The following is a 124,755-nucleotide window of genomic DNA, read 5'->3' as shown; positions in this document are numbered from 1 at the left end:
TTGCCACAAGCTTGTTGCAATCTTAACAAGCTTGAATTGGTTTAGTTTTGTTACTTCCACTAATTAAGTACAAGCCTACTGTTTGGGTATCAGCAAGCATGAGCTTACCAGGTTTTCTGTTTGGGATCATTCACCACAGTACAGTGTGAAGTGTGCTGCAGAACACATTGTGCGCTAAGACAGTAAAAGAGTTAAAAGTTGTACCCAATTTAACATCACAACCATTCTTCGGAAAAGAATTTTAAAAAACTGGACATCATATGTGACAATGCATTTGTACGCTGTTTAAACTGATTGGAGTGGCCACAAGAAAGATTGAAGTTTTATTGTTTAATTGGCATTTTGTTATATTTGGTAATATTTGGCGAAAGTCACTGTTATAACAATTTTATGTTTATATCATCATGGAATAAGAATACATCTAAATGTCTTACATGACAAATCGGCTTTGTAATTTTGCTTATGAATATTAAACGTGTACATAATGAATGTAAACATACAAAGTACCATTTGAATGCATATTGTATTTAAAATAAGATGCATGAGGTTTGTCTGGAAGGTTGCGATGCTTTGTATTTTAATCTGTGAAGTTTTACCTGACAGTTGTAGTTGTCATAGGCGGTACGTATGTTGACTCGACCATTGTGTGTGTTTTGGATCTTGGCTTTGCCTTCAGACCAAGGTATTATATAACTTGCACAGGGTTCAACACATGTACCACAGCACATGATGATGGTGTAAATCAAGGATTTTCTATCGTTCCACTTCCCTTTTCCTTTGTTTATTCTCTATTTTAACTTTTTTTTGCAACAGCTCTCATTGGTTTTGTACAAGTTTTCTAACCGAGAGGTCCTCGATTTGGTTCCTGACCTCAAATCATTGATGATGTTGCACGCATGTGTCCTCAATTTACACCATAAACAAATGCCACCATTAACAAATGCCTTCTGTTACGTCTGTAGGACTGCTTATTGAATTAAAGGTTTAAAGAAATCAATGTCTATTACATTGCAAGTACATGTATATCAGTTGAGTACATGTACTCTTATTTTCCCACTTAGTTCGGCTTTTTCACACTGTCTAAAAATATTAGACCTGGGTTGAACCCCAAAAGTTTGCGGTTTTCCCCTTTCACACTACCAAGAATCCCATGGTTTTAACATGGGTCCGGTGCACTGCACAGGTAATTATTTCAGCCCTGGTCAAGACCAGGGTTGCGAGGCTTTACCCGGAAACGAGCAAAACTCCAGTCAACCCATGTTCAGTTTGGTGTAAATGGTTTGCCTATCTGTGTTCAATCCAACCAGAGTCCGCCATTTCAGATAGACATGACTTCAGTGTAAAAAAACACAAGTTTAATCTAGAGACACTGAAGGTTAGGTGGCACAATGAAAGTTTTAAGAATTTTAATCTTAGTTTTATGTTGTTTATTAGCTTCACAAAGAATGTGTGAATGTAAGCGATGACATGAGTCGCAATTACCTGGTACCTGCATTTTAAAAAAATTGTTTGGGTGGTTTTACTCTAGGGATTTTCACTATTTATTTCATTTGAGATTGTTATAAATTTTACTGCTTGAGCTTCCATTATATTTTGTAAGTTGCATTTTTGTTTTATAAATTTGGCTCCCACTAGATATTTTTTGGTGTGTTTAAGCTAAACTTTACTTCACTACTTGTCACATAGCGGACACAATTCCAGTTCACCACATAAGATCAAGTCTTAATGGTTTCACTGTTGACTGCGTGCACATTGCAAGTACCCCCTCAACGGATGTTGATACATGTACTTGGTACTTGGTAATCTCCTAAGGACTCCGCAGGGGAGTTTTAACAGGATCAAGGCCAGAAACACCGGGGCAAACCCCTTCTCTTAGCGATTAGTGTTACTGGGTTCTTTTACGTGCATTGCAGTACACAACACACGGGACCTACAGCTTTACGTCCCATCCGAAGGACGAAGCAATAATGGTTAAGTGCCTTGCTTAAGGGCACAAGTGTCTAGACCCGGGCTCGAACCCACGCCACTGAAACACCAGAGCATGAGTCCAGTTCTCTTAACCGCTAGGCATATATGACACTTGGCACTGTTACTGCATAAATGCAGTGAAAAAGTTGCACTGTACAAGTGTCTTGTACTAGAGGACATACATGTTTGTATATGAGACCAGTAATTCCATTAAATCTGCACGAACTTTAGTGAATGGTCCAAGATAAATTACCACCAAAACATTAATTGTTGATATTATAAAGCAGTGGTATCTGTAATAAAGATGAATGTGTACCATTTTTATACACAAAGTTTCCTGCTTGAATTTTTGTAATCATTTCTTAATACTGGTTAAATGTATGTCTATATGATCGTCAATTTACACCTTGAACAGATTGTTAAAATCAGAAACAATCTCACAAGAAACTTGATGGTCTACAAAAACTTGTGGACAAATGCATGGCTGTTTCAGCATTTTATTATTGTATTTTTATGTCATGCTATAACTGATAATGCATGCATGTACAGTACAAAATTGCGGAGCGATCAGGACAAATAGTTGTACAGATATAGGCCATAGAAAAATGCACATTTAATGTGACGTCGCATGTCATTTGATGACGTCATGATGATGTCATAACGGACGTCACTTCAATTTTCATGTATCACATCTCAGCTTAGGTACATATCAAGTTCCAACCAAATCGGACATATATAGTTCTATCAGTATAGGCCTTTTAATAGAAAAACAATGCATTTTAGTGTGAGGTCAATCTTTTAAATATCCCTAGCACTGATTATATTTCATGATGGTCCAATATATTGAAAATGAAGTTGCACTTTGCTTAATTTAGTCAAATATGATGCAAGCATGGACCTATAAAGTGTGTTTGCAAGCTTGTTTCATGCAAGCTTGTCGCCATGCAGCGTGTCGCAAGCATGTCGCGAGCTTGTCGCAAGCTTGTCTAAGCTTGTCGCAGCTTGTCGCAAGCTTGTCTAAGCTTGTCGCGAGCTTGTCGCAAGCTTGTCGCAAGCTTCTCGCGACGAGCTTCTCGCAAGCTTGCACAAGATTGTCGCAAGTTTGTGGGTTGTTGCAAGTTTGTGGGTTGTCGCAAGTTTGTGGGTTGTCGCAACCTTGCATTGCGTGCAAACGCGCAATCTCATGCAAGCTTCAATCATGTTACCAGCTTAATACAAGCTTGCGGAAAGCTTACATTAATATTTAACGTGACAAAAGTCTAACATCACTTGTGATCCATGATGACGTCATCATGACGTCCGACAATTTTCATCTATAACACATCCTGGTCTACCAAGATTCACCTCAATCGGACCTGTAATTCTGGAGATATGGGCCTTCAAAATACACACCAATATTGTAATGTCACTGGACTCGTGATGATGTCATGATGAAGTCAATGTTCGGCACTTTGTTCCAAGTGTATATGCCAATTAAGTATGAAGGTTGAGTTTATATTGATTTTCAAATATTAAATCTATTAACCCTTACCCTACTAGACCCTCCAACGCATGCCAATTGTGCCTCAAGAAAATCTCCTATGTTTTTTGCATGGCCCTCCAATATCTGCCATATCATTTCAAGGGTAACTGGACAGGCATTCCAATACATGCCACAGAGAACAATGAGAGTCCTCTGATAACAATCAAGTGCCCCCAGCTGGTCAGTATCAGGCACCCTCCAGGGCCTCCAACTCCTGCCAATTGGAGCCTTCACTGCTACATCAAAGTATCCTCCGATAAACTGCAGCTGGAGGGCATTGGCATAACCAACTGACATGCAGTAAACTACCCTCAGAGAGTAAGGGTTAATATTTAACATGGCGTCACACGTGACCCATGACGAAGTCGTCATGATGTCACAACAACTTTTATCTAGAACACCTGGTCTATATACATACCAAGTTTCACCTCAATCGGACCTGCAGTGCTGGAGATATAGGCCTTCAAAATATTCACCTACTGTATGTTGTGACGTCACTTGACTCAAAATGACACCATGATGACTTCAATGTATCGGCACACTGTTCTAAGTGTATGCCAATTACATTTTTTGTAAATATAAAGGTAATCGGATTGATTTTAGTGCCCAAAGTGCCATGCACGATGAAAACGGGAAATGGCTGAAAAAGAGGGGGAAAAAAAGAAAACAAATATTAACAAAAACAAAGGCTTTCAGCAACTGCCAAAATTACAACCATCAATGTCAATTAAGTCCTTCAGACCAGTCTGAAAACAACATTGCAAACAAGAACAGAGAAAAAAAAGACGTCACTCTAACTTTGTTTAATTTGAACCAACAGAGAAGTTCTGTTTCCCATTCAGGAACAAAATTGAACAGCAACATAGGTGATAAGTACCATTATGCCTATGTTCATATTCATCTAATGCCATTTGATTACAAAGGTGCCCGCACATCAAAGTACTGAAAATTTCACACAAAAGGTTGAACTCTATTCTACAAACTACATACAGGTGACGCCAGCTACATGCAATTTTGTATCGAACAGCTAAATCCTTCAAATATACAGCTACACATACTTATAACTGATTTCATAGGGGGTTCATTTTTACATTTAAATGACTACAACATAGGCACACCATTACCATGGTAGATATTTACCAATACCTATACTTAAAACTTGACATGGAAAACATCAGTAAACTTATTCATATAAAATTTTCCAAATATCTTTGTGACAATGAACATGAATATACATACATTTATATTTTTATGAGAAACACCTGGTCGTGATCTGTACATGTAACACAGTTCCCCACATCACAGAAACCAATTTTGATGCTGCAATGTACACAATTGAGTTCTTTCGACACCAGAGTTGATCTGCAGCAATTTCTATACACATGTATACAATTAAAGGTGTGCCATAAAACACTTAACACAAGTACCAAGTCAAAAAAACTCCTTTCCGCAGCATATTATAAAAGCAAGGATTAAAGGAAACATGTTATAGGATTTTAACGACTTTAATACATTTGAACAGCTTTCTTGCCAAGTAACTTTGACTTTCCACCATTTGTAGCAGTAAAAAAAAAGGGAGAAACCTCAACATTTTAGTTTTTATGCTAATAAAAATTTCCATATTCATGAGGCAAAGCGTGATCAAGGCAGAACAGTAGTGTCTCCATAGCTTTGTGTACAAATATATATCAAACTTTTCTTCATTTTCCTGGAGTAAGTTCCTCTTTTTAACTTGATTATCATGTTTAAACAGCTTGTTTGGCATGTTTGGACAATAGAAGTGGCCAATATTCTTCAAAACAGTTTTGTGGGTAATTTTGAAGGACTCTTTTTTTGTACTATTCAGTACCAGTTACAAAAGCAAAATAGCGCCCTCTTACATGTGTTGATGAAAGGATTTGCCAATAATTGAACTTACCACTTTCTTGTCACTTCCAATGAAAACAAGTATTGAGATCTTGTATGTATTGTTGCAACACATAGTAATGTGCATGAAAACATGATGAGCTGAAACTGTACGTTTCCTTTAAATTGACAAAATTGAAGATATTTAGTACTGTTCAATCCACTTTCAACTGAAAATTTCAAAAAGCCAACCTTCTTTTACGTGAGGTTTCCACATTTGACTGACCCTAGCTTTCTCCCTGAATTGTGCTGTAAGTAATACACATATAACTATCCATCCACCTTCCCAAATCTTCATTCTTTTAGTTCCGTAACAAATGTATACACGGTTTACTCACAAATGCAACTTCAACAAAAAGTGAAAACAGAATGAACACATTGTAATATTTCAGAACCATCAGAACAACACTTTGGTTTGTTTGCTTTTTCAAGTAAATAACTCTATATAGTTTGGATTTTTGGCATTAAACTTCCAGAATACAAATATTAAAATGATGCACTCAGCATTCTATTTTAATTTGTTTTGACCTTGGTTTTCATGCAATATTGTCCTTTTTTGGAAGGTTTTTAAGTTTTGATTGTAAAGCGTCTTGAGTGACAGATTTGGCACTATAGGCCTATAAGATTATTATAAGTTCAATTTTAATGGTACTGATTATAAATGTATAGCCAAAACTCCAAAGCAAAGGATTTGCTAGAGGCATCTGAATAAAACTTGTAGACCGCTGTTCCCAAACTGACGTCTTTGATAACAAAAAAAAATTAAAAAGGACCCTCTTAATTGTTATGTTTGCCAAAATGAAATTCTGGTAAAGTTAATCAATGAACTGTGGTCAGGGTACACAATACATGTTTGTGCCCCTCCGCTGGTCCTGCCAGGGTAAATGAACTGCACCATGTGCATTAGCAACAATCACATCTTAACCAAATTAGTTATTATCTCCATTCCCAGGATCAGGTCATATCATACTGTACATCCTTATAAATAATTAGTGTCAATCAAACCTCATGATATACAGTGTATCCAAATGTATACTTTGTATCCAAACAAATTCAAACAAAATATAACTGAATGCCAGACATAGAATGTGTAACCAACATTGACAATATAGGTATGGTTTAAAAGAAACATCTTTCCAATTTAAAATGAGACATCAAACATCCAATACCGATGATTTTGAGAGAGTTATGAGAAGCTTTCCAAGAGAGGTCAAATTGACCACAGGACCAAGTTTTTAATTTTAGGCATTGGGACAAAGGTAGCCTAATTGCCCCTGTGTGGAAATTTGACTGGCCTATAAAAAAAGGTCTTGAGCGAGTAAGCACCAATCCAAACACTTTCTTGCTATCACCTCATGCTAAAAATGTTTAGCATAACATATTTACAAACTGATAACAAGAAAGTGTTTAGAATTTTGTTTACTAGCTAAGCACATTTTTTGTCAGCTAGGCAAATATCCACACAGAGGCAATTAGGCTGCCATTGTTCCAATGCCTAAAATGGAAAACTTAGTCCCATGGTCAATTCCACCTCTCTTGTAAAATTACTTTCAACTCTGTCAAACATTATCGGGTTTGGACGATTGATGTCTCATTTTAAAGAGGAAATATGTATCTCTCAAACCATACCTATAATATCTATGTTGGTTACACTGCATTCTACGTCTCGCATTTACACAATGTAGTTATATTTTGTTTGCATTTTTGTTTTTATACACACTGTATAACTTTACTATTTTCATGCCATGCAAAGGATTAATGCAAGTACTTTTATAACAAACGGGGAATATACACACAAAAAAGAAGTATTTCTACATGATTACGCAGGTACTGGAAATGTCCAACATACACAAAAATATACAAGCTATAAGCTCTAGTAAATTTCCTGAAGACCGCATTATATGTTAAAAAATAAACACACACAAAGTCCCTATCCATGTTAAAGTACTTCAACAATAATATGAACACCTTACATTTGATATATTACAAGTGTAAAAGTACACTGTTATCTATGTTGGAACAAATTATAACACTAATCTGACACCCTTTTCAACACTACACTACTTAGCAATAATATATTGGCACTTAACATACTAGGGTTTTACCTATTAAAATTTCTTTACCAAAAAAACCCCACAATTTTTTGGTTATACTTATACTTTTTCCTTTCTCAGTTTACTTTAAAGAGAAATCCTGCGTTTCCACGTACCTTGACAACCTATCCAAGATATAACAATGAAGTTAAATTTCTTGTAAGGAAAAATATATTGTTTTCCATGATATACCAATTATTTGCTGTGGCATTATACTATACTTCTTTAGTTCACAGTAAACCGCAAACACCTCCATACTACTCAGTGTTGAAGGACTCAAGTCAAGGACTCAGACGAGTCCATCTCGACTTGCAATTTCGGTAACTCGGACTCAACTCGAGCCACACTGGCAAAATACTCGGACTCAAGCTCCACATTACAACTCTGATTTGAAGCTAATGACTCGTGATTCAAAAGTTAAATCTTGCTCCACTAAAAAAAAATTACATTTTTAGAACATGATTCTGATCCCCCCCCCCCCCAATAAGTCGCGTTTAAGTAAAGCTGACGAACGTTAAGCACACAAACCGTACCGCACCATGTGCCAGGTGGTGTTGCAAATAATAATGTTGGTTATTAAAGGAACCTCCCTAATTCTGCAACAGCGCATCACTTATGGCTTGGATGTACATGTAGGCTCAAACCAAATGACTCAAGACTCAATCTTGAACTAAGTGACTATATCACTGATGCTGGTCGACACACAATATAGTGCGCAACACAAAGTGGTCACCAAAAAATCTTAAGTACTTCTAGCACTAGCAGCACATGGTTATGGTAATGAACGTCTTGGATTACTCATTTATCCAATATACCAGAAAAATATACGACAAGCATAGGTTTTGTTGGCCTCATGACCACCCATCTTAACCCCTAGGGTGTATGAAAAATCATATTAAAGTAAGTGAGTGAAATCAATATAAGTAATATAAACGATATGAATCTATAGCAGATGTTTGATGTTTGCAAAAGGTGCATGTTTGGGTAAATAGGTGCAATATGATGAATATAACACAACAGTTACTTTCAAATTTTCAGGAATGCTGCAAACTTTCAGCAAATAAATGCAATCTCAGTGTATTACAAACACTACATTATTCAATCCAATTACAATATATACATGTATAAACTTCACATAAATACTTGTAAACCTATAGTAGTACTTATAGTAGCACAAAACTAGTTCTTGATATTACATTGCTGGCTATCTAAAACACAAAACCACATCGTTCAAACTTACGTATATGCACCAATAAAAATGAATAGTTGTGAATTTTGCAAAACTGCACATGAATACTTTATTTCCAAAAGACGGTATAGCCATTTGGAAAAAATAATTTCAAAACATTCCCATGATTTTGAAACCATGCAACCCTAACTCCCTAGGGGGTATGCAAAATCGTATTAAAATTGGAGGATTTGGGACTGTTAGGGGCTAAACAATAACAATAGTATAATAACTGTTTCTGAAATTCATTTTTCGCTTTGTTTTCTTCTGAAATTGAGCTCAACTATCTAAATCCTGTCTAAACTGACTTAGAGCAGCCAGGAAATGGTGGAATTCTTAACAAAATGGCGTTTCTCACGTTATGGAATCTCTCCACATTTTAAATATGAATTCTGGGAGGGTTTATTTTTGTTTCAACTGAGATTGCAATTTAACACAGCATTTGATACATGTTACAGCTATTCAATGCTGCTGGGGCCTATGCAAAGTCACCATCATAATGACTCGAGTCTATAATTAATATGGAAAAGAAATACTTAATAATAGATTAATGAAATGAATTCAACATAAAATACAAAATTTGTTCCTGGAAAAGATAATTCAAAGCAGCAGTAAAAATCAATTGCAAATATTTTAATAAACTTGGTCCATTTATATCGGGTAAAACTTTTAGAAACTTTTACCATCAGTTTAAAGTTGACAAAATCTAGGTTAACAATATATGGGTACAAATATCTCAAAATATCCCCAACAGGAGCAGGCAAGATCTGGCTCAAATCAAATATTGATGCATGGGTCTTTTTTTTAGCGCATCAGCATTAACCCTAAAAGGGCTACCCCTATACTTTTTCCACGATTGCCTTGAAAATTTTTCAGAACCCCAGCTGTTCCGACTTTTTAGCCTCGAGTCTGCCCATCTTTTGATACCAGAAACATACAATTCGGAAAACGGGTTGCCGCGCAGCAAACTTTTCCGGTGCTACACGCCACGAAAACTGAATTTCCCCAATAAACGTAGTGTACACGAAGTAGAGTTACCATTCGTGCATATGAATAATTAATTAGCCATAATTCCAAAACCTTTGACCTATAGACATGAAATGTCTTGGGTATGTTCATGATAACTTGTTCTATGCATGTACCGAGTTTCATAATTTTTTGTCCACCGGCGCAGCTGAGAGATGGTCCTTTTATGGTTAATATCATCTCTACGAAATTATGTTCTTGTTGGAGAATGAGGACTCATGATCACGAATTATTGTAACCTACACTTTTGCGAAACTATACTGTACATCTACGGTTAAATAATTGCACTTTTTTACACAAATATGTTATCTTTGATTACATGTATGACTTAAAAATATTTCAGTGTGAAAAAGCAATAAAAGGAATATATCAGTTAATGAATTTGCACACACAATCTTCCATTGTCAAAACATAAAATTAAGAAAATTAAACTGCAATGATTGTCTTTTCTATGTCAGCTGTTATCACCTGATCGTGATTATTTGTCTATTATTTGAACAAAGAAAGTACTTCTTTTAGTAAACTGGAATGTATTAAAATAAACGCAAAGTATGCCAGGAAAGCTTTTAGCATGTTAAAATATTCAGTGTGTTTTTGGCATTCACATCTTATAACATATGCCATGCACTGTTTTGGACGTATCGGAGTGGACAGCAAAATAAGGTTTTTGAACAAATACAAGTACATGTAGTGTCTTCAATATATATTTTTTTAAACGTAGTTGAAAAGTACAGCAGTGAATACATGTAATTTTTCTTTTCATTTGACTAAGTGCCCGATATTACTGCTAAATGAACAACAAAATACTACACTCAGGTATCTTATGTATACAAGTCCATGTAGTACAATATGACTTTTTGCAAGTCGATGGCCCACTTAATGTGGCACTTCTGTACATGTAAGTCTTAAAACAGCATACATGTTAAAATGTTAATGTACAATGTACATGTACAAGGAAAATACCGGTAGGTGAACAAATAACCAGAAAATCTCTCCCAAAATTAAATTACCCTTTGGTTAGTGTAATGTGAACCAACCAACCAACCTCAAGACTATTCTGTGCTGTAAGTAGAAAAGCTTTGCTAACTTGAACAACATCTCCCTAACTCTGTTCTATATGGTGCCCTTCCCCCTATCTCCACCACCATCAGACAGTGTCACCTTCGGCTAGCCGGTCACGTTTATCAACATAATGAGCCAGCTAGTCAAGTTGTCCTCTTGAATCCTGATGCCCCTCGACGAAAAATTCGTCCCAACATGACCCTGAAAACATCCATCGAGCTAGAAACTGGTCTGCGTGGTCCATCTCTTACCAACACTATGCTCGACAGGGACAGTTGGGCCCAACTCATCAAGTCATCATGAAAATGAATGAATTAGGAAGAAGAACTTGTATTCTATTATAGGAGATAGATTTAACTGTTTTTGCTTTGTTTTAACTTGGGACGGACTTGGAGGTTTTTTGGGGTAACAACCCCAAATGAACAAAGGTACAAGCAGTCAACTTTTCGCTATGCTAAAGCTTCTCTTCAGCACAAGTCTTTACACAAAGAATAAATGGAGATAAAGAATGGATTTCAGAGGCAAGATCAAAAGATAGCAGACTTGTACAAATAAACAGGTAAAATTTGAATTTTTGCAAAGTGCAAACAGCAACACACAGTCGTGAATTTCTATACACCAAAGGACAATGCTTTGTGTTTCCCCGTGTCCCTGTAATATGAGACATTTCTATAGACTAAGCACATAACCGTATGATCGAGGACCGTTTTCAACAAAAGACCCAATGCTCGAGGACTGAGAGGATCTTTTGTTCTCCCTTTGTGTGTCTGTCATTTATCACAAAGCAATACATGTACACACACTCTTGTTTTACTATACTCAAGAGGGCAATGCTTTGTGTTTCCCACACTCTCCCATGGACAAATCACACAAACTTACTACAGAGGACCGTTTCCAACAAAAGACCCAACTGTGTGTCGGTCCTCGGGGGTTATGTAGAACACGTACACTACTTATTACCACATAATACACCTTTGAATTGTTCACCACATATCAGGATATCCTCATCAGGTTGGTTTGAAATCTAGCATGCCTGATAAACAGCATAATATTTCAATATACAATCACTGAAGGAGCTCATTAAGCTCTCTAAGGCGGAATAACAGCTTGGATAATCTGATCATCGCAGAAATGCCCACACCCAGACAAATCCTGGGATTGCTATACTGCGGGGGAGTGTACAGTCCCCTTCTTTGGATTCTTAAGATACACTGCTGCCGGTGCTGTCTTTGGTGTCGCGACTGATCTTCCTAGACCCCTGCATGCTGTGTCCTTCCTTAGCCAGGCGGTCCAGGTCTAGATGGCCTAAGTTTTCCTCACCCAGAAGGAATCGTTCCAGCTTGTCAATGCAGGCATCCTGGTAGTCATGAATCCACCTGTGGTAGTGGGTAATCAGATAATGTTAGATAATTGCCATTGGCTGAACAAGAAAACAGAGAGTGAAAAACCCTGAAACTGTTATTTAGAATGCAGGGTGGTACAACTTCAAAATGGTCATAAATGGTACTTGAAATGTTCCTGTAAAAGCCATGTTCACTTTGAATTTTGGGAGAGTTTAGAGAGAAATGACAAAAAGCATTTTCAATGGTTGAATGTTATCAATACTTACTGTAGAATGGACATTTTGATTGAGAAATCATACCCAGTCAACAAACAGTTAGCAGAACAGTTGTGCAATACAGGGTGGATAAAAAAGAAAGAAACTGAAATATTATTGCTCATTGGAACAGAGGTAGGGCACATGTGAATCAAAGGGAGATATCCTCTGTTAGTGTTGAATCTCCTCTTTAAAATGACACCCTAGTCATGTCATTACATTCACAGTTAACTGAACAGTGACCAAAGGGTCTATTTAGAGAATTGCGCCACTTTTCAATTGTGGTTTTTGTTGTGTCGTTTGTCACAGAGTGAAAGGCTATGCATGGTTGCCAATCAAGGCAGGCGTGAAAAAAGAGATTTCACCATGAAAAGTGGCGCAAGTCTCTAAATAGACCCTTTCATAAAAATTGGTCACTGCTCAGTCAACCATGAATGTAATGACATGATCAGGGTGTCATTTTCAAGAAATGACACGTCAGGATTAAAGTCTTAACAGATGATATCTCCCTTTGATTCACATGTGCTCTACTTTAGCAATACTATCTGGGTTTCGTTTTTTTGTATCCACGCTGTATAAAGCAGAAAACTGTCCTAATCTTAAGCACTGTGCTAAGCAATTTGTCCTTTTTCCTTTAAGGTTAGTGAACCTTGTGATGTGATTAAGACTTAACCCTCCTACTATCTGAACAATCACAGACAGTCAAAAAATCCCCTGCCATGCCTTTTTAATACACAGGCTAGGCACAAACAGTCAGATCAATTTTAAGGCAAGCAATATGACTAGTCAAATTCAGTCAACAGACAAAAGCAGGTAAATGGTAGGCACAGCTGGCTTATCAATCACATACAGTCAAAGCATTGTATCAAGTTACATAAACAGTCACAGCCAGTCAATCCTGCTTAATGTGGGCTGGGAGCTCGTAATTGTTGAAAACAGTCACTTAACTTGACTTTGACTGAAATGACAACTTGGCACAGAATGTATGTTTGCATGGGAGGGTTAAAGTTTTTGTGAAAAAGAAAGAGCCTCTGTTAGCAAAACAAATTGTGTGCTTAGCTGTGCCATGAAACCGGCCCCAGCTCTTTTGATATATGTGTATGTCTTACTTGATGCCATTGAAGAAGATAATGTTCCTCATATCTTCCGGGAGTTGCTCAGGTTTAGGCCATCTGAAGTTATCCAGGACGGGTACAATGTTACACTTACTATCTATCGCCGCAACTATTTCCTGTATTTCAAAACAATTAAGCAAGATAATCAATAACCTAACAAACACTGCAATGGTAATTATGCCTATCAGTGGCCCACCCAAGGAGGGGGCCTCAGGGGATAACCCTATCCCCCCCCCCCCCAAAGGTTGTCATATTTTTTATTTTATTTTTAAATTGACCTTGGTGATATGTATGTGGCCTATTTTCGAGTAGTATAATAGGGGTGTTATAATTTTGATTCACCACCAACGTGGTGACACCAACGTTAAAATATCCCCCCCCCCCCCCAAAAAAAAAAATTTTGAGCCCCTCCCCCCCCCCCCCCCCCCCCCCCCGAAGCCAAATCCTGGGTGCGCCCACTGATGCCAATACAAGCAATGTATGACACAATTATCCATTGAGTTTATAGCAATACTTATAGCAAGAAAATGTCATGAACAAAATGATATCTGAGTGAATCAAAATTTCATATTGATTGAAAAGACGTACTGTCCCTTCTATTTTTTTAGCTGTGGGATAGCAGCTCAATCAAATCATCATGTCTCTCATTTAGTTAGTTAAGACAAGATAAGTTTGCGGTAGCACCATATGAATAAATCTCGTTTGTGAATATGTGTGGTTCTGAAAAGAATGGGAGGGATTCAACGTTTCGAACAGTATGCTCTGCCCGTCGTCAGGAGAATGAGGGATCCAACGATGATGCGATGTTATAAGGATGGGGGTGGTGAGGCGTGAGAAGGATGTAAACTTTAGTTAGTTAGTTAGTAACAAACGTTGACATTGTCTATTGCTCCTACATTCTTTGACCAATTTCAACCAAACTTTGTCAAAAGTATCAGTAACCCAGTCCCAACATGTCACATGACCAAACTGGGGTCCAAGGTCATCATGGGGTCACTGGAGTCAAAAACCTATTTGTTTTTTACTCAAAACACTACTCCTTCCAGAAATTGCATGGCACAATCACGTGACTCATGCATGAACATGAATTCATTTGGCCGCAGCTTCCAAGATATTTCCAATCGAGCTTGTTGAATTCCATGTTGAAAACATTTTTTTATTGTTATTTTTCTGGCAATTAAAAAGTTATTTACTTTTTAATGCATGGAATGAAAACAAAATCAGTCCATATTTATTGATGGAATAATTCATTTCAAATTTCAATTATGAATAATTCAGCTCTTACAGACTGGTTCTCAACTCCGTTTAAAATAGATACTGTAGGGACTGGAAACCAGTGCAAATGCAGGGGGTACATGTATATATTTGTGCACACTAGAAGCAGTTTGTGAAAGACTGCAGTTGCCCCCCCCCCCCCCCCCCCAAAAAAAATAAAAGAAGAGAGTTCTTCATTAAATAAAACAATACATTTAAAACTTTGTCAGTAGATTTTTTTAAACGAATATGCAAACTACATTCTCAGACTTGACTACTTTGTCCAATTGGTCAATGTTGTCCACGTTCTTACCCTATGCACCCAGTCCTTTCGCTCATTGTCTTCAAAGCAACGGTCTAGACATCCTGATGACAGAACCAAGACAAAGTTGCGGGCATGCCGTACACTCTTCAGCAGATTGTTGTCAAATTTACCGGCTTCAAGCTTCTCAACATCAATGAAAACACTGAACCCTCTCAACTGAAGGTGAACCTTCAGCAAACTACACCAAAAAAAAAAGGTAACAAATTTGTCAAATATATTTCAGAGTCTCCCTTTAATTTGTTTCTTTGAAATCATATATTATAACTGAAAGATGACAAAATAAACAGTTTAAATTTCTGTCCTTCATGCCACTTCAGAGTGGAGTTGTTCTGTCCATTATAGGTAATCTCATTCCTAATCTTATTCACTCTGGATTCATACATGACCCTTTTCAATCCACTTTGTGTCCGTTGCAAAGTTAGGTCCTTTCTAAACTGTAGGACTAACTATGCTATGGACGGACATGAAACAGCCTGAATCTCAAACAATCAGAAGCACTATGGAGTATTGCACCCCTTGCTTGGACGTAAGCCAGCGAGACTCAGTTTGACAAAGCTGGATGATATTTAGCAGATAGCTCTGAAAAGCATTAAGGCACTCACTGGTACTCCAAACATTAAATCCTTGTCCCATAGAAGAAATGTGGTAGGACTGGTTTACAAATTCATACAAAGGAGGCACCAGAGCTTATGAAATCTATGTTACTTCCCCAGTACGGACAAGCAAGGACAACTAGGAGAAGCTAGAATATGAGCACTCATGACTTCAGTGCCCTGACTGGATGGACAGGGATCTGGTTACTGGTCCCTGCATCAATATGGCAGATGCTTCATGCCTGTCACTATCCCTGCATGGCATAGTCTTCCAAATGAGATTGTGGGACACCCTCATGATGATAACCCATTTGATTTAGTGATTATTTATTTATTATTGATCATTATTGAAGTCTGAGTATTTCCATTCTGAGTCCAGCACCCGATTTCACGAAGCCCTGCAATGCGTCGCAACTCGAGTTGCAACACGTAACTTGCAATGCGTCGTATGATCCTTTTCACCACAGTGCTGCAATGCATCGTACGCTACAATGAGTTGCATGAAATCGGGTGCAGATCCAAACCAAATTCTGCTTAACCCTGTAGTCACTATAGCACCCAAAACCGACCTGCCTATTACTCCCTGTAGTGCCCGAGCACTCAATGGTTTCATTGATTTTTCAAGTTCTTAAATACAATATATTACAATGAAATCCATGTCCTAAAGCAAGCCGCAATTGTTTTTTGTCAAGTCATTCAAGTTGAAGTATTATGTGATGCGATCAAGCTAAATGAGTCGTTTGTCGACACTGGTCAAAAATTGGTTTCTTTCAGATTTGAAAAAAGCAGAATCTCAGCATTACTGATGTAAAAACCGCATGCTAGTACCATCTTTAGTTAAAAAAATATGGAAGTTGGAACACCAAGAGATGTGATGAAGTGATGTGATGAAGTGATGTGATGAAGTGGCCCTATTTTGGCCTGAATCTCCAAATAAACATTCCCGACAAACGACTCATTTAGCCTGATCGCATCACATATCAAGTTTATGTATTCAAGTTTAAGTATTATATTTCATAGGTCATCTCAGAAACATTACAATGATTCACCTTGCTAGGAGGGATCCAGTAGCCCTCCTGTAGCTGATGAAAACATCCAGGAACTTGGGATTGTTACGATTGTCAGGCTGGTCAGCAACAATGGCAGGGATGGGAACAGGTGTGTGAGTCGGGCTGTCAAACACTTTAGGGAATTTGTCCACACCTGTTGGGTTATAACAAAGATGAGAATGATAGATATGAGAGAGAAGGTTCAAACATATCAAGGGCACTGTTAATGTTTGTGGTGCTCCTCTATGTTCGGTGACAGTGTTGTCGGACTCGAGTCCGGGACTCAGACTCAGTCCATCTCTAATTGCAGTGAATCAGACTTGAGTCCATCTCTGTATCAGTGTATTGGATTTGACTCAAGTCACTTTAGCAAAGGACTGGGACTCGTCCATCAAGACTCAGATGCTTGTGTCTCGTGACAGATGAAAACCTAATGCTAATGTCTTGTGACTCGGACCGTTTAGGTCCACGCACATCTGTTTCGTAAAATGAACAGGGCCCAATTCGATGGCACTGTTTACTGTTACAGAAAAAATGTCTGCTTACTGTAGCAGAAAATTATGTGCTTAAGGTATAAGGTAAGCGTATTTCATGGGTTAGCGAGGAATTTTAGCTTCTGCGTATGTGTACATCCCATAACTACGGATTCTAAGCTTACGGGGTTAGTGCAGAATGTTTCTGCTAGCATTGTTAGCACAAAATGGAGACCGTAAGCGCGGAATAATGTGGTTATAGCAGCGCTATGAATTTAGGCCTAGGTCTGCATGTAGATGTTCACACCAGAAAATGACTTGTGACTTAGACTAGAATCATATGAGTCGAGATTCAGATTTGGACTCCATCCAAATGAATTACATTGGACACGGACTCGACTCGTGACTCGACTCGTGACTCAACTACAATACTGTTGAGTGGTGAGGACACTTTCTGTACCATCTAACAATACACATCAACACTTCGAAGCTTTTCTCTCATAGAGCTTTACATGGATACATGTACACATACCAGTACTTAAGTTTTCCATAATTGTTATTGACAATATGGCATTGTTTTGCATCATGTATGCATATGCAAACACTTAGCTATCGGAGGTGTTATGAATGGCATTACAAATCCAAAATGGCAGCCTCCACGAAAGGCCTTGTATGTGCAGTCAATCTTGCTTTGGTACAGTGGCAAATGATACACACCGGTATATGCTAAGCGATCCATCCTCTTTCAATCAAATCTTACACATTATTAAAACAAAATGACAAAGAAAGTGAGAGTTGACAATTTAGGGCAAGTTCGCGCAAGGACTATAGTTAACCATTGTTCGACTAACGCTTGCCCGAACTCTGTCTAGTCAACGATGGTTGACTACGCTAGTCGACTATTTGGAACCAAACTAATGGGGCTGGTTGCATTGCTGGTAACCAATAGCCGCGCACATTCATAACGTACAGCAGGGAGCCAGGATCCAGAAGTTTTGAGATGACATTTTGACCAGCGTTTGACTACAGACGTTCGCACGTTGCTATTAGTGCGCAGGCGTAAGGTACGTCACAAATCAACCACTAGTCGACTAATGGTCCTTGCCCGAACTTGGCCTTAGTACCGTCACTGACACATAGTAAATTATTGTCTAGGGGCTAGACGTTGCTATGGTTTGATACACGATAATCCGCCGCCCCGATAACCCACCGCCGCGAGAGGGCGCTATCACAACTAACCAATATCCCCCACGGACTTGTCAGCAGCATCTAGCGTATCTCCTAAAATCTCTCCCGACTTCTACTGGCAATTACGGTCCATTTTCAGTCCCACATACTACACACACAAAAAAGAGCTGACCAGTGGAGTTGCACAAACTCTTGTTGCATCTTTTCTAGCACTTACACAAATTTGAGTCTGCTTCGTAACTACTATCAATGCAGTATCTAGTATCTACAACATAGTATCTACAACATAGTTTTAGCTCCAGCTCTATATTTTAAATTCCTGATGAGCATTGGAGCTGGAGTTAGACTAAAGCTAACTTGATTCTAGACTTACTTCTTTTCCTCTGTTATCCGCAAAATAGGATAGTCTACTTAAAACTGGTGGAAATGGTACATAATAATAACTGCAGGCAAGTACACCAACGTGTGGTGACACCCCATGCAGGAAGTGATACTCAATTTGAAATGGTCTGGATTATTTAAACAGTCAGATGTACAATGCCATAAACTCTGACTTAATCTACATATGCGTAACTGTCAACAGTTAGGCTATCCTATGTCATCCTTGTCACGTAATGAGATTCTGTTGAAGTACTGGATCCCCAGGAGAATCTCACAGGACTGACAACCAAGATTTGCAGGATGCACCTTTTTGGCATGCAAGTCATGCAATTAGCCTTTATGATGGGGTGGACATTGGACAAAATAGAAGGGCACTATTTTGGAGTGGGTACAGACCATAGAGCTATGTTAAATTACTAGAGTGATGACTCGTAGCAATCCATGTTAGTGCACAAACTTATGGAAAACTCCAAATTTTGTACAACTTCTGTATGGCTATTTGCATGTATCCGCAATTGTATTTTATACAGATGCTTTACTGAAGCCGAAAACCAAAACGTACAATCAGTATATGAGCGTTTCATGTTGCTCTGCTCAAATACTGAAGAAGTTGAGGGAATGCAAATTGTGATTTGGCTGGCGTTGTTTTTATTGTTTATAATGCTCAGCCATGCACACATTTAGGCCTAGATTATACTGTCTCTGCCTCAACATATTGACAGTGATTGCTGGAGGATTTTGCAGGATTGAGGCAGTGGTCACCCCTCCAAGGACCACATTCAAGAAATAACAGAGAATTGTCCAGGATAGGGGCTGATGCTGTACATGGAGGCAGTTGGAGGATTTTGCGGGATTGAGGTTGCATCCTCAATCGAGCAAAAACAAATGCCTTGGGAGTTAGGGTTCAGAGACCCAAAACAAATAGTTATCTTCTGGTTGAAATGAAAGTGTTACAATTGTGTCGCTGGAGAACAGAGTTATACTAGCCATAACAAAATAAACAAAATGAATACGGTACTGTGATCATGGACAGTAAAAGTACACGTACACTATTTCATTTCTTGTTTTCTTCTGGTGCAGTCATGTTGGTGTTGGCAATGAAATATAACATCAATTTTAAGGGCAATACTATTTCTTTATTACCAAACACCTCTTATTTCTCCGAAGAATGGCAGAAATGTTTTGAGTGAATATCGATCAACAAAGCTTTGTTATTAATGCTCCATTTGCTATTGATCAATCCATTTGAGGTGTAGACTACACCTACAACTGACTACACCTACACTGTATACATGTACATGGCTGTATTACATTTTTAACACTCCTCATCCTATAGCTATAATTACTCAATGTGAACGTGAAAGTAATTAACACAGACACACCTGTGACATCCTTTCTTTTATTAAGTGTTGTACATTTACAGCGTTAACATTTGCAATTGACGTCACCGGCACATCCAGCCATCATTAGCTTCTTTGATATTTGGCTGACACAATATGAGGTTGCTATTTTGAGGGATTCAAAATGCAAATTTACATACATCTACATGTACATGTACATAGATGATGTTCATAAAAAAAATAAAAGGGAAAAGTTAGTATACAGCACAGGGTGAGTAAAAAAAAAAGCGGAACCCAAACCTCAAAAATTATTTTTCATATTTGAAAAAATATGTAGCATCAAACATAATAATGACTGGAAAGCATATTTCATAAGCTACTTTTAGATGAAAAAAATTACTGAAATTGCTAAATCCGTCCAAAATATATCACCATTTAAACACAATGACCCGAAAACCACTTTAAATTAAAAACAAAAACAGAAAATACGATTTCAAGAATCATCGTCACAATCGTCTTCAAACATCACCAGCGATAAAACCGCAGTTTAAAAGTTAAACGCGTTCAGCAAAGTCCTTTTGAAGGCCTGTCTTAAAGAAACAAGGATTTTATAAATCATATTGTTTGCCTATTCAGGGTTGTTAAGATATTGTGTGCTACAGTTGTTGACAGTTGTTGAAACAAGTATTCTGTATCATTTTCTTTGTTGTTCGAAACAGTCAGAATACACTATAAGTTGTTTTTTTTTGGACGAAACAGGTTTTAGGGTCATGGCTTTAGGTTTAGGTTTTAGGGTAAATGCACTATAAAAAAATTATTATTAACGAATTATTTGCCCATCAGTTTTTACAGTGTGGTGATATTCTTTGAACAAATTGAGCAATTTCAGTAATTTTTCATCTAAAAGTAGATATGAAATTGGCTTTCCAGTCATTTTTTTGGGGTGCTACATATTTTTTTTAAATATGAAATATATTTTTTTGGGTCTGGGTTGCAGTTTTGTTTTTACTCATCCTGTATTTTAGAAACATTTACATACATACCTTGTTAGCAGTACCTAACATGCTTAAAAACCAACATGCACATGCAAAACCACACACTAAGGCAAACAAATATTTAAAGCCATGCAGAGATGAAAAAATAAACATCACTGTCAAAGACATGCACACATTACATTTAGCTTAGTACACGTATCATGCATCCCTTATGCATGCCTTATATGGTAATGTTAATGAATACTCAAGTTGATGTTAAGAAGCTAAATATGCCTGAAACCAATTTAGTACAGAAAGTACAGGCCAGGTTTTGAGTTCAAAGAGATGTTTCTGATAAACATTGGAACAATACTTCCCAGTATCTAGTGATTTCCGTGGTAGTTCCTTCAGCCAAGGGAAGGTACCGGTTTGGATGTTAGCATCAGGAGTACTTGGTTTCAGGCTTTGCTTCAACAGTTTCAGCCCTGTAAATTAATGGAACAATATCAACAGCTTCTAAAAAGAACTTGGTCTTTTTCTGTACAACTTTCAACTACAAACGAACACCAAAAGAAGAGCGAAAGAAAACAAAGCTGCAAAATAATAATGTGTAATTGTCAAGAATGTGGTGAGAAATAAAGATGAAACAAGTGACGCTCGGTTCCGACAGGCGTTCCAGAGTCGCGCCGAACCTAATTCAAGGCAAGATTTGAATTAAGTACATGAAAAGTTTGACGTCTGAAACAATTAGGAGCGACTAGATGCGCCAGATGGAGAAAGATCGACTGTCGGAGTTGAACGACTCAGGAGCGACTTACAGACATCACTCTAGTTATGAGCCAAACTCAATGCGATGTGTGTGTATGTAAATAAGTAGTGACCTTCATAAATTTGGACTGCAGTCCATGTGTTTAATGTGCGATGCAGTGCTTATAATTTGAAAGTTTTTGCAGATTTAAACCTTTCACAAACAAACCTTTCAAACAAAAATGTACAATAAATGTTCGTCCCACTGTCGTCTCAATGCAACACATGATGCAGTTTTTAAGCAGAAAACCAAGACTTCCAGTATCCATGTTGTACAGGCACAGCGCAGGTAGATACAAATTGTTCGTACGTGGCATGACGTGCAAGTAATAGGAAGCACACATGACGTGCAAGTGATAAAGCGAGCACACATGACGAGCTAGCTGTCTTCGATACGCCTTCACTTCGCACAGTACACTCTCAATCAGCTTCAATTACGTATTCTACACGGCCAGGCGTTTGCGTTTAGTTTAGGAATGCGCACGCAGCCCAGGCATCAATGCTGCACAATGCCGGCTTGTTGCTAAGATCCCATGTGTGTTTGTTTGTTTGTACACAATACTCAATGTATTAAGTTGGCCTGTCTGAAACCAAAAATCTAATAGACAATAACAATCACCACTGCTAGATGCTTTAAGATTTACATACATACCATACTAAATATCAAGTTTTGAAATACAAGAGATATTGTATGTCTGAATGACACAAAACAAGACAAATGGCTAGCTTAATAAAGCTGGTCGTAATTCACATCAAATTTTACTCAATCCGTTCAAAATGGCTGTAATTCACCGGTGTTTTTATGCATTTGGCCTATGGGCCAGATTTAGTACTTTCATTGGCAATAATGTGGTAAATCCTGTTTCAAACTTGTCAAATGTTTGTTGGCCACTGTGAGACTAATAAGCAAGTCTAATTCACAAGTAACATTCGGCAAGTTAAGCCTGGTTCATACTTCACAGTGAAGTGAAATCTGTGACGTCAACAATTAATGCACCAACGTTTATACACTGTATACTCAGTGTGTTACCTCCCGAGTGAAAGTTGGAAAAAATCACTCGGGTGGGACTCGAACCCACGACCTCCTGCTTTCTAGTGCAGATGTCTTACCACTCGACCACCGAGCTAACGGGATCGGTTGGCTGGTTCGAATCTGAGTATACAGTGTTCAAACGTCGGTGCAGGGCAAAACCTAATTTGATTTATATCACCCCGACGCAAAAAAAATTCAATCTTCTAACAATTAATGCGTTGGATATGCGTGCACCATTGTAGATGACATGAATTTCGCTTCGCACTTGCTTTCGCGTGAACTGGGCTATTCAAATACATGTACAACAAGATATATATAGGTTGGCCCAGCTGGCATCGGCAAAAATCAATTACGAATATTTTTATGCCCTATCAAGCAAAAATGTAAAGAGGTCACACTCGTCAAATGTTTGTTGGCCAATGGTTAGGGTGCACTCATGTGGCGTGGAACGTGGGTTCGAATCCTGACAGGGACGTGGTGCTGGGACGTAAAGCCGTAGGTCCCACGTGTTGTGTAATGCACGTTAAAGAACCCAATAACACTTGTTGCAAAGAGAAGGGGTTGACCGCGGTGTTTCTGGCAGTGGATGCAATATGCACCGCAGCACCTTGTATACCCTTCTAAAGGTGCTACATAATGGGTCTCATATTCTCATATACTTCATTTACCTGTCTTTGGTTGCATTCTCCCCTAGCGCTTTGCATCCTTTGGAAAAGGCGCTTTATAAATACGGCTATTACTATTATTATTATAAATACGCTATTATTATTATTATTATTATTAATGTGCATGTAATGCAATATATGCAAGTCAATTTTTAATGCAGCTTCACAGTTGTTACAAATTCATAAAATCATGTCATGCATGCGGTTAATGTGGTAACAAAGGCACAGCAGGCAAACTAATTAGAGAGAAATCATTAGCCCAGTGAAATGAACGTTATTATTGATTTCTTGTTATCTGCTCTGAAATTTGATATTGTTTATCAATTTAATAATAAAAGAGGCACACCTGTTCCTATCAATTATGAACATCATTATCGTGATTATAACCGATCCACAACAGTTTGTGTTCCTTGTGTTTGTTTACATGAATATGTACAGGTACACGTACAATCCTGGCCAAATCTCGCTGGGCCCCTACACCCCCCGGCCCCCGCTCAATGTTGTCTCTTATTGTGCGGTGTGTGCTCCGTCAGCTGGAGAGAACAACATTGACTGGGGGAGCGGGGGAGTGGGTGACCGTGGCAGGCTCAGGAAATGTCCCAACCGTTTTGTGGGTGTCTTTTTGGGGGGGGGGGGCTGTTTGTTTTACCATTATTTAATGGATTGTGTTAATAAATAAATCTGTGATGTTTAGATTATAAAGCATATCAATTTGACAATAAAATAAAGTGATCAGTCTCTTCAAAGACACTAAATGGGCCGAGAAAGTTACAATCTATGTCAAACAAGTCAAGTCACGTTGCAGGTTTATAGGTCTCTCTCAAAGACGGCTATCTCTGCTAGAACTGCAACTGCGTAGTTTACGCAATCAAGCACGCATTGCGCAGTGTTAAAAATGTTCCAAACAAGCACGCTTGTTGCTCGAATGTGTTCGAAATACGACACAGCCAATGCATGTTATGCAAGTTGACGCTCAAAATGCTGATGCATGTGGCTGGTCTGTAGGAAATGACATCATTTGAGAGAGACGTACGGTAGGCCTACCTGTGCATATGTACACATTTCCCAAGTTTCATTTCCACGTTTTCCCATTTCCCTGTTGGACGAAAAAGGGTATGAGTTTTGAAGAACTCATGGACTGCACAAAGGGCTGGAAATAATGGCTACAAATCAAAACTAGAAAGTCTAAACTAAAAAAGAGTTCACTGTACGGTACCTCAAAATTAGCTGATATAATTGTGTCATGGTTTTGGGGATTTAACTTTCGCTTGTGGTATTTACGATGGCATTCACATTCTGTATGCTGACTAAACTATGTATTAAACTCTGCACAATAAATGTCAATATTTGCATAACGGTACTACAGAAACAATGGATGAAAATGTCACAGCAACATCCAAAACCAAAAGCTGTGTTGCAACTGTGCGCATTAAACAGACACATTTAACATATGTATACATGTACCAAAAAACACTTCAGATATGATTTTCATTCATGTGGCCGTACTTAAAGCATATTCGTAAGCAACACTTATTTACATGGCACATAAGCATGCAAACAAGATAACTGAAAACACGTACATGTACATAACTTGTGAGGACAAGAGAAAGTTAAAAGGTAAAATAGCACTACACATGAAGAAGAGAAGATAAGACGATATTGTCGATATGTGCTTCAATAGTTTCCACTTTAGGGTAGCACAGTACCGTACATGTATAATAACACAAACACATGCCAGGTCCACATTGATGGTTTTACCATCATCTCTGGAAAATTTCATAGTCTAATGCAAGCATGGCTTAAAGCTATAGTCCATCATTTGCAGCCATCCAAAAAGTAACTGGCGTAATTATTGCTGAAAAACAACCTTGGTTGAAAGATAGTAAGGGAACTAAACTCCCTGTGAAATTATTCCTTCTGGGAAGCTGTCATTTTGAAGTAATCAACGAAAGAAGGCATTTCCAACGGTGATTCTTAAGAAGCACCGTAGGAAAATTTAAATTTGTAGTTCGTTTTGTTATTCAGCGCAGCGCGCACAAGTATTGGAACGACGCACACGCGCGCGCGGTTGTTATAATTCGTCGGATCAGTGCGCGACGTCGCGTATAGCTGCAATTCAAAACAATTCAAAACATGATTTAGTAACTTTTGATTTGAAATTGAGATCTTAGAATGCTGTTTTTCTCGGAATGTACAGCTGAAGCTTAGCTGAAACTTCATCAGGTTAGTTGCTCAGTATCCTTCATTAGATTTTGAACTCTCTTGTCGCTTCAAACGAACAAAATGTACAAATTACAAATGATGGACTGTAGCTTTAAGCCCTTTTCACACTAGACAAATCTCGGTGTTGACGCAGGGTTGAAAAAATGCAGCACTTCACACGTGAAGAATTTCAACCCTGCGTCAATCCCGAGATTGATTTCGCCCTGGGTTGAACTCAACCCTGCTCCAGACCGGGGTTGAGATTTTCAACCCGGGTTGACAGGGTTCAAAACAGGAGTAGGCCTAACTGAGCATGATAAGCTTGATTTGCATGAAACAAGTGTGAAACAATGCGGGGCTGAAGGCGGGATTGAAAGTCAACCCGGGGCGGCACTGGGTTCACCAAGTTGAGAGGCTTTAGTGTGAAAAGGTCTTTAGAGTTGTAAGTAGAATATGAAGGCATTAAAAACTCAATGAATCTCTCACATGCTTGTCATCACACTTTGATATGTACATGCACGTCCATGCATGTACATCTACATGTACATGCATCTTGTGTATTCATTTTCTTGATGGTCCAAACACATTCATGCATTATCCTGTATGTCCTTTAGTTTTTATGAGTAGCACTGTAAATATACATTGAACATGTATTATACATGGAAGCTCTAAGTTTTAAACCTTTTGCAATCACGACCACTCACAAGTTAGATAAGGGGGAAAAAATTCATATTCACGTAAATTGAGCATACAGAACACATGCCAAACAACAAGACATCTGAAACAGGCACTGATAAATTATGCATATCATTACAGGACTATAGTGTACCGGTACCTTGTGGTCTAATTGCCCAGAGTATCTTCATACGGTGGACTCCGTTGGTAATGCCTGCATCAGTCTTCAGATGGTCATCGGTGATAAATGGCAAGAGGCTGAAATCAATCCCACAATGCACCAGGTTATGGGTGTACTGAGGATACTCTGGCCCCAGGCGTTTCAGCCACTCGCCAAGCTCCCGATCGCCGCTGTTGGAATTGGACTTTAGACGAGCTAGCTCACGTACGAACCTGCGCAATAGAAAATTGAAATGAGTTTTTAAATAATTTTTAATGAATATCTTATGTCAAAGGTGGTTCACAAATATTGGCATCAAAGTTGTGCATGCTGAGCTACAGGGGGAGTCAGAATGATCTCAACCTAAATTAAAGAAAATTTAATATTAAAAACATGTAGCAATTATCAAAACAAGTGCAAATGAGATGTGTTATAGGCTGATATTTTGGACATATTTGTTGAAAGTTTCATATAAATCCATTGTACATATGTACCATTGTGAAGAAAAGCACTAGCACAGAACACATATGCTGAAAATTACACTTGGGAGTTCCATGGTCTTTTCATGTATTTCATGTCACTGATACCGATATAGGCTATGCTGAATGTTACATGTGTAGACACTGCATGCGTACTCTTACGTATGTATGTATAAGTATACATTGTACATGTACATTAATGTATGTGCATATGGAATGAAAACAAGGTTGAATTATGTTCCGACTTAGAACATTAATGCCTAGTGTCTCATCCACAATGCGAGAATAGGTCGTCTGTGACATTTGAGTAACATAATCATCCCCTCGACAGTTGCAGACAGAGAAATATTCCCAAGTTTAGTGTTCCTGATCTGAGTGTACACGTACATTAAGCATTCCTGTCAGGTATAGGCCCACACTGTACATTTTGATTTACCTGTTTTTATGCACGTATCAGGAACTTATTTTAATACGGCAAACCGATTCTGAATGCATGGGTTGGTCAAATTCTCACGTCAAGGTCATGCATTGTAGCTCAAATTACATGTCAACATGTGTATGTGTAAATTGCAAACTAATTATGAGCTAAATTAAGTTTATACGTATGTATACACACATGGACAAGCAATCCAAACAAACTATACATGTTTGCTTTAATTGAGACTGACTGTCACTCTACTATTTGAGGAATGAATGCCATTCAAAGGTTGAAGGTTTTGACATTTTGAGGCCAAGATACATGTACACTACAGCTTCAATTGAGAGTTTGAATATGTAACGTAATTATCCCTCCAAATCCTTACCTTCAATATAGTGTAAATGTAGGCTGAAGATCATCTTGTAATTTTGATTGTTCCTTAAATATTTGAGAAACAGCCCTGTATCATTTATTGCAAAATATTCACCAAAATTATTGTTACAAATTTTCAAAGTTTCATGACTCCAAAGTCACGTTTTGCATTACCCTCCCCCGTGAGTTTTGGTACATTTACATGTATGGAGTTATTTTTTTGGGTACATTTATGTTTCATGACTGACTTCGAGCAATCGATCTAGCCCACATGTATAATTTGTGACAGTATAAATTTGACTCTAAAGAGGAGTCGTGACATTAGGGAGACATTGAAATGTCTCCTTATTCTAACTAAGCTACAGCTTATGACAAAAAACATATCTCCTTAAGGGTACATACAATATACATTTAATTAATGCACAACTAAAAAAAAGAGCTCATGCTGAGCATGCCTACATGTACAAGTACAAGACCATTTTTCAAGTTAGTCAGTTTTATTCCTGAATTAAGTACGAATTTTGGCATTTCAATCAAACTACACATGTATATTATACACAAATATGACATGATGACACTATCATGTGAAGCATTTAACTAACACAAATATTCATGTATATATGATATGCTGAATATCTACTAAACTGGAAATCTGATGAATATAATCTACCTAAATGTCATGTTATAGCATCATGACATTACTTTGAAATCAATTTTGAAAACTCTCTGCACAGTATCTACATGTACATGTACATGCTTGAAAAATAACTTCAAATTTGTTTTTCAATGTCCTTCATAGTCATAAAGGGATGCACAAAGCAAGGATGAAAGGTATAGTCCATCATTTGTAATTTGTGCATTTTGTTTGTTTGAAGCAACAAAGTGCCCAAGATCCAAAGAAGGGTACTGAACAACTAACCTGATGAAGTTTCAGCTCAGCTTCAGCAGTATATTCCGAGAAAAACAACATTCTAGGATCTCGATTTCAAATCAGAAGTTGCTGAATCATGTTTTGAATTGGGCCAGAATTCAGCGTCCGAGACACTGAGCCGATTGCAGCTACGCAATGTCGCGCACTGATCCGACGAATAACAGCAACTGCGCGCGCGTGTGTGTCGTGCTAATGCTTGTGCGCGCTTCGCCGAATAACAAAACGAACTACTAATTTGAATTTCCTACGGTGCTTCTGAAGAAGTACAGTTGGAAAGGCCTTCTGTTGTTGATTTCTTCAAAATGACAGCTTGCCACAGAGAAAAATTTCACAGGGAGTTTTAGTCCCTTACTATCTTTCAACCAAGTATGTTTTTCAACAATAATTATGCCAGTTACTTTTTGGATAGCTGCAAATGATGGACTCTGGCTTTAAGCCTCGGAAGAATCTGGGTACCTTTGAGACACTGTTCAGGCTGTTTTTGACATCCACTTTCAGGGGTGGATCAAGCTCTGGCTCGAGTCAAGGGTAAAGATGGGACTTTGCATTTAATTCAGTAAACGTTTATCAATACCACGCAGGGACGGCAGGGTGTAAACGTTTAAACATTTAGCCACTTTACAAAAGCTCGACACCTGCCCCAGTACAAATGCACTCGTGTTTAAAAAATTATCAACATCTTCTTTACAGCACAAAGAGCATTGATCTTACACCAGCGGCATGTTGAAAACATAAAACAATACATTGTATACATTAATTGTAAATAAGTGACACAATAGACAACCAGCAGTCAACATGCATGTAAACTTAAACTGCCAGGAATGTGATACTAACATAGGTGTGGGAGAAATTAGAGATTTCAAAATCCGGTCATCCTATTGTTTTTTTCTTTTATTTCAAACCAAACGCTAGTTATCCGATTTCACCGGAAGTTCCCATTAACCCTAACTCCCTAGGCCTTTTTGCTAGGATGTACATGTAGCCTCAGTCCTGCAAAATCCTCCAAGTGGCCTCATGGAAAAATAGCATATAGCCTCAATTCTGCAAATTCCCCCATTATTTCTTGAATATGGTCTGTGGAGGGGTGACCACTGCCTGAATCCTGCAAAATCCTGCGGCAGTGACTGCCAATATGTTGAGGCTTGGCCAGTGACATCCTGGAGCAGTGCGGAGGATTTCAAGCATAATCCAGCCTATATTTATGCATGGCTGAGCAAAAATAAAACACAAGGTCCGGCCCAAGACCTTGACAAAGTGCAACCTACGAAATCAGTAACGCACTTTTGCCATGTAACCTCAATCCTCCAAATTCCTCCACTTTGGCAAAGAGGATTTTGAAGGATTCAGGGCGGTTAGGGTTCATAATCACAGTCATGCCAACAAAAAATGCCGAGTGATGTGCCTACTTGTACTACATGCACATGTATTTTGGCTGTCAAATAAAACTCAGCTCCTTTGATAAGGCCTAAGAAAATGCATTCTCATATTCCATATACTACAAGGAGTACCCGAAGTCCAGACGCTGCCTGCCTGCCTGGCCTTTTGTATCTTTTTGGCCAATTGCCAAAATTCCCATTTTCTTGCAAAATTTTGGTTCATTTATTGGCAGTGCATATTTGGCTTTTCCGTGATGTGCGGAAAAGCCTTTGTTTTTGTTCAGATTTTTTAGGCATTCTTCTTTTGCATATTTGGTTTTTTCGCGATGTGCGGAAAAAAGCCTTTGTTTTTGTTCAGATTTTTTAGGCATTCTTCTTCTTTTTTAGTTCTATCCCAAATTCCATAGACTTTGTACACAATTTTTCTACCCTCAACTTTCGACACTTTGAATGCTTAGCAAATCAATAGAACTTTAACAAATCAATCCTAAAAATGCTACAGTACCTTCGCTTCAGCAGACTACTCTCCATCTCAATATCTCGGATGAGTTCTTCTTCCGTTATGGTCAACAACAGGTCCCCATCCACCCTGTGGCGTTCAAATGCCGGGCAGAACTGTGCAAAGCCAATGTTCTTGACCCACATTTGGACCTCCTTGACCGTCCAGCAAGAGATGTTGAAGGAGAGCTTGGCAGGGATGTCTTCGCCGATGGTACGTAGGGCTTGAATGCACAACTTGGATGCTATCTCGTTGTTGGAAGAGGCTACGCGACGCAGGGCAGGAATGACCATAATCTCGTGAAAAATCTGCATTTAAAAACATGAGAAACATTTCAAACATCTCCGATGTGAACAGAATTTTCCAAGAAATTTACTTGTCATAGGGGGAGAATATGGCGAGAAACCCTGAACAACACCTTCAATATGAAGAGCTATCAGTTAAAATATCTCAAGGTCAAACAGCCTCAGAGTCTGTGGTTGCCAACTGCAAAAGGGTACAACAGTTACACTGTTCAATAGGATTAGCTCACATTGTCTCAAAATTGGCAGTTTGTGCACTGGTGTATTTGGCCCAATGCAACCAGGTCCCACAGACTTTTTCACCAGCTGCAGTGTGTTGTGTCTGGCAGAGTCAGCACTTTTACTACGTCCATAAAAGAAGTAATCTTTTGAGAAATTTTCTGATCCTGTGTACTATTTTTTAAAGACACCAACCTTCATTTACCATTGTTTAGTTATAAGAATGAATAGGCCTGAGACCTGATAACGTTACGCTGTGTTAGCATGTGTGCTTTCTTAAGTGGTTGACAGACCCAACTTCACCTGGCGTCCTGACTTCGCTCCCATAAGAAAGCCCATATGTAAACAAAGCCATTACGCCATTAGGTCTCAGGTCTATTGAAAACTTGTCAGTGGTCTGTTCTTTTCCAGACATTATACCCACAAGTACAGCGGTAGAAAAATGTAAGAATCTAATCAACCATCGAGTGGATCACTTAATTTCAAGATGAGAAATGCACTACAGGTTTTATTAGCGTTCTTTGATAACACCTACCTTGGTCCTGCCTTGCTCCTTCTTGATGGCGGCCTCCATAGCAAAATGAAACGCGGCAAGACATTGCGCCTCTCTCCTTGTGCTATCCAGCAGCGGCATCAAGCGCTGTAACCACTGCTCAGAACGCCCCTGGGAGTGCGCCTTGTCACTTTTACCAAAGGTCAGGGGGTCATGGGTTGTTACAAAGGGCTCTACAAGATCAAGCGTGCCCGAGTTCACAACACACTTCTCCACATCCTGATTAGCTGACAGAACCGCCACGGCTAGACAGGCGTAGTAGCGGATGCTGTGATCGCTGCTATTAGCCAACGGAAACAGCCACTCGGAGGCACGCTGATCAACCATCTTCTGCTGGTTAGCTGGTCCCCCGTACATAGCACAGTTTGCCAGGGCAGCCGCACAGTGTCGCAGAGTGATATTATCGCTCATGCGGCAGGTGTAAACGACAGCCGTCAATCCACCCCAATCAATCACCTTTGCGCAGGTCTCTTCAGAATGCTTGAACAGATTCTCCAACAGACCCATCCCGATTTGAAGTAAGGTTGGCTCCTTGCGGGAACAAGCCAGCTTTACAACGGAATCTAGCCCATGCTTCACTACATAGTCCCGATTATCAGCCGTCATGACCTGTTCCAGGAGCCTTGCAGAATTGACCTGCAATGCCTTGTCATCTGACTTGCAGTTCTTCAATAGAATGTCCAATCCTCCTTCAGTGCGTAGATTGTCACTAATACTACAGGCCAGGTCCCGGCCATACTTGGGCGTGCTCCAGGCATCATCCACCATACGATACAGCTGTTGTGTGGCTTCTACAACCCTTTCAGCATCCTCCTCCTGCATTCTTCGGATGACGTCATTAGCCAGAAGAATAGTACTCTCCATCTTGCCTTCATTCGCTGACGCGGCAGTCGCTTCTTGCGGAGATAGGGAGGACATGATTTTTTTAAACTTGCCACTACGTCTGTAGCTGCCTCGGAATCTGTCTCGCTCTGGCCTTGGTTCGTCTCTCTCTCCAGATAACTCCACCTGGGATATTTCAACGTAGCTAGCCTCTTCTTCTCGGTGTTCGGCTTTCATTTCATAACCTGACCCCCTGCTTCCTTTACCATCAGCTGATTTCTGCATGTAAGCATCAGACAGGCCCTTGGAGCCTGGTGGATTCAGCAGTCTTTCTTTCGTCTCCTCATTGACACGATGAGGGGGCTTGTTGTCTTCCTCTCCAACAAACTTCTCTGCTTCTTGAGTAGCCAGATCTGGCTTGAGTGAACGCTTCCTTCCACCGCTAAGTGACTGTTCAGAGCTGCTGGGTTTATTGTGGGACCGCCTCTTACTGGAGTTGTTCCCCATAAAGAGGACTCCAAGGACGTCTGTTAATACTTCTTGGTATCTCAACAGCTGCAGCAAGCAGTATTAAGTAGATTTCTCAATGAAGGTATCTTCAGAAATACCTGTGTGAGTGAAAAAAAAATGTGTTCAGGCCATGACGTAATGTTTACTTAGCTATTAACAGTACATTAGGTGCCGATGCTAACTTAACCCTAACCTACCTGAATATCTTCTTTGCATAACCGAAAGATTTTGAAGGATTGAGGTCATTTGAAAATTATTAGTACAGGAGGATTTTAGGCCAAAAAAAAGTCTCCGGTTTCTGATGTGCGAGCGCATCGCCATAGCCATGCGCGTTGGCAAAATTAAAATGGTATTTGTATTATGTGGCCTCTCTAGGCTCCCATACATTGTGCACCAAATTTAGTTGGGCGCCATTTGCAGATGGTGATGTCATTTTGTAATTGTGCGTCTGGAAGCCATACTGAGGGAGCAATGGTCATGTATCTGTAACCTGAAAACGCTTTTTACTTAGCACAATGTGTAAGGGAGCAGACTAATGACCAGCCTGGCAGCTCATGCAAGATATCGATGTCGCTGTATGGTCTGACGTTACCGTTTTCTCTGATATTTGTCTTAACTATCCAAATTTCATGAAGAATGTTTGTGTCGGTCGAGATCGTAAGTGGCTGCATAATTATCAAGCCTTATGGCCTTACTGAGGTCACCTCAAGCTCCAACCTGAAGAATATTTGTGAGAGTTTTAAGGAGATCAAAGCATCATCTGCAACATCAGCGGACATTTGAAGGGAAAAAAAAGTAGTGGAAAAAAAGGATTGAGGGCGTATTGCAAATTAACATGATTATTCTTTGGCAGACGACTGAGGTATGCATGCATGCCCCATATGACACTAGATGAAACTTGAGGATTGAGGCAATTGCTAGTTTCGCTAAAAAATGATTCTGGAAATTCAGGATATTGTTTCGGTTTTGCGGTAACACCATGTGGTAATAACTACTGCTTAGAAGATATTAGTTCTGAGAAGAACTTGTCCTGCTTATTATCAACTTGCTAAGTAGTTTTTTTGTTCTGTTTAGAACAGTCCTGCTGTAAGTCCTAAAAGAACTTGTCTTTGGTCTCAACGTTTCGACTAGCCTGCTCTAGTCATCGTCAGGAGACTGAAGAAAGTTGGAGATGCTACTCCTTAAGTAGGGTTTGTTAGGATTAGGAGTGCTTGCTGGGCATGCCCTGCTCGCTCGGGTGTGTCAGTTGGTTGTGAGCCATGGGCATTGTGTTGAGGGATGCCCGCTGAGCGTCCTGCTCGCTCGACTGTGTCAGTTGGCTGTGAGCCTTGGGCATTGTGTTGAGGGATGCCCGCTGAGCGTCCTGCTCGCTCAGGTGTGTCAGTTGGCTGTGAGCCACGGGTGTTGCAACTTGGAATAACTGAATGCCATATGTGGCTTATGAAGTAGCCGATATCTTGTGGGACAGTGTCATGTTTGTGGATCTCAATAGCTTCTCTGATACGACGGGTGTACCAGTGTTTCTCTGGGGCTATGATTTCCGCTTGTTCCCAATCAACAACATGATCCAGATCAGCAGAGTGTTTGACAATTGCCGATTTGTCAAGTTCCCCTCTGCGGCCGTGAGCTATGTGTTCTTTAAGCCTGGTAGTGAGGTCTCTGCCAGTCTCGCCAATGTACACTTTGCCACATGAGCAAGGAATTCGGTAAACTCCTGCTTGACCTCTCGGGTTGTGCTTGTCTTTGTGGGTGTACAATTTCGTTTCGAGTTTATTGCGAGTTCGGTAGTAGACCTTAATATTGGCTTCACGGAGGATTCGCTGGATCTTGTGTGATGCATGGCCAATATACGGAAGGACTGGATGTTATGAAATTCAGGATGTTACCGGTACTTGCTTTATACATTCATCTGTGTAAATGGGCAAGCATCCAATTGAAATTTCGTGACAATTAGATTTCTGACTAGACAAGTGGTCTTTCCACTTATTGTAAATTGCTTCTTTTCAGAGCTGCTTTCGGAAAGGGATTTTTTTAATTTGTGGAGTTCTGTTGCCTCATGGTCTGGTGCATTGAGAGTATGATCTTATGGGGAAATCTGCAAGTCATGGGCAGAGTTGTAACGAGTCACTGATTTTTGTGACTTGAGTCGAGTCGAGTCATTTTAAAGAAGTGACTCGAGTCGAGTCGAGTCATTAGGTCAACAAGGTCGAGTCGAGTCGAGTCGAGTCACAGAGTGTGGTCGAGTCGAGTCGAGTCGAGTCGAGTCAAGTATTTAGCTCGAGTCAATTCGAGTCACAAATATTTGAACACTAAATTACAATAAAAAGCAACAAACACAAGAGAGAAAGAATACAAGGCACCAGTCTATTACGGAAATCCAAAGACATAAAGTATGCTGTATGGTACCCAACCAACAGTTTCCATTGCTAGCTCACGTCACAGATAAGAAGATGTGAAACTTCGGTCTTATAACCGGTTTGGCTTCGGGTCTAGATTTTGTTGTTCGCTGATCGCTGACAACGTTAAAACCTAATTGCATTATACAAAACTGTTTCTGATTATTTAAAGGTGGGCCCGTCCGTATCCATTTTTTTGTGTGAAATCGGGACATGAATTTAGCCAGCGTTCCACCAAGAACTTCAAAATCGCCCGAAACCAATGATGAAACCACGGATTGAGAAATGCGTTTTAAGTCTGGTTCCGGGTTTAGCATTACATGCTATAGAACCACAAGGTGGGAGTCCGCGACACGGTGTATGTGTGTTGTTTCATTATGGAGGAAGGAAACAGACTGCCGCTGTATATAAACGTACATTATTCGCGAACATTAACGTGACGTGAACAAAAACTGGCAACGCGAACGGCGCAGCGTAAGTCATTGCAAATATTTTTCGCAAGTAAGTTTTGCTTTTATTTTGGGACTCGAGTCTTATTAGCCTTCCTCGAGTCGAGTCGAGTCATTCTGATGAGGGACTCGAGTCGAGTCGAGTCATTTGCTCGCAGTGACTCGAGTCGAGTCGAGTCATTTACCCGTCGGGACTCGAGTCGAGTCGAGTCGCCAAAAAATGTGACTCGAGTCGGACTCGAGTCGAGTCATTGACTCAAGTCATTACAACTCTGGTCATGGGTTCGAGTCCAGCCTGGGTTAGTGGTATGTGCCAGTCACCTTGTCACTCATTGTTTCTCCCCACCCAGGAGAATGAGTAGAGATAGTTATTGTGGTTGATTTTAGCTGCTTTGCGACAAAATGGCAGCATTGAGCTGTTTACTCCCCAGGGAGATGAGATGGTCTTTGGAATATTTTCATTGCCCTGGTGAGCAGGGGTAATGATATTGTACTACATACGCCATGATAACCTGTCTGGTTGAAACAATATGTACATGTACGTGCGCTATGTAATTCACATTATTATTTACATCAGGCTTCCAGTGGTAAAAATAAATCGGCGTATTGTATGCTTGCGGAAAAAGTACCCGGATGACTGAAATTTTACATCAGTAAAAGTACTCGGATGAGGGCAATATTATTTTTTATTTTGTCATCCGGGAATTTTCACGAATTTCACTGGTTCCCACTTAGTCAAGAACGTAGAAACTCATACTTGTCAACCAGACAACAGAGGGTACCAGGCAGTACTTCACACGTAGATGCAGCGGGCATTGGGGAATAGACACACTGTTGTCAACGACCACAAATAGCTTCTTTAAGAGGCGTGAAATTTGCTTCAGTAAGCAAAGAATAATTTACCGAAACATGAGAAATAAAGACAGTTTCGTGAATCGTTTTCTTGTGGGTGAAGTCAGCTTGATATAAATAATAATATTGGATGGCTTTTTGGGGGGGATACAAGAATATATTGCACTTGCTATAACAATATTCAACGAGTGCAATATTGTTACAGCCTGTGCAACATATTCTTGTATCCCCCTCAAAGTCATTTAATATTACATTTATCTCCTTTTCCCAATACGCAGCCTACATGGGCCAAGCTAGCCACAGGAAATTGTTGATCAGGTGGCTACAGACTGTTCAATCCCCTCATATATACATTTAATTACCACACAGGGTCATAGACCCACGATAATTGGACACAACTCCCATACCATCTTCTAAACAGCAGTCTCAGGTAAAAAAATAACAGCGTTGCTGTTGAAACCCCTCAGCCAGAGTCAGGTTATCATCCGGGAACCATTAACATTTAACTCACCACGGTGACCTTGACCTTTGACCTTTTGACCCCAAAACCAATCCCAACTTGCCTACTCCCAAGGGCAACACCCTACCAAAGTTAGACATAAAAATCTTATTTCTAACTCAAGTTATCATCCGGAAACCATTTACCTTGAATTCACCATGCTGACCTTGACCTTTGACCTTGTGACCCCAAAACCAATCCCAACTTGCCTACTCCCAAGAGTAACCCTCTACAAAAGTTAGACCCCAAAATCTCATTTCTAACTCAATTATCATCCTGTAACCATTTATCTTTAACTCACCATGGTGACCTTGACCTTTGACCTTTTGACCCCAAAACCAATCCCAACTTGCCTAACACCAAGGGCAACCCTCTACCAAAGTTAGACACCAAAATCTCATTTCTAACTCAAGTTATCATCAGGAAACCATTTACCTTTAACTCACCACGGTGACCTTGACCTTTGACCTTTTGACCTCAAAACCAATCCCAACTTGCCTACTCCCAAGGGTAACCCTCTACCAAAGTTAGACACCAAAATCTCATTTCTAACTCAAGTTATCATCCGGAAACCATTTACCTTTAACTCACCATGGTGACCTTGACCTTTGACCTTTTGACCCCAAAACCAATCCCAACTTGCCTACTCCCAAGGGCAACCCTCTACCAAAGTTAGACACCAAAATATCATTTCTAACTCAAGTTATCATCCGGAAACCATTTACCTTTAACTCACCACGGTGACCTTGACCTTTGACCTTTTGACCTCAAAACCAATCCCAACTTGCCTACTCCCAAGGGCAACCCCCTACCGAAGTTACAACCCCAAACGACATTTTAAACTCAAGTTATCATCCGGAAACCAAGCTACCCGGACGGACGGACGGACGGACGGACATACATCCGGACGGACGGACGCCCTAGGCGATGACAATACCCCTCGAGCCTCTCGGCTGAGGGGTAAAAAACTGCATAATTGATTACCTCTGCACAAAATAGTATTGTTTAAATTGCGAACATGTACAATTAAAAATGTACTACATGTAGTTACATTTTGTACTTTTTCCTTAAAAGTGTAGATACATGTAATTACAAAATGTACAAAAAACGTAATCTTTCAAAAAATATATTGTTCACGTTCCATTTAAATGCTCCAACATACAATGTATCACAAATAAAAACAATTGGCACTTAGATTTTCAAAAATACAGTTTTCATTTTATGTTTATTCCTGTTGGTTATGCTTATTATTTAATATTAAGAGGTGACTATGCATTATATGGTACCTGCATGCATTTCAGGTACACAGAGATGACTGATTCCATAGTTTATACATTTTTATGACAATTTTACGACAAGTAAATTCTTTGAAATTCTTGAAATAAACACAAATTCATCCGTAGTTGCACTATGTGAATGTCATACATGTACAAGTCTATAAACATGAACATGCAGCAGTTTCTGTTTCCACAACTATGTACATTTGTACATGTACATGTACCTTGTATGTTTGTAGTGGCTGTTCAGTTCAAACTACGTATAGTTCACTAAAATGATGCGGATATTTCAACACAAGGAAGTGTACATTGCAAACAAAAAAATACATGTTAAATAATATTCAATATTCTAATGGTAGTTATCCTGTAAAAAAAATAATAAGCTCGATATGATCTCGGAAGCTGTAGGCCAACGCATTTGTGTTAATTCATGTGTTAAGTGATTGTGCCGTGTTGTTTCTGGAAGGAGTAAGTGTTTTCATTACAAACATCAGGGTTTTGATCCTAGTGACCCAATTTTCCAGGACTGCATTAAATTGATAAGCGGTCAGTGGAGACCCATTAAAGTGAAAACAGAGGGGGGAGTTGAAATATACCGGTATATACCCAGGTATGAGGGATGAGGTGATTTATAGCCATGCAAGGCTGTTGCTGATGTTTGTTACCAACTGACCAACCAACTAACAAAGAGACATGACAATTTGTTGAGCTGCTGTCCGCAGCTTAAAATTTCAGGTGAAATATAGTTTGTCTGAATTGAATGCAGGTTTTTTTCTCAAGGTCATGGGTCATGTACAATGACTGTTGATCAATGTCCATTCAGGTACAGCTACACATAGGTCCTACATGTACATAAACCTATGCCAGGGTCATGCACATGTCCTTCATAGGCCCACTGATGATAGCTGAAGTCAGCTGCCAACTGTGGCTGCGGCCATCACTGCAAGTCGGCAAACGGCACAGTTATTGTGCTTGTATTGATGCATGATTTGCACTGAGCCCAGGCTGCGATTAAATTGTATCAAGCCCATGATTTCCTCATTAGTTTGCCTACTCAGCCTTGTGGTTGCGAAGGCTTCGCTTCTACGGTAGCATTGTGTTTTAAGCAAATTTAATCCGATTACGTACAGTGACGCTAAAAACAAAGCAGTAAAATCAATGCACCCCCCTCCCCCCAAAAAAATGGCTGTTACATTTCAACGTTCTGTTTTTCAAAGAATATGCTCAGTATGATTGTTAATTATAGCAGAAAAAGAAATTCTACACTTCATGTCAGTGAAAAATCACCGTTATTGATGCTGATACGTCATTGGTAAAGCTGACCTATTCCAAATTTCAGCTCAATCTGTTTTTGCAAACGCTACATGTACAAAATGTAGTGTTACACCTTGAACCAGACTGGGACCGTGAGTGCATAAAAACGTGCAAAATTACTACTGACGTTTTTTTTACTCACCATTCGGCTAATTAATGCCCACACAACACATACATCAAAATGCTTAAGTTGCAAGCATGTCACCTGCGAAATTTGAGACCTTCAATCCAATTTTAAGGCAAGTTTTTGGCAGTTCAAAAACCATCCACGTCATTCTCCGTGCTCTAGAAATGGTTGTGTGATTCCCAAGGTATTCTGGGTCGGTGTAGGAAGAGCCTTGCAGCTTACTGTTTTTTAATCGATGGCAAAAAGAACATAGCGCCCTCTGTTAAAAAATGAAGCATTCTGCATTCACTCAGATCAACAAGAGGGCGCTGTTTTATCTACACGATGAAAATGTTTTAGCTGAGGAGTTTTTTTGCACAATGCATTGCAGTACACATCAACGTGATGTTTTGCGTTTGGATTTTGATAACTCCCTGCAAAATTAGAATTAAAAGCTGAAGTTTTGGTGATGCAATACTCACAACAGCAACTTTGCGAGGCAGAAGTTTCGGGGATTATTGAGGAAACTGTAGTGAGTAAGAAGCTTGCAAATTTGATTCACACTGGTTTTATTATGCAGCACAAACTTTTGCACGATATGGATACCTTAAGTTTTGGGACTCTCATACACAGTATTGAGAGTCCCAAATTTTCGGACTAACCTTGAACTATTGCCAAGGCAAATTTCACTGGACTAGGCTTTTCTGAGAAATTGCAGCTGACATGCTCATCAGGAATTCATGTGCAATGCTAGAGACAAAACTATGTTGTCTGCGAGATTGTTAGAGACCCTTAAAACCCAGCCTCCACAAAATAGTCCTTTTTCCCTCTTTTATCCCAACCCAGATTCCATTAAACATACCTCAGTCATTCACTGAGCTAATGATTGACTTGAAACGGAAGAAATGTTACTAAAATATGAGAAAAATTGATGATTTCGGTGGCTTTTTCAGAATAATTGAGGAATAATCTGAATAATGTTTGAATATTTTCCCATCTAAATTTGACTTTTTATGACATGTTAAATTGCTTTCTAATGGCTGTTAGATAACTGCAGGGTAAAATTATTGACATCCATATCGTCAGACCCCAAAGCTACGCGGTCCTTTTTCTACGCATTCTCCTTTAAATTGTGTGTGAATACGTGCGCGTGTTGCAAGTGTTTCCTGCGCAGATCATGGAGGGTCGAGGATATATGGAATTCTTTCCATATCTTTTACTAAACTAGACCCGTGAACGTGGCGTTGTATACAACGCCACGCGCTTCCCTCGGGTAAATACAAGCGAAAGCATTCTATCTTTTGATCCGCTACGTATAACCATGTAAAATTTTGCCCATAGGTGAATCACTTACTTGTTGGGCTTCCTGTGAATTTACGCGAGTGTTGGATCTGTCATTGCCAAGAAATTCGATGTAAAGTACAGTACAACTTTGTCACAATGAATGTTTTCAAAATGATCAGAAAATCAAAGACAGGCATGACACTCTGGTACCCCGATTGCCGCATGCGCAAAACGGTAGGAGTATCACCAGTGGGTACCCGACTAACCGTCTTACACGGCAGGATGACCATAATACCATGTAAAATTCTGCTAAATCTACTTCGAAAGTCTGCCAAATCACCCAGTATATATTGCTGTTCCATTGTGCAAGGGTTTGTTTCAGGGATCTTTCAAAAAATGAAGGTTTTTCAAACCAAATGTGCCATATTTCTCTAATCTTTTTCATTTTTCCTTCATCTTCATAATTCTGCCGAAAAAAATATTCTGCTGATTTTCTGTACAACTCATTTTTGTATGCAAATATTCTGTCAAATGTAGCCGAAATTCGGCTAGAACGGTCACTCCATCTTAGTAACCGCGGCTCACAATAGAGTGTTTTTACTATAGACTGAAGCGTGGCTATGTATATAGCCACGTTCACGGGTCTATTACTAAACATGCTAAAAATTCAAGAAAGCTGGCGCCGGCCAAACATCCACCTCCTTTAAAAAAGACACTGAAGAAAATTGCATTGTCATGATTGTTTAACAAAGAAAATTATGACTGTTACAATTAGGCCTACTTTACAAAAATTGAATGAAGAGAAGTCAGCTTTAGCCTTTAGGTTGCTGAAGTCATTTTGGAATAATAAAAACACACTCGACTCTAACTCGACCACAAATAAAGCGGGGCCCGTAACTACACAATCGCACAAACAACAGCCTGACAACCCACATATAAATCGTAATATGTAAACATAAGAAAAGTCTAGAGTGCGCCACATACAAAACGGGCTAGGCCCAATGCCTACACAGAATGACTGGACACCAAGGACCAATTCAGGTCTCACTCGCACGATTGTTTTGCAGCCTACTTGTCATGCATTATTCTAAATCAAACATATGCACATGAAGATACATTTAAGTGCCATTTTGACTTACAGATCTTTATGTGTAGAGAGTTAATATCGCCGAAGAAAATCCCTTTCGTCTACACGCGGTCTATGACAGCTCAGTGAATTGTGCAGCTTGACAATATTATTTCGCGCAAAACTCCCACAATGCACTATTCCGCACGATATCGACACGATATATCGATATGTTTGTATCGAAATTGCACCCATGGGTAAACGAACAAAACGTGATCGAATTTTGGCTTTTTTTTTTTTAATTTGAGCAATTTTTTTTTACTGTACAGTGTTTTGTTTTGTTTTTACTCTTATTTGAATAAACATTTTTTCGAGAAATTACTTCGGAAGGGGCGAACCGCGGGGGCTAAAGTGGGGCGGGGCAAATTATAATTCCTTAATCCTTATGTTGTAACTATCGTGTATTTTGTCATGGGGAAATCAGTTGATGTTGGAATGTTATCCTAGACCAATAGGCAATTTTGTATGATTATCCATGTTGTAAACCTGGGTGTTGTCAGAGTAAATGCATTGGGGGCACACCGAACCCGACCCGAGGGGGTCGCGTGCGAACTTCCGCTCGATCGTGTACTCAAAAAAAAAAAGCGCGGACAGCAGGCGCGGTTCTAGTAGAGCCAATATTTGGGGGGGGGGGGGGGGGGGGGGGGGGGGGCTAGCAGGTGGGATCCAGAATTTTTTCAGGGAGGCGTGCTGAAATATAGACCGGTTATCTTTTTCTGGACACTTACGCCTCTAAAAATCAATAGGTGGGGTGGGGGCGTGCCATATATTTTCAATGGGGAGTGCTGATAAAATACTACAATCATTAACTAAAAGTGTACAAAATGGCCGGCGCGGAGACCGTTCGCATGTTCGTCACATTCTTACATTTGGCCTAGACAAAATTTGGGGGGGCTAAAGCTACCCCAACCTCCTCCCCCCCCCCCCCCCCCCCATCGGAGGGGGTTATTGTTCCATTGGTGGCGCTATATACGTTCGGTGGATGTGACTACTGTCGCCCTTTATAGGTCATTTTTGTTGTGTTACCTGAATATATTTCCTAAGTTTAGTGTGAACTGTTGAATGGTATGCATACCACACTATTTATTTACTATACCCTCACTTTCATAAATGCGGCTTAAAGCATAAGAGCATGTTTCACTATATCACACATTTTTCATTATTCATCAGAGCAGACTGTACTTTTTATACGTACCGGTACTTCATTTCTCTACACATCAAAAAGCGGGGAGGAAGGTTTACTCCACTGTTTCCGGCCTCTTCGGTGTTCAAAACTGCGTGTTCAATAGTCAGAAGTATTTTCTGTACAATGGAAGGTCTTTATGGTAGTTTTCTCCGTGATGATAAAACACGTTTTGTTGGCGACTACAAAATTGGTTTGTCTAAATATTTTATAGGCTTATTTTAACTGTCCTTAGTAATAATTAAGGTAAGTTTTATACCAGTACAGCAAGAATTTAATGAGTTATCGCTCAAGCAACGCGCGGGTTGTTTCTGTGTGCTCAATCGTCAGGAGTTTTTTCTGTACACTTGGAGGACGTTTTTAAGGTAGGTTTTCTCCGTGATAATGAAAAAGGCGCTTTTTTGGTGACTGCAACATTGGTTTGTCTTAATACTTTATAGGTTTATTAAATATGTCCCTATCAATAATTAAAGGTAGTTTTAAACCAGTACGGCACGTATTTGATGAGTTATTGTTCAAGCAACTCGCGAGTTGTTTCTGCGTGCTCAATCGTCAGGAGTTTTTTCTACTCACTTGGACGTCTTTAAGGTAGGTTTTCTCGATGATGATTAAAAAAGGGTGTTTTTTTATTGGTGACTACAACATTGGTTTATCTTAATACTTTATAAGCTTATTAAACATGTCCCCAACAATAATTAAAACAAGTTTGAAACCAGTACGGAAAGTATTTGATGAGTTATCGTTCAAGCAACGCGCGGATTGTTTCTGCGTGTTCAATCGTCAGGAGTATTTTCTGTACAATGGGAGGTCTTTATGGTAGTTTTCTCCGTGGTGATAAAACGCGGGTTTTTTTGGGCGACTTCATCATTCGTTTGTCTGAATATTTTATAGGCTTATTTTAACTGTCCTGAGCAATAATTAAGGGAGGAGTTTTGAACCAGTACAGCAAGTATTTGAAGAGTTATCGCTCAAGCAAGGCGCGGGTTGTTTCTGCGTGCTCAATCGTCAGGAGTATTTTCTACACACTTGGACGTCTTTAAGCTAGTTTTTTCCATGATGATAAAAAAGGTTTTTTTTGTGACTACAACATTGGTTTATCTTAATACATGTCAGTGTTTCCCCTGCCCATTCAAACGTGAGGTGGCCCACCTCGCTACTTTCAGTGACCACCTCGCTCAATTTTTGCCAATATCACCACCTCGCTGTGAAGATTTACAATAAAGGTATATCAATTGAAAAAATATCATTTTGTGTAATATATGAGCGTTTTCCTTAAATACCTCCACGTATCAAGAACTCACAGTTTCGATGTGTTTTTGGAATCATCGCGCATTTCTGTGAGTGCTGCATTCTTTTCAGTTTGCAGACTGTTAATTTCATTTCAATCATCAATTTGAATTGTTACCACCTCGCTCAGTTCATTAGCCAGGGGAAACACTGATACATGTACTTTATAAGCTTATTAAACATGTCCCCAACAATAATTGAAGGAAGTTTGAAACCAGTACGGCAAGTATTTGATGAGTTATTGTTCAAGCAACGCGCGGGTTGTTTCTGCGATCTCAATCGTCAGGAGTATTTTCTACATACGTGGACGTCTTTAAGGTAGGTTTTCTCCATGATGATAAAAAAGGTGTGTTTTCTTTTGTGACTACAACATTGGATTATCTTAATACTTTATAAGCTTATTAAACATGTCCCCAGCAAAAATTAAAGGAAGTTTGAAACCAGTACGACAAGTATTTAATGAGTTATTATTTAAGCAACGCGTGCGTTGTTTCTGCGTGCTCAATTGTCAGGAGTATTTTCTGTACACTTGGACGTCTTTAAGGTAGGTTTTCTCCATGATGAAAAAGGATTTTTGTTGGTGACTACAACATTGGTTTGACTTAATATTTTATAAGCTTATTAAACATGTCCCCAACAATAATTAAGTTTTAAACCAGTACGACTGGTATTTGATGAATTATTGTTCAAGTAACGCGCGGGTTGTTTCTGCGTGTTCAATAGTCAGGAGTATTTTCTGTACAATGGGAGGTCTTTACGATAGTTTTCTCCGTGATGACAAAACACGTTTGTTTTGGTGACTACAACATTGTTTTGTCTGAACATTTTACAGGCTTATTAAACATGTCCCCAGCAATAATTAAGGGAAGTTGCAAACCATTACGATAGGTATTTACCGAGTTATTGTTCAAGCAACGCGCGGGTTGTTTCTGCGTGTTTAATAGTCAGGAGTATTTTCTGTACAATGGGAGGTCTTTATGGTAGTTTTCTCCGTGGTGATAAAACACGTTTGTTTTGGTGACTACAACATTGTTTTGTCTGAACATTTTACAGGCTTATTAAACATGTCAACAGCAATAATTAAGGGAAGTTGCAAACCATTACGATAGGTATTTACCGAGTTATTGTTCAAGCAACGCGTGGGTTGTTTCTGCGAGTTCAATAGTCGGGAGTATTTTCTGTACACTTCGCCGTCTTTAAGGTAGGTTTTCTCCATGATGATAAAAAAGGATATTTTTTTGGTGACTTCAACATTGGTTTGACTTAATACTTTGTAGGCTTATTAGACATGTCCCTAACAATAATTAAGGGAAGTTTCAAACCAGTACGACAGGTATTTGTTGAATTATTGTTCAAGCAACGCGCGGGTTGTTTCTGCGTGTTTAATAGTCAGGAGTATTTTCTGTACAATGGGAGGTCTTTATGGTAGTTTTCTCCGTGATGATAAAACACGTTTTGTTTGGTGACTACAACATTGGTTTGCCTGAATATTTTATAGGCTCATTTTAACTGTCCTCTGCAATAATTAAGGGAAGATTCAAACCAGTACAGCAAGTATTTAATGAGTTATTGTTCAAGCAACGCGTGCGTTGTTTCTGCGTGCTGCACTGTCAGGAGTATTTTCTGTACACTTGGACGTCTTTAAGGTAGGTTTTCTCGGTGATGATAAAAAGGAGGGGTTTTTTGGTGACTACAACATTGGCTTTATCTTAATATGTCATACTGCTTATTGAACATGTCCCGAACAATAATTAAGGGAAATTTCAAACCAGTACGACTGGTATTTGATGAGTTATTGTTCAAGCAACGCGCGGATTGTTTCTGCGTGTTCAATAGTCAGGAGTATTTTCTACATACTTTGACGTCATTAAGGTAGGGTTTCTCCGTAATGATAAAAAGGGTGGGTTTTTTTGGTGACTACAAGATTGGTTTGTCTTAATACTTTATAGGCTTATTACACGTCCCCAACATTAATTAAAACTTACATATAATCCCTACACCCGGTAATCCTCTCATCTATTGAATACCCTTTACAATGGATCCGCATTCCCTCCTCAAACCACCCCCCCCCCTCCCACAATTCCCCATAGAACGTGTACAAAAAGGGGGCAGGGCATTACCTATACTGCCCCACTGCACTTCAGGTGATACATGTACTGCAATATGTGAAAAAATAAGTAAAGTGGAAAAGAATTCCAACACAAGTGCAACAGTTTCGTTTGTTTGCCCCCCCCCCCCCGCCCTTTTTTTGGAGGGGAGGATTGAAATTGTTCGAATCCAGCATTGTGTATTGTAGTATTAAATATTTAGCAAATTGTGATGTATAATATGTCTAAAATTGCTAGAACAAAATTTTATTATATTTTTTAAAAGGGGAGCTGTCAAAGAAACATCATGGAGAGACAAGTCCTAAGCTTTAGATTGATACAGCATGAGATTTTTTTATTGCTTTATTTAAAATTGGACTACAGTCTGTACTCATTTCAAATTGTTAATTCAATGTACATCAATGTAACAAAGATTTGAAGAAATTTAATGAAATTAATAAAATGAATTAACACAGTTGTAATCAAGTTCATGTGTATGTATTTTTTTTGTTTTGCAAGTTTCGTAGACAAAGCACTTAGAATAAATTGAAATGTTTCATTTTTATACAAAATGGAAATTTGGAGGGAAAAAATAGTTCTGAAGCAGCAATGCCTGGCGTATGATTCAGTTAAAAATTATCAAAGCAGCTTTTAATGCATATTTAGTCCTTTTGATATTACAGCAGCCAAAATAGACCCCTCTCATAGACAGACATTTTCGTGGAAAAATTACAACTGCGTATCCACTGCCATCACGTGTGAGTGCGTGCAGTGTGCAAAATATTCTAAACACATATGCATGTTGCTCAAAATTTCTTCGGAATGTGGCGTAGCTGATGCGCGTCACAAAAATGTGACACCCAAAATACCAATGCACGTAGCGATCTCTAGGAAATGACGTCATTTGAGAGACCTATCCGGTTCGTAAGTGACATCGTTATACATGCGCGCGCACCACTGATTATTAGCACCCATTGTGGCTAAGCACTCAAGTTGCGTTAACTTCCGGTTCCATTCATGCTATACTAGACCGTGTGAAGTGAACATGGTTAAGTTGAGATGATGTCACACGGTAACACTAACGGGCCGAAAAGAATACCCAAGTACACCATGTATTCTATTCCACACGCACAGCTTAAGTGTGTTAAGACATCAGCGCGAACCAGAACAATGAAAGCTGACGTCACACTTCGGTACTCCATAGGAGGGTACCTAAATAGGATTAATCTGAAATCTTTTCTGATTTTTCTGAAGGAACATTGAAGATATCAGCATGCAGCACAAGAGGGCAGTATGACAACCATCTATCAACCCAAAAACTGCAGCTTTTGTCATACTGGGTTTTATGGTTGCATATCAGTAATAAACTGCCAACCATCGACCAGTGATACATACCTCCACTTCTAAAAATCAGCCAAAATACTCACAACTCTCCAAGGTGTTTCAAACACACATCCAATTAAAACTTATTTCATCATCTTTCAGTTTCTGTGTAATTTTGTTGAGGGGTTATCTGAGGACCCGTGGGAGAAAATTACATCCAAAGATGATCACCCCTAAAAAATAGACCTGAAGCCCATATTGCTATTTTGAAATATGATGCCTACTTTCAATAGCAAAATAGAGCAATTTTAGGGCCCAATTTCATCGACATTTCAAAGTCCTGTTAGCGGCCTTCCATCCTTCTTTTTTCTTACAAACCCTCAAGTTCATGGCCCACAAAATGCTCTAAAAGCAGAGAATTTGAGGGTATGCAAATCGTGATTTGACTGGAGTAGGCAATTTTGGGCCTACTTACTGCCCTGCGTAAAAAGCCTGCACTAACATTTAAGACCACGTCACATTATTTACAAAGGTGGATGTTGAGGTCATGTGACACAGACTGTCAGGGAACTGTTCTGTGATACAATGTACATTTGTGTAAATTGAAATATGGGTTGGTTTCTTAAGTATTGATGTTAACTGTACAATATTAGGAAATAACATGACTAAGATGAAACCAACAGGCATAATGTCACAGTGATACAGTCGACTTGTGGACAATAAAATTGAAATATTAAAAATACAGAATTGCGCACTGCAAAAAATAATTAACATGGCATATCGTGAATTGATTAAACATGTCACATCAACAGAAGGTTATCAAATATGGTTATCAATGTACATTTGATTATGATCTTATACAGTCTAAATTTAAAAAAAAAAAAAAAAAAGAAAGAAAGAAATACAAACTTAACGCTACTAAGAAGATCAAATTAAATGCATGTGTAATTGTTTTAATCAACAATGCTATGTACAAAGATACTACGATCCATTACACTCACCTGTGATGCATCTACAACACATTGTATACATGTATACAGTTGCAGTGAACTACAAATCTCAGTCGCGACAAATATTCTTACAAGGTCCATAACTAAACAGGACTGTATTTGTTCAATAGTTGCTTGTCTATCACACGGCAGTAAATTTGCCTTGCTTACTGGGAGTGAATCTCTTATGCAATGAACTACAGCTTGTCACAGATTCCTCATCTGATGAGGACATGTTTCTGAAGCGAGGTGAACGCCGCAAACTACTTGCCCAAGATGAGGTTGATGAGCTAGAGCAAGAAGAAGACTGACGACTCATCATACTGGAGTTTTGAAAGGAGCTACGCAGCATCTTACCTGATGGCTGATTGGCCGAAGCCTCTGAGAGAGGTCGTTTCAGTGAACTGCTGAAGAAAACAATGCAATTAACAAAATTTACTTATCAATTATATGTCCAGCAAGGGGTAGACATTATTCCCCTAAGCCAAAAAAGGGTGCTTTTTTTTTAGTACCACTTGGAGGCTAGTAGGAGACATAGATTGGTCATCTGGAAAAGGTGAAATGAACTTTGTTAGCTATGAAATGTCTGGTGGTTAGAAAGTTGATAAGATGGGATTAGAAAGTTGCTGACAAGTTCTTTGTGAGGAAAGAGCCGTTGGGGACGAGGTGGAAGCCACCAGGTTCTCTGTGTATGTGACTCCACACATGAAGTTCTCAGTGTAAGGATCCACACATGAAGTTCGCTCACATTACACCTGTGCTCCAAAATCTCCACTGGCTGCCAGTCTCTTATAGAATAATCTACAAGCTCATGTTAATCGTCTACAAAGCTCTCAATGGCAAAGCCCCCTCTTACATCACTGAACTCCTCTCATGATACAATCCACCACGCACGCTCCGATCAAGTAATAAATGTTTACTCCATGAACCCATATCACACCGCTCATGGGGGGATAGATCCTTTTCAGCAGCAGCACCTCGACTGTGGAACCAGCTACCACTACACATTAGGACATCTGATTCCATTCTCTCCTTCAAAGCATCCCTCAAAACACATCTGATGACTCTGGCTTTTGCTTAATGAATCTGGCTTTAAAAATTTCATTCCGTTTATTGTTTCTGAGCCAGGTGCATTCTGATCACGTGAGCGGCGTGGGCGTCGGTGTGCATTCGTCACATCTTTATGTTTACATCTGAATTGGAGATGCCCGACGATGTAGGCCGACGTTCATGTTGTTCACGTGGGAAGAATGCACCAAGACACCAACAGAGTGTATATGTTGTTTCTTATTTTAAAATTTGTAATTTGTTTTCTCTCTCTATTGGTATTATGTTTATTTTCTGAGTAAATTAGATTGATTGTGTTTATAGCGCCTTGAGCGCCTTAATAGGTGGATATGTGCGCTTTATAAATCTTCATTATTATTATTATGGGGCAAGCCGTGGTTGTTGTGAAGAAGGCCGTTTTCACCAAACATCCAGGAGAGACCAAGGGGGATAAAAGGAGCATGCTAAACAGAGAAAAGGAAGGTGACTTGGGGGAAAAATATTAGCAAATGACTAGCGCCCTCATGGAAATATGGCACATGTAGTAATGCTCCAGGGCTGCACAGTAGAATCTGCATTATTTTCTTCCAAGAACAAGCACCCTATCAGCATCAATCATAGGCACTGGAACCAATCTATTTGAAGACGGATCTGTTTCAGCACAAAAGCAAAGTAAAACAAGTAAAACCCTTGTTTCAGAGGGTTGCAGGTGCTCAAAATACAAAAACAGTAAAAATATAATATAAACACAGAAGATGGAAATCGGTTAGAAGAGAACAATTTAATTTATTGAATATCACAGGCAGTACATCTGTAATACAAGAAGTTAGAGTATTAAATACACGCAATACCTGAGAGTATTTGGATTTTCAAATCTAGGACACATTTCACTGCATAGGTTTTGCGAAGCCAAAGTCTGAATAATAATAATAATAATAATAATAATTTGGGAGGCTAATCATCCTTACTCGCAGCTGGTATGCTGAATTGCGAAGGACGCGGCTACAACATGGTCGGGCCGCTGGCACATGAAGGCGCCTATGGCTGCCGGCCACATCGACCCATATATGACCACGGAGCACAGCCTGAGATCGAAAGTGTTTGATTTTTCCGGAGGGAGGAAAACCGAAGGGCCCGGAGAAAAACCCTCGTGGCACAGGAGAGAACCAACACACAACTCTACTCACATGCGATCCGCGGCCAGGATTCGAACCGCGGTCACCTTGGTGAGAGGCGAGCGCTTTACGCACAAGCCACCCATGCCACCCAAATGAAAAGACTTTAATTCTGAACAGATTTGTTAAAATCTTTCGAGCAGATGTTTTCATTTATATGACAGTTCCTTCTGATAGGACAGGTTATAAGCTTACCCATTATTTTGTGTACTGCCCCTGGATCCACTATGCTGTCGGAGGGGCCTCCTTGGTTCCTCCTGTGTATTAGTCTGGGTTGTATGTCCCTTCAGACATATCAGATCCAGCAGGGTGTCAGTGGTGGATGTGACGTACGCAGTGCCTGGTGTCATACCATGACCAACAAGACGAGGACTGGCAAGATCCAGGAAGGTGTGTATACCAGGGCTACAAAGAAGAAGACGGACACAAGAGAAACGATCAGAGCCTGATTCCAACCAGCAAGCTGACCTTGTTCAGCTCGCTGGTCAATTGGTAAGACGTCTGCACTTGTAAGCAGGATGTTATAGGTTTGAGATCCACTTGATTTTTATTTTTCCATTCTTATTGCAAACCCTATGACAATACTGAGTATGCAGGGTTTCTGAAGGGTTGTCCTGTCAAATAATCTGTGACCAATACAAGCAAAGCAAGTTCAGTGTTCCAATTGCACAAAAGTATTTCATAGTTTTCTCTTCATGGAAATTTCAGATTTTAAATTTGGTATCTATCATCCCATACAGATCTGTGTGTGTTTATCTCCAGCATTTACCCGAAAGTCAAATAGGCAAATTTTGCATGTGCAATCAGATTGAACTTGGAAAAGATCTCTCTCAAATGACGTCACTGACGAAGGCCGAGTGGTAAGTGGGGCACAGACGCACTACATTTTCCGTGGTCCACGAGCGCGAGCGTGATAACGAATTCATCTTCAAGCAAACTTGACGCACTAAAAAGATTGAACACGCACGCTGTACACAAACCTTTCAGCGGTTATCCTATAACACGTGCGTGTTTGTATTGGAATAGCGCAATACGCGGAGTGCGGTATGGACCGTGGCCGTGCTACATGGTTATATGTAGCACGGCTTGTTGCCATGGATCGACCAATCAGGATCGAGGATTCAAGTTTACTTGAAGATAACACTATTTATTTCCCACTTAACTTGTGACTAGACATGAGCTCCTTACCTGTCCTGTTCCACGATTGGCTTAATTTCACACACCTCCATGGAGTTGAAGTGGGTAACATACAGGTAAGGGCCCCTGAACATGAATGCTAATGGTAGACGTGACCATTTCATGTCTTCAGGACGAGTACGCCGACCTTTGCCATCCACAAACACGCCAAACTCTGCAAGAGCAAACACAAATCAATTCAGTATTAATTTGAATATTTGTCTGAATCTTTACAAATTTCTAATTACTGTCTTCATTCAATTTTAACCAGTTCGCGTCGGAGGACGTGATAACATGCACTGGCTGTTTTTATACACAGGCACGGCTGGTGACGGGCTAAGACGTGATGATTGCCTAGACTCGCCTCGTGTCTTTTGTACACACACACAAAGTCTGTGAAGTTTGTGAAGGCAGACTGTGTGTTAATCTTGAATTGGCTGTTGTGCACGGCCTATTGTTGTCTGCAGTGCACACCCTGAGTATTGAAACATATAAGGTTTTGTCAATAAATATCATACAAATACTGATGAAATGACTCTTGTGAATCAGTATTTGTGGCATCTGCCTGAAGTTGGCGGGAAAATTTGCCTGTTGCGAAAATCGAAATTTTCAGCAAAAATAATCCCGGTGCAAAGGGGTTAAGGAGTTCAGAGGTTAATGTTGTCTTACCATGGAAGCAGAGTAGATATTCCTTAGGGAAGCCGTCTGGAGCAATCTGCACCACTGCTATTGGGAAGCTGTTGACTTGACTTGCTCCAAAGACGGCAAACGCCAGGGAAGTATCAGTAGAATCCAGAAACTCTGTCAGACATAGCAATCAAATCGACATGACGGATTGGATGCAGGGAATGACTCAAGATAGTCTCTCTGACTTGATATCGGGTTGGTCTCACACGTACAGTAGTAAACGCATTTTGTCTATAACTTTAAAGATGTACTGATTTGTTAATTTAGAATTCACCTAGGAAATATAAATTTGGGTTTATTGCTCTTTTTCTAGCCATACAAAAGTTAATCATTTTAAAAATAATTTTAAAAATAAACCACAACTGGAAACTGACTAGGTGCATTTTGATGTTTTACAAATAAAGGTACGTGTTCTTTCAGCAAAACGAAAACAATTCACATTTATCTCTATGAGAATTGTTCTCATTTTGCTGTGATCCGTGGACAGAACTTTCAAACGGTGTTTGTATTCAAAATTCCGTAACTTGAAGAGTACACGAGTGATTTGAATGATTCTTGTACTAAAAGAAAGCTACTTGATTGGGCTTTCATATCCTAGATTTTGAAAGTGCTACAAGCAAAACTTCATTCAAAAATTTGGCATGCCATTTGGCTTGCGTTTTTTTTTCTCAACCTGTATATATTCAATTTATGCTATTTATTTTACATAATTATTTATTCGAGATCGCCAATCTATCTGTGAGAATTAGGTTCCATTACGTGGCTTTTTTTTCAATGTAAATCATGTGTATATGTAAACTACATGAACTTCAATAGTAGTTTTGACAGGGGTTTAATGATCCATTTACATAGATGTCACTATTTTCCCTGATTAATATATGCAATAAACCATCTCAAAGCTAATGACCTTGATATACAAATGTGAAATATCTCACCATCGATTTGATATTGGTCTAGATCAATCTGATAGAAGCGATCAGTACCAGCAAGCAGGCTGCTTGGTGTAAACAACAAACAACTACAGGGTTCCGATGTATTGATCTCCTGCAGGACATAAACACAAAGAGCGTCATGAAACAATACCAATAGTACATATATAACAATTGTGGAGTTTTCGGTGGGCCACAAACTCACCATCTTCAAGGGAAGAGACACCCACAAGAGAAAATTTATAAACAGAAAGTAATGCATTGTTTGATGAAGCAAATTAAAAGTATAAACAACCCTCAGAAGATTCACATATGTTTAGTGTAACGTTTGGATTAACTTTTAGCCTGGTGGCTTAATTTGTAAATTTTGAGAAAATAGAGAAACACCTTTTTGGTATTGTAACTGTCTTCTGTTGCTTAAAATCAGAAAGGTGTGCCTGCAGGCACACTTCCCAAACTTTAATGATTGTTTTCTTTCAAACAATACCATTTCAGACATAATAAGTGCACAGGGTATTTGGGACCAGCACTATATTCCCTTGGAGCAAAGTTTTTCTCATCAAATTGGTAGAAACATTTTTGGGTAAATAAATGAAAAGGGGAAAATGTAGTGCATTTCAGTACAATCCCTGTACATTCCAAAAAATATCCAAACACTTAAAGGGAATATACAAACATTTGCAAACATCAAAAAACAAAACTACAAATTATCGCAAAATAACTTATTGGACTGTTTGTGAATGACAGCCTTTATCCTGTGAAATCATGCCACCTTGTGTGCTGACAATTTCAAGATAACTGGTATTTTTGTCTAAATTTCCAATGCAGATCGGCTGATCAGCGTTGGAAAAAAACTGGCTTTTTTCAAATACTGCTCCCAATTTATCATATGTAGTTTGTCCACATTTTCTTTGCAATCGATTACACACCTGTGAACCTTACAAATCCCCGACGTCTACAAATTGATCCGTTTCATCTTAAGTGGGGTCAGGGAACCCAACTACAATAACATTATTGTTTTTCTTGGTTTTTCAGCATCAATGGACTCAAAACTTAAAACAGTGTATTAACAATTTGCTATAAAACACCAACCCCCAAATCCATCCATTTCTGAAAATTACAGCAAAAGCAATACATTTTATTTCTTTGAAATGGGTAAATTCTAAGCCTGTTGCGGGTACCCGGGTACCCGCCCGCGGAGGCCAAGAACCGGTTCCATTTTATCGGGTCGGGTATCCGTAACCGAATTTATAAATTTCGACGCAACGTCCGAGACAAAAAAAACACAAGTACGTGCATTCAAATATCACCAACAGAAGATTTACAAAGTTCAGAGTGAGTTTACCGACGATTCCAAAACTCCATTTTGCGGTTTATATTTTGTTTTCAGTTTTATTTAGACTATCTTTGATGCGTCTCCAGAAGCCCGAAAGTGGCGAAACACGATAGTATCAACCCATTGTTTGTGTTTGTAATAAAGCTTCTTGTAGCCGCTAGCCAGGAAATCATATTCTTTGATGCGCCGTAGATGGCGGGTAGTACCCATAACAAGTCCGTAACCTAAGATTTACAAAGTTCAAAGTGAATTACCGATCATTCACTGAAAACTCCATCTTGCGGTTTTTAGTTTGTATTCAGTTTTGTTGACTATCTTTGAAGTTTGAATTGATGTGTCTCTCTCCAGAAGCACGAAAGTTGACCCATCATGTTTTTAATAAGTTTCTCGTAGCGGGCCGCCAGGAAATGATCTTCTTTGATGCACCGCAGATGGCGGAATAAACAAACGATACTAAGTGATTGACGTTTTAATTGCAGTCACGAACAATAAAAAAAGATGACAAAATGTAAGCCCAAGTTACTTTGTTGTGTCTGTGTGATTATTTCTTGTCCCTGACATTCCCTGTCTCATAACCTTGCTGTCCGGTGATCATCATGCCACGTTCAGGAAGTAGCCACGTTTGGTCACATTTTGAGAAAAAGTCAAAACTGTTTGTTAATTGTTTTTCTTTAACCCGATTTTTTCTGATGTACGATGTCTCAAAGCCTGAGAAAGTTTTAAGGGCATTTATAATTTCCTATGATCGAACAAAGTGTAGATAAAAAATATACCTTTAACAACAAATTATATAATAAAAGAAATAACCGCGGGTAAATATTTTCTGCGGAACTGGCCAATCTCAACGCACGTAAGAAGTGCAACTTGACTAGCGATTAGCGTAGTACAAGACGTATGCGCCGGGTCCCTATGATAAAGCACGACACCATTTGTGCACGTGCTTTCACTTACCGTTAGTACTGACTGCCGTGCCGGTGTAGCATGAATTTAGGTTTTATGAAATACGGACTCATTGGTGGTATTGCGCATGCTTATGCATAGATAATTAGGAGAGGGACTGGTCATGTGAAAGGTTTTAACCAATAAAACACAGACGGCAGGATGGACTCACTGAAGAATACACAGCGGGGAGCTCTTGGAAGTTCGCCGACTTTGTCATCGATGTCTTTAAACTCTTTATTAATCACCTTACGTTTCTTTTATTTCATAAACTCAGGTGCTGTATATAATAGACATTGAATTTGCAATTCCTATTTTTTACTGACAAATCGACCATTTCCAAATCGATATACCAAATGGGGTGTTTAGAAACGAAAGCACTTACTTCCGGGTTGGCGTTATAAATCAAAACACTTACCTCCGGGTTTTTTTTTTTGGGGGGGGGGTTACGGGTACCCGGGTACCCGACCTTGACCGGGAAAGGGTACCCGGTTCCAGTCAAAACCGTAAACAGACAGGCCTAGTAAATTCTCATACATGTATTTATCTGATAAATCGTGTGTAAGGACCTTACATTTTATGCCACACTTACCTTACGTGTAGAGAACTTGGAGACACCATTCAGTTTACTGTGTTTGAGAATCCTGATCTTCTGAGGAGTAGCTGCACATATGTATGCCGCCCCATTGACTGCTCCATAGGCAAACAGATGACAAGCCTGACCAACGAGACAAACTCATGGAAATTACAGAATGAAATATGGATCATTCTGTATCAAGTCAATACACATCACACAGGTCAATCTCACAGATTTGTATTAGAGCTGTCCATTTTCAAATAATTTAGTATTCAGTTACTCAAAACTGCGTTTGATCAAATATTCGGATATTCGAAACTGCCTGCTGCAACTGCATGCTGCACTGGTAAATAGTTGACCAAAGAGTGTGCTAATTAAAATTGGCGCACGGCGATAGATATTGGGCGCTGGAGTGTTTTGCAGTAGGTATTTTATAACTGTGAAAAGGATTTAACCTGCTAAAAGGATGGGAACAATGAACCTCCATCGACAATAAAGTTACCAAAAAGTTGACAAAAAAGTGGCAACTGACAATAAAGCGCCACAACTTTACAATAAAATAACAACACAGTTTTGTGTATGCGGATAGTCTTTGTTTTCGAATATTCAAACCGACAAAAAGCTATTCGAGTATTCGGTTGATGATGACAGCCCTAATTTGTATGGTCATATAAGAAAACACTAAAACTAAAATCTGAACATTTAGGGTTTAGACTGTTAGCAAATTATAGGCATCATACCATATATGGTATGATACTGACAGACAAATTAGGTGATTTCCATCATAGGAAAACACTCAAACCCAAATTTGAACATTTTGGGTTATACCGTTAACAAATTACAGGCATCTATGGTATGATACTGTCAGACAAAGGTGATTTCCATCATAAGAAAACACTCAAACCCAAATTTGAACATTTTGGGTTATACCGTTAACAAATTACAGGCATCTATGGTATGATACTGTCAGACAAAGGTGATTTCCACCATAAGAAAACACTCAAACCCAAATTTGAACATTTTGGGTTATAACAAATTACAAGCATCTATGGTATGATACTGTCAGACAAAGGTGATTTCCACCATAAGAAAACACTCAAACCCAAATTTGAACATTTTGGGTTATACTGTTAACAAATTACAGGCTTCTAAGATATGATACTGTCAGACAAAGGTGATTTCCACCATAAGAAAACACTCAAACCCAAATTTGAACATTTTGGGTTATACTGTTAACAAATTACAGGCTTCTAAGATATGATACTGTCAGACAAAGGTGATTTCCACCATAAGAAAACACTCAAACCCAAATTCGAACATTTTGGGTTATACCGTTAACAAATTACAGGCTTCTAAGATATGATACTGTCAAAGGTGATTTCCATCACAAGAAATGATCTAGTTTGCAAATGACATGAAAGCTTTTAATTGTCAGCTTCACATTTATCGAAATAAATGTTGCCCTGATACACAACAAAGCTTGAAATCCTGAGAACCTTTAGCAAAATGACATATTTACTTTATAAAATGCAGTAGCAGACCAGAAACATCAGAGCCATACAAGACACAAGCACAAACCCTTATTCAGATAAGAAATCGATTCTTTAGATTGTTCCAGTTAAATTGCTAACATAGTCCAAACAATGAACAACCACACTGCAAATTTATTGTCATTTAACACAACATTTTTGTTCCAGGTTAAAAGGTCAGTTTTAAGCACAACATAAATGCTCATAAAATCTACACTTGGTGTGGATAATGTAATCATGGTAGTCTTTAAATCCCACTTTCCTTGCACAGATTCCTTGCGAGTGTTTTCTTTCTAAATGACGTTTTTATATTTTGTCTGATCAAAGCATCTTGACCATTATACAAACCTGAATATTTTCTATGGGCGTGTAGTTGATGACAGCCTCGGTCACACTAGCCTGACTAGCCATAGTCTTCAAATGTGTCAGGTCTGCAAAGCACAGTCTACGCTCAGGGCCTGACAGCACAAATTAAACAGAAAATACAGAGGCAAAGCATGATTCTTTGGAAAATTCTATCAAACTGCTTTTCAGAAATCAAACGTTGCAATCCAGCAATGGATGACGTTTCAAATTTGACATTCTTCCTTACTTTTAAGTACTACAGTGAAACGCCACTATAACGAATGGGGAGTCAGGTTGGCGTAGCGGTACTTTCCTCGCCTTCCACCGCTGTGACCCGGGTTCGAATCCCGCCTGGGCCAATATGCGGATTGGGTTTTCAGTCCCTGCCTGATTCCGTGGGTTTTTCCCAAAATATTCTTCTGGGCTTTTCCTCCCACCTCTAAAACTGTAACTTCTTCTCATTGTCTTCTCTCCACAGGTTTCTTCAGGCTTGCGAGCTACAGTGCCTAGGGCGCTTTTGAGGAATCCTTGGTTTCATTACCAGAAATGATTAATAATAATAATAATAATAACAAACATGTTACAGTGGTTGTTTGTTATAGTGATTGTGAATTATAATAGAATTTACTATTTCGGGAGCCATAGGAGATGTTCATTATAGACAAATGTCAGTTACAGCGGTGTTCGTTATAGCAGCGTTTCACTGTATAGTCAGTTACTAGATGATACTCTTCACACCATGAGATAGAGGCTGTGGTGTGCCAGTTATAGTCAAGTATAAAGAGTTGGAGACTTACCAACAGTCATGATAGCAATGCCAAGAGGAGCTATAGCCTTCATCTGGAAGACACTGTCTACACCATTCAGCTGTGATAGCGGCTGAGGTTTATCAGTGCTGGCCATAGCAAACAGTCCATCTTCAGAGCCAATCAACATCAACTATGATCAAATTCATACAATGAATACATCATTAACCAGTTTCTTAACTCTTCGAACTCGCATGGAATCAATCGTCGTAATGAGATCATGTAATCAAAACAATACACTCTGACATTCAAGTGGACTCATTGTAAATAGCTGTCATAATTCTTAAGGTGATTTCTCAGCTTGCTGCCCACAAAAATAGAAGTTTTGCTTGTAAACTTTGCAAATCAGCCAAAAATTCCACACACCACAGTAAACCAATCTGGAGTCAGGAATCTTATTCCATCAAAACCTTTGGCTTGAGTCATTATCGGCAACCAGGCCCCTCATCAGTTTAAATCAAACAATTTTAAGTTCTCCATTGGCTTTTCCACAATTAGTGGGACAACCTTTGTTTTTGTTCAGATTTTTAATTTTTATTTTCTCTATTTTTCTTCTTCCTTGTTCTTCCAAATTCCCATAGATTTTGTACATGTTTTTTTCTTGGTGACACTTTGAACATTTTGAATGCTAACATTTTGATCAAACTTAACACTTGGACCATATAAAGACGGAGGTCATCAGGTTCATTTTTCAAAGGCATAGGCCTAATTCTACAGAACTATAGGTCCAATTCGGTTTAAACTTGGTATGTACAGCGTACACAGTCAGGGAAGTGTTATAGGTTAGAATTGAAGTCACGTCATAATGACATCAATCAACTTCCTTGACAATTTTTGAAACCCCTCAGAAAAAAAATGCAAAATTTTGGCATGTCTCTTTTTCCTCAATATCACTAGGCTTTTTAATTCAATTCAATTTAATTTAATTAATTAATCAAACTCTCTATACACATATAAAATCAGGGGAAAAGCCCTGTGATCTGTCCTAAAACAAACACATAGATCTCTTGTTCTCTAACTTATAGCAAATGTGCTGCGGAAAAGCTCCAACGTTGTTTCAATTACTCGTATTGAATCTTACTACTAGTTTATCAACAACTCACCTCCTGGCTAAGAAGCAGCGTGCAGTTGATATCCATTTTATTCTCTCCCTCCAAGCTCAGGAGGGTATTCCCCAAGAGACGTGCATTATCTCTGGCAACCTGTGCACCCACGCTCCCTTCACTCATGACAAACTCCAGAGTCATCATCCACTTCTGTTTGTCTGAGAAGCTGGAAGCCATCAGGAAGAGTGTACGTCCAGGCCAGCAAGTTGTGTGCGGATGCAACTCAATGCGTAGCACGTAGGTGAGGTCAGTCGATGCGGTGTTGCCTAGCTCAGCAGCAGTCACTCCTGCGTGGATCGTCACCCGACCATCAGAGGGACACAGGTCAAACTCATCACCCGGTTTACTGGAACCTGAAACACAATCACAAACTAATTTCAAAATGTGTCATTCATTAGGATGTGTGATGCTTTTGTTTCTCATGGAAACAAACACTTCATTCATGACTGTCAACAAGTAACAGTTTGTAAGATTTGAAACTTTGCATGGGTGGTGGTATGAACTAGTGAAGGTTTGCGGTAACGCCATGTAGAAATCTCTTTTGGGAAGATGTGTGGTTCTGAAAAGAACCGGTTTGTGGTAAAACTCAACGTTCTGATCAGTATGCTCTGATCGTCTTGAGGAGAAAACAAAAATCAGTATGCTCTGAGTCTGATCTTCTCCTGCAGAGGATCAGAGCATACTGTTTGGAACGTTGAGTTTTACAACCAACAACCAACCCGTTCTTTTCAGACCACACATCTTCTCAAAAGAGATTTCTACATGGTGTTACCTCAAACCTTCACTAGGTAACAGTTTATTGACTTTTGAGTGACCTTGATTTCTTGCAATACTATTATGCTCTATTTCATGAAGAATAAGAACAGGCCAATGTTCTCTTCACACAATGGAAAATGGGAAATGCCAAACAAATTTGATGTCACAAAACATTCACAGTAAACTTTGGAGCAGTTCAAATGTGAAGAACATTGTGCAAATCTGCAGTGCGAATACTTGCCATGATGTTTAATACAGATTTGGTATTTCTTCTCATGCCAAATATGAATTTATAGAAATTATAGATAAACATGAAAGAAACATACACAAATAAACGATTTCAGGCATATAAACCTTGCTTTCCTTCATACCATACTTGCATTAGATGTGACTTACCATTGGTGTTCTCCTTGTCATAGATACATAGCTTGGTTCCTTCCAGGACCACCCACTTCTTATCCCAACCAGATTTACCATTCCTGCGGGTACAAAATTCATGTACCAAAATTCATGTGAGGAGGGGAAACAAAGTAATGGAGGAATTCAAGGATTCCAGTTAAAAACCTATGTGGGGTATTTAGGAGGATGCTTATACAAGATCCAAGATATTAACTTTTCTTTTCAGTGTTTTTGGGTGATTTAAAAAAAAAAATTTTTGGAGCACCTTTTTTCCACCACTAGCGGGATGTTGCGCTTCGCGCGGCACCCGCTAACTGGGTGGAGTCGTAAAGTTTGCATTGTTTGCAGATTTAAATAAGTTGTCAGTGGAAAAACAAAACAAATAAAGCAGTAAATAAATAATGAGAATCTGGGGAAAATCAGCCAGGGGGCGACTTGATACAATCATCTGACCAGACAGACATTTTCTTCATTGTCTTCGTCTGATAAATTCCCTAAATATCCAAATTATTCATTATCCCATATTCATTAGCTACAGAGGGCCTACCTCAGCAAGTAGCACCTGCTATTGGAAACCGGAAGTGGGGAAAATCCACAATTTGGAGTGAAAACTTGACAGTTTTATAAACGAAAATTCCTCAATCTGCATGTTGGGAGTAAGGAGTAATGAGTGGGATGTTTTCATAGAGATAATGTTGTAATATTGAACTATTCAAAGTCTGAAAGAAACAAATTTGCCAAAAAAAAGCAAAACCAAACAAATAATTTTTTTTCACATGCCAACCGTGACTTCAGAGGACAGTGAAACTGTAGCATATATATACAACCATGGAGCTATAAGATATCTAAGCCTCTTTATTGACACTTGCATTGTGTTACCACACACTTCTTAGGCCTTTTACAAAAACACGTGACAGTGACACACAGACATGAGACATCAGTGACACACAGGCATGAGACACCAGACAGACAGACAGCGTAGGATCTTTAAATATAGGATTTAAAAGTTTATACTGACGTATGTGAGCAACATATGTAGGAGTAAGGATGTGACTTTGTGCTTAATTTTGCTGTTAAGCAAATATTTTCCACCGTTTAAACGTTTGGCTATTCACAAAGGCTGACGAAAATTTGTAAACGGAATTGTTTTCGTTTAATCGTTTAATCGTGACATCCTTACGTAGAAGAGGTATGGGACATTGAACTTGGCCGCGCATTGAATACATCAAACACAATACATTTTATATTATATAACCGACATACAGATCCTTGTCATTTGATTGGTGGAACTCACATCACGTGGCATTTGTTATTGCTCCCATTCATGCCGCGGCTCAAAAAGTACTATCCGCCCATGGGGAATGGGAAATACTATTCAACAGTTAGGATCATGACGCGGTATTTGTGTGCAAATGCATGCTGGTGTGCGCGTTCAGCGTTGCGCGTAGCGCGTATTGTTCCAAAGAGCCAGCGCTACAGCGTTGGGTTCAAACATTTTCGTGAAAGGGTGGTTTGGAAGAGAGAAATACATTTTCCTCCAATTTTGTATTGAAAAAAAAGTTCAAATATATCAAATGACAAGGATCTATATGTCAGTTATATAAAACAAATATTGAGTGGCTTTAAATTGTGAAATGGGAGGAATATTATCGCTCGGTAAAATCTGGACTTTTCCAGTTCACTCGGCTTCGCCTCGTGAAATGGAAAAGTCCAGATTTTACCTTGCGATAATATTCCTCCCATTCCACGCTGAGCCACTCAATATTTGTATACCATGTATATTGGTGACTCAACAGATGGTTGCCAGTCATTGGATACAGTGAAATCTTGCTAAGTCAAACTCTGATAACTCAAAACAACTGTTAAGTCAAACAAAGAATCCATTGCCTTCAGTAATATAACAATGATATACAACGCTGCTTAACTCAAAACTCTGCTTAAGTCAAATTTTGAACCTGTTCCTTTGAGATTTGACTTATGAAGATTTCACTGTATATGTACTTTGATCAACCACATGTACTGAAGTGCTTCCTATGGTTTGTAAATTGAATTTTTTTCACAGACATCTATCATTTAAAAAAAAAATGCAACATGAGGGTTTTCAAAATGACATACACATCACAAATCAAGAACATGTGCCACATTGAGTGAGCACTACACTACCTCAGTAATGACAATCTAAAGACATAATCATCAGACAACTCCTCAATCCCACGAGCGTAGCCATACCTGGGTATCTTCATCCAACTCTGCAGGGTGACTGAGCCATTCTCCCCTTCAATAGGACCCACTTTAGGCGAAGCTGTCTTGCAATGCATGGCCTGACTGAAATGCTGTACGTACTGGGATGGCAGACCACATGTATGGGGTAAGGATGAGGCACACTTGAGGTGACAAACCTGGTGACACTCTGCATAGAGGAAAGATATCAATATCAACAGCCACGCAGTTGAAAATAAGCAGCACAGTACTGAAGGTATGTATGATCATTTGTTTTTTGTGCTTTTTTTTTTAAATTGAACTTTGTATTTGGAAGCAAGAAATTTGCTAAAAAGCTTAGGGTGCGCAACAACTAACCTGTAGAAGTTTCAGTTTAGCAGATACAATACATGTTGATAAAACAGTGAAAACATATGCACAACTTTTTGGTCTCGTAATTTACTAACTTGCTTCCACTGCTAATGCACATAAACAGTTTGCTTGTGGGTATCATATTTTAAATTCACCTTCAACGTTAGTTTTTGCCAAAAGATTTCTGCCTTTTTAGGATGAAATAATTTCACAGGGTATTTTAAATCAGTCCTATCTTAACCTTGAACAAGGTTTCTGTCATTAAATTGGTAGGTACTTTTCCGACACCTTTCTTTGTAAAATTAATGCCAAAAGCAATATTGATGTTTATCTTGATAATAAATTCATAACATTTCACACAAAAATGTCCCCACAAATGCAGGGTGGTCCCAAAAACGGAACCTCATACTTCCACTACCCTGAGACTCAAACCACCTGTATCAATTGATGAAGAATCCTTAATTATGATACCAAAATATCCTGATTCAGTCCAGTACTTTTTGCTGCAGAGCCTATTTTGTGAAGCACACTTCTTTCATGTGGGTATTATTACATAACAATCCCTCTATCAATTACAATGTAAGTCAACCTCCCAGGCACGGTTTAGTAATTCATCGGGACAAAAATGCCCCCACCTTACTTCACAAAATAGGCTCTAGAACAAAAACTACTGGACCAATTTGAGCACCTTGATTTCAGTTTTCTTCTAAAAAAATTCTCCATACATTGGTATATGTGTATTGATGTTTATCTTGAAAATAAATTCATAACATTTCACACAAAAATGTCCCCACAAATGCAGGGTGGTCCCAAAAACGGAACCTCATACTTCCACTACCCTGAGACTCAAACCACCTGTATCAATTGATGAAGAATCCTTAATTATGATACCAAAATATCCTGATTCAGTCCAGTACTTTTTGCTGCAGAGCCTATTTTGTGAAGCACACTTCTTTCATGTGGGTATTATTACATAACAATCCCTCTATCAATTACAATGTAAGTCAACCTCCCAGGCACGGTTTAGTAATTCATCGGGACAAAAATGCCCCCACCTTACTTCACAAAATAGGCTCTAGAACAAAAACTACTGGACCAATTTGAGCACCTTGATTTCAGTTTTCTTCTAAAAAAATTCTCCATACATTGGTATATGTGGTTTGAGTCTCAGGGTAGTGGAAGTATGAGGTTCCAGGGTTTTTTAGGGACCGCCCATAAAAAATCTTACCTTGGCATTTTGCACACTGTCGTCCAAAGTGCACAGTATCCACACAGACAGCACACTTAGTGGCACGTGTGTTGAGTCCGGTTACCAGACGATGTGGTATGTTATGCTTCATACGTTCCTTCAAGCGTTTAGCCTCTTTGCCACTCTGCGCCGTCTTACGCTTGGAGCTAGCCCTGGCGTTGGGGACTGGTGTGAAGAGGCTAGGGCTAGGCTGGTTGGTTGGGGATAGGACTATGGCTGATAACAAGTGAGGATTGGCTGTATGACCAACAGGCTTGGGAGTCTTGAAATCGGAGCGGGGTTTGGTATTGGCTGCAATGACAGGAAGAATTGGGGGAGGGAAGGGAAAGAAAAATAATACAAATGAATTAAATGCAACAAAAAATAATATTGATAATAATGTGGTGCTTACATGTATATGGGTCATTCCACCGGGTTGGGGAACAATGTGTGACATATGACCATATTAAGAAAAGCATGAATGCCTTGCTAGCAGTTGCTCTACATAATATTTGTGGCTGGGTGTTTCACTACTGCAGAAAGTTTGAAAACATTTCAATGCATTTTGCCAAAAATATGAGCAAAAAAGTCATTTTGGACGTAACATTGACCGCTGACCGTGTCAGTGTAATGTCCAAATATGACATTTGTACCTTTTTAAAATTTCTGCGAAAGATTACCCAAATTCACTCTGCGTACTTCTTACTATTCATGCAACACAATACGAAAAGCTTTTGTTATGGTAGTCAGGTATAGAATGGAGCAGAAATGATAGCTTGGTTGTGTGGATGTAACATTGACATGGTGTAAAACCCAATGTCACACTTCCATTGAGTGATTTTTACACCGTTACATCCACACTTGAGGTATTGTTTCTGCTATATTTGAACCCTGACTATACCAAAACAAAAGCTTTTATTGGTGCTTAGGTGTCCAGTTGTAAATATGCAATGTAAGTTTTGGTAATATTGTAACATACATGTAAAAAAATGGCAAAAAAAAGAATATTTGGATGTAACATTGACACGGTGTCAATGTTACATCCGAATTAATACATTTTTGCTCATATTTTTGTCAAAGTACTTACAAATGATTTCAAACTTTCTCAAGTATTGAAACACCCTAAGACAAATATTATGTTGAGCAATTGTTTAGAATGCATTGATACTTTTAATAATACATGTATAACCAAATATATGGATGTAACATGCACTGCTCCCAACCCAGTGGAATGACCCATATAGCACTTTATACCAAAGGTCTCAAAGTGCTTTACACTTATTACCCCTGTTCATCAGGCCATGATAGCACATTCTGAGTGGGCCAATCAGATCAGAGGTAAGACGGCATTGTCCAGGCACATATATTAACCAATAAAGAATGCAGAATCATTTAAGGGCGTTGCTTGTCTTCATGTACATACATGATATGAGATCAGGTCGCAAGTGTAATCCAAACAGTACAAAATCATTTGCTATAAATTCAGATCAATAAGAAAAAGTTGTAGTTAGTAAATATGTTGGGGTTTTTTTACATTTGGTGTTGAATATCGGAATGAATAGTTAACTTGAAAATTATTAGGCTTGATTAACCAATAAACACTGGCAATAATATATTAGCTAGCAAGTGCCTTCAGTTAACCAATTGGCCAAAGGAAGAAAAAGGTGACATTATGGGAGGTTGTCCAACACAGAAACTAACACAAAGTACTAAAATATAAAATATTAAAATATTAAATACTAACACGCTACACTAACACAAAGATGGAAGAGATTTTAATGTCTAAGATGTTTATTTATAAACAGCTGCATACAATGACTACACCGTCTGAAAAGTTGAAAGTTGTTATTTGGGACTACAAAGCAAGCTGTACAAACCTTCCATCTTAGCCACCTGTAGTTCTGCCTTAGTCTTAGTCAGTTGTCGTTGGAGATCCTGTTTCCTACTTCGCTCCATCTCTAAGGCTTGCTGTAGCTCCTTGTACTAGATGGGAAAAAAAATCAAACCAGAATGCATAGATCCAAACTGTTGTACAACATGATTAATGAAATCAACGTCTTATGATACGCTGACAAAAACAAAGATTGGAGATTTTTTATCATGCCTAATTTTCTATTGTCCAAACTCACTTCAACCCTTTCTCACTGGAGCGCCTGAAACCGACGGAGGACTCTATGCTTTTTTTCAGAGAGTAAATACAATGTATTACAATGTAGTACAGGTGCGTATGCGTTAAAGGAGGATGTTGGTCCGCCTTCATATTTACCTCTGAGGTTCATATGGTAATCTAAGACACAAAACAAGACATAAATTCTTATGCTGTTTCAATTAGTAGGCTGTTTACTGACATCTCTCTCGTATTTTTGGTTTCAAAGCAGTTGTATTTCCAAAGTGGCAAGTATGATAAAGTTTAGGCATGAGATCAAATTTGTCGAATTTTGTGGAAATTTTACTGCTTGAAGGGAATATCTGTAAAAGTCGGCCAAATTCAATTATTACTAGATATTTATAAAGATATTGGTTTGCTGTGGCCTCGTGGTTAAGGGCACTGGATTCGTGGTCTGCGGGTAAAGCTGCGGGTTATGGGTTCGAGTCCAGCCGGGGTCATGGTGCATGTGCCCTTGGGCAAGGCACTTTGTCACTCATTGCTTCTCTCCACCCAGGAGTAAATGGTTACCTGCGAGGGCAGAGATGGTTATTGTGATTGGATAAGCTTGCATGCGCCTAACAGGCGGCATCGAGCTGTATACTCCCCAGGGAGCTGAAATGGTAATTGGAATTGGCCCAATGATCAGGAGTAATAATAATACTGTAAGCGCTGTGATTTAGTTTACTAATAAGAGCGTTCTTCAATGCCAATTATTAGGCCCTATTATATTACATATTTCTGATTTTTTTATTTTTTTTTTATTTTACATTAATCAATGTGAAAGTAGCTATACCAACATGTGCATACGCACCACACACTTTACTGCCGCCTACCCTGTCAGTAGGACCAGGGATGTATTACCTCAAGATAAGCTCCTAGACTGCCAACTATAACAACGATGCCATGGCAAGTGAAGTTACTGGTGGAACCTTTACAACAGACACACTGTCATACAGATTTTCCACTTCTTCCCCTCACACCATGTTGCATGTTTGTACACTATCTCCCAAGATAAACATTATTTCAGAAATGTACAAGCAAGATTCTGTCTGAACACGTGATGAAAACATTCATTAATGCGATTGATATTTCTGCATGACAGCTAACTTATTAATTCTAGTGTTTGCTGTTTGAGGCAAATATAATAACAACACTTTACTGCTAAGCGTGTTTCTATATAGCATGGTTTACCTGCATAGGAATACTTGACATGGTGCTGTCCTTGGTTGATTTGCCAAACAATCTCTTCTTCTTCTTTTTGGGCGGAGCTTCAACCTTTGCTTGGAGGAAGTCAATCAACTTGGTCTGCTGGGCTAGAGTACCTTCTAGTTTCACCTTCTCATGGGTATGCTGCACCTGTATATATTAGATCAAAGAGCAGTTATTAATACAGCAAGTTAAACATGATATTTCATTCGGCAAGCTCGGTGGTCTAGTAGTAAGATGATTTAGAACTTTTTCATTTCAACATTTCACATGTAAACGTCACATCCTTATTACCTCCGCCAAGGAGGTTATGGTTGGTTGGTTTGTCTGTTAAGAAAATAACTCAACAAGTTGTAGACAGATTTGCATGAAATTTTTTTAGGGATGTTCCCTGGTACAAGTACAAATCGATTAGATTTTGGAGGTGATCCAGATCTGGGTCTGGATCCAGGATGGTTTTTAAGGATTCTATACCATTTTTGCGAGTATTTCTTTTGGGTGTGCTTACAATATGGCGGGGAATTGTTAAGGCCCCAAAAAAATAGTTCTGCTTCCGGTTACCCTACCTACCCTATTTTGACAGCCCTGACCCTCATTTTTTTTGGGGGGGGGGAAGAAAAAGAAAAAACCATCAATTAGGCCTGCTACCTTCTACCCTTGACTACACGCGGATACCTACATATGATCAACACAAAAAAAATTTGCTCCAAAAAATACAAAAACTTACCTACTCTATTTTCAAATACCATGTAATCGGATGCAGAAGTATTTTGGTTTTTCTTGCCTTAAGCCTTGGCTGAGGTTTGCGCTCTCTGAGTGCTTTCTAGAACGGTTATGTATTTCTTGAACTGAAACATACAACTCTAAAAATCATCCAAAAATCATCTTTAGAGGCAAAACATTTCAACTAAATTTTACACATAATTACGGTTATAAAAAAATATATTTGAAACAAGGAGTTTTTTTTTCTCTTTCTTTTTGGTTGTATCTCCATTTCAAGCTCTGCCTAGAAGTGTCTGGTTTTGTCAAAACACATCAAATGATTGAAATATTGCAGTAGAATCGTGTTTGAATCGCGTCAACGCAGCTTGTGAAATATTGTCCAATTACATGATATACAAATGGACGTGGAACGCGCAAAATCTGAGACAAACCAAACTTAGTGTACAAAACCTCCATAGAGTTGTCTAAGGGGCGTGGCTAACTCGCAAACGGCGATAGGTTAATTGTACAATACCTGCATGGTTTCCATCTGATTCTCCAGGTCTTGCCCCTCAGCTTTCAACTGTTCACCTCTCTCTATAGCTTGCTCTAGACTCTGAGTCAACTTGAATGTGGTCGTCTTATTCTTCTGCAACTGTCCTGTAAGCTCAGATACCTGGGGCAAACAAGTCATAGCATTTATTGGTTAGCTACAGCCATACAGGTTTTAAAGAATTCCAGTGCTTCACGTGAACATAATATATTTTCTTGTAATGTAAGTTACCAGCCATGGGGAAATTCTACGTTTTTTTTCTGAGGGAGGAACGTTGCCTTTTCAAACTATCCAGCTGAAGTACAACTTATATAAAAATGTTTGTACAAATTGCAAAAGTCATTTCTTTTTAATCAGATCCCTTTAAGTAAAACCTTTTTTGAGCTTTCTAATAGCTCCCCTTACTTTGTTGTTTTAGATACCTGTCTGCAAAAGCCCTTTTTTCACGACAGCTATGATTTTCACGACCACTGTTATTAAAGAATAAAGGATAGACTTACAGCAGGGTTCAACCTTCAACCTTTTTTTCACTAGCCAGCCAAATTCCTCGCTTGTCAAATCTGTTTGCAGTTTTTTTTATATTTAAAGGCCCATACGTGGGGAAATTGAAACCAAGAAATTGGTTGATCTGAAAAAGTAGCATGTTTTATCATAATCCATACAGTAGTCAAAAATACAAACCATTGGTATCCATTTTAAATCTAAAGAAAGGTAAATTGTATAAACGTTTTTTTCTATCCTATTCTTCATTAGACTTCAGGTTTTCATGTTATCCTGATGTAGTTACCTCTTTCTCAAGTTGTTTGTTGTCATCCTTTTCCTGACTGCATGCTTTCTCAACTTCCTTGAGATTAACCTCAAGTACAGCATGTTGCTTTTCAAGTTCATTCATCTACATACAAAGAGGAAGCAGTTCAATTTATCAAATGACTAATCTGATTGATATTTTCTGAGAACACAAAAACAGGTCAAATGGGGAAAAAAATTCATTAAAAAAATTTGTTCTGTATTAAATTCCACCATAATCTTTACGTGTGAAATCTATGTTTGTGCCGATTTTAAGTATGTGACTTTGCGTTTCATTTTGTAAACGTTTAGCAAATGTTTTAAGAACCGTTTAAATGTTTATACGTTGAGCCATTCACAAAGGCTGACTGACGCATGCTCGCCTGTGTTGTTATATGTTCAATTCTCATTAATTTGCAGCACACAAATTTGAAGTGATGTCACAAATCGTTCATGCTACGTACAATTTGGCCCTAATACTTACACTTTGAGCCATCTTGGCAGCTTTCTGCTTGTGTTCCTCTACGTGTGCTTGCCACATCTCAATCTGTGCCTTGTGAGTTCTCTCTTTTTCTTGCAAGGTATTGTTAGCCTCCTTCACCTTCTGCTCAGACCACTCCCTGCAATAACACAAGAAGAAGACTCAGTTTGTTGGGACACAGCTTGTCATTAATTCAGCATTGGGTTTTTCTGCCCTACACTGACGTAATATCACAAGAACCATGTAACCAGTGCCTTTGTAGCATGAATTTAGGTTTTATGAAATACGGACTCATTGGTGGTATTGCGCATGCTCATGCATAGATAACTAGGAGAGGGACCAGTCACATGAGAGGGTTTACCCAATAAAAGGGAAAAAGAGTCCGATTTTCACACAAGTCCGATTTTCATATGACACCATCCCAGAGATTGCGTGATACAAACTGGGTGGGACTCGAACCCACAAGCACCTGTTCACTAGTGCTTCTTAGATTAAGCAGCTTTCAGGTATTGATCTACTTCACTGACAAAAAAACTGGCCAATTTTATTTTAAGAAATTCAAGATTTGAAAAAACCTAATAGAGGATGGACAATTAAAGATTTACTGTCTTCTTACATGAAAGATTTATGTGCTTTTGACAAAATTTGATTTTTCTTCCCCTTAACGAAAATAGAACTTGTTTTATGTTTCATTTCAATGAAAAAGTACTTTTTTTGCTATTTTCAGCATCTGCAACCCTTGCAAAAAAATTTTGAGTTGCTTTTGTGCATAAACAGATCCGCCCTTCTGGAGACTGGTTCACAGTACGTCCATTATTGATTCAGATGGGGCATGGGAACCAGTCTTAGAAGCAAAAACTGAGTTACTGTACTGCCGCAAGTAATTCAATATTTAAAGTAATAGACCTTATTCCCGGGGGAAGCCATTTCCGATCATGTTCCCTGAATGTTTTATAAATTGTGAACTGTTGAATGGGATGGTGCCAGACTATTTTATGATTGGAGTGCGATCCAAGCCTCACTTTTAATTATTTTTTTTTAAGTGTGGTTAAAACAGTAGGGTATTCATTTTTGTTATCACAAATTTATTCATCAGAGCAGACAGGTATTTCTACTTGCAAGTTCCAAAATTGAACAGTTTAGCTTTCAATCTAATATGGCCTACTCGTAAAAAAAATGTCGCCCATCAGACCATCTCCGGTTTCAGTAGCATGGAACGACTGAGAATATTTCTATTCCCCCTGGATGGGATGCTAGTCCATCGCAGGTTACTCCCCAGCTAATGCCGGTACCCATTTATACTCCCGGGTGGAGAGAAGCAAGTGGGGATGAAGTGGCTTGCCCAAGGACACAACATATGACCAGCAGCTGGATTCGAACCCCTGACCCTCTGATCATGAGTCACAAACCCTAACCACTAGGCCACACTCCCCCACTATGGCCAACTCATGAATATTCTATAACTGAAAGTGGGGCCAATGTTTTGGTTAGATGTCTCATTCAAAAGTGAATAACTTTTGTATTGCTAGAAGAATAGCAAGTCAAACAACAAATCTATTTTCGGGATAAACCTTGAAAGTAACACAGACAGCAGAACTTTCAGAAGAGATATCGGTTAAAGTCCAGTCAACAGTAATATTATGATATTATCTGATAATACTTCACAAGTAAAGTACAAGCAATTATTTGTTATCAATGCTAATGTAGTATTTCTACCTAGCCTGTTTCTCGGTCTCCAATGCTTGTCCAGCTTTCTGTAGCTCCATCATCTTCTGGCTCAGTTCCTCATTGAGACTGTCTCGCTCTTGTCTGAGTGTCGTCTCCTTTTCTTCCATCTTAGCGCTCAATGCTTCCATGTCTACAATCTGTTCCTCCAGCATCACACAAGACGACTTCAGCATGGAGATGGTCTGGTGATGGTCATCAAGGACAAAATTGAAGGAAAACATGTCAAAAGAATAAGGAAAAAACTGCCTAACATGATTTACCAGGAACCATACCCATCCTGGCAAACTCCAACACCATATGGGAAACTGCACACACACATTTCTGACTTTGATTCTGGAGGTGTGCCAACCCAATGTAAAAGACTGTCAGCTTAGGGGTACTGTACCTATCCTGACAGACAAAACATGCCGTTGGGGTTTGATGGGTTGAGTTCTGTTAGGGTTTTAATAAATCAACCCTAGCTCCCTAGCGTCATTTAATAGGAACTGGACCAAGTCCATCAAATCCATCAATCACTGGGCTTCCAATACAAAACTGTACATAATGGCATAATGGAATCCACCACTGATGCACTGGTCATGGACTTGCTACACATGGCTTTAATCACAATAGCAGTACAAGAAGCTAGGTAAAATCACTCAGCCCAAGTCCATCATACTCCATCAATATTTAGTCTCGCCAGGCATTCTGGACCAAGTCCCCCAAAATCCACCAAAATAGGGTTATGGATTTTGATGGAGTTGGGGTGGCTAGGGTGCATGGGTTCTAACCTGTTTAGGACTCTGAACATAGAATTGTGATATGCCCTTTACCTCATAAAAGTGAAATACAAGTTGCATGTTGATGACATTATTCCTTACCAGTTCCTGATTGGCACATGTCCTTCTCTTCTCCCTCAGTTCCTCATCTATCTGCTCGTTGGCCATCTCCAGTCTCTCTTTCTCCTCTCTCAGTCCTTCGGTCTCTGTCTCCATCTCACTGTTCTGTAGCATGAGTTCCTGGCAACGTTCTGATGTCTCTGTTAGCTGCTCCTCAAGCTCTGTGATCACTGAACAGCTTGTCTTCAGCGTCTCAAACTTGTCTTCAATCTCTTGCTTCTCCGTCTGATTTGGAAAGTGAACAATAAACTACGCTGAGGTAAACAAATTCATGATGAACTTTATCTACACTAGTCACCGGTCAATGACGGGTAAATGAAGTTTATGAGAAATATGAGACCCAATATGTAGCACCTTTATAAAAGGCATACAGCCACTGCCAGAAACACCGGGGCATACCCCTTCTCTTAGCAATAAGTGTTACTGGGTTCTTTAACCCTAACCCTGCCAGACGCAACACAGTGCATCAGGTGGAAAAGTCTGGTGCACTTTGATGCATTTAGCTACCAACACCAGTGCATAAACAGCCGCTTCTCAGACAATGAGAGCTAGTCCCATTGACTATGCCACAGTTGTATCCTGCTGCATTCGGTGACCGCAGACTCTGAGGCAGGTTGGCCTTGAGAGTGTTGCCTGATGGATCTTGCTGCACTGGGCAGGCTTGTCACTTAGACAAGTGTTGCATGTTGCTGCGTTTGGCAGGGTTTCTAGCCAAAATACCCTGGATACCGTAACCATTGCACCACAGCCCCCCGGTCATGGGTTTAAGTCCCCCCAGAACTTAAATTGCAATGAATAACCTCATTTTTTCTCTGTTTTCCTGCTGTTTGCCAATATTCTACAACTCTATCTGGGCTTGTTAGTACCTGTATCTGATGTAGCTGTTGTTCTGCCTTTTGCTTGTATGCATCCAGTTTTCCCTGCAGCTTGCTAGCTTTGTCTTGTAGGACGGCCTTAGAATCCTCTAGTTGTTGTATGTTCTGGTTAGCATCCCTGGTGATGGCGTGAGCATCTCTCAGCTGCTGACGTAACTCCTGCATCTCTTGCTCCTGATATCTTGCATTCTGAGGAAGAAATATCACCATAAAAACCTAAGTCTACATGTACCAGCATGATCAAGTTGTACTTGTGCATGTAACTCACTAATCCTTTTTATGAGGCTTATCTGGCTGATATGTGACCTGTTCTGTCAAAAGCAGATGCTTCTGGGCAGAGGTTGAAATTGAGATAGGGCCAAAAACGCTGTGGTGGTGATATTTTTCGATTTCCTAATTTTTGCATATTTGTAATCCTAAACACGTCTAAAATATAATATAAAAGTTTGAAACCCTAATTTGAACTCTAAGTATAGTATTTTTGATGATTCGTTAAGGTATATATCAGTTAAAGATATGTCACTTGAAACAAGTCTTAAAATAGACCCCAAACTTAAACTGCCATTTTCTCCGTTTTCTATTTTTTGACACGATGAACTTCAAAATAGCTTAACTTTGCCCAGGAATGACCGGTTTTAAAAATTCAACCACTTAAATTAAAAGGAAAAAGTACATATTTTAATAAAAAAGCAAAAATCTCATTTTGACCTTATGCCCAGAAAAGTCTGATTTTGACAGAACAGGTCACATATTGGCTTGTTTCAGATTTCATAAGCCAGAGTTTACCTACCTGGTCAAGTTGTCCTTGTAACTCACTAATCCTTTTCTTGAGGCTTGCCTGGCTGATATTCGCTTGTTTCAGCTCACATTCCACTTTGCCGAGTTGTGTCTCAAGGTAGTATTTCTCCTGTTTGAGATCAGCGACTCTCTCCTCCCCAGCACGTCTACAAGAATACAAGGCAAAGTGTAGTTTAAAAATGAAAACCCCCAGCATTCACATGTTCACATATTCACTTTTGAATGAGACTTCAAACAAACAAAATACACCCACGATCAGTCATGGAATATTTACCTTAACAGATTTTGAAGTATTTGCGGCCCAACAATACTTCAGGCATTTGTTTTTGTGCCATTTGGTTGAAAAAGCAACCCAATGTTATAGCATATTTTCAGAGGGTTGACAACAGCAATGTCCAAAACATCCAAAATGAACATCTCAACTGAACCACAAACGGAAACTGACTAGGTGAATTATAACAATTTTTGAAAGGTTGAACGAAAAAATTGATTGGAGCAGGGTTTGAATGTGCGACCTCCAGATTGCCGTTCCGGTGCTCTACCAACTCAGCTTTCCAGCCCTATGTTGGCTGTTCCCCAATTTGTCAATATCTTTGATCAAGGGGCGCTAGTTAGAAGCCATAAGCTCATATATGTATGCCATGCAGCCGGGATCACGCCCAAAGTTACGATACAGACATAGGAAATAGCAAACGGACATCCCTCAGCGAGGTTACGGCTTTTTATTACAAATTCAAGCACCGGAACGGTAATCCGGAGGTTGCAGGTTCAAACCTCGCTCTAGTCAATTTCTTGATTTCAAATGAAAATTGTCAGGAGAGAAAAACTGAATAAGCTTACTTGAGTTCCTTCCTTTCCTGTTGCAGTTTGTCGTTCTTTGTTTCCATCATTTCTTCAATCTGTCTCTCCAGCACATCGACTTTGCTTTGTAGCATTGTAATAGTCTGTTGGATAACAACATAATAGTCAGTGTTTGTTCCATTTTAGTGATAGATTCAAGTGAGGAACTTACAGTACGTTTAACCAGTGACTTTGGGTCAGCACATGTAGGTATGTCAGTACGGACGGAATGGACATTCATTGATCATTGCAAGTTAGCTCCCAAAAAATGCTTTGCACTGTCATGTGCTACAGTGATGTGGTCAGGTGTATCACAAGTCTGGAAGAATCACAAGTCCTTTTACAAGCCCAGTCACAAATAACAGGGTATGACTAACAATGTAATTCTTTGTCATAACTCATTTGAAGAGCTTGTGACTTGACATGAAGGATTTTTGATGAGCTTGTGATGGACTAGACTAGACTTGTGTTTCCTTCACCAAAACAATTTGTGATAGAGACTAACGTCCTCCAGTGCCCTTAGGTATGAGCACTTTGAAGACTGGCAATCAGTGTATATATTTGCATATTTTTGGCTGGTACTCACTGCTTCTTGTTCCTGTATCTTAACCTGGTGTTCCTGTGAGGCACCGGCTACTCGTCTCTCCACTACATGATGTTGCTCCCTCTTAGCTATGGCTAGTTGCTGCTGCAGATCCTGTCATATGAGAAGTCGATAACGTCATGTCAGATTATCCCCCGGTAGTCTACACAAACCATTACTTTATGTGAGGCCTAATAATTACAGTGAAAAATGGGCAGAAGGCTGGTTTAGGGTCGGTCGCGCCATAATGAATGTGAAAAGCTGGTAGGGCTGTGCATCAGAACTGGGTACCCGAGTACCCAATCGCTGATGTCAGGAACCGGTTCCAGACTATGGAATCAAGTACCCGTAATTAATTTCACATATTACTTAGTAACTTCTCAGACAATGAAAAAGAAAGGTTTTGAATGTCATTTAAATAGGGAATTTTCAAAATGAAAACCAGGCTTCATGGAAAAACAAAACAGATTCTCGTTTATGACGCTTGCGAAAATGCAATTTACACGGTAAAGCTAAAGACCTTACTGTACACACTTGTGTTTTGTACACACTTCTGTTTTTTACTGTATTGACGCAATGATGTGGTATTGTTATTGTGCAGATGTTTATGCACAATCTGGACAGCAACTTCCAAGATTTGAATTTGGGGTTTGGATTTCTTTTACATGCTTTTTTATATCGGTTACCCGATTCCCGAACTACCCGTATATGCACAGTTCAAAACGCTGGGGCTTCAGCAACAACTATAAAGAGCGTGTAAGATGATCGCGCATCAATATTTCAGTCATGTGACCATTGTACGACCTTTACCGTACAGATTTGCCTTTTTAAAACAAAATCGTAACATGACTATCAACATAACATATTGTGGATGCAATATGAGAGCTATAATCTTTACAAGATCTTTTAATTGAGATATAATCAGACAAAAATATTGACGCCTTTTACTCAACTTTTGGTAAAATTGTCAACAATTTTTCTTCAGAAATTTTAATTGACATCTATTGTATACCACATGTGTTGAAATGTTTTGACACTATCCTTATAGTTGAATGACAATTTAATAATATCTCAAATGAAAAATCTCAAACTAGACATGTTAGCCAATATTTCTTTGACTGGATTTGATTCATCTAACTCGTCAGGAACCAGCTGCATTAGAAGAACAATATTCATCTTTAGACCAAGACTACACTGTATCAACACAGTTACCTTGACCCTCTGCTCCATCTCTGCTTCCTTCTTGTGTAGACTTCGCTCAAGCCGTTTCCTTTCCCCATACGCTGCCTCATACTTTTCTTCCAACTCCTGCAAATACAACAATGTTTACATATTACAGTAAAAAAGTATCACTTTTTGCCAGCCACAGAATGTTAAGCCAAAAAACGCATTAACAAAAACTTAATTTCCATATAAGCCCCCGGCTTCCGAAGATACCTCCATAATTTCCAATGATTTATTGTTCTTTCTTTCTCATCTATCTACATGTATAATCTTAATAATATTATTTATTACTTCACTTTGTTACATTGTTTAATAAAAGTTGTGGGATTATGGAAATAAATGTTGATTGAATTGGATTGAAAAAAGGTTCATTGAGGTTTGTAGACACAATATTTCATATATAAGATAAATTTTCCATATGTCTTCTTGGAAGAAACTGCCTTGGAGTATAGGAAATTAATTGCGTTAGTCTGGGCTTCTTATAATCAAAACTAGGCCTACTGTTAACTTACTGGAATCTGAATCTGAATCTGAACTTGAATCTTATTGTTTAAACCCAACATGCAAGCGGATAATTAGTTGTAGAAGAATAACATGCAACGCTAATGTCCAAATGTACAAGATTTTGTTGGTGTGTGTTCAGCTGTTCCTTTACAACATAATCAGTTGTATACTTACAATAATCTGTTTGGTCAGATCTTGATGTAGTCCATGCTTTGCCTGTACTTCCTCTATCAGTCTAGTTTCACGTTGCTCTACAGTATGAAGACGATGCTCTAAGGAAGTCTGACAATCCTGCAACCAATATATGTAGGAAATAGGAACATGTGTCATCAATCACAATAGTATTTCTCGATTTATACTTAAATTTGTTCAATAATCATGATAATCATTTTATTACTTCTCAACCAGTTAACGCCTGAGGACGTGTAAACACGATCTGGCAATGTGTATTCGCAAGGGCAGGAGACAAGTTAAATCGTCAAGCTTTCCCTAGTCTCCGGCTGTGGACGTTTTTGTACACACCGTGTGTTGAACTTGAACTTGGCCTCGCAGTGTTGCAAAATATGACTTAACGATGAGTAGTATCGTACAAATATTGTACAAATGACTCTCAAGAGTCGGTATTTTGGGTGTTTGACGTGATTTTAAAATTTGGCTGATATATTTTGGGTTTTTCAAAAATGGTGTTTTTCGGCCCCAAGTACTGTCGTGAAGTGGTTAAAATACTCCCAAATGTTATAAAAAAATTAATGTCATGGTATAACAAAACAATTGTACGTTGTGATATAGCGCATGGGTGTTGTACATCCTCGGGGGCAAAAAGCACCCACAGCTTTGCCTAGGGTGCCTTTTGCACCCATCTGGCAGACAAAACACCACTTCACATAAAATAATGGATAAACTTTTCTGACTGACTTTTTTGTCTCAATACACAACAGTTATATTTCAACAAATATCACATACAAGCAGATAGGGCCTACACACTGTGCAAGATAACACGTTCCAAAGTTTACCCAAAAAATTGGAATGTTTACACTGCGCGGCTACAAACTACGAGGTTGAAGGATAAACCAATGTGTTCAGAAACCAGAGAGATTTTTTTCCAGAATATGTATCATGTGATACATCTGCATTCTGACCAATCGACATATGGGTGGTTATGGCGTTATGGAGCTTGGCCACGACGTCGCTCAGTAAACCTTTCATTAATTTGCATCAAGTTACATAATTCCAAATGATTTTCTACCCATGTTTCTATCCATTCTTGTCACATTTTCTACCCATTCTTGTCTCATTCTATTGTTCAGTGATCTGTGGGGTATGGAGTTATTGTTTGACGGGATGGGGTGGGAATGCTTTGAAAAAGGATAAAGGTATGATTGATCAGCTAGTGAGGAAAATTGAGAGGATGACGGGGTTGTGCTTGCAGTCGGTGGACTCTCTGTACCGGGAGGAGTGACTGGTATGTTTGGTCGTATTTTGGACGACGAAAGCCAGCCACTGTGCGCTGAGCTTGCAGGTCATATTATTCCTAGAAGTGGAAGAATGAGACTGCCAGCTGCTCGCACCAATCGCCATCTTCACTCTTTTGTCCCAATGGGAATTAAATTCTCCAAAGCCATTTTTAAAAGATGAATTTTGTTTTTGATGACTAGACACTGGGTGACAGGTACAGGCTTCTCCTTCACGTGCAATGTTTTTATCTGGTTTCTGTAAATTTTAACTAATGTAGGACTATTTTGTATTCAGTGTACTTCCCTTTTTATAAGCTTTGCGAGCATTGTAATTTCTTCATCTGGAGAACCCTAACAGTCCTGAATCCTCCAATTTCAATATAATTTTGCACACCTCCTAGGGAGTTAGGGTTAATAAAGTTTTCTTATGTCTTATAGCATGTTTATATCACACGATACATCCCTTTCCGCTTTCTTATAATACCATGCTCCTGTGTAAATCAGCCACTAGTGATAGCTTACGTCCCAAGGCAAAACATATCACATATTATGTATGTCTACAATAACCTACCAGCGCCTCTTGCATCTTATTCCTCATGTCTTGGCAGCATTCTCTCTGCATCCTACTCCGCCTACGATCATCTTGAAGACGATTCTTCTCTTGTCGTAGATTGACCATGAGTTCTGTGGCTTCCTTACTGGACTCTACTGCCTTAGATAGCTTCTTGCGTAACTCGGTTGTTTCATTGCTACTGGCAGTGGAAATCTGCCATCACAAGGACAAAACCAAAAAATTATAATGTAAACTATTACATGCGCGGTCCCAAAATCCCGGGGTGATGCTCCACTTACGTAAACAATGCTAACGATTGCCAATGCTTGAAATGTTTGCACAAGTAGGACGGGCTGATTCCCACCAATAATGGCAAACGTTAGCAACACAATACAACATTTAATCAAAACCATGTATAACCAATATTGAAAGAAATAAGTTTGAGTCTTTACCTCATCCAGCTTGGCCTGCAACTCTTTGACTTGTTGTCTTGATGCCTCCTTGCTCTATTAAATATCAAAACAACATAAATCATTCACTTATTAATGATCCAAAATCACCTCTCTCTTTTTTGGTTAATTACATAAAGTACCTATGAAAGGTACTATAATAGATATACATACATCCGTGTAACATTGATATGAACTACATTTTAACTTGGGCAAACTTTTTTTCAGTGACTGAACTGCAGCACCACTGATCACAATTTTACACAATAAATCACCATCAGACAAATGGTCAAAAGCATTTAACCGTACATTGTATCTTTGTAGAGTGGCAACAGGTTAAATATTAAGATGGATACTAAGAAACCTCTTTGGGAGACCATTTTACCAAATTGTTGTAACAGGTGTAAAACTCTGTGGTACCTTGGTGCAATGGGCAAGCAACACCAATGCAAAGAATGCTAATTTTGAGACAAAAGGACCTAGTCCTATTGAACAATGCCACTGTTGGATCCTGTTGCATCTGGCAGTTTCAGATTCTGAGACAGCTTGGCCTTGGGATAGTTGACATGTTGGAGCTCGTTAGGCCTGTTGCGTTTAGCAGGCTTTCTAGCCAAAATACCCTGAAGAGTTAGGCATAATGGCCATTTTTAATAGCTGCCTTACCTTGGCCAGTTTAGCTTGGAGCTCAATGACCTTAGCTTTTGCTTCCTCACATGCCTTAGTAGTCATCTTGAGATCACCTTCCATTTTGCTAGCTCTCTGTGTGGCCATATAGCGATCCAATTCCAGCTGAGACATGGCTTGTTGATGTTCCTCCAACTCAGCTCTGAGATAAAAACAGTCCGACAGTAATTTACTGCATGATTCATGCATTCTAGGAAGTAACATCGTCCACCTTTTACAAAACTTGTTAGCCGTAGCTAAACTAGATTCTGGGTAACTGGTAGGCACAGCTGGCTTATCAATCACCTACAGTCAAGGCAAAGCTAAATTAAGTTACATGAACATAAACAGTCACAGCCAGTCCTGCTTTATAGGCAGGGAGCACTAAGCTGTTACAGTCACAAGATTGATTTTGACTGCTGGGATGGCTTTGTTGAATTTGCCAACCACAGACGGATAGTTGCATTATTTACAAGTAGGCTTACAGATCATCATGCATTTCACATAATGGAAATATTATATCTAAATATTATTCATAAATACCTTAAACAGTTTACCCATTCCTATTGGTCGAGAGGCCGTCACATGGCCGGTCTTAAACGATAAAAACGTGGCTTGCTGTCTTAAACACTTTTTCAGTGACACATAAAATTTGGACTCCTAAAAATCCAGTGCCTTTTACCGTTTAATTGGTCAAACGTTCACAATCCTCACGTAGGCTTGCACAATACTACCAGTGAGTCAGTATTTTGTAGTCCTAAATTCACAACGCAACCCCCAAGGTGCATTCTGCGCGACATCGCGCAGTACGCGCGAGCCAATCTCCATAAAAGGAGTTGTTTACATCTTACTCGCCAGCTGGACACTCCATTATACTCGAAGAGGGGTGATTAAAAACATGAAGTGAAATTGTTGAACAAAATCGGGTTTTTTGACCGAAAAGTTTAGATTTTTTTACCAAAAAGGTATTTATGAATGGGAATAAATATGTGCTTGGTCGGTATTAATTGGAGTCTAAGTGCTGATAATTACCCAGACTCCAAGCGGTCTTAAACAGAGTGATTAAAACCTCCCGAGCACACATTTATTCTCTCATTAAGAGCCATAATACAGGCATGCAACTTGGGAGAAACAAAAAACGAGGAAATTCCAATCTTTACAAGACTTTGTACAGTGTTTTTTAAATTTTTAATGGCATAAGTGTGAAATAAAAAACAAGGAAACCAGCTGATCCGAGGAAAAGTTGCATGCCTGATAATGATATGAATATAACAAAAGGCCCTAGCATGTGTTTTAGCTTGACACAAGATGGCGAAATAAAGCTTACACTGACGCCTCTAATTCCTGTTTTGTCTTCTTTTCAACTACTTGAATGCATACATGTATGGCACTGACCTGAATTCTTCATCTTTCATCTGTGTTGTTTTCTTGTTAGCTTCTCTGATGTGACCCAGTAGCTGCACAGCTTTGCTGTCCGATGCTTTGATCTGACTTCTCTCCATCTCCAACATCCTCTTCATATTCTGATGAAGTTGCATTAAACATGCATGTATTACTCCTCCCATAAAAGACAATGATACTCCATTGTACCCAAACGCACATGTTTATGTTGCATTTATCTTCTGCAATGTTGGGTTCTAATGTGCAATCTGCATTTCAGGCCATAAAAAAACATGCTGCTCCTAAACAAACAAAACAGCCCAAGCGATTATCACTGGGCACCATTTGCCAAAAGGTGTGTTACTTTGGCTGTAGAAAATGTCGAACAAAGAGTGACAGTATTGTTCATTGATTTTTACATACCAGTACATGTATTGTGCATATTATCAGAGATGCTACTACATGTATGAGCTTAACCCCCCTATGGTTTGATCAGTCACAGTCAAAAAATTCTTCCACTTCCCCTGTCATGCACTGGCATACAGACTAGTAAAAACAGTCAGATCACATTCCAGTAAACACTGTGACTATTCAACTTCCTTCAACAGACTAAAGGGGTAACTGGTAGGTACAGCTGGCATATCAATCACCTCCAGTCAAAACATGGCTGTATCAGTTTAACAACAACATTCTTAACTGTTAAAACTGTCACCTGATTGACTTTGACTGCTGTGATGGCATAACTGACTTTGTGAGGCAGGGAGGGTTTTAATATCAGGGATGCTACTGGGAGATTTAGTAAAAGAATGTCCTTTTCACCCTGTACCACTATGGGATCCCTGGACAGTAAATGACGCCTTGCGAGACATCCTGCGGGGGCAGATTCAGTTTGCATGCAATAGTTCACACACAAATGGTGCCAAGTACACATGACAAATATTATTCTGGATGTACACAAACCGATGGCATCTCGCATGAGCATCAGACGCCATTTGCAATGTATTCATTCTCTTTGGGATTGTCTTTGTGCTACATGCACTTGGCCATGGTGTCCATCGATGTGTGCTATTTATGCGCTGCATTAACATCCAGGAAAATCAGTGTGTGCATAAAACTTGCAGAAAGATTGTATTACCTACATGTACGTAAACACTTAAAGTAACACAATATACACACAGCTTCTTCCTCATGTTTTCATTTGATCTGATGATGTAATGTAAACTTACAGCAATCTCTGCCACAGACAGGGCCAGATCTTTCTCCAGGGCCATCTTCTCTGCTTGTGCTGCTTTCAATGACACCGTCTTGTCTCTGACAACTCCCTGAAGCTCTGATACCTAAAGGCGTGACAAGTCAGATACATGTTTGGTTGAATTGACTGATCCATTAAGGCCCGCTAACTTGCAAGTGGACAACAATACGTGCACCCCTCCAATGGCCATGATTCGCCATGCAAGATACATGTACAGAGTGCACACAAAATGACAATCAAATGATGTTCACATTCTGAAAAATCAGTGACAGGCTATTAAAACAACAATACGGATCCATGCATGTCCAGGTTGTGGCAAGCAGTTAAACATGAACATGCAGGGTTTGGGGATAGCAGGGGAAAGTACGTATCAATTTAAAAAAAAAAGGCTCATTCATATCAACATCCACCAAATTCTCAAGAAAAAATTCATATCAAATGAATTAGGTATGGATTTTGTAAATTTTAAGAGCGTTTCATCTTGTTTTCAGATGCATGTACTAAGTAAGGTCATGGTGTAAAATGATTTTTAATAAGTTTTTAATATAGCATGCATATATTCAAATGCTTAAAGATGCATTCCTTGCTTTATTTTCGAGTTTCACCTCGAAAATATAGAATTGTTTTTTTTTCTTCAAATTACTCTTTTCTTAGCAATATAAAGTGGTATTATTTTTGAATGAGATATCGAACAATAAAATAGACCCTTGTTAGTTATTGAAGTATTTCCTCACAAAATTCATATTACTGGTTGACAGACAATAATTCGGCTATCGCAGGGCAGACTCATTTGCGCACAAAATGAAAGCCTTTCTTCAGGGAGTTGCAGATCCCCAAACTCTGAACAATGCAGTTTTTTTTCGTGAAAAACAAACCATTCAAACTGAAAATCTGTTACAAGAAAAAAACAAATGTCTATTTTTTGAAAAGCACGGGGTATGAACTTTAAATTTGTATAACTCAAATTTATATGAAAAATGTTATAGGAGTTCAACCGTTAAAAGGGGATCATCCTGTTAAGAAAGGAAAGTGTCAGAGTGCCTCAACAACATACTTTAATGGACCCTTGATCATACGTGGCCTTTCTAAATGAAACATTAGCAATGGTCTGTGAGACTGGACACAAATGAATGATCTGACGGACCTGTTTAGTCAAGGCAGCCTGGGATCCCTCTGTCTTGTGATACTTGCTATGAATATCTTGTAGTTCTTGTGTCTTTGCTGCTAGACGACGTTCCAGATTATTCTTGGTCATTGGCGATGCGCATTCCTGGTTGGCAGTATTTCTACAATGACAGCACCAAGAAAAGAACTGTTCAACACTTCACACTTCTAAGTTTAGTGTGAATGACTACATGTACTTCACAGGAATACAATGTGTGCTGTTTCTATACCCGGGCATGATAACATCCACTTTCTACTGTTGCTTTTTTGCACTGAGGAAACATCATCTGCAAAACAAATTGACTGAGCCTAATATGTTAGGCGTTGAAATGCTGGTAAAAATGTCCTCACAAACTTCACAATTTAGTTCCCGGCTGTGAATTATGATGGCCACAGATGTATCGCTGGTTACAAATAGCTGCACTCATCATGTGTTGTGATGTTTTCACAAATGTTTGACAGGAGGCAATCGCACACTGCTATTAGTGCACAGGCGTTAAAGTTACATCACAAAGTAACCATTAGTTGACTCATGGTCATCGCCCTAAATTGTTCTATGGTCAACTAGCCTGGCAAAGACAGTGAAACTACATGGTTAACCGTACTTCTTGCTTCAATTTGCTTATGGAATGAGGTACTAATATTACATTCAACTTCAGGCGAGGATCATTAGTCGACTAGTGGTTGATATAGGACAGAACTTATTCCTGCCGGCCATTCCATGTCAAATCACCCAAACAAATTGAACATTTAAACCCCACCCCCTTCAATTTTGTGCATATTTAGTGTATGGGGTAATTTAGGCTGAAAAAGCTGAAGTTTTATGTTTCAGCGCCATCGGACAAACGATTTTCGCGATATCGTCCAAATTTTTTGGCAATTTTGGTCAAAATGGGCGTGGCCACCAATTTTCAAATGAACATATCTCCATAACCTGTTCAACAAATTTGTTAATCTTGGTTTCTTTGGAAAGGTAACATCAAGATAAGTCAAAATTTACCATTATTTTTCCTGTCGGAGTAATTGAATTTATGATGACCTTTACTTTGACCTTGTGGATCATGTGACCTTGTGACGAACTTGGTTGAAAATTATACCCCAACATGTTTTCTACAAAATTTCCAAAAATTGGATATAATAGTTTTTTTTTTTTTAGCTCATCTCGAAGTTGGCATATGTGTTGCGTAATGTGATATCCCTATGCAGTGTACTAGTGGATTTAAAGCGTTTTTTTTTTGTTACCCTAAATGTGTACATGTATAGAAATATCACATTTTGCAACACTGTTGCTGTGCATGATGATGCTCAAGGCTATTGGTAACCAGCGATGCAACTGTGCCGCCAGCTCTGGTTCTAAATAGTTGACAAGAGACCAGTCCGACCATCCTGCTTTCGAATGAAGCTAGTCAAGCTAGGGTTAACTACATTCCTCGCCTGACTTTGCTCAAGATTGTAATGCTTTCTAACCTGAGGTGCTCCACAGCAGTGATGCTAGCCAGTTCCTTGGTGTATGTGAAGCCAATGAATGGTAAATCCCGTCCTGAAAAGCCAGGCTTGTTGAAGTTGAAATGAACACGCAGAGGCTCAGGATCAAAGTCATCAAAGTTGGATGTGTCATCGACACTGGTAACAGTGGGTACAAAGGGTGGCACACCTACAATAGGTAGCACAGATAGAACAAGAACAGGTCTATTCCTCTACTTGATCCCAATCCAAATTAACACTACATGCATGACTTGAGAGCTCCAATGAAGATATTAATTAGCTCAAAGTTTTTCTGCAAAATCTGTCAAACATAAGTCATTCCCCTACCTCAAAAACATATAGCGACATATGTTATGTTCTTTATATTGTTTAAATAAGCTGTATGCCAGTTTTCGATAAGTGCAGGCACCAGAAATCCTGATCAGATACCAGTTTTAAAGAGGTTGTGGAATGCTCGAAGACATTTCCGCCATTTTTATATATATATGTAGCCTAGATATATTTTATATATATATGTAGCCTAAGGTGTGATGAAATAAAAACGACTATTGTGTCTGTCATGAAATGAGTACAAAAGGTACTTTTGAGAGCTGTTTTTCAGGTCCTGTTTCGACCCGAACGTGCAATTTGTGTAAAAGTCATTGTTGGGGGCAGCAAACAACACATAGTAAATCGTGACGTAATAAATAGGACTCCCGATGCAGCGTAGTATAAACGAGTCCCGTTTATTACGTCACAATTTTTCTCATTTTACGAAGAACCCGACGACTGTTGATTTCAATTATGCGCTCGCCGACCAACAAATTACTCCATGAATTTCAGTTTTATAAACATATAAACGCACATTACAAAAGAATGGGACTTTGTCATTATGATATATATGGGTTTACTCTACAATAAAAAAAAATATATAAAATCAAAACGACTTTCAGCATTCCACAACCTCTTTAAGGGTAGAATGGACCATTTGTCATTTGTGAATTTTTTTTCTTTTCAAGCAACAAAAGTGCTCAAAATCTAACGATGGATGCTTAACAACTAACGCGATGAAGTTTTAGCTCTGTGAATGCTGTATATTTGGAGAAAAACAATATTCTGGATCTCGATTTCCGTTCAAAGTTGCCCAGTCATATTTTGAATTGTGCCCTCTCGTGACACGATCCCGAAATCATCATTTTGGACGTGATTCTCACTTAGCCGATAGTAGCTACATGATGTTACACAGTGACACTAAACCGACGAATAATGGCCACCGCGCAAGCCCATGTACGTCGTGTCAATGTTTGCATGCATTTACGGATTCGCCCAATAACAAACGAACTACATGTACAAACAGAAATTTCATAAATGTGCCACTTGGCACATGTTTGGAAATTACCTTCTTTTATTGTATTCTTCAAAATGACAACACATCTGAAGAAATAGTTTCACAGGAAGTTTAGTGCCATTAATATCTTTAAACCAAGTAAGCTTTTTAATTATAATTCGGTTGGTTACTTTTTGGATAGCTGCAAAAGGTCCACTTTATCTTTAAGGATGGTTCACATAAAACTCGATCAGCAATTTCAAAATTTGAGTATTCAATCAAGTCCAACTTAGAATAATCAAATACTATTTTATTCGAAAATGCATAGCACTAATAATTTCATAACTTTGCACTGACTCTTCAAGAATACAAGTCAGTTTGTCAGATTGATTTCAAGTACTTACTTTGTCTGAGTGTTGCCCATTCAATGCTACTGAAGAATGGATGACAGCCCAGGCCTTCATAGCCAAGCCTATTCAACTTGTCACTCAGTAGATTCTGCATCAGATTCTTAGCGTGATGGCTGACTTCAGGTACCGAGGGAAACTTCAACTTGTTCTGCAATGATCATGAGAAGTTTACAAATAAAGGCTTGCGTGTACCAAATGCTTACAAACGCTCATTTATTAAAAGCAAAGAAAGCAATAATTTTTAATGCACAAACAGGCATGTCAAAACTGCTGATTTAGAATCGAATTAGCCTTTCTGAAAAAGACTTACCTTAAAGTCCATGATGTTGCTGTAGGTGACAACTATTGAATCTTCAGTGAATGGTGTTTTTCCAAACAGCATTTCATAGGCTACAATGCCCAAGGACCACCAATCACATTCCAGGCCGTACGTCCCTTCCTTACTGTTCATACTCATCAACACCTCAGGGGCAACATAGTCAGGCGTACCTACTGGCATCTTGGCACAGACCTATACAAATAAACAATAATGACATATTATATGACAGTGAATGTTGTGTATGAACTATATTAGATCCACCCAAAAATAAAGTAGGATTACTTTTTTTAACACCGAGTCATTCCTTTTAAATGTTGGTTTTAATTGACAAATTGATTCACTAGGCCCCGCCCTATGATCTTTTGACCGATACACTAGACCCTGCCCGATGATCTTTTGACCGATTCACTAAGCCCCGCCCTATGATATTTTGACTGAATAACTAAGTCCCCCCCAGGAACTTTTGACCGATTCACTAAGGCCCGCCCTATGATATGTTGACCGATTCACTAAGCCCCGCCCTATGATCTTTTGACCGATACACTAAACCCTGCCCGATGATCTTTTGACCGATTCACTAAGCCCCGCCCTATGATATTTTGACTGAATAACTAAGTCCCCCCCCCCTAGGATCTTTTGACCGATTCACTAAGGCCCGCCCTTTGATATGTTGACCGATTCACTAAGCACCGTCCTATTATATGTTGACTGAATAACTTAAGTCCCGCCCCAGGATCTTTTGACCGATTCACTAAGGCCCGCCCTATGATATGTTGACCGATTCACTAAGCCCCGCCCTATGATCTTTTGACCGATACACTAAACCCTGCCCGATGATCTTTTGACCGATTCACTAAGCCCCACCCTATGATATTTTGACTGAATAACTAAGTCCCCCCCCTAGGATCTTTTGACCGATTCACTAAGGCCCGCCCTTTGATATGTTGACCGATTCACTAAGCACCGTCCTATTATATGTTGACTGAATAACTTAAGTACCGCCCCAGGATCTTTTGACCGATTCACTAAGGCCCGCCCTATGATATGTTGACCGATTCACTAAGCCCAGCCCTATGATCTTTTTACTGATTCACTAAGCCCAGCCCTAGGATATTTTGACTGAATAACTACGTCCCGCCCTATGATCTTTTGACCAATTTACTAAGGCCCGCCCATTGATCTTTTGAACGATTCACTAAGCACCGCCCTATATGTTGACCGATTCACTATGCATCGTCTTATTATATGTTGACTGAATAACTAAGTCCCTCCCTAGGATCTTTTGACCGATTCACTAAGGCCCGCCCTATGATATGTTGACTGATTCACTAAGCCCCGCCCTATGATATTCACTAAGCCCCGCCTTTTGGCCTTCTGTAAGAAAGTCTTCATTTTCACAAGGTTGTTTTTGATTAAGTGAACCTGAAATTGTACTTGCATTAAAGCAACAGTTTGAACGATTGATCAAATAACTGGACAATCACTGTTGGCTTACATGTACATGTCGGTTATTTATCCCTTCATTACCTTGTTATCAGATGACAGCTTTGCTGCAGACCCAAAATCAGCAAGTTTGATGTGGCCAGTTCTGTCCACAAGGATGTTATCTGGTTTAATATCCCTGTTTGCATGAAATAAAGAAAAACTTAAAATCAACAAATGGAGCACATTGATCGTGATTGTGCAATTTCATAGGTTGAGACCTGTTCACATGACGTACTGTAAAAGTTCACATTTGATGATCCGATGGACTCTGCGGAGTATATCACCAAAAGTTACCTGGGTACATCACATTTCATTGTTCTCTAAGACTTTGAACATTTTGTCCAACACTACTAAAATAGACCCTCGGCATACAGTAATTGCATGCGTGCACATGTCAATGCACACACAAACGCACACAAGCGCGTTTACACCGTCGATTGTGGACATCCTATTGACCCTCTTTTGTTTGTACTCTAACTTTTTAGGAAGACTCCCATAGGTTTTGTACACGACCCCAATCGCGGACGTATGCTGGGAATCGTGGAAAATATTGTTCTCTTTTGTTCTCTGGAATTTTTCGTCCACAGTTTGAATAGATGAACACGCCCGAGTCTACAAGTAAACACCTTTCATCAAAGATTGAAGCATTGGACTCTTTACTTATCGGGGTGTCATCAGAGCTGACAGTTGAAATAGTATAATGTATTCATTGACAGATTACCAGAATTTCCTAACATTTTTCACTCAACCAAATAGTAAGTAGGAAAACTGACAGACTAACCATGAACCTCTGCTTAGGTCTGAGGTATTATTCTTTTTTACATACATGTACAAGTAAGTGGAAATAGTAGTATGATTGGATACCTTACCTGTGAACATATCCCATAGTATGCAAACTATGGATAGCAGCCACCATTTCAGCCAGGTAAAACTGAGCCATACTCTCCTCGAACACATCATCAAACCGACTGAGCAGAGACAGCATGTCCCCTCCAGGATGAAACTCCATGATGAGGTACAGGTTGGTGGTATCCTGGAAGGCATACTGTAGGTGTGTCAACCATTCATTGCTGGCACGGGCCATGATGTCACGCTCTTCTTCAAAGAAGGCAACCTGTAAATACAATCCACGAAAACAGAGAATACCTTGGGTCTCGTCAATGGATTCTGTTGACATTATCACATTATCCCTAACCCTGCCAGACGCAACACAGTTCATCAAGTGGAAAATCTAGGTACAATTCTGGTTATCAATACCAGTGCATAAAGGGCCAGTTCTGAGACAATGAGAGCTAATCCCTTAACAATGTGACAGTTGTATCCTGCTGCATTCGGTGACCACAGACTCTGAGGCAGTTTGGTCTTAAGACTTAATTTTGACCTGATGGACCTTGCTGTACTGGGCAGGCTTGTCACTTAGACAAGTGTTGCATGTTGCTGTGTTTGGCAGGGTTTCTAGCCAAAATACCTGGAGGGTTAGGGTTATTTCACATTATGTGTATGTGACGTTCAGGTCCCAGTGAATGGGTACTCCTTGATTGTAATTGTGATTGATTAAAATAAAGTAGGGTGAGGCTAGATGGATCGATATTTCAAAAAATCGAAAGCAGAAAGATTATGAATATAAATGTACTACTCACATTTTCCTTAGCAAGTGTGTCATCTTTGCGGAGTATCTTCATTGCATACACATCTCCCGATGTTTTCTCTCTGACGACTTGTACTTCACCAAAATGACCCCGACCAATCACCTTCTTGACCTCAAAGTCATTGATGCTGATCCTTAGGTTTTTTACCTCATTAATAGTAGACTTATCTGCAACATCAGAAAGAACAGCAAAATCAACCTATGTTTAATTAATGAAGCATGTGTTACATGGCAAATACATTAACCCTCACCTTCCCAAATCCTCCAAAATCCTCTTTGCAAAATGGAGGATTTTGCAGGAATGAGGCAGTGGTCACCCCTCCAAGGACCACATGCAAGAAATAATGGAGGATTTTGCAGGATTAAGGCTGTGGTCTCCCCTCCAAGGACCACATTCAAGAAATAATGGAGGATTTTGCAGGATTGAGACTGTATACTACTTTCAAATGGAGGCAGTTGAAGGATTTTGCAGGATTGAGGTTACATTCTAGCAAAAATGCCTAGGGTGTTTCGCCTCCGTACTAGTTACGTCACTCAGAGGTCAACTCTAAATGTCGATATTTAGCTGGCATCTTCTAGCTGATCAACACTTCCTGCGTATTGCCTGCGCTGGCTTTCTTTTACATATACAGGGTAGTAAACTCTAGTCTGCCGCAAGAATCAAAGACTACTAGCTGCTAATTAACGCCTACTAAATGAAAGCTGGGCAGCCAAAATGACTAATTATATACAATGTATTTATAAGCCAATCAGAGAAAGCCTCTGTGAAAATAACGTTTACTAAAAGAAAATGGCGCCGACCAATATCCACAGCCGAAGACTGTCTATGTAGTGACTTATCCTTAAGGGTTCCTCAGGACTACCCTGCTAAATCCAACAAAGTCCAACGGTTACTTCTTGCTCAATCCAACAGAATCTAACTGTGCCTAATTATCAGTTGTCTGCTGGATCCAACAGAGGCCAACTTGGCGTTACTTATCAGTACCCAACAGAATTTGACTCTGAATATGTACATTTACTGCTCAATCCAACAGGCTCCAACGGGTAAATGATATAGTTGGATCCTGTTGGATTCAGCAGGGTTAGGGTTAAAGAATCACTCTTATACTCACACTTGTCCACAAACGAAGCAATGTGCTTGTCTTTCATTAACTGCTCACTGTGGCATTCTTCATATAGTACAAGAAGTGCATCCAGTAGCCCCTCCCGAGCAATGTGTGTTCTCCATCCTGCTGAGCCTGTCTTGCCCATGAACAGCTGATTTAAACCGCTGGTCCGGGCACTTATCCCCCTAGTGCCCATGGCAGTTGGTCTGGTACCTGGCCTGCTCATTTTTCTGAAAAAAATATTAAAACAGAATGTCACATTTTAAATGCAGGAGCAATTCCATGCAAAAGTGGACATGGCTAAAAAATTGAATATTTTATATGAAATCTTCAAAACTTCAAGCACTACAACCTCAAATGTGGTATCAAGACAAGACCTTTCATTTGAGTGATGTGGCAATGGGATGGGATATGGCTAAAGGAAATATATATACAACATTTGCTTTTGCTGTAATTTTCAGACATGGATGGCCTTGGGGTTAAGTATATTTTTACACTGACTTGTTTTCAGTTTTGTGCATAGGCGCTTGCCCCTTCCCCCCCCCCCCCCCCCCCCCCCCCCGGGGGGAAAAAAACAAAGGAAGAGGTGCGAAGCCATATTGCTGCCAATTTGATGGGGGGGGGGGTGTTAGGGCAAATGCGCTCCTGCTCAAGCTCGAAAAATGATAAATTGTGAATATTATGAAAAAGTTAAGGAATTTTGGTGACAAATAATTTGCTTTGCTAATAATTTGCTAATTTTTTGGATTAGTCTCCAATAATTTTTTTCTGACAATGTGCTTTTGAAAAGAAAAATTTAAGCTCCTTGATACACACAGATTCTTCCAATAAATTCTTTAGAAGAGGAATTTTGGGCAGATTTCCGACTCGCACTTCGACATGTTTGGACGGTTTGTAGAAAATTTTATTATTTTAACATGTCTCAAACATTTTTTGCAGAGTATTACATTTTCTTTTTCAGATTTGTGGCTCTGGAGGATTTTTTTTAAAAGGGAAATAAAGTCCGAAATTATAAAATGGTCTGAATCCCATCTTGTGAATACGAAGTAACAACGATAATTTTGGCATGGAGCCAGACTAAAACTTGTCACCGGAAAATGTTTAAGTACAAAAAAACAGTAACTGCGCATGTTCAGTGCATATCCGGCAAACTAACGTTTACTAAAGGTTTGCCGTCTCAGGCAAAATATACACTGCCTTGTATAAACTCCTCCATCGAATGCTTGTTGAATCAAAATAAGTTATAAAGTCTTTAATTTTTGAAAATTTGCCAACGAATGACCATATGCGTTTGCCTAGTTCCAGATAGCGCATGCACTTATGACCCAACTACATGCGCGTTAATTGATTTTGTGTGATTTTTCTGTGCTGGGTCAAAGATTTTCGGTCCGTGCGTGAGTTCGAGCGGTTGCGCTGCAGACAAAAGTTTCAAAATCATTTACGTTTTTTTCTCTTTTTAAAATTTGCTGGAATTCTCTTGAACGAACTATTTTTGGAAAATGAAATAATACTTTATCAGAAAATATGCTTGATTCGGTTGGTTCTGGCTGAAAAAAAAGAAATTTCTCACGTGTTTTTTTTTTTTCGCATGAAGATGAAGCAGTTTTGATCGATTCGGAACTGATTGAACCGATCCGGAACTAGGAAAAGTGACATTGGTACTTGACGTCATAAAATCAAAATAAAACAAATGTAACAAGAGCTTAAATTTTGGAAATTATTTTGTGGTCTCTCCATCACTCAAGGTAAACTTTTTAATCAATGTCACTTGAATTCGTGGAGTAGGCCTAGTTGAGCTGAAAGCAGCCTGAATGATGCTTGCTATCCGGAACTTGCATGACTAGGAAAACGAAACATGACATTATTGACAAATAAAAATACCTGCCTGGAATAGCGTTAATAGGCATAAGTGATGCTCTTAATGGTATGGGTATACGAAATTTAAAACAGCAATGATTACCAAGTTTTATACAAATATGGAAAACAAGTAACAGTTTGCCTACCTGTTTTGCAAATCATGAACCTGATCATGGGTTTAATGATTTGCAGTTGAACAACGCGCGCATCGATCAAATAATCAACAAGAACGGCTCGTTCTGAAAACGACCAATCAGAATTTACAGAAATAGTATGGTGCCCCAACGACTGAACATCGACCGCATGGTTCTTGCATGATACGTCTTGGTTGATTTTCAGCGAAAGACGACAGCCAGGGTTACCGTTTTAGCCGATTTTCGGCTAACTTTGACAGATTTTTTTTGTTGAAGAACGAGTTAGACAAGAAAATTTGACAGAATGAATTTTTGGGGCAGATTTCTGGCTGAATTCTGCCTTCGCATTTTGCCTGAAATTTACGCAATTTCATAACATCTTTATGTAATGTTACTATAGATTGTTTATAATGTAATTTGAACCTTAATTAAGGCAAAACTACAAATCTGCATGTGATTTTAAGTGTTAATAGTGTATTTCGAGTAATTCTGGGGAAATTGGCAGATTTTTGAAGTGCATTTAGCAGAATTTGTTCATGTCCTTACGGTCATCCTGACAATGGCTGTTTACATACAAAAGACACGTGACGACAGGAAGCTGATGGCAGGACGACCTTGGACTTGGAGTGTGAAAACTGGAACAACATCGACTTTACTCAATATTCCATTCCACGATCTTCTTTATAGACATTCAAACCTGTACATTGTAAGTTCAACCTCGTAACTGCAGACTTCAGGATTAAAAAAAAAAAAACATTTCAACAAAATGATAGGCGTGAACTGTGGATGCGCGAAATCTGGCCATGATTGCACGCATAAAGGTCATCTCGTACCTTGGGCAACTCGTACCTTGGACAACTCGTACCTTCAACTCGACGTCATTATACCGGGTCGTACCTTCAGTTAAGATGACTTGTAGTTGTACCATCACGCGTAAGTGATGGTACGATCGCCATGAATTATGCGCTCAAATTAGAGTAAAAAATATTGCTCAAAAATCACCTTTACAATCAAAAGCAGACTTTTCTCAATTCTAATGTCATGACACCTGTTTTAAAATTTCGAACAGTTTCTTGGTAGTAGAAATCACGATTTCCTGAGCGGTTGTGCCTTGCGATTCAGCCATGTCAGCGCGCCATGCGTGCTCACGGTACATCGCGCTGGGGTCTGGGTGAAAGTCGGATCCTGTCGGACATAGTCAGACCTAGCCGGATCCTCTATTAAAGTCGTGTAAAAAGTACAGAAAAGACTCACGATGCTCATACGGTGGAGCTATTTAAATATTAATTTTGGATGTCAAGACCTTGTACTGTGGTTTAAGCCGCAGAATAATGGTTGTCACGTCACTTGCGAGGGTCCGTTTTCTTAAATTTATTACAGACATGTGCATGTGGGCGCTTTTCGTTCATAAAAAAACAGCTAATGATATGCAGGGTCATTAGCAGCGACCGTGTCACGGCAAGAGGTAGACCCAAGTCAGATCCTATCTTTAAAATCATCATCTGTCATTTGAAAAACTAGTCCTGTCTGCAAAAAATTAACCCTACAGATTACGAATTTGTCCATGTTGAAATTACGGGATCTTAAAGATCAAAATATACTATTTTGGGTTAATTCAAGATGCCTATGTTCGCTAAAAATGAAGGTTGCGTATTTCGTCAAAAGTCCTAAGTTGGATCCTATCTGTAAAATCAACATCTTTTATCTTAAAAACTTGTCCTGTTTACAACTTATAAAATAAACCATACAGATTGAGATTTGGTGTTCATTTTGACAATACGGGACCTGAATATCGAGAAATAATGTGTTTTGGGCCGGATAGTACAAGAGGCACATATTGTGTTTGCTGAAATGTACACGTAATGAAGGTTCGTGCGTTTCGTTTGAAGTGCCAAGTCAGATCCTATCTTTAAAATCATCATCTGTCTTCTTAAAAACTTGTCCTGCTTACAAGTTATTAAATAAACCATACAAATTACAGATTTGGTGTTTATTTTGACAATACGGGACCTGAACATCAAGATATATGTTTTTGGAAGGATTATTCAGAAGGCGCATTGTGTTTGCTGAATGTACGTATAATGCAGGGCCGTATAATTCTTCAAAAGTGCAAAGTCGGATCCTATCTTTAAAATCATCAACTGTCATCTTAAAGACTTGTCCTGTTTACAAGATATAAAATAAACCCTTCAGATTACAGATTTGGTGTCTATTTTGACAATATGGGACCTGAACATCGAGAAATAATGTGTTTTGGCGCAGGCGCGGTTCTAGAACCAATATTTGGGGGGGGGGGGGGGGCTAGCAGGGTGGATCCAGAATTTTTTCAGGGAGGCGTGCTGAAATGTAGACCGATTATTTTCTCCAGACACTTAGGCCTCCGAAAATCAATAGGGGGGTGGGGGGGGCCTCATGCCATATTTTCAATGGGGAGTGCCAATAAAATCCTAAAATCATTCACACTATATTACCTACAAATGCACCCTTGTCACGACCATTTCTTTAGGGGGAGACCGTTCTCATGTACATCACAATCCTTCGTTTTGCTAATGCATATTTTTTTTTTGAGGAATTTATTTTGGGGGGGCTAGACAAAATTTGGGGGGGGGCTAAAGCCCCCCCTAGCCCCCCCCCCCCCCCCCCCCCCCCCCCCCCCCCCCCCCCCCCCCCGTAGATACGCGCCTGTTTGGGCAGGATTATGCACGAGGCACATTGTGCTCGCTGAAGTGTACACAAATAAAATATTTCCTTGAAAGAACCAAGTCGGATCCTATCTTTAAAATCATCTGTCATCTTAAAAATCGTCCTGTTTACAAGTTATAAAATAAACCCTACGGTTTAGGCGAAGTAAAAAAAAAAAATGTTTCTCGTCCCGCCTGCTTCCTTTTTGGAGGCCACCTGGATTTTTTCATTATTTTTTATTTTTGAAAAATGTAGTAAAAAAAACACCGAAAAAGTCCACAAATTCATCGGAAAATTAATACCAATACCAATACAACTCTAAATGACACTGTAAATATGTTCAGTTCTCTTATCCAACTTGTCTTTCATTTTTAAAAGTGTCTTTGGACAGTGGAACACCAACGGTTGCAGGAAATTTTAAAATGACGGCCAACTTGAAAAAAATTAAAATAAAAGGCCCCGCTTCCTCCCTTTTTTCAAAAACCCCGGACGAGAAACATGTTTTTTTTTTACTTTGCCTTACAGATTTGGTGTTTATTTTGACAATACGGAACCTGAACAGCGAGAAATATTGTGTTTGGGCGGTATAATTCACGAGGCACATTAAAAAGTTGAACTGATTACAAGTCATCAAATTAACCATACAGATTACAGATTTGCTGGCCATTTTGGAAATACGGGTACGTACAATTGAGAAATGGCTTTTTTAGTATAGGGGTTCACTTCAATTCACATGGCACATAATGTTCGGTATGAGGTGCACACGAAATCTGGTTCGCGTATTTTGTCAAAAGTGCCAAATCGGTTCCTATCTTTAAAATCATCGCCTGTCATTTTAAAAACTTGTCCTGTTTACAAGTTACTCAATAAACTAGACAGATTACAAATTTTGTGTGCATTTCGAAATACGGGAACTGAAAATCAAAAGTTTTTTTTCGGGTGGGGCTTTCACGAGGCATATTCGCTAATTTACATGGACATTGCAGGGCTGTATTTCATCCACTGTTCCAAGTTGGATCCTATACTAAAAATTCCCATCTGTCTTTAAAAACTTGTCCTGCTTACAAATTTTGAAAGTAAACAATACAGATTTGGTGTTCATTTTAACATTACGGGAACTTAAAAATCGAGAAATAATCCTATTTTTAAGATCGTCATCTGTCATTTATAAAACCTCATGTCTACAATTTTCAAAAAATATTATGACGAAGTTGTATTTGTATATTTTGTCTGAGCGCCTGAGACGCAACGCTCCTAATTCAAAATTTAAACATTTTAACTTTTTTTCTTCTGATTGTATTAAAAAACTGATATTGATCATGATAGAAATTATGAATTCAATTAAAAATACTTTCCAGGGTGACTCAAAACACTCATGCCAGACATAGAAATATCATCTTTTTCAGTCGAAAAAACAGCAGAAATGAATGAAATAATAACACACGACAGGATTTTTGTGCGTGGGCAGTGAAATGCTTTGTTTATTTCTGTATGTTTGATACCAAATGAAATTTCCCATCCACAACGCTTATCACCTGGCCGTTTGATTTCTTTCGCTGGTGGCGAGGCAAGAATTCACCATGTACGAGAAACCAAAACCTGAGCTACGTTATGAACAAATGTCCTCGCATGACCTTTTGCTTATCATGTGGCTCCCGTGTGCGGCGAGCTTGATGGATGTAAATCCCGTGGGGCTGGGGGTATGTACCTCCCCACCCCCCCTTTTTTTTGACCTGGGGCAGTGGGCTATTGGATCATTCCTCCACTTTTTCGTGGTGAGAGGCACAAAAAGTGGAGTTATTTTCCAACTTCTCTACAAACAAAATACATTTCATAGTACTGGACAAGGGAGGAAAGCACAAAAGCTTTAGATGCGCAGATTTGATGTTATATGCGCGTGAAGTATAAGATGTACATTCTGTATCTTTAGCAGGCCTTTGTTTTGTTTCCTTCCAAAATGGCCGCCCGACTTGGCAATTTTTGGCAAGCTGCGAAGCAGATGCGAGTCTATGTAATACCAATTTCCGTCCGGGCGTCCGTCCGGCGTACGTCTGTCAGGCCGTCCGGCCGTCCGCATTCAGATAAAAATATTGAAGTTTTTGGTTCTAGCTAACTTGGTAAAAAAAATGCAGTTTACATGTATCATCTCTGTTAGGCTGCATCCGAATCAACTGTCTAAAGCTAGGTCTAGGTCCGCGCCCATTGAAAATACGCGGGGACGCACTGACAATAGACGTAGCCGTAGCTCTGGAAGCCCACTTCGGACACGGCGTAACTTACAATTAGGTTCATTTCTTTGCAGTTAATTTTATGATTTTATTGCGGAATTTTGATTAAAGAAAATGTTGAAGTTTTTAATTGTTAAAGTATGTATACTGGCATAACACGTACATACATACATGTATACCTGTATAACATGTGCACTATGCATTTTGGAGGAGCATTCATATGTATGTGAAAGTGCTTCTGGTTTGATCTTTTAGTGTTATGGAGTTGGAGTAGGGATGGGTAGGGATAGGTAGGGGAGGGTGGGGTTGGGGTGGGGCATAGGGGTTTGGATTGGAATGGGTTACGGGAGGATGGGGTGGAGGATAAGGGGTTGGAATACTGGGTTTGGGTGGGGTAAGGATGTGTAGGGGTGGGTGGGGACAGGTAGGGGGAGACAGGTAGTGGGAGGATGGGATAGGTGGGTGTAGGGTTTGGGTTAGGTGGGTGTACCGGTAGAGTTTGGGTTAGGAGGGTTTGGGGGAGGGGCGGCATATAAGGATTGGAGTAGGGGTTGGGGTTGGGTGGGGATGTGTAGGGGTGGGTGGGTGGGTGTAAGGGGTTGGGCTGGGATATAGAGATTGGAGTAGGGGTTGGGGTGGGGATGTATGGGTGGGTGAGAATGGGGTTGGTGGTGGTAGGGGGGTGGGGTAAGGGAAGGTGGGGGAAGAGGAAGGAGATAGGGATTGGAGTTTGGGTGGGATTGAGATTTATAGGTAATGGGTGGGGATGGGTAGGGGGAGGATGGAGTTGGTATAGGGGGTTGGGGTGGATAGGGGGTTATGGTGGGTTGGGGCGGGGCGGGGATGGGGTAAGGTTTGGGGCATGTGGTGATGCTGCTGTGTCTACATGTACATGTATACCCATTCATGTTCCGCATTTGTGGATACTACACAAAATTTCTTCCATGGTAATACATGTATGGGGACAGAAAACGCTGTGGGGCTGCAAAAAGGCTCCACAACTGGGTCCTTAATACCCTAACAATGGAAAACTTCCATGTAAAAATGTGTACATGTACATGTATTTATTAGGATATTTGTTGACTTTTTATGTTGGCATTTAAAAACTGACCCCTACACCCTGGCACATCAACCAGAATCCTGATCCCAATCATGCCCATCCCCAACCCTACCTTCAGCCTCTTTTCCCGCCTTCGACAGCGAGCCATGGCGGCTTCGCCGTTCTAGTTTCATGATGGCCGCCAGTTTTTGGGGTTTTTTAGTGGTTGCCACTAGGACTCAGGAATGACATACCAGCTTTATATTGGCTAGATGCAACAGACAAAAGAGGCCAAAATTATATCAATGTTAAATATTTATCATTTTTTCATGTTTCAAAAACAAGTGAGGTGGCCTCCAAAAAGGAAGCGGGCGGAGATTATTTTTTGCAGGCCGAGGGGAAAAAAACGCATCCTGCCAAATTGGTAGAACCAATTTTTGAATGAAGTTTTGCCTGCAGCACTTGTAAAATTTAGGACAAGAAAGCCCAATCAATTAGCTTTTATTTTAGTACAAGAATCATGCAAATCACTCAATCCCCATGTACTTTTCAAGTTATGGAATTTTAAACACAAACACTGTTTTATCAATAAGCAATGAATAATTTCACAGACGTTAGGGAAGTGAACTTATGCTGATTATTACACCATTATCTTGCCTGTAAATTGCGTCTTTTCATGTTGAAAGCAAGTGAATAAAGTAAAACGTGACATTTAGTGTCGGAGTGATTTAAAAGTTTGGATTTGGTTTTGAATGTAAACTATGAATGCCTGTGACAGAACCTTATTATGTTGCTTCAAGATTTTTCACATCAGACCATGCTGCGAAACTGGTCAAAGCACAAGACTATAATAACAAATACAAATTCCCATACAATCATCAGTAAGTCACAGTCGGAAATTAGGGACTAAACCTTTTTACAGTGAAATTCATGCCATCCTAAAGATCAAGTTTTTACTTGAGCTTAGTTTCAGATAAAAACGCAACATCCAACATAGTGTCATGTATATTATGCAGAGGCGGAAATACTCTATCTGCACATTGCCATAGTGAATAGAAGACCATGCATGTCGTAATCCAAAATAGCACAAAAGTAAACAAAATCTGTTGCCTCAAAGATGATAAAAGAATTTGGTTTCTCTTTCAGTTTCATTATAATTATAATTGTACATTATAATATTGTACTTTTCAATTATCTTTGCGACTATGCATGCAACGCCATTTGAAGATAATGGTTTTCCCTCATAGTAGGGATCATTTTGTGCGGGTTTACCAGGTGAGTTATCGGATCCTATCTTTAAAATCATCATCTGTCATCTTAAAAACTTGTCCTGGTTACAAGTTATTAAATAAACCCTACAGATTACAGATTTGGTGTCTATTTTGACAATACGGGACCTGAACATCAAGAAATATGTTTTTGGAGGGATTATTCAGAAGGCGCATTGTGTTGGCTGAAAATATGTATAATGCAGGGCCGTATAATTTGTCAAAACTGCAAAGTCAGATCCTATCTTTAAAATCATCTGTCATCTTAAAAATCGTCCTGTTTACAAGCTACATGTATAAAATAAACCGTACATATTACAGATTTGGTGTTTATTTTGACAATACGGGACCTGAACAGCGAGAAATATTGTGTTTGGGCGGTATTATTCATGAGGCACATAAATTGTGTTCGCTGAAGTGTACACGAATAATGCAGGTTCGCGTATTTCGTTTAAAGTGCCAAGTCGGATCCTATCATTAAAATCATCATCTGTCATCCTATCATTAAAATATACCATATAGATTACAGATTTGGTGTCCATTTTGACAATACGGGAACTGAACAGCAAGAAATAATGTGTTTGGGCGGGATAATGCACGAGACACACTGTAGTGTACACTTTAATGCAGGGCCGTATTAAGGTGCAGTATTAAGTCGGATTTCATCTTTAAAATCAGTATCCTTAATTTTTAAAAGTTGAACTGATTACAAGTCATCAAATTAACCATACAGATTACAGATTTGCTGGCCATTTTGGAAATACGGGTGCATACAATTGAGAAATGGCTTCTTTAGTATAGGGGTTCACTTCAATTCACATGGCACATAATGTTCGGTATGAGGTGCACACGAAATCTGGTTCGCGTATTTTGTCAAAAGTGCCAAATTGGTTCCTGTCTTTAAAATCATCGCCTGTCATTTTAAAAACCTGTCCTGTTTAAAAGTTACTCAATAAACTAGACAGATTACAAATTTTGTGTGCATTTCGAAATACAGAACTGAAAATCAAAAGTTTTTTTTCGGGTGGGGCTTTCACGAGGCATATTCGCTAATTTACATGGACATTGCAGGGCCGTATTTCGTCCAATGTTCCAAGTCGGATCCTATCCTAAAAATTCCCATCTGTCTTTAAAACTTGTCCTGCTTACAAATTTTGAAAGTAAACAATACAGATTACAGATTTGGTGTTCATTTTAACATTACGGGAACTTAAAAATCGAGAAATAATGTTGTTTTTTTTAGGGGGGGGGGATAATTCGCAAGGCACATTGTGTTCGCTGAAGATACTTATACACGTATAACGCAGGGCCGAATATTTCATCGAAAGTGCCAAGTTGGATCCGATCTTTACAGTCATGATCAGTTATTTTTAGACTCTACTTATCCTGCTGTTCACAAGTTACACAATAAATCCACTATTCGAGACTTAGTGTCACTTTGGAAAACACAGGAACTAGTTAAAGGAAATAATGGTTTTTTTTGTGGTGGTTGGTGGTTTACTAAGCTTTGTGCTCCATGAAACATACGTAAAATGCATGGTCCTACTGGTATTTCGTCAATGGTGGCACCTCGGATCTTGTATTAAAAATCGTGACGGTCATGAACACTATTCTTGTCATTTTTACAGTTCACAAAATAAAAGCTACAAATTACATTCTAAGTAGAATCGTATTTTTAAGATAGTCATCTCTCATTTATAAAACCTCATGTCTACATAATGAAAGGTTTGCAGAAACACCATGTGCCAATAATTTCTCAACTAAGAGAATGGTTCGCAAAAGAACCAGAGGTATAAACTCGACGTTCCGGTCAGTATGCTCTGACCGTCTTCAGGAGAGTGTCTAAACTCTAAGAAAGTGAATACTTAAGTAGCAAAAGGCGAAGTCAATGAAGTGTGAAGTTGCATCCTGTGAGGATGCCAAGTAGACAGGATCCTAGAACAAGCTTGGTGCCCACTGAAGTGGAACAGTAGGGTTGCAGTGTCAGTATAGGGAGGACCTAGGGTATAGGAGACCCATCAGTCTAAGGTGGTGGCTGAGGACCTAGGGTATAGGAGACCCATCAGTCTGGAGGAGTGGGAGCCAGATGTCGTTGAGGTGAAACTCGATGTCTTGCGGAACTGTGTTGTGCGTGCGGATCTCGATGGTTTCCTCTATGCGTCTTGGATGCCAGGACTGGAACGGTGCGATGAGTTCAGCCGCATCCCAATCAACTTTGTGGTCGTTGATGTGGGAATGTTTGACAATGGCCGATTTGTGAAAATCCCCTCGCCGTCCAAGTCGCCGTCCATGTGCTCTGTGTTCCTTGAGCCTAGTGGGAAGGTTCCGACTGGTTTTGCCGATGTAGACTTTGCCGCATTCACATGGAATGTGGTAGACTCCCGCCTTGGAAGAGGAGTCCTGCTTGTCCTTGTGAGTATGGAAGCTGCCTTGGAGCTTGTTGCCAGATGAGTGGTACACCTTGACGCCGGCTTGTCGGAGGATGCATTGCAGATGATGAGAAGCTGGACCTATGTAAGGAAGAGTGACTGAGGGAGATACAGTGGAAGGACCTTGGGTATAGGAGACCCGTTGGTCAGGTTTGCTGATTGTGATGCGGTTGGGTTTGTAGCCGTTCCGTTGTAGTGACGCCTGGATGTGCTTGAGTTCACGCTTGAGGTTGTCTTGACTGATGACTTGATGCTGGGGTGATGAAACGATCATTGGTGGAGATAGCGGTCGGTGTGGGTTGGTTTCCTGTAGACGCTATGTCCCAGGGTGCCATCCGGATTCCTGGAGATCTTGACGTCCAGGAAAGGTATGGTGCCGTGCTGTTCTTGTTCCATGGTGAAGCTGATGCTGGTGTGTTGCTGGTTGAGGTACTGGAGGAAGTCTTGGAGTGTGTCCGGGCCATGGGGCCACACTACGAAGGTGTCATCAACGTAGCGTAGCCACAGGCTCGGCCGAAGATCCGCTGTGAGGAGGGAGGAAGACTCGAACTCCTCCATGAAGATGTCGGCTAGGACCGGGGATAAAGGAGATCCCATGGAGGTCCCAGCCGTTTGCTCGTAGAACTTGCCTTGCCACTGAAAACAACTGGAAGAGATACATGTTAGTAACAGATCATGAATTTGGTCGGGGGACAGGTCTGTGCGTTCAGCAAGAGTGGTATCATGTTCAAGTCTTTCCTTAGCTAGTTTGCAGGCCTCGCCTGTGGGGACATTGGTGAAGAGTGAGACGACATCAAAACTGACAAGCAAGTCAGTGGGTTGGACGGTGAGGTTTCTGGTGATGCTGACAAACTGGGAAGAGTTGCACACATGGTGTGGTGAGTGACCCACCAAGGGTCTGAGGATTTTGGCTAGGTGTTGGGCTGTGTTGTAGGTGGGGGAACCTCGAGAGGCAACTATGGGGCGCAGAGGGATCTCAGGAACCATTCTCTTAGTTGAGGAATTATTCGCACATGGTGTTTCCGCAAACCTTTCATTATTTAGTATCTCCACCATGCAAAGCCTCAAATCTTACTCATGTCTACAATTTTCAAAAAATATTATGACCAAGTTGTATTTGTATATTTTGTCTGAGCGCCTGAGATGCAACACTCCTAATTCAAAATTTAAACATTTTAACTTAAGTCGTTTTTTTTTCTGATTGTTGTTTTAAAAAAACTGATATTGATCATGATAGAAATTATGAATTCAATTAAAGATACTTTCCAGGATGACTCCAGACACTCATGCCAGACATAGAAATATCTTTTTCAGTCGAAAATACAGCAGAAATGAATGAAATTATAACACACGACAGGATTTTTGTGCGTGGACAGTGAAATGCTTTGTTTATTTCTGTATGTTTGATGCCAAACGAAATTTCCCATCCACAACGCTTATTACCTGGCTGTTTGATTTCTTTCGCTTGTGGCGAGGCAAGAATTCACCGTGTACGAGGAACCGACACCTGAGCTATGTTATGAACAAATGTCCTCGAATGAGCTTTTGCTCATGTGGCCCCCGTGTGCGGTGAGCTTGAGGGATGTAAATCCCGTGGGGCTGGGGGTATATACCCCCCCCCCCCCTTTCTTGACGGGGGGGGGGGGCCTATGGGATCATTCCCCCACTTTTTCGTGGTGAGAAGCACAAAAAATTGAGTTATTTTCCAACTTCTCTACAAACAAAACTTATTTCATAGAACTGGACAAGGGAGGAAAGCACAAAAGCTTAGATGTGCCGATTTGATGTTGTGCGCGTGAAGTATAACATGTACATTCTGTATGTTTAGCAGGCCCTTTTTTTGTTTCCTTCCAAAATGGCCGCCCCACTGGGCAATTTTTTCATGATGGCCGCCAGTTTTGTTTATTTTCAATGGTTGCCACTAGGACTCAGGAATGACATACCAGCTAAATTGGCTAGATGCAACAGACAAAGAGGCCAAAATTATATCAATGTTAAATATTTATCATTTTTTCATGTTTCAAAAACAAGTGAGGTGGCCTCCAAAAAGGAAGCGGGCGGGGATGCTAAACATGGTGTTGTTTTTTTTATTTGCAGGCCAAGGGGAAAAATGCATCCTGCCGAATTGGTAGAACCAATTTTTGAATGAAGTTTTGCCTGCAGCACTTGTAAAATTTTGGACAAGAAAGCCCAATCAATTAGCTTTTATTTTAGTACAAGAATCATGCAAATCACTCAATCCCCATGTACTTTTCAAGTTATGGAATTTTAACACTGTTTTATCAATAAGCAATGAATAATTTCACAGACGTTAGGGAAATGAACTTATGCTGATTATTACACCATTATCTTGCCTGTAAATTGCGTCTTTTCGTGTTGAAAGCAAGTGAATAAAGTAAAACGTGACATTTAGTGTCTGAGTGATTTAAAAGTTTGGATTTGGTTTTGAATGTAAACTATGAATGCCTGTGACAGAACCTTATTATGTTGCTTCAAGATTTTTCACATCAGACCATGCTGCGAAACTTGTCAAAGCACAAGACTATAATAACAAATACAAATTCCCATACAATCATAAGTAAGTCACAGTCGGAAATTAGGGACTAGACCTTTTTTACAGTGAAATTCATTCCATCCTAAAGATCAAGTTTTTACTTGAGTTTAGTTTCAGATGAAAACACAACATCCGACATAGTGTCATGTGTATTATGCAGAGGCGGAAATTACTCTATCTGCACATTGCCATAGTGAATAGAAGACCATGCATGTCGTAATCCAAAATAGCACAAAAGTAAACAAAATCTGTTGCCTCAAAGATGATAAAAGAATTTGGTTTCTCTTTTAGTTTCATTATAATTATAATTGTACATTATAATATTGTACTTTTCAATTATCTTTGCGACTATGCATGCGACGCTATTTGAAGATAATAGTTTTCCCTCATAGTAGGGATCATTTTGTTTGGGTTTACCAGGTGAGTTATCATGATAAAAAAATATTGTACCCTGAAATATCCTAACCCTCCAAAAAACACATAATTTTTTGATTTTAAGATCCCGTATTTTCAAAGTGGACAGCAAATCTGTAATATGTAGGGTTTATTTTCTAACTTGCAAACAGGACAATTTTTTCGAATGACAGATGATGATTTTAAAAGATGGATCGAACTTGGCACTTTTGACGAATTATACGGCCCTGCTTTATACGTATGCAGCGAACACGATGTGCCTCCTGAATATTATCCCACTCAACTGACACATTATTTCTCGATGTTCAGGTCCTGTATTGTCAAAATGGATATCAAATCTGTAATCTGTAGGTTTTTGTTCTTTTGATAACTTGTAAACAGGACAATTTTACAAGATGACAAATGATGATTTTAAAGATAGGATCCGACTTGGGACTTTTGACAAAATTCTTACGGCCCTGCATTATTTGTGTACACTTCAGCGAACACAATGTGCCTCGTGCATAATCCCACCCAAATACATTATTTCTTGATGTTCAGGTCCTGTATTGTCAAAATAAACACCAAATCTGTAATCTGTAGGGTTCATGTTATAACTTGTAAACAGGACAAGTTTTAAAATGACAGATGATGATTTTAAAGACAGGATCCGACTTGGCACTTTCTACAAAATACGGCCCTGCATTATACGTATATTCAGCGAACACAATGTGCCTTCTGAATATTTTTTATCCCTCCAAAAACATATTATTTCTCGATGTTCGGTTCCCGTTTTGTCAAAATGGACACCAAATCTGTAATCTATATAGTTTATTTTATAACTTGTAAACAGGACAATTTTATAAGATGACAGATGATGATTTTAAAGATAGGATCCAACTTGGGATCCAACTTGGGGGGGGGGGGGGCATTATCGTCTTTTCAGTGAGCTACAGCATCACTATATGATTTGCCTACTTTCTATACATGTATTTGGACACAATCTTGCAAGTCTAGTGTCATAGGATGATGACCCATTGAGTTCATCATACCCATCGGATTTCAGCTTGAAAAATATCCCCTAGTCTGCTAGTTATTATGCCAAGCCAGAAAGATGTCCAAACTAAGATAGAACTTTGAAGGAAAGTGAAATTTCCTGATCAGCAACTATAAACTACATGTACATGTACATGTGTAATCATGCAATCCCACTCCTGCATGCTTGTTTGTGCAATTTCTTTGCTGCATGGTCGGTAGATAACATAAATTTTGCCCTCAAATTATTAACAAAGAATCTCAGTGAAAAGCCATTTTGAATTTCTAGTTGAATAGAGTTTTGTGCACTCTGGGACTGGCTTTACAAGGATTTTCCTCATCTTGTTGATTTTAAGAAAAAATATCTAAATCTGTAATCAACAAGAAAGGCAGTTGTGAACCAAGCGACCAATTTTCAATGAAATTCACGTGTAGGCCTATGACTTCACTCTTGATACATGACCAATTCTCCTCACCCTTTACCCCCACCCCCCCCCCCCCTCCCCCAATAATACGTGATGTCACTTTGTTGGTAGCATCAGCTTTTTCAAAGAAAATTTTAAGGGTTTTCACTTTTCAGGTCATTTATCAATTTCCCACACATTTTTTCAGTTATCTGTAAACATTTAGCCTCTGGTATACAATACAATACAATATTTTATTTCATCACAATTAAAAGACTTTAAAAGTGAAATTCTTCTTCCCAATGTGCATATAAAAACAATATACATATATTTAGACACTTAAAAATTTACATAAGTCGAAAACTTCAGTTAATGAAAAGTTAATAAGTATAAAACCACCAGCAAAAATCCCTACTTTAAAAAAAGAAGCTTGAAAACAAAAAGCTATATTGTTATAAAAAGTATTCAAATCTGCATGCTGACATGCTAGGTTATTTATTTAAAAAGGTCTAATCTGAATTGTAAAAACATTGCAAAGAGACAGTATTTATCTGATAAAATTAGAATTATAGAGGTGAATGGCACTAGGTAAAAAAGAAAATCTGAACCGGTTTGTGTGTGTGGGGAGCGTCCGTAATCTTCCTGATGGGAGTGACTGTATAGATGAATGCAGAGGATGAGTTGGGTCCTGAGTTATAGTCTGCAGTTTCGTGAGATAATTTGTTTCAACAATTTCGTTCACGTTTCACTTCCAGACCAATTATTATGGAGCTACATGTACGTGTAGTAGCCTAGAGTAAGCAGTTTGCAGTAGTTTTATTCCTGTGTAGATTGTTCACGACAACATCTCTTTTCCATCTGCAGCTCGGCAAGCAGAAAGCCTCCCAGACACTGTGCCATGTGACTGATTTTGACTACATCTTCCCTGCAACTTCAAGATGAAAGAAAATGGACTTTTTGGTTCGTCTACCTCCAAAGTTCAAGTTTTGATTATGTTCACGTAACTACGGTAAGTAGTACACTTGATTTGGTAAGGATCAATGAAGTTTTTTAATTTAAATGCATGTGAAGAGTGTAATTCTGGTTGACACGAGAATAAACGGCCCTAAAAAGAAAGTCCACACTCGTTGAATAATTTTGAATGTGATGGACTTGTGAGGACGTTATTTATATACACCTGGGAGAATTATATCAGCTAGATTTTGATACCCTGTTTGTTACCAAAGACTGTAAATTGTCCAAGATTGGTGGTTTATGAAAAATGATGCAGTTTGAAAAGTTGCAAATTTAAAGAGTTCGCGAGTGGAGTGGAAATTGCTGCGTGACAGTGTGACACTGCCCGAAATGAACGGCAGGAAAATTGATCACACAGTGTTTGCATGCATTTGAAATTGATTAACCACTGCTTTATAAGGGCGCTGTGCAGTCGATATTGGGACAAATATGGGGATTTGTGTTTGGTTACGCTGAGCAATTTCTCTTGCAACTTTTCAAACTGCACCGTTGTCGATCTACATGTACCACATTATATTATCTTCAAGTAAACTTGAATCCTCGATCCTGATTGGTCGATCCATGGCAACAACAGTGTGATATGAGGCTGTATTGCACTGTCCATATTGCACCCTGCGTATTGCGCCATTCCAAGATGCGAGCGACATTCCAGCTGCATGCACTAAACTGCTAGAAGGTTCGTTTAAAGCGATGGTCCAACTTTACTGCGCGTCAAGTTTGCTTGAAGATAAATTTGTTTTCACGCTTGCGCTCGTGGAACATGGAAAATGTAGTGCGTCTTTGTCCCATATGCCACTCACAGACGCACTACATTATTGCGTGTTCCACTCACGCTCGCGGGATAACTTATAGAAGCTACACTATTGGCAGTACATTGTAAGTGTCATAAGACCCATTTTTGAATGTAGTTTAAACTATTAAATTCCTAAAGCACTATCATTTTGTTTTGTTGCAGACACGTTTTCTTCAAAGAGGAGCATCTCTCAGAACTACAGATCAGTATGGCACAAGAAAGCAACTTTCAGTCTGGAAACTCCAAAGCATCAGGAGAGGGTGCGTATTGGTGGGAGGAAGATTTCTACGCTGGAAAGCTGGTTGACCTTCCTGATTGGTCCAAAGATGCAGGTATGCCCTCTGCTTCGGTACACATTCAGCACAAATTGGATATTACTGATGAACCTTCAGAACTTACCAACACAGATGTTCTAACCCAAGGATTTGTTTTATCCAAGGTGCCATCATTGGTGAACCTTTCCATGAATAAGATCATGTCTGTCAGTGAGATGCCAGAGGCAATTCAGGTCCCTCCAGGACTTGTCCCTTTGTTGAGGAGACATCAGGAGAGAGTTAAGCTGGAAAAGATCCAGCTCACATGGCTCTTGAATGAACTCATGAACAGAGAAAAGACAGTTAACTTTCACTTGCATTCGTGTTCCAAAGATTCCCCCCCAAATCAGGACGTGTTTTTCTATCGGGGTTGCCGCCCTGCATGGGAAACAGACCTGATAGCTCGCCAGCATTTGTACTGTGGGTACACATTTGGTTATTATGATGAACATTCCTGTACGTATCTGCCTGTTGCAGTGGAAGGCAGAGAATGTAGTGACTGGTGTATTGCTACTTTGGCACATGCCATTCAACTGATGCTACCTCAGCAACTGTTCCTCCAGAAGTCAGATCCACATATTACTAACCAAATACCTGTGAAGAAGGCTCTTGAAGAAGCTTTGGAGGCATCCGTCATGAGAGTTAGCCATGCTCTTTCCAAAGTCTGCCCCAAGCTCATTAAATATTGCTTTGAGCCCGCACTTGCGTATGTATGGTGGAGCAGAGGTGACTTGTCAAAAGCCCAAGAAGTATTTTTAAAACTTTCCAAGCAAATGCAAAATGACATAGAGAGTGATCTCCAACAAACAAGTGATGAAGTTGTAAAAGTGAAAGAGTGGATTAGTCAGAGAGCCTTGTACTTGAATGAGATAGGACGTCTGCATTCATATGTTGGCCAACCAGAGTTAGCAGTGAAATATTACGGACAAGCTGCCGATCTGTACTCAATGTATGTTCCTCGTTATGCAGTGGATTGTTCAACGCAGAGTTTGGTGCTGATGGCCACTGCATATGACCAAGGGTTGATGGGTAGTAAACTTGCAATACGAGCAGCTGATTCTTGGAGTACTCTTACTGTCAAACCAGATATTAACCCCAACATACTACAAATGGCTGCGGAATCATTCTTGCACTGCCACACAGGATACCTGTCCACTCATAGAGATTGCACAGACAACCAAACTGCAGCATGGCTCCTGGAAGGAAAGGACCTCCTAAAGCGACTTGTCACCAGGGCACCGCAGGTAAACCTCCATCTGTCATTGGTTCAAGCAATGCTAGGAGAAGACATGGAAGCAGAGGATTCTTACATGAACTATGTTCAACAATATGCATCACACCATCCAAGACTTCAACAACAGATCCCAGGTGCTGTATCAGTGTTTGTTGGCTCCGAGATAAAGTCTCATCCCTGGTGGGTGTTCCGGGATTGGCAAAGAACCAGCAACACCAACAAATCAGGCAAACCGAGGATAAGTAACCCTCAACATCTGAGAGCTTTGCCTTTAGTGTGGAGAAGACGATTCAGATTCTGTAGCTGTAACACAAAAAGTATTGAAGGAGAAGATATGAATCGTGGCTTGTGGAGTACCCCTTACCAACAAGTAGCAGAATATCAGGACAATGATCTGTCTCTGTATCTCAATAAAGATGGTCTTCTAGGAGGTTGCTTGATGCAGAACCTTCCGCCCTTGAGACCAGTGTTACTTGACCCTTACACAGGAAGGATATGTGTGCCTGGGCAATACCATGAACAGGAGACTTTGTCATGGAGTAATTGTCGAATCATTCAGCGTTGGGATGTCTTATCATTCACTTTGACTTTTGACACAGTTATTCCAACTCCAGTTCATGTATACAGTTCAAGTACAGGTGTAGTTGTATCGCTCCTCACATGGAATCAAAACAAAGGAGATGGAAAAGAGACGATGGTTCATGAGAGATCCCTGGATCTGCAAACAACACAGGCAACCCATGCAGTACTCTCATATTCCAGTCCTGACAGTGGCACTCATACACTGAATTTGGTTGAGGCAGTTGTTGAAAGTAAAAAGATGATGATCTTAGAGCAGCTGATCGCAGAGGGTTACAGTAACGATCTACAAGTGATAGAAGATGCTTCTGATTTTCTTGATTTCTGTAGTAACACATCCAAGAACATGCAGTATAACTTTCTCAAAACAGCATTAGATGGTGATTCCAGGGAAAGGTGTACCCTCCTTGATATAAAAAGGCAGTTGGGAAAGACACCCGGAAAGTGTGTTGGTTCTAAACAACTGACTGAGAAACAACACAAGAAAGTGCTGCAGTCTATTAAGGACTTTGGACCTCTTGAGCTGGAAACACAAACTGTTGTCCTCTGGAGAGTAATGTTAATAAGCCAGTCAACAGCTGTTCTGGCTTTGCACACAGATGGACAAGATGGATCATCCTTACATGATGGCAAAGCTGACACTTTAGTCTTTGTAGACTGCACAAACCCAGAAACCTTCAGCAAACCAGTGATTCCATGCCCTAGTCATCCTAATGCCTTTTGGCGTCTGCCATCAAAGGATGATCATGTTGGTAAATCAGCCAAGATATTCGTTGCAATTGAAGTATCCACTTTCACTGCGGATCCAGATGAAGACAGGCTTGTTATCTTTGATGCCAAGGGGACAGTTTTGCAGAGCCATGTCTGGCAACACCAGCCAGCTGTAGTTGTAGCAAGCAGCTGCCCTATGCTTGGCAACGATTGTGAGTTCACGGATTTGGTGCTTCATAGCAACAAGACGAAATCAAGACTGAGGTTGATGAGTACAAATGGAACAATTCAGTTTCAAACAAAACCGCTTGGAAGTATTGAACATTTCCTTCTGGTGGAAAGCATGGTTTTTATTTCCCTGAGGGATCGCATTTTAGTTCTGGAATCAACCACACTGGAACCCATTGAGATCATACATGGAGAACCACAGTTTTCAGCTGAGCAACCTGGTCTTCCTTCTGGCAAAAATGGAGTTCTTTTGACTGGAGAAAGAAGTTTCATGAAGGTGTTGTCTATAAACAAGCTCTGTACATCACCATCTAACCAGGCTGATGAATGCATCCAAGTGATTCTTGGAGTCGCAAACCATGTGTTTGTGTTGCAGAGAACCACGCATACAACCACTTGTATGGCAGAGCCTTCTGTTATTACCCAATCATCTCCTGTAACAATTATTGCAAAGATCATGGTTCCTGGGGTCCCAACAGAAGCCTGTTACCTCAGCCAACTTGATGGATTTGTAGTCACAGTCTCTTTGTTCCAAGATAAAGAACTTCCATTCTACCGTGAGAACCTGTACTGGTTTGACATTAATGGCTGCGTCCAAGGCATTCACCCTTTCATAGGGCCAGGTCCACATTGTATGTTTGCCACTGAGCTGAAACAGACCCCTCCAGATGTGAAGGAACCACAAGTACTTGCAAGTGGAAAGAGCGGGAGGACATCGCTAACAAGTGAACGTGACAACATGCAAGAAAAGCAGTGGCACATCTTCTTTGCGGATGGTCTTGGTGCACTTTGTTGCATTAAACTTTAGATTATTGTCTAGGGAGGAGTCTAGGGGTACGTGAAGGCTTACAAAATAACATGGAGGAAAAAAACAGAAATTTGACCATAACAAAAAACATGGCTGCAGAGATGACAGAGCAAACAGGTTTCTGTTGCCCTCTTGCTTGGTGACATTGATGTGGTACATTCCATGGAGTGTTGCAGGGGGTTGGACAATTTTTGGGCAAAGTGCCCTTGTCCATGGCAGTTGTAGCAAATCAGTGCTTGGCTCTGGGATAGTTGGGTCAAGTTATGGCCGGTGGAATTGTGCATTGTCAGGTGGCTTGGGTTCTGGGGTATGATGCATAGTTGACTCCAATTGGCAGTCTCACAGGTGTGGGCATAATTAATGGAAGTTAGGATTTTTGGACGGACTTGGTCAGGGACTGGATTTTTCCCTTTCATCTGTTGTAGGACTCCTTCTCTTTATCCTCCTGTGCTGAAATACTGCTGTTTTGGCTACCTTTCATGTGTGTGCTTTCACATTTGGCTCATCGGATAACCCAGTTCTTCAGCTTCAGCAAAAAAACATCGTCTGGGTTCCTGTCGAGGAGGTCTTGGCTGAAATGTCTCTACCTCTCTTGGTGGAGGCCATCTATGAATTGCCCCTTCAAAAGCGTGTCTGGTTGCTTGTAGAGTTGCAGTTCCTTCTGTGTATGAACACAGCTGCTGGAGTTCCACTTCGTATTCCTTCATGGGTTTCCCCATCTGTTGTCGCCTATCAGTCAGATGCCACTGTAGCACCCAACTAGTGATTAGTAAGAGGCTTCTCCATAAGAGGCTTGCAGGCATGAGAGAACAGCCTGCACTCCAGCTTTCCTACCAAGGAGGGATCAGGCCGCCACCTTTAGGACATCTGGGAGATAATCTGTTGGAACATGGTAGCATTCGAAGGCATAGCAGAAATCTTCTATGGTGGTGGTTAGTCCCGAGCAGTCCTTGACCACCGAATGAGGGACATTCCTTTCTGGCGCCATCACGGCAGTCAAGAATGGGTCTCGGTCTTCACTGGAAGGGGGTGAACTCATGGTGACCCCATCCTCCCCGCAGAGGTAGTATGGTGCTGTCCACATGAGCTAGGGTGACCTCTTTGCCATTAAAGATAAGCCACTGGCAGCTGGGAAGAAATCTCAGGAAAAAAGTCTGGAACTACATGTAGATAACGGGGTGTACAGTTCTTAATTCACACTTGAAAACCTGCACAAACTTAATAGCCCGATCATTGCTATTCGGTGACTTAGGAACAGGACCTCTCAACTCTGTAAGGCAGTTAGGTTTACGATGCATGTACTTGTTGTAATCCTGCAACTTAGCAAGGGCAATTTTGCCTTACAATTTGTGTAATACTTAACACATACAGATGGTGACTTCTCACACAACAATATGCAAAACCACTGCACCTTTTAAACAGCATGCCACAATGTTGTTAGGCTAGTTTCTGAGTTTCTGAATTACCGGCAGTGCTTTTATGTGCTCTGCATTGGGTATGGCCATGGTCACAAACTGTATGCTATTTGGCAGCATTGCTTTTTGCATATGATTTCCTGTTCCGTAATTGATCTGTCAGTGCAGCCTTTTTCAAGTATATATGTGTTCTAATGATGTCATAATTTTTTATATCCGAGGTTGAAATTTTGGGTTGAAAATGTCATCTGCGATGTGTTGTATGAATTCCCTACATATCTTGCCTGATCTTTACGTGCCATAGTGATTGTCCATGATTGTCCATAGTGATTGTCCAATGATTTATGAGGTTGTGAAGCTACATGTACAATGTACACGTACACCTGGATTAACCTATAACCGCCCTGAATCCTTCAAAATCCTCTTTGCCAAAGTGGAGGAATTACATTGAGGTTACATGGCAAACGTGCGTTACTAATTTAGTAGGATGCATTTTGTCAAGGTGTTGGGCCAGACCTTGTGTTGTTAATGCTCAGCCATGCATAAATATAGGCCTGGATTATGCTTGAAATCCTCCGTACTGCTCCAGGATATCACTGGCCAAGCCTCAATATACGGTACATGTATTGACAGTCACTGCTGCAGGATTTTGCAGGATTCAGGCAGTGCTCACCCCTCCATGGCAGGATTGAGGCTATATGCTATTTTTCAATGAGGCTAATTGAAGGATTTTGCAGGATTGAGGCTACATCCTAGCAAAAAGGCCAATGGAGTTAAGGTTAAGGAATCAAAATACATGTATGTGAAAGGTTTGTCATCTTGTGCAATGTAGAAGCTTGTAATTAGGCCCTAAGTATTTCTTCATCCTTTCTACATGTCTTTCTTTTTCCCCTAACTTTCTCAGTGTTTTCTCGATTGGTTTCTCTTTGCTTTTTTTGTCATGAGCCACAACATCGCTAAAAACTGCTGAAACAGGGCAGATCCAGGAATTTTTGCAGGGGGGGGGGGTGTTTCATCAGTAAATCAATGCTGAGATGTACACGTAGACAGGTTTTAGTGTAAAAGAAACTAATTTTTGACAGCTGGGGGGGGGGGGGTTGACCCCAAAAACAACCACCCTGGATCCGAGCCTGTGCTACCTCTATTCCTACATGTAGCCCTAAACAGTACAGTACAGGTTTTTGTTGTGACGTATAGCTTTAAAAGCCATGGATTACCATTTCTTAAAGATTTATGACGGTAATGTTATCATGTATAATAAATAACTCATTCTATTTTCAGTCGTGTTACTATGAATTGTGATTATACGTAGTTGACATAAGCATGTTGATTACCTTATTTGGTACTGAGAGTGTTTCTTAAGTAGTTTAGAAAACACTGATTTTAAAATATGATTGATAATGTTTTTACCATTTCAAATGGACTTACAGACCTAATTAATAATATTGTAATTTTAATTATTATATTCAAGAAATTTTAGGTTAAGTTAATAACTTAATGAAGTTATGGCAATAATATTTAACCGATTCACAAATGTACTACATGTAGGAACCTTCATCACTTTTGCAAATTTCAACACCGTGTTAACGCAAAAAAAATTAGTTCTGCTTCTAATTACATGACATTTAAAATCAGGGTGGGTGGGGGATTTTTTCCTCAATTTTTTTTTTTGTACAATCATATGGAGGCGTCTGCATGTAATCAAGGGTAAAAGGTAAAAAATGATGGTTTTGGCTGTTTTTTTCCCCTCATTTTTCCAATGAAAAAATTAGTGTAGGGGCTGTCAGAATAGGGTACATTGTAGGTAGGGAAACTGGAAGCAGAACTCTTTTTTTGGCCTAATCAACCACTGTTTAATCATAAACATTTCTTTTTACAAAGGAAAAGCATATAATAATCATTCTATTTTCAGTCTTGTTACTTTGAATTGTAATATATACATAGTTGACAAAATCATGTTTCTGGCATGTTATTTACTTTATTTGGCACTAAGAGTGTTCTTAAGCATGTTAAGTAGTTAAAAAAATACTGATTTTGAAATACGATTGATAATGTTTTTACCATTTCAAATGGACTTACAGGCCTAATTAATAATATTGTAAATTTAATTACATGTATTATATTCAAGAAATTTTAGGTAAAGTTAGTAACTTAATGAGGACACTATGAGTCACATTAATGTTTAACCTGTACCCCCCTAGAGTGATTTACTAGGAACTTTCTTCACTCCTGCAAATTTCAACACCGTTTTAAAACTGTACTACAAATTGTTGTTTGTTATATGATTAAATGATTATTTGTGTTATGCCTAACCCCATGTAGGCTAGATAGCATATTCTGTGCAGTACTCACACTAGTATTAACAAATTCCAACAAACACTGGTCTTAGAGTTGGACTGAGTGAGGATTGTAAGGGTTTTAATAGACACCACTTGGAAAATAAAATAATAATACATTATAATAAAAATATCCTAAAAGTATCCTAATTGATTAAGCAGGATCCTGTCAAATCTTTGCACCAGGTATGCTGTCTTTTATGTAAATTTTATTGACGTTTAAGTATAAATTCTTTCTTTAGACTTATTGCATGTCGTTTGTTAAATATTGTTGTTCCTTAACCCTAACATACCTGAATCCATCAAAATCTATACTCCTGTTTTGGATTATTTCGGCAGATTCAGGATACCTCCATACTGAAAACGGGGATTTTGATGGATTCAGGATTGTAAGCCTAGCAGTACTGCAGGATTTTGATGGATTTAGGATACCTCTTTACTGAGCAATCGCCAACACCAAAATGTTTGTGCATGACAAAATAGGTGGATTTTAGCGGATTCAGAATACTTTTTAGTAAAAGTGCTCAAGGTGTTAGGGTTAAATATTGTTGTTTCTTAAATAGTGTTGTTCCAGCAATGTTTAAAACTGTTAAGGGGCCTGATCATCGATCATGGCCCAAGCGGCCAAGCCAAAGGCAAGGGCCATTATCATGCACCAGGTCCCTAACTAATTTTATATTTTGAAAAAACTATTCTTCCATTAAAAATACATAGTTTACATGGTGTCCACTACCTTTGATGATGCACTGTGTGCATCACTTTCTTGCTTATAGACCTCTCAAGTTTGGAACCCAAATGCTTGCAATAGTTTACATAATCAAACCTACTCATCAGAAATTGTGCTTTTCATTAAAGACTCTTGAAAAACCTGAAACAGTAAACATGAAATAATGTAAATAACAGAGAAATATTATAAAGCGGTTGTGTTGTTTTTAATGAATAGCAATGAATAGCAATAAATCAGTACAATTCAGTGAGGAAAAATATTAATTGTATTTAATTTAATCTGTTTCATCAACGCTTTTGTTTCTAAGCGTCAGCTTTTTCTAAATTTAAAGTTTTCAGAGAGGGGTGATAACACCAGTGTAGTGTAGGTCTCAGGGACCAGTCTCGATTTGTCTTTCCCGTCTCGGTACCCCACGGTCTCAGTCTTGGTCTCTGTCTCAGACATTCAAGGTAGTCTGGCGATCCAGGCCAGCAGTATGCAGCATATAGAATCACTAAATACCAGAGCCTCTAGTATTAGTGATTCTATATGCTGCATACTGCTGGTCTCGATCGGGAGACTAGCAAAATACCAAGTAGAGGCAACAAGAAGGATCAGCAGGGTATATTTCGTACTTCCTTCCTCTAAAATGTGAAATCAACTTACAAAAATTACCATGAACCTTAAACAAACTGCAGCAATGACATGTTGCTTGTCTTTATTACTCACGCAAAGTCATTTGTGATCCTTTAAGTTAAGTAGGTTCTTCTGAGTAAACGTTGGCATAAACCATATAGGCCTGCATAAAATGCACTTGTTAACCAGTTCACGTTGGATGACATGTTAACACAAAAAGGTTTTGCATTATTCAGTACGGAAGACATAAAAACGCAGCGAGCAAGGCCGGAATAATCAGGATGTGCTACCCACAGAGAGTCAAGGGTAAACGGTAGAAATTGATGGTTTGGGTCTTTTTTCCTCATTTTTCCATAAAAAAATTAGGGCTCTCAGAATAGGATAGGTAGGGAAACCGGAAAAAAAGACCTTTTTTTTTTGGCCTGATCAACCTATCGCTCAGCTCGATTAGTTGATAACGCAGATCCAATGATTATACCCGACCTAGTCAGCACCATTTTCTCATTGTCAGAGTTGGCCAACAAACCCTTGGAATGTTGTCCATAATGCTTGAAATTGAGATGTTAAACTGTTTCATCCACCAATCTAGTAACCAGCTACTAGTAGATGACCAAGAAACAGATTTGTTTGGCCATATTTGGATTGATATAAGGGGTAGGTCAGACTAACCTACACTAGAGGTACGGATACATGTTTCATCATGGACAATTCGTCATTCATCCAAAGTTGAACTTGGAGAACGAGTGGAAGAGCAGGTTGAGTGGCCCATTGGAAACAACACTCAGGTGAGTACCATTTTTACTTTGCAAATTTTGCCTTTTTTGTGCTTTTTGTTTACCAAAACAAAGTAGGTCACATTCTACAACCATTGGAGACCATTTTCAAAACTCAGTGGGTTGTATTATGTTGGGAGGAACACTGAGAGAGCAGTGGGAAGGGGAGAGATTCAATCTCCTCGCCCCACCCCTCTCTCCCCCCCCCCCCAGGTTTTCTGATGACACAATATGTCCTTTAGGGTTTCCTTCATTCTTTACTTCTCTATTAGTACAACTGTCCTTTACATCAGGGGTGATATTTTTTCTGGATCTTTCCAGCTTTGTGGATTATAACAAAAAATGATTATAAAAAAGTGTTAAAGAAACCATTACAATTGGCAGTTTTTAAGGAGTGCAAATTAGACTTACATGTTTTCAATATAGACCCTTTATTACTTTTGTGGATCTCCTCCTTCCCCCCCCCCCCCCCCCCCCAATCTCGTCGACTTTACATGTACATGGTCATGTTGGCAGGGTTGACATTATTTGGTGTGTGGTACAAAACTCTGGAGTGAATTCCTCTGGCCAATTTACAGGGTCAGAAAGTGTGTGTGGTTTTTGGTTTGGTTCGGGCGGTTTAGTTCTTGTTTTGGTTTTTTTGGTATTTATTTATTTAATTTTTTGTTATTTATTTCTTTATTTTAGTTGTTTTGTTATTTATTTATTTTTTATTATTATTTATTAAATTTTTTATTTATTTTTATTTTTTATTATTTGGGGGAAGGGGGCTTTAATGCCATGGTTATACTGTTCATGTACCTCTTTGACTGTGGGTAATTGATAAGCCAGCTGTGCCCACAACTTGCCTGCTTTGTCTGTTCATGGTCTGTTGACCGACTTTGACTTTTCATAGTGCTTGTCTGATTATGATCTGACTGCTGGTGACTAGCCTTTTTAAAGGGAAGTGGATGGAAAGGTCGACTGTCTGTGACTGCTTAAATAGCAGGAGTTTCAATGAAAGTACAGTGTGTGTCAACTCACCTTCGGAGGAACCTTTGTTCCCCAGATGTGACATCAGTTGTAATTGTCTGTTGGTCTGGATGACATACAATTTGTTTTGGGCTCTCTGTATGTTTTTGACTTTTTTTCCCTATTAGTTCTGTGATTGAGACAGTGTTGAAATGACATAGCAACAATAGCTCCCTCTGGTGACAGGAAATAGCATGGTCACGGTAAATAGTGAACAGCAAAATCCATTTGGGAAAGAATTTACATCCAACATAATAAAAAAAAGGGTCCCAATTTTTTTGCAAATTTGCCAGAAATATGATTCAGTATAAAATTCATAAATGGCCTCTTTCAAAGGAAGGAATGGTCTTTGTTTGAGACAGCAAGATTCAGATTTTGTTACGCTGATGTAGGTGGTACTGATCCATGGCAAGTGCGGTCAAGCCATGAGGTTGTTGAGGGCGCTATCAGCAAGATGAATTAAATTCAGTCTTGGGAATGTTGGCATTGATACCCAAGAAAGTCGGTGCATACCTCACAACACGCACACATCAGCCTGAATACAGTTCACGTGAGGTACATGCATGCAGTATGCTCAGATTTTCTGGTTCATCTTTTTCTTAGCACCCTCCAGAGTTGTAATGACACGAGTCAATGACTCGACTCGAATCCAACTCGAGTCACAATTTTTGGTGACTCGACTCGAATCGAGTCCCTATGGGTAAATGACTCAACTCGAGTCACTGTGAGCAAATGACTCGACTCAACTCGAGTACCTCATCAGAAGACTCGACTCATCTTGCTTTGAGGGAAGGCTTATAAGACTTGAGTCCCCCCCAAAAAGCAAAACTTTACGGTGCAAAATTTATGCTGACATCACTCTGCGAATACAAATTTAATTGCAATTTCTTATTAAGCTCTTGGATTCGAACGCCGGCTAGCTTTATGCCATCCTTATAAAACAATGAAAGAGATACATACACACTCTGAAATAATATCTTCAGAAGCATTTTTGTACAATCCAATTTTGTCAGGGATCAGCAAAAAAGATCTAGACCTGAAAGACCAAAGTTTCACTTCTTGGTAACTGTTAGTGCTACAAATGATTCTGTCTTCTATTTATTTGTTAGATAGCGTTCAAGATTGTGACTCAATTTGACTTGAGGTAAATAGTAGACTCGACTCAACTCGACGAGTCGACTACACTCGATGTCTCGACTTGACCCTCTTGGCCTAATGACTTGACTCGGCTCGAGGCACTTGTTTAAAATGACTTGACTTGACTCGAGACACAAAAATCAATGACTCGTTACAACTCGGGTACCCTCTTCCACTTTGGAAGTTATGAAGAACTGGTTGTATATTGCAAAAAAGAAATTTAGTCTTGAACCAAGACTAAGGTAGCAATTGAAATTTGCATTTTGTTTGGCTGTCACCTGGTGCGCAGTGGTACAAACGGTGATAAAGCAATTTTTTCACAACAAAAACTTGTTCAGAGATGAAAAAAAGTCAATGAGGTTAACCCATACTTAGGATAAGAATAGGGAACAGTTCCTGAATGGTTTTTGTTGACGTTGCTTGGCCTTTTATTACGATGGAAGCTAGTCAACCATGACAATAACGTGTAAAGAAATTTTAAAGTTTACCTGGTTGGTTGGATTTTAAGAATTGTTTGTGTCTACCTTCATAATAAAACAAGGAAAGCAATGGTTGCCAAATAATTTATTTCCAGGTATTTACTTGACATGTATAACAAATCTTGGAGTCACCTGCTACACCTTATAACAAACTAGTTTACTGGGTTTTTTTACCCCTTAAATGTTACAAATACACAATGTAACTTTTATCACAGACTCCAAAACTTCATGTATTTTATGGGTAGAGCAGTCATTTACAGGATGCAATGCATGCTTTTCTCTAGGAACACTAGATCAATGTGCTTCTTTTTTTATTAAGCACAAGCCATATGGAGTGGACTCTATGCTGTATATAAGCAAGTACAGACGACACTTTTCGACCACTTTCGAGATCTAAAGACGGGAGGCACTGCGTGGGTATACTGGTTCTTGCATGTATGACGTGAAGAACGCAAGACAACTTTGTTTTTAAAGTTCACGTAGCGTCTCCTTACATGTATGAGCAACAGGTATCCATTGGCAATGTGTTCGAATGTTCCTCTTAGTGGTCTATAGATACATGCAACTTTCCCTTTGTAACTGTTGGGGGGCACTTGTGCACAGAGCCATTACAACAGCTCTCTTCCAGAAAAAAAAAAAAACAATTATACCCAGATTTTTGCTTTTTTTTTTTTTTTTTCAAT

At 39.4% G+C, this 124,755-nt stretch overlaps 4 protein-coding genes across 7 annotated transcripts; 1 reads left to right on the top strand and 3 right to left on the bottom strand.

Annotated features, from left to right (window-relative positions):
- Window positions 1–8,659: 8,659 nt before the first annotated feature.
- LOC119727017 (NAD(+) hydrolase SARM1-like) lies at window positions 8,660–42,542 on the bottom strand. 2 transcript variants are annotated; one of them, XM_038198900.1, is made up of 9 exons: window positions 42,433–42,542; window positions 31,767–33,214; window positions 30,717–31,018; window positions 26,636–26,868; window positions 21,471–21,578; window positions 16,738–16,891; window positions 15,084–15,273; window positions 13,511–13,632; window positions 8,660–12,180 (listed from the first exon to the last, which is right to left on the bottom strand). In XM_038198900.1, the coding sequence occupies exons 2-9, from the start codon at window positions 33,111–33,113 to the stop codon at window positions 12,006–12,008; spliced, it is 2,631 nt and encodes an 876-aa protein (XP_038054828.1). In that variant the 5' UTR covers window positions 33,114–33,214; window positions 42,433–42,542; the 3' UTR covers window positions 8,660–12,005. The 2 variants fall into 2 exon arrangements, with proteins under 2 accessions (XP_038054828.1, XP_038054829.1); XM_038198901.1 differs by lacking the exon at window positions 21,471–21,578.
- Window positions 42,543–49,250: 6,708 nt separating this feature from the next.
- On the bottom strand, window positions 49,251–95,998 carry LOC119727016 (citron Rho-interacting kinase-like). 3 transcript variants are annotated; one of them, XM_038198897.1, is made up of 39 exons: window positions 95,879–95,998; window positions 93,882–94,105; window positions 92,762–92,937; window positions 91,991–92,235; window positions 91,164–91,257; window positions 89,628–89,828; window positions 89,312–89,465; window positions 87,584–87,770; window positions 86,097–86,238; window positions 84,927–85,037; window positions 83,716–83,843; window positions 82,321–82,483; window positions 81,661–81,714; window positions 81,227–81,421; window positions 79,376–79,492; window positions 78,686–78,781; window positions 77,477–77,587; window positions 76,891–76,994; window positions 76,043–76,196; window positions 75,244–75,441; window positions 74,360–74,602; window positions 73,488–73,681; window positions 71,775–71,910; window positions 71,292–71,396; window positions 70,487–70,627; window positions 69,235–69,399; window positions 67,772–67,877; window positions 65,895–66,206; window positions 64,325–64,505; window positions 62,093–62,175; window positions 60,938–61,293; window positions 59,826–59,967; window positions 59,032–59,141; window positions 57,170–57,295; window positions 54,309–54,417; window positions 53,356–53,487; window positions 52,699–52,861; window positions 51,706–51,915; window positions 49,251–49,695 (listed from the first exon to the last, which is right to left on the bottom strand). In XM_038198897.1, exons 2-39 carry the CDS (start codon window positions 94,099–94,101, stop codon window positions 49,431–49,433), a joined length of 6,129 nt encoding a protein of 2,042 aa, XP_038054825.1. In that variant the 5' UTR covers window positions 94,102–94,105; window positions 95,879–95,998; the 3' UTR covers window positions 49,251–49,430. The 3 variants fall into 3 exon arrangements, with proteins under 3 accessions (XP_038054825.1, XP_038054826.1, XP_038054827.1); XM_038198898.1 differs by having other exon boundaries at window positions 49,251–49,692; XM_038198899.1 differs by lacking the exons at window positions 74,360–74,602; window positions 75,244–75,441; window positions 76,043–76,196; window positions 76,891–76,994.
- Window positions 95,999–96,416: 418 nt separating this feature from the next.
- On the top strand, window positions 96,417–117,605 carry LOC119727014. The gene is made up of 3 exons (XM_038198896.1): window positions 96,417–96,572; window positions 110,763–110,907; window positions 111,868–117,605. Exon 3 carries the CDS (start codon window positions 111,914–111,916, stop codon window positions 115,577–115,579), a length of 3,666 nt encoding a protein of 1,221 aa, XP_038054824.1. The 5' UTR covers window positions 96,417–96,572; window positions 110,763–110,907; window positions 111,868–111,913; the 3' UTR covers window positions 115,580–117,605.
- LOC119726835 lies at window positions 105,783–106,499 on the bottom strand. The gene has a single exon (XM_038198691.1). It carries the CDS (start codon window positions 106,497–106,499, stop codon window positions 105,783–105,785), a length of 717 nt encoding a protein of 238 aa, XP_038054619.1.
- Window positions 117,606–124,755: the final 7,150 nt, after the last annotated feature.

This window comes from Patiria miniata, unplaced genomic scaffold (genome assembly GCF_015706575.1).
Source record: "Patiria miniata isolate m_02_andy unplaced genomic scaffold, ASM1570657v1 HiC_scaffold_2, whole genome shotgun sequence".
NCBI lineage: Eukaryota > Metazoa > Echinodermata > Asteroidea > Valvatida > Asterinidae > Patiria > Patiria miniata.
The sequence above is the reverse complement of the archived record's forward strand: the minus strand, read 5'-3'. Positions and strand labels throughout refer to the sequence as shown.

What these genes read in the sequence shown, in the direction of transcription:
- LOC119727017 (XM_038198900.1), bottom strand. Translation starts at nt 33,113, where the DNA reads ATGGGGAACAACTCCAGTAAGAGGCGGTCCCACAATAAACCCAGCAGC. An exon ending in ACGGAAATCACTAGATACTG is followed by an intron (nt 16,892 to 21,470) that starts GGAAGTATTGTT and finishes ATAACCCAACAG; the next exon opens with GTGTGGACAAATTCCCTAAA. An exon ending in ACTGGATCCCTCCTAGCAAG is followed by an intron (nt 15,274 to 16,737) that starts GTGAATCATTGT and finishes TTTTTGGTGTAG; the next exon opens with TTTGCTGAAGGTTCACCTTC.
- LOC119727016 (XM_038198897.1), bottom strand. Translation starts at nt 94,101, where the DNA reads ATGAGCAGGCCAGGTACCAGACCAACTGCCATGGGCACTAGGGGGATA. An exon ending in CATGTGCCAATCAGGAACTG is followed by an intron (nt 73,682 to 74,359) that starts GTAAGGAATAAT and finishes GACCATCACCAG; the next exon opens with ACCATCTCCATGCTGAAGTC. An exon ending in TGTCAAGTATTCCTATGCAG is followed by an intron (nt 67,878 to 69,234) that starts GTAAACCATGCT and finishes TTTCCCATCTAG; the next exon opens with TACAAGGAGCTACAGCAAGC.
- LOC119726835 (XM_038198691.1), bottom strand. Translation starts at nt 106,499, where the DNA reads ATGGTTCCTGAGATCCCTCTGCGCCCCATAGTTGCCTCTCGAGGTTCC.
- LOC119727014 (XM_038198896.1), top strand. Translation starts at nt 111,914, where the DNA reads ATGGCACAAGAAAGCAACTTTCAGTCTGGAAACTCCAAAGCATCAGGA.